Source organism: Drosophila willistoni, chromosome 3R (assembly GCF_018902025.1).
Source record: "Drosophila willistoni isolate 14030-0811.24 chromosome 3R, UCI_dwil_1.1, whole genome shotgun sequence".
Classification (NCBI taxonomy): Eukaryota; Metazoa; Arthropoda; class Insecta; order Diptera; family Drosophilidae; genus Drosophila; species Drosophila willistoni.
The window spans coordinates 15,446,410-15,584,141 of NC_061086.1; the positions used below are offsets into that span (position 1 = coordinate 15,446,410).

At 37.8% G+C, this 137,732-nt stretch overlaps 22 protein-coding genes and 3 long non-coding RNA genes across 32 annotated transcripts; 16 read left to right on the top strand and 9 right to left on the bottom strand.

Annotated features, from left to right (window-relative positions):
• Positions 1-3,352: 3,352 nt before the first annotated feature.
• On the top strand, positions 3,353-5,728 carry LOC6650099 (T-complex protein 1 subunit alpha). Its single transcript, XM_002074023.4, has 4 exons — positions 3,353-3,519; positions 3,788-3,941; positions 3,999-4,889; positions 4,953-5,728. The coding sequence occupies exons 1-4, from the start codon at positions 3,447-3,449 to the stop codon at positions 5,506-5,508; spliced, it is 1,674 nt and encodes a 557-aa protein (XP_002074059.1). The 5' UTR covers positions 3,353-3,446; the 3' UTR covers positions 5,509-5,728.
• Positions 5,729-5,911: 183 nt separating this feature from the next.
• LOC6650100 (mRNA export factor GLE1) lies at positions 5,912-6,721 on the top strand. Its single transcript, XM_002074024.3, has 2 exons — positions 5,912-6,135; positions 6,195-6,721. Exons 1-2 carry the CDS (start codon positions 5,956-5,958, stop codon positions 6,684-6,686), a joined length of 672 nt encoding a protein of 223 aa, XP_002074060.1. The 5' UTR covers positions 5,912-5,955; the 3' UTR covers positions 6,687-6,721.
• Positions 6,652-7,561, bottom strand: LOC6650101 (probable prefoldin subunit 5). The gene is made up of 3 exons (XM_002074025.4): positions 7,382-7,561; positions 7,062-7,271; positions 6,652-7,005 (listed from the first exon to the last, which is right to left on the bottom strand). The coding sequence occupies exons 1-3, from the start codon at positions 7,478-7,480 to the stop codon at positions 6,811-6,813; spliced, it is 504 nt and encodes a 167-aa protein (XP_002074061.1). The 5' UTR covers positions 7,481-7,561; the 3' UTR covers positions 6,652-6,810.
• Positions 7,562-7,659: 98 nt separating this feature from the next.
• LOC6650102 lies at positions 7,660-9,106 on the top strand. Its single transcript, XM_002074026.4, has 4 exons — positions 7,660-7,857; positions 7,920-8,211; positions 8,275-8,379; positions 8,444-9,106. Exons 1-4 carry the CDS (start codon positions 7,798-7,800, stop codon positions 8,854-8,856), a joined length of 870 nt encoding a protein of 289 aa, XP_002074062.2. The 5' UTR covers positions 7,660-7,797; the 3' UTR covers positions 8,857-9,106.
• Positions 9,107-9,627: 521 nt separating this feature from the next.
• On the top strand, positions 9,628-10,159 carry LOC111519394 (uncharacterized protein DDB_G0284459-like). Its single transcript, XM_047013702.1, has 2 exons — positions 9,628-9,931; positions 9,999-10,159. The coding sequence occupies exons 1-2, from the start codon at positions 9,628-9,630 to the stop codon at positions 10,157-10,159; spliced, it is 465 nt and encodes a 154-aa protein (XP_046869658.1).
• Positions 10,160-10,167: 8 nt separating this feature from the next.
• Positions 10,168-10,567, bottom strand: LOC124460829. The gene is made up of 2 exons (XR_006954811.1): positions 10,526-10,567; positions 10,168-10,394 (listed from the first exon to the last, which is right to left on the bottom strand). It is a non-coding gene; the product is annotated as an uncharacterized LOC124460829 (long non-coding RNA).
• LOC6650104 (facilitated trehalose transporter Tret1-2 homolog) lies at positions 10,469-18,847 on the top strand. Of its 2 annotated transcripts, XM_023180041.2 has the most exons (8): positions 10,469-10,735; positions 10,796-11,000; positions 11,064-11,797; positions 16,459-16,573; positions 16,635-16,820; positions 17,115-17,300; positions 17,363-17,607; positions 17,671-18,847. In XM_023180041.2, the coding sequence occupies exons 3-8, from the start codon at positions 11,771-11,773 to the stop codon at positions 18,442-18,444; spliced, it is 1,533 nt and encodes a 510-aa protein (XP_023035809.1). In that variant the 5' UTR covers positions 10,469-10,735; positions 10,796-11,000; positions 11,064-11,770; the 3' UTR covers positions 18,445-18,847. The 2 variants fall into 2 exon arrangements, with proteins under 2 accessions (XP_023035809.1, XP_023035808.1); XM_023180040.2 differs by lacking the exons at positions 10,469-10,735; positions 10,796-11,000; positions 11,064-11,797 and adding an exon at positions 16,048-16,104.
• LOC124460827 lies at positions 15,678-16,696 on the bottom strand. Its single transcript, XR_006954809.1, has 2 exons — positions 16,629-16,696; positions 15,678-16,566 (listed from the first exon to the last, which is right to left on the bottom strand). It is a non-coding gene; the product is annotated as an uncharacterized LOC124460827 (long non-coding RNA).
• Positions 18,848-21,963: 3,116 nt separating the features above from the next.
• LOC6650105 (facilitated trehalose transporter Tret1) lies at positions 21,964-27,181 on the top strand. Of its 2 annotated transcripts, none has more exons than XM_015176785.3 (3): positions 21,964-22,027; positions 25,434-25,606; positions 25,679-27,181. In XM_015176785.3, the coding sequence occupies exons 2-3, from the start codon at positions 25,468-25,470 to the stop codon at positions 27,007-27,009; spliced, it is 1,470 nt and encodes a 489-aa protein (XP_015032271.1). In that variant the 5' UTR covers positions 21,964-22,027; positions 25,434-25,467; the 3' UTR covers positions 27,010-27,181. The 2 variants fall into 2 exon arrangements, with proteins under 2 accessions (XP_015032271.1, XP_002074065.1); XM_002074029.4 differs by lacking the exon at positions 21,964-22,027 and adding an exon at positions 23,564-23,629.
• A 1,907-nt stretch (positions 27,182-29,088) lies between these two features.
• On the top strand, positions 29,089-32,025 carry LOC6650106 (zinc metalloproteinase-disintegrin-like atrolysin-A). The gene is made up of 7 exons (XM_023179888.1): positions 29,089-29,098; positions 29,347-29,441; positions 29,496-29,663; positions 29,733-29,884; positions 29,937-30,216; positions 30,274-31,644; positions 31,885-32,025. The coding sequence occupies exons 1-7, from the start codon at positions 29,089-29,091 to the stop codon at positions 32,023-32,025; spliced, it is 2,217 nt and encodes a 738-aa protein (XP_023035656.1).
• A 1,163-nt stretch (positions 32,026-33,188) lies between these two features.
• On the top strand, positions 33,189-69,350 carry LOC6650203 (disintegrin and metalloproteinase domain-containing protein 12). Its single transcript, XM_002074032.4, has 8 exons — positions 33,189-34,067; positions 61,600-61,715; positions 62,728-62,943; positions 63,025-63,176; positions 63,542-63,866; positions 63,923-65,276; positions 65,341-65,470; positions 66,823-69,350. The coding sequence occupies exons 1-8, from the start codon at positions 33,914-33,916 to the stop codon at positions 68,657-68,659; spliced, it is 4,284 nt and encodes a 1,427-aa protein (XP_002074068.2). The 5' UTR covers positions 33,189-33,913; the 3' UTR covers positions 68,660-69,350.
• Positions 58,441-60,491, bottom strand: LOC6650107. The gene is made up of 3 exons (XM_002074031.4): positions 59,442-60,491; positions 59,184-59,380; positions 58,441-59,122 (listed from the first exon to the last, which is right to left on the bottom strand). The coding sequence occupies exons 1-2, from the start codon at positions 60,469-60,471 to the stop codon at positions 59,184-59,186; spliced, it is 1,227 nt and encodes a 408-aa protein (XP_002074067.1). The 5' UTR covers positions 60,472-60,491; the 3' UTR covers positions 58,441-59,122.
• A 119-nt stretch (positions 69,351-69,469) lies between the features above and the next one.
• LOC6650204 (cell cycle checkpoint protein RAD17) lies at positions 69,470-71,590 on the top strand. Its single transcript, XM_002074033.3, has 4 exons — positions 69,470-69,561; positions 69,618-70,300; positions 70,365-70,825; positions 70,889-71,590. The coding sequence occupies exons 1-4, from the start codon at positions 69,547-69,549 to the stop codon at positions 71,329-71,331; spliced, it is 1,602 nt and encodes a 533-aa protein (XP_002074069.1). The 5' UTR covers positions 69,470-69,546; the 3' UTR covers positions 71,332-71,590.
• Positions 71,587-73,403, bottom strand: LOC6650205 (protein HEXIM2). Its single transcript, XM_002074034.4, has 3 exons — positions 73,241-73,403; positions 72,522-73,073; positions 71,587-72,453 (listed from the first exon to the last, which is right to left on the bottom strand). Exons 1-3 carry the CDS (start codon positions 73,260-73,262, stop codon positions 71,975-71,977), a joined length of 1,053 nt encoding a protein of 350 aa, XP_002074070.1. The 5' UTR covers positions 73,263-73,403; the 3' UTR covers positions 71,587-71,974.
• Positions 73,404-73,491: 88 nt separating this feature from the next.
• Positions 73,492-74,937, bottom strand: LOC6650206 (serine protease easter). The gene is made up of 4 exons (XM_002074035.4): positions 74,795-74,937; positions 74,526-74,707; positions 74,322-74,469; positions 73,492-74,245 (listed from the first exon to the last, which is right to left on the bottom strand). Exons 1-4 carry the CDS (start codon positions 74,853-74,855, stop codon positions 73,554-73,556), a joined length of 1,083 nt encoding a protein of 360 aa, XP_002074071.1. The 5' UTR covers positions 74,856-74,937; the 3' UTR covers positions 73,492-73,553.
• A 7,098-nt stretch (positions 74,938-82,035) lies between these two features.
• Positions 82,036-86,659, top strand: LOC6650207 (the record flags this gene model as incomplete). Its single annotated transcript, XM_023179889.2, has 5 exons — positions 82,036-82,257; positions 82,635-84,622; positions 84,695-85,893; positions 85,971-86,072; positions 86,174-86,659. Coding segments are annotated over 5 exons (3,786 nt in total), but the record flags the coding sequence as incomplete, so codon positions are not given.
• A 2,501-nt stretch (positions 86,660-89,160) lies between these two features.
• On the top strand, positions 89,161-105,600 carry LOC6650209 (protein Cep78 homolog). Of its 4 annotated transcripts, XM_047012429.1 has the most exons (11): positions 89,161-89,607; positions 89,772-89,871; positions 89,934-90,014; positions 99,567-99,632; positions 102,599-102,918; positions 102,977-103,167; positions 103,233-103,409; positions 103,463-103,637; positions 103,693-104,155; positions 104,211-104,547; positions 104,609-105,600. In XM_047012429.1, the coding sequence occupies exons 5-11, from the start codon at positions 102,600-102,602 to the stop codon at positions 105,278-105,280; spliced, it is 2,334 nt and encodes a 777-aa protein (XP_046868385.1). In that variant the 5' UTR covers positions 89,161-89,607; positions 89,772-89,871; positions 89,934-90,014; positions 99,567-99,632; position 102,599; the 3' UTR covers positions 105,281-105,600. The 4 variants fall into 4 exon arrangements, with proteins under 4 accessions (XP_046868385.1, XP_023035838.1, XP_046868383.1 ...); XM_023180070.2 differs by lacking the exon at positions 99,567-99,632; XM_047012427.1 differs by lacking the exons at positions 89,161-89,607; positions 89,772-89,871; positions 89,934-90,014 and adding an exon at positions 96,554-96,614.
• On the bottom strand, positions 90,077-101,141 carry LOC6650208 (cadherin-23). Its single transcript, XM_023179890.2, has 12 exons — positions 101,054-101,141; positions 96,511-96,790; positions 95,215-96,442; positions 94,952-95,152; positions 94,093-94,891; positions 92,971-94,034; positions 92,721-92,902; positions 92,245-92,657; positions 91,087-92,174; positions 90,631-91,028; positions 90,422-90,569; positions 90,077-90,359 (listed from the first exon to the last, which is right to left on the bottom strand). Exons 2-12 carry the CDS (start codon positions 96,722-96,724, stop codon positions 90,140-90,142), a joined length of 5,955 nt encoding a protein of 1,984 aa, XP_023035658.1. The 5' UTR covers positions 96,725-96,790; positions 101,054-101,141; the 3' UTR covers positions 90,077-90,139.
• Positions 105,601-106,471, bottom strand: LOC6650210 (histone H4). The gene is made up of 3 exons (XM_002074039.4): positions 106,457-106,471; positions 106,004-106,214; positions 105,601-105,941 (listed from the first exon to the last, which is right to left on the bottom strand). Exons 2-3 carry the CDS (start codon positions 106,181-106,183, stop codon positions 105,810-105,812), a joined length of 312 nt encoding a protein of 103 aa, XP_002074075.1. The 5' UTR covers positions 106,184-106,214; positions 106,457-106,471; the 3' UTR covers positions 105,601-105,809.
• Positions 106,472-107,715: 1,244 nt separating this feature from the next.
• Positions 107,716-113,035, top strand: LOC6650151 (activin receptor type-2A). The gene is made up of 6 exons (XM_002074040.4): positions 107,716-108,232; positions 109,864-110,031; positions 110,092-110,268; positions 110,967-111,112; positions 111,185-112,000; positions 112,059-113,035. The coding sequence occupies exons 1-6, from the start codon at positions 108,184-108,186 to the stop codon at positions 112,236-112,238; spliced, it is 1,536 nt and encodes a 511-aa protein (XP_002074076.1). The 5' UTR covers positions 107,716-108,183; the 3' UTR covers positions 112,239-113,035.
• A 3,119-nt stretch (positions 113,036-116,154) lies between these two features.
• Positions 116,155-117,453, bottom strand: LOC124459768. Of its 2 annotated transcripts, none has more exons than XR_006953786.1 (3): positions 117,370-117,453; positions 116,330-116,477; positions 116,155-116,180 (listed from the first exon to the last, which is right to left on the bottom strand). It is a non-coding gene; the product is annotated as an uncharacterized LOC124459768 (long non-coding RNA). The 2 variants fall into 2 exon arrangements; XR_006953787.1 differs by having other exon boundaries at positions 117,386-117,448.
• A 2,892-nt stretch (positions 117,454-120,345) lies between these two features.
• On the top strand, positions 120,346-123,305 carry LOC6650152 (CUE domain-containing protein 2). The gene is made up of 5 exons (XM_002074041.4): positions 120,346-120,533; positions 120,629-120,869; positions 120,929-121,175; positions 121,241-121,407; positions 121,468-123,305. The coding sequence occupies exons 1-5, from the start codon at positions 120,461-120,463 to the stop codon at positions 121,652-121,654; spliced, it is 915 nt and encodes a 304-aa protein (XP_002074077.1). The 5' UTR covers positions 120,346-120,460; the 3' UTR covers positions 121,655-123,305.
• Positions 123,306-123,637: 332 nt separating this feature from the next.
• On the top strand, positions 123,638-126,455 carry LOC6650153 (transcriptional adapter 2B). 2 transcript variants are annotated; one of them, XM_015176788.3, is made up of 4 exons: positions 123,638-123,818; positions 124,019-124,894; positions 125,201-125,350; positions 125,424-125,632. In XM_015176788.3, exons 1-4 carry the CDS (start codon positions 123,705-123,707, stop codon positions 125,538-125,540), a joined length of 1,257 nt encoding a protein of 418 aa, XP_015032274.1. In that variant the 5' UTR covers positions 123,638-123,704; the 3' UTR covers positions 125,541-125,632. The 2 variants fall into 2 exon arrangements, with proteins under 2 accessions (XP_015032274.1, XP_002074078.1); XM_002074042.4 differs by having other exon boundaries at positions 123,642-123,818; positions 125,271-125,350; positions 125,424-126,455.
• Positions 126,456-129,593: 3,138 nt separating this feature from the next.
• LOC6650154 (enhancer of split mdelta protein) lies at positions 129,594-130,302 on the top strand. The gene has a single exon (XM_002074043.3). It carries the CDS (start codon positions 129,640-129,642, stop codon positions 130,192-130,194), a length of 555 nt encoding a protein of 184 aa, XP_002074079.1. The 5' UTR covers positions 129,594-129,639; the 3' UTR covers positions 130,195-130,302.
• A 2,565-nt stretch (positions 130,303-132,867) lies between these two features.
• LOC6650155 (enhancer of split mgamma protein) lies at positions 132,868-133,654 on the top strand. Its single transcript, XM_002074044.4, has one exon. The coding sequence runs from the start codon at positions 132,913-132,915 to the stop codon at positions 133,540-133,542; it is 630 nt and encodes a 209-aa protein (XP_002074080.1). The 5' UTR covers positions 132,868-132,912; the 3' UTR covers positions 133,543-133,654.
• Positions 133,655-137,732: the final 4,078 nt, after the last annotated feature.

Below are 137,732 nucleotides of genomic sequence, written 5' to 3' on the forward strand. Positions count from 1 at the left end.
GACAACGCACGACTACAATGACGACGGCACCGACAACGACGAGGACGATGATGATGATGGCAATGGCGTCGGTGTACGAAATCAACACGAGCCTTAGCAGACGATGGGGCAAAATGGCAGCCGAGCCGCCGAAACGTCGGCATTTAGTTGAAAGTAAGCACAAATATGAAAAAGAAGTAACAAAAATAGCAGCAGGAGTCGACGGCAGCAACAGCAGCAACGACAGCGGCGACAGCAAGAAATAAATCGCTAGTAGATTATTCGTGCTGGCACCAACTTGCTCCAGATCCATATCCAGACCAGCTCCAACACCAGCAACAACACCAAAAACGCCAGCTCCAATTCTCCCTTTTCCTCTCAATCCATCTTTTGCTTTTTATACATATAAATTTTTTTGCCTTGCGCCCGTGTGTATGCTATGAAATAAGAAAAATCGACAACCAGACAGCAAAAGGAGACAAATTTTGTTTTTATTAAAGGAGTCCTAGAGACACGGTATGCCACTTGCTGCTTACCGCCTCATTTTTTCTTCTTGTTTTTCTTTTTTTTATTTTTTTTGGGTAAGTAATTTTCGCTGTTTCTATTTAATTTATGACTCTTGTTTTCGTTTTTATTTGTTGTCTTCTTGCATTGTTGTTGTTCTGTGTTTGGTTTTTCTTTTTTGTGATTATTTGCTTTTTATTAATTAGTTTATTTGTTTATCTGCAACAGCGCAGACAGTTGAGCCAACTGACATTTGCTATTCTCTACTCTGTCTTTCCAATTTATAGGAGGTCTTTTTTTATGTATTTTTAATACACTCACAAAACCACAGGCTGGCTTAGATTCCACGTAGGCACAGCATCCTTTCTTTCTCTCACGCGTAGCCGAGTGCGTTGGGCGGATAGAGAGACCCATGGGGGAAAGTGTGGGAAAGTCTTGACTTGGCTTACTGTTGCTTCACCCGGTTTGGATGAGGTAAAAGTTTTCTAGCCTCCTGTTATCTACCCCGTCAACATTATATACATATGTATGTATATGTATGTATATGTACATATGTATTTATATAGTTGTTGCTCCTTACTGTTGCATGCAAGAAAACGTTGTCGGCGCTGCTACCGTTTACCTGTTTTATTTTATTAACAAGAATATAAAGAGAGCATGAGCATTCATCTTAATGTTTTGCCAACTTTAGTCTAGAATAAAAACCAAACTATTTTGTGATTCAATAAAACGCCTTAAGTAATAATAAAAGCTAATGAAGTTAACTTGCCTGAAATTAACTGGCTAAGTACTTAAATTTGAACAGAGTATTCAAATATCGACTAGATAGTTTATTTTTATGTACTTCTTGTCCCTTGTAACTCTAATGAACTTTAGTTTATAGTCACACTGTCAGTTACTTTTCCATCGTTTAATAAACAGATTTTTGTAAACTTTTGCCATTTTAACTGGCCTTCCTTTAATGGAAACTAAAGGTTTATGTGTGTAGATTCATCCGCTTGTTGCTCACTTGAGGCATAACGCTTATGCTTATGGTTGTGTGTGTACTTATACGCCATGTTGCACAAGTCGCATAAAGATTATGCCATATTTTTTGGTTTAGTGGGAGCCACTTAATAGACCACAAAACGCAGCCAAAGCCTCATAAAGCAACACAAATACAAATACAAATACAAACACCCAACCAAAAGCAAATGGCCACAAATGACACGTTTGGTGTTAAATGGAGGTCGTCCGAGACGCATACAGAGTTCCCATTACATTTGTGTGAGTATGTGCGTGTCTGTCTGTATGTGTGTGTGTGTGTGTGTGTGTAGTATTTGAGTGTATGTGCCCGTCTCTGTGTCTGTGTGTCACAGTTACAGCTAAATTGTTTGTACAACATGCATGTAGAACAAACATAAATCGCAACCACAGAGAAAAGCAGAAGCCAAAGCGGCAACAACAGCAACAGAAGCTGAGGCAAATACCGGCCTCAGCCGTTGGGCAATTAAATTCGCTGAGCATATGTAACTCTATATATGCCTACATACCACATACACATCTACATATATCACGTAGTACAGTGCAGATTCAATTTATAAGCACCCCCAAGATGCCATTTCTAACTAAAAACTGTATCAAGATGAATCTACATACTATATATAAGCGACTAACTTGTCTTCACAAATAACATTAATAACAATAACAACATCGGCTTAAACTAACTCAAGGTTCATACTTGTTTCGTAACTTTTTTGTCTGAATAGATTTCTCAAGTCATGATGCATTTGAAACTCGAAATATATATTGATCAATTAGAGTAGAATAGAGAAGGTACGCTTAATTAACATTGGTTATATTGGTTATATTCTTTGGTAATTTGTTGACATTAGTTAGTTCTCACTGTACACCTAAACACAAAAGTGTGTAAGCGTATTAGTGTGCAGGGTATATAGTAAATGTGAAAGCTGTACCCAAGTCGAATTAATGTTAACCGAGGTGGTTATCAACGTTTGTTTTTGTTGTGTGCTGCTGCTAATGAGCTGTAACCAAAGGCAACAGTAGGCAATAGAAGTTGTCGGTGCTACATACATACATACGTATATGGCAATACAATACATTTACAGTAAATTGAATTTAACAACAAGTGCACATACACACTGACACCATAAGCCCACATAAAAGTCACATGAAAGATGCACGCAAACACACAGGAGTACGAGTCCTGGTTGAGCGTTACAATTTGTCGTGCTCTGTCGCCATTTTGGCTTTATTGCAGTTACTGTTAAAGTCGCCGGCTACCACAATTATCAGCTGTAGCTACCTTTTGTCCGTACGAAGACAATATCGCCCTTTCCATTTTCAACTCACACACAGGTAGCTAGCTTTAATTGCACAAAGTATTCCGTCCACCGGCAGTTGAAAACAGAAAAAAAAAACAAAAGGCTAATACAAAAGCTCTTTTGCACACTTGTTGTGGCCACAAAGCTAATGAAAAGTTTTACAGAGTTCACAATGCGTTTGTAATAATTTATTTAACATATAAATATAAATTGAATAATTTAGCAAGTAAACAAAAGAAAAGATTATCACAAAATGCAAATAGAATAAATATTTAAATATTACATGGTCTATTTTCTGTCAAATGCTAAAATTAGCACAAGTGCAAATAAACCACCAAAAATGCACACTCTTTTCAAAAAGTAACGTACTTTTCAAATATCAGTGTGGAAATGTTTTCTCAATCTCAATGTTTGCTAGGTATTTTGCTTTCCCGATAGCAGCCCTACTATTTAATCAGCTGATTCTGTGTTCTAGTGAAGAATCGATAACGATAACGCATCGGCAACATATCGATATACGGTAAATTATCGCCCTAACTTGATTCACTTCAATCGATAATCACAAAAAAGGTGACTCAAAAAGCAGAAGTATTTAATTTCTTTGTAATTAATTAAAAGTCGAATAAACACAGAACAAACATGTCGACATTGGCGAGTCCCTTATCCATTGCTGGCACCCGGCAATCAGGATCTTCGGTGCGAACACAGAACGGTAAGAATTGTCGTTTTTGAAAACAGATGCTGCCGCTGCCTCAGCCGGCTGAAAGAGAAGCACGTTGTCCGAGTCAGGCGGTACGAAAAAAGTATGGCAGAATGTTCCCGAACACTATCTGATGTGGGAGTATTAGTCATTGTAAATCTTTTTAAAAAAAGAGTTTTCAACGAAAAAAAACACAATTGTCAATTAAAGTGGCCATAAATATACGAATTGAGGTTATGACTCTATTTATCCCCACACATCTGCTCTTTACCCCTCGCAGTTATGGCTGCTCTTTCCATATCCAACATTGTGAAGAGTTCTCTGGGTCCAGTGGGCTTGGACAAAATGCTTGTGGACGATATTGGAGATGTTACAGTAACAAATGACGGAGCCACCATATTGCGTCTGCTGGAGGTTGAGCACCCTGCTGCTAAGTGAGTACAAATTGACAGAATTGTCTAATTGGGAGGTTACTAATTAATTCTATTTAGGGTTCTCGTAGAGTTGGCACAACTGCAAGATGAAGAAGTTGGAGATGGCACCACTTCAGTTGTTATTCTGGCCGCCGAACTGCTCAAGAATGCCGATGAACTGGTCAAGCAGAAGATCCACCCAACTTCCATAATCTCGGGCTACAGGATTGCCTGCAAGGAGGCCTGCAAGTACATCTCTGAGCATTTGACTGCCCCAGTGGACGAACTGGGACGCGAGTCACTGATTAATATTGCTAAGACTTCCATGAGCTCAAAGATCATTGGCGCCGATGCTGAGTTCTTTGCCACCATGGTTGTTGATGCAGCCCAATCGGTGAAGATCACAGATCCTCGGGGTCAGACAGCCTACTCGATCAAGGCCATCAATGTGTTGAAGGCTCACGGCAAGTCGGCCCGGGAGTCTGTTCTCATTCCTGGCTATGCTTTGAACTGCACAATTGCATCGCAGCAAATGCCCAAGAAGATTGTGAACGCAAAGATTGCCTGCTTGGATTTCTCTCTGCAGAAGACCAAGATGAAAATGGGCGTCCAGGTGCTTATCAATGATCCCGATAAGTTGGAGGCAATTCGTGCCCGCGAACTAGACATCACCAAGGAGCGCATCAACATGATTCTGGGCACTGGCGTTAATGTAGTCCTGGTCAGCGGTGGCGTTGATGATCTCTGCATGAAGTATTTCGTTGAAGCTGGCGCTATGGCTGTGCGTCGTGTTAAGAAGAGCGATCTAAAGATCATAGCCAAGGCTACTGGAGCTGCATTCCTTACCTCGTTGACGAACATGGACGGTGAGGAGAGCTTCGATGCCAGTATGGTTGGTGAAGCTGCTGAGGTAGCACAGGAACGAATCTGCGATGATGAGCTTATCCTCATCAAGGGCACAAAGGCTCGGTAAGTAAACCAAACTTTCCATCTTAAAGTAACTTTCCTAACTATTATGCTTACCATTTTTAGTGCGGCCGCTTCCATCATTCTGCGTGGTCCTAATGATTTCTACTGTGATGAAATGGAACGCTCTGTTCACGATGCCCTCTGTGTGGTGAAACGTGTTCTTGAGAGCAAAAAGGTCGTCGCTGGCGGCGGCTGTGTGGAAGCTGCCTTATCCATCTATTTGGAGAACTTTGCCACCTCTTTGGCATCGCGTGAACAGTTGGCTATTGCGGAATTCGCCAAATCTCTGCTTGTCATTCCCAAGACACTGTCAGTGAATGCAGCCAAGGACGCCACAGATCTAGTGGCCAAACTGCGCTCGTATCACAATTCCAGCCAGACCAAGCCAGAACGCTCTGACCTTAAATGGACCGGTCTGGATCTCGTCGAAGGTGTGGTGCGTGATAATAAGAAATCAGGTGTCCTGGAGCCAGCAATGTCAAAGATCAAATCGCTGAAATTTGCCACCGAAGCGGCCATTACCATTTTGCGAATTGATGACATGATCAAGCTAAATCCAGAAGACAAGAGCGGCAAGAGCTATGCCGATGCCTGCGCCGCTGGCGAGCTAGATGGTTAGGTGACATCCACACTTAAGAGATGAAGGAAGATAAGGATTTCCTACACGTCGTTCTTTAGGCATTTAATTTTAATCAGTTCATTCATCCCATTCATTTACTTATAACAACAATTAAATTGTTTAAATAATTTCGATCTGTATTAACCAATATCCGCGCACCGAAATGATGGCTTCTCTCACGTTTTAATAAATACAAAAAGGCGTCACACTAAACTCTGAAGAGCAATTGTTTATGTTTTATTTTCTTCTTGTCTTGGTGAGAGAGAAAAGCAATGAATAGAGAAAATATGAGAACAAGAGAGAGGGCTGGAGAGCGATTCGCCTATAAATAGTTTCTGCATCCAATCGATCTATAAATACAAAAAGAAATGAAAAGAAACACATTCTTCGAGTAGATTTTTTCATAAATTTTAAGTAATTTTTTAAATTCTCATATAAGAAAATAAAATGTCGGAACCCCAGGAGGAAGGTGCAATTGGTGGCGATGTCAATAACAATAATGAACAGGAGGATCAGCAGCATTCACAAAATGAATTGTTGGATATGGTATTCACATTGGAGAGCGAGAAACAGGCTCTCGTGGAAGAGTCTCGCAAGCGTATTGGAGCCCTACGCAAAGATTTTGAGGTTAGTTTTTGAATAAAACAAGGAATAAGTAAAAACCATTTCAAAACATTCCACCGAAGGAAGCCCGTATTGAGAATGAGCGACTGAAGAAGCGTGTCGTTCAATTGGAACAATCCCTGAAGCAATCTGTCATGTTGGGTGGCACAGAAGCCCCCAAATCCCGCCAAGAGCAAGAGGAACTTTTGCTGAAAGCCAAAACATTGCTTTTTGAGAAGACCAAAGTAAATAAGCAACAGGAGCAACAGATTTCTGTTCTTAAGGATCAGGTGGAATCCGTTAAGGATGTCCTACAAGTCACCAAAGATATGCTGCAGCTAAAGACCACTGAATGTGAGCACACGCAGGCACGCCTAGAGAAGAGCCATCTGTGGATTAAGGCGGAACAGGATAAATGCGCTCTGACCGAAAAGAAACTGGACATATCCAAGGCCGTCTATGACAAGCTGAGGGCCGAGTATGATACACAATCAAAGATATTCAAAGACCTCAAATCGGCCTATGAACAAAAGGTAAAAGTTCTTAGCGTGGCACTGGAAGAGGCCAAGAAGTAATTGAACAATTTAATAAACTATAATAATTAAATGCACAATTTTCGTTTAAACGTTTCAATAATTTAATTTCACTTTGTTCTGCACATCGTTTCCATGCTCATTTCCTCAAGTCCATGCCCCGCTCCTAGGCCGTCTGACTGGTTTGCTGCTGCTGCTGGGCTTGCAACAGTTTTGCAGCTTGCGCCTGCTTCATCTCGAGCACACCGATCACTGAGTTAAGGAAACGAGTCTTTTGCAAGTGTATCTTTTCGATTTTTTCAATCTGTTCCTGTACGTATTCGACGCGACGTTTGAAATAGTCCTTAGATCCTTCCAGATCCTATAGAGCAAACAGATGGCATGAGATTTAGAATTAAGTCGAAAGATTTAGCTTACCTTTTCAATATAGTAACCAGTGCCTATGTCTATGATAAAGTTGTTGAGGTCCTTAACGCGTCCAGGTACGTACATACTGCTCGTCAGCGGCACCAGGATCTGTCGATTCTGCCATTCGGGTTGGAAAGCTTCAAGTGCCTCCTTTGAGCCGGCGTATTTGGCTTTACAGCCATGAAGAGTTGACAAAGAGTCCTGTATGTTGGTCATCTCCTGCAGAAACATGTGCATTTCAATGTTTTAGTAGCATGTGCCAAAATCCTCGCACCGCCTATCACCCCCGCACCCAGACACATTTCACGCGACGGCAACGATTCTCTCACCTGCTCAAACTCTTGCTTTATCTGCATCAGCTGGTCCGGGCTGAGTTTGGTGAGATCGATCATCTCGGCCTTTGCGGATTCGTTTGAGGTGCCAGCCATTATTTATGCTTAAACTTCTAATTTATAACAAAATTTTAATATTCCAGTTAGTCACAGGGCACACCGATTAAGAGTTGCCAGAAGTCGTTTTCCCCCACGTCCGGCAACACCATCGCCAGAGTTGTCCAAAACCACCGAGTAAGTTTTCGATACAATGGTTTTATATCAGGTCTACTAGGTGACATCTCTAATCCAAACGCTGCATTGCGCGAAATCGTTTATAGTTGCGATTTGTTTGTCCGAAAATTGCTTTATAATAAGTTGCTTATCTTTGTTATCTTCGTGTTCATTGTCACTGTAGTTGGCAAAACTAAATAATGTCTGATTCAGAAAACACATCGAACGAATCCCAATCATTTGAGTCTCCTCAATCCTCTGTAAGTTTAATAAGAATTGGCTGTGCGGACTAAATTCATGTTCTTTACAAATCTTTGAATAGGCATTATTAAATCTCAGCGACATTGATTCCATAGTCTCATTACCCGGCTTCCAGTCGACATCTGAAGTTTATGATTTAAGTGGTAATTCGTCCAACGAAATGGTTAATCCCAACTCCCAGGCTAATGCCGGCAGCTCGACGGATAGCGATTCCTTCCAGGATACCTCGCAAAGCAGGTCTTCGCCACCGACAACGAGCCAGAACAGCTCTAACTCGCCATCAACTAACGCTAACGATTTAGTTTTGCAGGAGTCGCTGGACGATAGCAACTTAGCTGCTGAAATTGATCGCAGTAAGTAATTGAATCTGATTTAAAGTAAATCTATAATAGCTATTGATATTACTTACATTCAAGTCCGTCGTTTCTGTGAGAATGTTGAAAATAATTTAGCTTCCATTGGCTTGAGCTCTGCTTCTACTCCAAGAATTGTCCGTGGTAATCGACCTAGATTGAACACAAGTGAGTTTTATTTAGCGAAACTTAAACTCCTTGATAAATGCAATTTATAATTATGCATTTCAAGCTGAACCAATTGAGATCATTGATTTGTCGGAACACTATGAAGCTGCGCGTCAACTGGCAAGAAATCGCCCCCCAGATGCAATTATCGATTTGTGCACACCAGTTGCAACACGTTCCACACCGTCTCGTGGAACTGCTCAACGCCGTCGTCTTGAAGTTCCAGATCCTGATTGTATCATTGACAATCCATCGCCGCCAAAGCGCACCTGTGACAGCGCAAACAACTCACAGCAGGATAATTCATATAGATGTCCAGTTTGCTTGGAATCTGCTTCCCAACGTGAGCCCACCTCAACAAAATGTGGTCACGTTTTCTGTAAAGTCTGCATACAGTCAGCCATACAATCCTCGCACAAATGCCCAATTTGTAACAAAAAACTGACGGCTCGACAAACCTTTCGCATATATCTTTAACTATGAAATAAGGTCACCAACCTATGAAATACAATAGCGCTGTGAGCCAGTTTAAACATAAGTACACAGATTTATTTATTTTTCAGTTTCATCCATATAATATTGTCTTGTTGATGCACCTCCGGACTCATTCCATTGCCATCATATTTAAACACATAAGCATTGTATAAGTTTTTTTTTTCTTTTCATAAATTTATAATTCTAGTTAGATAGCTTAAGTCAGCAGGAATAAAAAAATATTCAAATATGATATTACTTGCTTATCAACATTTAAAAGACATAATTAAAACACCGATAAAAAAAACCTTTCTTTGTCTAATTGCAATTTTCATTTAACAAATTATCCTTGATTTAAATTGTACGAAGTGTAATTAAGTTGAAAGCTTTCATGACAAATTAAGTAACGAATAATATAAATAAGTTGAAATTCACAAAAAAAAAATAATTCCAAAGAAAATGTGGTCGAAAATGTACTACGTTGAGAAGAATAAAATTATTTCAATTATGTACCTATTATTTCAATAAATATTAAGAACTAATTCACCTGGTTATATTGAAATACTTTTAATGGAAACAATACATGAAAATATTTTGCATCTTCTTTGAAAAAGAGAAACAATAGCTTATGAAGTATATTGGACTTTGAAGTTCAATTTATTTGTCCAGCTGTCTGCATATGGCGATATTGAATTTGAACCCATCCCAAAAATCGCTATAAAAGGTGGAACGGAGAACAGAATTCTTCATCCGACACAAACTGGTTGAACTGTAATGAGAATTTTAACCCTACTGCTAGGCATTGGCCTTTTGACCAGTTGCTTTGTTCGAAGCGATGCCGCTGAAGCCTGCACTGGATCACAAACTCCAGAAGCCGATGACTGCACGGATTGTTCCTTAGAAGACAATAAGGAAAAAGAAGAATGTGTAGCATTGACCGACACCACTACCACCACCACCACCACCACCACCACCGCAGCGCCAGGATCGACACCATCAACTGAAGCTGGAAATTCTAATACAGGAAGCTCTACACCAAATTCTGAAAATTCGACAACCGAGGCAAACAATAGCGCAAGTACAAGCAACGATATTAGCAGCAACACCAGCACTGGAAACACCGATACTGCTGCTGCGAATCGTAGGAGACAAGCACGCCGTAGAGCCGCACGGAGACGTAGGCAGGCCAGAAGGAGAAGAAGACAACGGAGGCAAAGAAGGCGGCAGCAAAACAGAAGGAGGCAAGGCTAACACAGCTTCAAACAAAACTTGGAATTTTCCAAAGAACATTTTGAAAATAAATTGAACATAAAATTGATGCATAAAAAGATTCATTTGAAGATTAAGTGAATTATTACTGAATCTTTGTGTTCCTTGATAAAGCACCTTGTGGATGTCCTTTTGCCAGACTGTAGTAGTGAATAACTGAATGAAAGGATCAGACCGAAGATCCTACATTCCTTAACTATTGAGCTGTGTGTGAGCAAATGGGGGCAGAACCTTTCGTCCTTGTCCATGTGGTGAGTTGAGAATTTGGTCCTCTGGAAAAGTTTTTGTAACAGAAATCCCAATTATAGTAAACTGTATTCTGTCTTCTCTTTTCAAACCATTTTCTTTGTTACATTTGATAAATTAATACAGTTAAATAAATTTTGTTTAATTTTTGCCATACCATGAATGTGAGCAATGAGTCAAGTCAAGGAGAAATCCAACCACGTCCTCTTGTAGCACCTCCAAACTATCCAAAGCGATTGCCTGAATTTAAAGTTGGTCCGGTGGTTAATGATTTGGGCTTTACATTAAGTGAACGATTGGCTCTTAAGCAGGCATGGAATCAAATTAAGCCCAAAGAACGCCGTCTTGGTCAAGAAGTCTTCTACAGGTGAGAACAGGTAACGTTTAAATATGGAATCACTAATAACAATTTCTCCACTATTAACAGATTTCTCAATGAACATTATTTTGCTATGTATACATTTCAGTCGAATGAAAAACTAGATCTTCATAGTCTGCACAGTCATGCTCGGAATTTTGTGCATTTTATTGGCGATCTGATAAATGAATCTGATCCAACAATGTTTCAATTCATGGTTCATGATATCAATCAAATACACAATTGCAGGCATGTCCCGAAACACTACATTGAGGTAATATAACTGCCCAGAACTATATCCAACCATTATATAACTCGTTGGAGTTGTCCACAACAGATGCTGCTCCAAGCTCTAACAGACGCAATACTCAAAGACCTCCATAAGATGACTTGTCCAACATTGGAGAACGGTTTAAAGCGTTTGGTAGATAAATTCAAAAATTATATGAACGAAAGTGATTGCAATGCCAAATCTACTGTGTCCTATAAAAGACAAATGAAAAGAGACAGACAACCCATGGCCAAACAAGCAGATCAAATTTGATTCTTCACTAGTAAAATATAACGTATACGCACTGAGTGAACTCAATTGACATCGACGTGAAAAACGCTTCCCGAATCGCTGATCTATAAGCATAATTCCAAAGTTGTCCAGTTGGCTTTGTCATGCAAACCTCATCGAATTTATATATCGCGTTGCTGCCAACGTCGGCGTCGCTGCGACTTCAACTGTTCATATCAGTTGGCGTTGGTCGCCGACGTCGCAATAACTATGTATATACAAACGTTGATTTTGTTTAGCTGCTCAACGTTTTTCCTTCGGAGACATTCAGTTTTAATCGGACGCTCAACGCGCCCATCCGCACGTTTCGATAGTTAAAAAAAAAATATTCTGAAATCGTTTGGCATAAGGCGTAACTAACAGAAATCTATGTGCAGATTAGCATTTTAACTTTTGTCCAGTGATCTCTCACTTTGTGAACAATAAACCAAATTATAATTGGCCTATCTATTGTGTTAACTATTATATATTTTCGTTGAATTATGGTGGCCGGCGAGGACATTAAAAAGGCAAGTCGATTGTGTCGAATAAAATGCGTCTAAGTAACTTAAGCTCTAAATCTCTAAAATCTTATTTTAAATCTTATTTTCTAAAATATATTGGCCTATAGATTGTTTAGAGTTTTTTATTTAAAAAAGACAAAAAAGATTTTTATACTGTATATAAAAGTAGATTTTACAGACTGAATTTGGTTTTCGATTCTGCAAATTTCAAAATTTTATAAAATTTCTCTACGTGTTTCGTTTAAAAATTTCCTTATTGTCTGTATATCACAATATTTAATGACGATTTGAAAATAAAAACCATTTTGAAAAATCAATCTGATATTTAATCTTATCAAGTTTATCCACTAACATTCGATTTGACTTCGGAATAACCAATATGATAATCAATCTTCAAGTTTATAGACTAACATTCAATTTGACTTTTAATTACCATTTGAAGACTTGCTTTAACACAAATATTACGAATTCGAAAAGAATTATTAAGTTTTTGACTTAAAGAGACTTTTAAATACCAATATATTAAATAAGGAACGTCTTTTCATTTCAAGGAATAAAGTTTAAAGTGCTTATTTATATATATTTTAGACCCATTACCAATAAAATTTGTTTTAAGGTCTCTTCGTGTTCCTTAAAACTGTAGGCAAATTTTTATGAATATCATAATAATGCACAGATCCAAATCGATTTGCCACTTCAACTTGTCTTTATTGTGGCTAATTAGTTCATAATTTTTTCAATTAATTTATTGCCTATTAATTCGTTTCAAATTTTGTATAATCAAGTTAAGGAAATTAAAAAAAAAAACTAAATATCTTATCAGGATTTACCTACAACCTCCTTAAAGAAGTTTACGAGTATAAAAATGTTCAAGATTTATACAAGAGTTTTGTTTACTACAGTCCATATACTATATTTATTTAAGAGTGTGCGTGTGTGTCATATGGGTGTGTGTGTGTGTGTGTTGCCATGGTAAATGATTTCGTAATCAACAGTCATAAACAAACGATTAAATCTAAGGCTTAGAGGGATATGAACTATAAGGGATATGAACATACTTCAGACTCAGCATCAAGTGGCAATTTTGCACTTGGGCCATAGAGTCAGCAATTCATTCAATAGATCTGGCCACTTGACTTTGGGTTTTTGTATACCAAATGTGTTACCAATATGCCCACTTAAAGTTTACCTCTCCGTTTTGTAATAATCCCAATAAACACACTTGTGTGTGTGCTCGAGAACGTTTTAATTTCAGTGAGAAGGAACTTGCTTGGGCATTGAGTTGGTATTTTTTTCGTAGATTTTTGGTTGTTGATTGGGCCCGTGGCCGAAATGGCCTTATCATTTGGTACGGGGTTATAAATATATTAAATCGGTTTGGGGTCTAACAGCAGCCGTGCAAGTGATCGGTCTATAACTTTTTTGGTTCACGCCGAGACCAACTGTTTTCGATAACGAGCATAGAAGAGAAACCTTTGAGCATGACGTTCAATTCTTTTGCATTGAGAGATTCTCAAAAACTTTGATTAAAAGTGATTCATGTATACGACATAACTGTATTGTTCTCTATTGATATTGGGCGATAAAATCCTGTTTGAGATAACAGAAATGTCTAGGGATGATTGTAATTTCCAACCAAATATAAAATTGGGAAATGAATACCAAATTGTATTCATATGTTTGTTTGCTTGCTTCTGTTTTATGGCATTGGCGGAGTGTCTAATAAAACTGCGCCATATATCCGTACTTTTGGTCGCGTGCCTATCAATAGCCAATGTTTGTGTTTCGGACATATTTATAATCAAATATATACATATAGTTGCATATCTCTTGTTGTTTGTGCTAGTAAATGTTTATCTTGCCTGTGTCAAGCAATGAAAATAAAAATACTATTTATCCCAATGCATATGAATACATATATGTAAATATAAACATTCCTGACAAATCATTGTCGTTTTGTATTCTGACTTTAGTTGGATAAATTCCAGAAGCATTGCTTTTCAGCCTCTCCACCCACTCTTTGGTTGCATCGTAATGCATTTCTCTTTTCGTAGATAATGGAGGCCACAATGATACATAAATATATAAAAAATAAACTGATTAACCTCAGTGAGTAACAAAAGGATTGTTTTAAATAAGTTCAATGTCTACGACATAAAGAAAAATTGCAGTAATCAATATAAAGTGTAGCATACTTTAAGGTGCACCCTGCATAAATAACCACAAGACCGAAATGTCTTAAGTCTTTTAATTGATTCTCGGTCAAAGGTATTGAGAAAAATTATGGCGAACGCGTCACATAAACTATATTGTTTATTGTTTATAAGTTTGCCTCAATTGCCCACAGCAGAAAGGTAGATAAATGTGGGCGTGAACGCGGAACTTTTACCGACAAGAGAAAAAACCTTTACTATATACACACATACATGCATACAAACAGACATGGGCGTAGTGGGCTTTTTGTTCAACCCTTTTTATTATATTGCAGCAAGTTTTGTCATTTGATAATTTGCTTTAACCTTGATTAAACAATTAAATAAAACGGATAACGGATGTTTTTTTTCTCTCTTTGATGAATATATGGGTATCAAGGTAAATGAATGACTACTTTACATTATTTTTGTGAATTTTTCTGTGTGATTAAGGATTAAAAGAGTTTACTTGACATAATGAAATGACAAATATTTTCTATATTGATTAAATTGTATGTTCAGATCATAACATTAAAAATTTCAAAGTGGTAATATCTTAATGCAGATAATCTAATGTTGCCCCATTCGCCTACGGCTATGGGCAACAAGCCTCCTAAGGCAAACAAACTATTAGTACTTAGTTGTTGCGGCCAGACGAGAGGCAGCAGATGGCCAGAGAGGGGGCCTGAACTTGACATCGGCAAAGGCCCAAGCAATAGTAAAAACAAACAGAGCAAAGCCAACAACGCTAACTAATTAGCATGTGATGTGGATGAGCTATCAACGAACACACACACACACACACACACAACAAGGTGGGTGGGTGTGTCTGGCTGTCTCGGTGGTCAGTGCATCGAGCATCTATATTGCATCTTTCTATCTCTCTCTCTCTCTCTCTTTTGAAATGGCGACAGGTTTCTTTGGCATGCACTTGACGCCATTAAAGTTTACGTGCTACATTTTATAATTAAACAATTTGTTTTTTAATTTTGCATTCTAATAAGGACTGCGGTTTACTCGTGCGGTTATTTTTTGCCTTTTGTGATCGCTTAATCCAAACAAAAGTTTATTTTTAAACACAATTATGATCAGAGTTTTATGAGGAGTGATCAACAGAGGTGCAGATCGTTTCACAGATTCTCACTTATCTTGATAGGTTTTGTTTATAAAGTTGTTATATTTGGTTAATAAATGCTTTGATCACTTTGAAAAGAAGTAAAAGTTTAGCAAAGATTTTTCTATTCTTATACTTTTGAAATTTACCAAATGCATTTGGCAAATGCAACGCATCGTAATGCATTTTATTTTCCTCTACAATTTGCGTTTATGTAAAAACAATTGGTGCATTTGCCGGAAGCATTTCAATTTTGTTTAGACTTTGGCCAGTGTGCAGAGGGGCGTATGCGTAATGTGTGATTATGAAATCGATTTTTACGATTTTAGGTTGTTATTGCTATTCACCTGAGAAGGAAATTAATAGAAATTATTCGAAGAAAGGGAAATACTAGACACATTTGTTTAACAGGTAGCTCTTAATCGGTTTGGCACATGGCGTACATGTAATTCAGATAAGAATTTGCGTCCATGGGATGGCAGGCCAAAATAAATACAACGCAGACAAAATAAAAGTGATATATAGAGAATAAAAATAAAAGATTCTATACAAAATATAGAAAGTCTGAGAATACGTTGTCTGTTGTTTTTAGTTTGTGTTTCTTTTTTCGAAGAGTCCAACGCTTCAGTCGTTTTGAGGCGGCCAGTTGGGCCAAAACATTTGCCACAACACTCACTAAAATTAGCGGAATAAAAATATAAACTTATATACGCGCAAAACAAATAGATATATACTTATAGCTATGTTTCTTTTTTAAAATAGTTTGTATATCTATATGTACATATAGGAATAAAAATAAATCATAAAAAATAGTGTCAACAAATTAAGATCGACTAAAGAAGCAAAAAATCAAAGGCAAGGTGCCTTTTGTGTGTGCGTTAATCCTCTTATATAAGATCTTTGTGCGTGTGTGTGGGTGTGGGTGTGTGAGAGAACCCGGAAATCAACCTAGAAAAGAACAAATGGATTCGGATAAAGTAGTACGCGCCATGGCGCGTTGGTGGCAGGTAAAGGCAAGATTTTCGTTTCGCACAATTTTCAGGAGGAAGAAAAATCATTCCATTTTATTTATTTTTATTTTTGTTCTTCCTTCTGATATTTGCCCATTGCGTTTTGTCTTTTAAATTGCCGACTAGTGGTATCTTACGGTTGGTTAATTTTCCCATCACTTGGGCAGTTGTTTGATAGGCTTCCAAAACAGCAATGAACATTAAAAACATATTAAATACCCAACTTAATAGTGTCTTAAGTTGTCTTATTAAACGACTTAGCGACATTTTTTGTTGGTTTCCGTTTTGTTATCGTAGATCAAACTTATTAATATTTATATTTTTTTGTTGTTTTTTTTTCGGTTCCTGCAGACTGTAAGTCAAGAAGATGGCGATCCCACGTCTCACAATCCAATGCTCTATGATCCTCTGCAGGATGGTGTGGTAAAGACCTCAAAAACTCGTCAATATGTGGCAGCTCTTGTTGGTAAGACATAAAAAAGTATTTAAAGTTGAACGTGAGACCTAATGGAAATTCTTACTTAAAGTTTGCTTGGGAGCTGTTGCTGCTGGCACTGCTTTGGCCTGGACAAGTCCTGTTTTGCCTCAATTGAGTGCCGTTGTCAATGCCACGACGGGAAATTCCACAATAGCTGGCAATTCCACCGCAACAATTATAAACAATTCCACTACTTCTACCAACGATGGAGGAATACAACTAACAGCCGCAGAACGTAAGTTATATACTGCTTTTTTCTTTTACTTAATAGTTATCAATGATTAGTTATCTATTACTATAGTCTAATCTTTTGCACTCACTTCACTAAGTACTTTAAATTTATATTCATATTGTTAATAAAAAGCTTTGCTACAAATGCATTCTCGTATACTTAATTCGTAGACTGCACAATAGGCTAAGAGTAATTTCTTTTATTTGTTTATCAGTGTTATTCCCCTTTATCAATTTTTCTAATCTGCCAATAAGTTAGTCAAGTTTAACACTTTTGATACTATTTGCTTACTTACAGAGACCTGGGTCAGTTCCCTATTGGCTATTGGTGCCTTTTTGGGAGCTCTACCCACAGGTTATATTGCCGATGCCATTGGACGACGTTACACGGCCATGGCCATGGATGTGCCTTTCATTTTGGCCTGGCTGTCGATTATATTTGCCCAATCCGTTGGTTGGCTATACTTGGGACGTTTCTTGATTGGTGAGTGGCTGCAATCTTTTAGAGGATTCCCTTTGAGTTAACTTTGAGTTTTAATCATTAAGGTATCGCCACGGGTAGCTTTTGTGTGGTGGCTCCCATGTACATCTCAGAGATTGCCGAGACAAGTATTCGCGGCACATTGGGCACTCTGTTTCAGCTATTGCTCACTATTGGCATATTGTTTGTCTATGCGGTTGGTTCAATGGTATCATGGACCACTCTAAGCACACTTTGTCTAATTGTGCCCATTCTGTTGCTGGTGGGCATGTTCTTCTTGCCCGAAACGCCCGTGTACCTGCTGAAGAAGGTGAGTGATGAGCTTCATAGTTCCGATTATACTCATGATTAACTAACTCACACTTTTATCCAGGGCCGACGTGCTGATGCTGCTCTCTCGTTGAAATGGCTGTGGGGTCGTTTCTGTGACTCACGCAGTGCGATACAAATAATACAAAATGATTTGGATCAAGCTGGTGCCGATGCCTCATTCTTGGATCTCTTCAGTAATCGTGGTTCTCTCAAAGGCTTGATAATCTCCATGTTGCTGATGCTTTTCCAACAATTTTCTGGCATCAATGCGGTGATATTCTATACTGTGCAAATTTTCGATTCGGCTGGCAGCACTCTCGATGCCTCTAGTTGTTCGATTGTTGTTGGCGTCGTCCAAGTGATAATGACTCTGACTTCATCGCTGTTGATCGAGCGTGCCGGACGCAAGATTCTGTTGCTCTTCAGCAGTACTGTTATGACCATTTGCCTGGCCATTTTGGGTGCCTATTTCAATATCAAAGATGGCGGCAAGGATGTTTCAGCCATTGGCTGGCTACCTTTACTCTGTGTCGTCCTCTATATAGTCACTTTCTCGGTTGGCTATGGCCCCATTCCATGGCTAATGATGGGTGAACTCTTTCTGCCCGATGTCAAGGCCACAGCTGTCTCCCTCACCGTCATGTTCAACTGGCTGTGTGTGTTTTTGGTAACGAAATCATTTGGCACCATGAACGATTCATTGGGATCGGATGTCACCTTTTGGTTCTTTGCCGTTTGCATGGCTCTGGCCACCATATTTGTGGCATTGGCCGTGCAGGAGACAAAGGGCAAGAGTGCCAGTCAGATACAAAGCTGGCTGAGTGGTCGTCAATAAAGATAACCACCACACATTATGAAAAGTGGGGGCGGGATCAGTTGGATGGCTTACAACAAATGACATTGTACTCGTATGTAAATAAGCAGCCTATACCAAAAAGAACACACACACACACAATTACTTGCCGAATGTATCTATACCCTCCCTTCAAACTGATTAACTCTTTGTAGAAGAGTATAGAACTGTAGCATCAAATATTTAAGCACCCTAATTATTTTGACTTTGATCAAGACCTTAAGAGTGTACTATATAGTTCAATTAGTTTTTAAGCATTACTCCCAATTGTATCCTTGTGTCTATTTTCATTTTCGTAAGTTGCCAAAGACATGTATTTTAATATTTGTGTATAATTTGTATGTGTAATTGTATATTTGATAATAAACACTAAACTGTACAGTTATCGATTGGCTTTAATAATAAGAGCTCATCACATTTGATAGCAATAATTTGCTGATAACCCTAATATTCAGATTCCGACTACTCTACCACAGGCCTGTCTATGCCTCTTCCTATCAATAATCATATGATTAGACCACGCCTACTTGTGGCGCCATTCACCTGACATTTCGATTTTGATTGATCGCTTCAAATGTAATAAATTGATAATTATATTTACTTGAAAATATAGTATATAGACGAATAGTCGTTAATTCTACAAATGCAAATATTCAATTTGCAATTATAGGAAGTGCTGCTCAATATGACGACAGATAAATATTTACAGATATATATTATATATCTATTATATATACACGAGCATTGTAATTGACTTTGATATTTGCTCAAATGTACTATAGGTTGATTATTGCTAAAGATCCACAGACATCCATCAATAATTGCAATTGTCTCAAGTGTCGTGAATATATCCACATATACAGCTATATATGTATATAGTTGAATAGTGCTCAGGTAAATTTATCTAAATCAACTTAAAAAAGTATCAGATGTATGAATGTATTGAAAACTCTCTTATTTGTATCAATATTTTTATCAATTCGGCGAGGAGTTTAGTTCGCTTTCTTTCGTAGTTCAAGGAACAAAGTGCATCCCCAAAATTACATACTAAATTCATAACTTCAATTGGCCACAAATTAAATGTTGGAGCTCAATTGAAAATTTGTAGTGCCTTCACAATTTGTCTTAGTTTTTCTAGATCTATAACTTCTTTAAAGAGTTCAGAGGCGTAGATATAATAATAAAATTTCAGCAAATTTGGCTGAAATATTTGGAAAACGAAAGACGAAAGGGTGAATTTTTTGTTCAGGTGCTTAACCTGTGAAACAACTGCAAAGGCTCAAATGACAACATTTACGATTCATAACCAGAATACAATAACCAACAATTTACTCAACAAATTTCTTCATTGAGTTACTTGGAAGCCAAGAAAATCAGAACTAAAGTCCATAAATATAAACGTCTTAAATTCGTGTATAAACACTGTATAAATAAACTAAATTCTTCTTTCTAAATATGAATGACCTATTAGTAGTCTACAGTTGACTTGATCAAGTGATATTTGATATCTAGAAATTATATTCCTTCCTTCCTCATTAGAATGATTTGAATGAATCTTTTCGAGTTCTGACTACGATCAGATCAGAGGCCTCTCTTTCTTTTCTAAAAACCTTCTATATTCCCTATTTGGTTCCTTATTAGCTATGTTAATTCTATTCTTTGTCTATTACTTTATATTAATTTGTCAATGCGATTCGTGTCGGTCCATATACAGTTGTAGGTTTGCTCCCCTCATCCAGTTGGGTGGAAGGTTCTGAGGTCTCCGCTTGAGCTCATGCGAATCTTTGTCCTGGAGTCTTACGGGCCAATTGTCCGCTTCAAGGTTCAGACAATTACTTAGCCTTAAGGCTAATGCAAAACGAAGATTTAAAATCAAGTTAAAAATCATGTAGAATTCTGAAAGTACAGTAAGTAAGTCATTCGAATTCATACGATTAAGTATTTTGCGATAAGTGATAAATTTAGCTGAAAGCAATCAAAACTGATTAAAAATTATATAAATCTATGAATATTGATCTACTCCAATTTTAAGTTAAATTTTTTAAGTTTATCTCCAATTCTTTCTGAAATTACATTGGAAAATATTACCTCTGTCCTCGCAGCTAATATTAAACAAAGAGTTTAAGTCTTTGACTTGGAACCTAGGTATTTATATAAATAATATACTGCGTTTTATTTCTGCCATAGTTGTTGCAATATTTCAAAATCTGTTTCAAAAGAAAGTGTTAAATTTGTGCTTAATGTTTTAGTGTTGTAAAGAATTTGTTTTAAGATTCATTCGATTTTTTTTTTAAATAACTGCAAAGTTATACTTTACGCGGCTTATAAACAATTTAACAAATGTTAATTTCATGATACTAATATTAAAATATTGAATTACGATTAAAACCGGATCTGCGTAAGAATATATAATGAGAAACATTTAACTTGTTTTTGTTGTTCTAATAATGCGAGCCTCCTTTTTTTTTGCTTGTTGTCGAATGCAAGTATAAAATAAATATATGCATATATATAAATATTTACATCGTTGTAATCAGTATAAATATTATGAATTGCATTAATGCACAATCATTTGCCACCGAATTCTCACACATGGAATTGGAATTTTGGTTCCGTATAGGTAATTCCCCTGACTGTAGATCACAAACTGTTTACCATTTTAATGGGATTTTCTCTGTCTACATTGCGGCAGACATTTCAATTAGTCTCATATGGAAGGCACGCACAATACACACACACATACATACCTACTTTTATATGTATGCAAGTGTTGTATGTAGGTAGATAATAAGGTCTATTTTAATGTTTTGGATGGAAACTAAATAAGTCAATACCCCCCAGAGGTAGTGAGTAAATGAGCAAGTGAGTGAATGAATGTCTGGTGTGTGATGTGTGCATGTTAATTAACTTCCTCAACTAACTGATTTCGATTTAGTGTGTATTGGATAGATACCAGTAAGAAATAAATCATAATCTAAAATCAAATTGCTGAGAACTTTGTCCGGAACTAAAGGGGGAGGCCTATAAAAAATCGCTCAATAAATAAAAGGAAATGTTTTTAAATGTTGTTGTTGTTATTGTTGTTGTCGGTCTCTAGTGTAATGGAACATTTTGCCATTTTCATTTTATTGTCAACAATTCAGATAAAAATCACACAATAGTATTAAGCTTAGCTCTCAGCTATAAATCTCTCTCAGTCTCACTATCTCTCGCTCTGTATGAGTTGGACTTACTAATTTAGTACAATGCTCATTGGCCTATAGAATACGATATTATATCCAGTTGTATGTGTGTGTGTGTAAGAGATACTACAATGTATATATGTATACTTATCAGCTGCTCACACTTACTGCCCGTCGTTGTGTACATATAAATGCGTCTGTTATAAATTCTCAGCTCAATTTTGTGCTTGATCCACAAATCGTCAAAACATTCCCGCACCAACATCATTTCAGTTCGGACAAATTATTTCTAAACGGGTTCCTTTTCAATATTACGTATACGCCGAGCTGTCATCATCTTATTTTCCATTGTTTCTTCTAATTGATAAAAATATTAAAAATGGGTAAGTGGCGAAAGTTTCTTAGAAATTAATTCAATTATACAGAAAGCTTATTTAAGTATCACTTTAGTTTGTCGTCCGAATGTACGTCAGTTTGGCAATGACTATATAAAGTATATTTCTTCTGATTTATTGATAGGAGGATGGCTAAGTGTTGCCATGAATTATGATAATAATTTGTGTCGTGGCCTCAGAAAATACGTATTGCTCGTTTACGTACTATATGTTATACCCATTATCATTACCAGATAATCAAAAATCTCAACAATGAATGGGTATGAGTGAAAGGCATTTTAAAGGAATTCAAATCAAATTTTTAAAACAGTTTCGATTTGCGCGAGTAAGTGTCGAGTTCAAGAGTGATTTCAAATTTAAATAAAAGTTACCTAACCAAATCATTTCTTACCGAACTAGTTATTGAAAGGACTACCTAACCAGTTATTGAAAGGACTCCGCCCTAAAAAGTCTATAAAAAAAATAGGGTAGTTCCCACACTGATTAATCCCTATCACTAAAAAACTATCAAAATCGCAAGACAATGTATTATCTACAGACTGTCTAAGTAGCTAAATATATTAATTAGAAACTGCAAATGTTTTCAATCTGAATTGTCGACGTGTTAAATATTATTTAACCATTAGCAATTAGTAGATCAACTTGTTACCTGTGTTTTCCATCTTTGTTTACTCAACTGTTGGCACATTGTCTAAGAGACCTATTTCCTCTTTTGGGTGATAAGTCATAAACATTGAAAACAAATCTTTTGATAACCTTCATAAAGCAAGAAACCTACCGCCAAAGGCATCTAATCATTTCACTTAAATTGAGAATACTTCAAAATAAACCGTTTAATCCAGCATATGGAGTGGTATATTAGCCAAGTTAATAGGCTTTGGGAAAAAAGTAGCTGTTTGGCAGGAAGTATAACTTATCCTTGATCTGCATATGCTTGAAAATTTGCACCTGTTATAAAGATAATGATTTAGTATTTCTTATTTACTTTCATAGGTAACTATAACTTTAATAATATAGCTTAAAAACGTCATAATATTGGAGAGAAATTTCGTTGTTCAAAATTAAGTTTTGTCAATTATTATCTAAACGGAAAAGTTTCACTCGCAGCATTACGTATACGCCTAGTTGTTACACTTTTTATTTAATTGCCTGTTCTAATTGATAAATTGTTAAATATGGGTGAGTGCCTAAAATTGTTTATAAGTATTTTTTGTTGTTTTGTTCTCGCTCTCATTTTGTTTTTGTTTTTGTTTTTTTTTTCTGGCCCACTGATAAATTGTAGGTTTAAGTGTTGCCATGAATTATATTAAATACAATATGATAATAATTTGTGTGCGTTTAGATTGTTGGCCTCAACAATATTACTATATAAGTATTGCTCGTTTATATATATGTATAGCCATTATCGTCACCAGATAATCAAGAATCTCTACATGAATGGGTAGGAGTAGTGAGGCAAATTCAAAAGGGCTTCAAATCAAATTGTTACTTTGAAATTAACTCTGGCAAACAGTTTCGATTTGTGCGAGTAACCGTCTAGTTCGAGCAGCTAGTCCAAAAAATCCTTTAAGGATTTCTCTTCTATTCTTTGTAAGCATAATTAAATAGATACTTAAAGGACTCTTCCTTAAAAATAAGGAATAATCTCTTCTTTGTTGCTGTTGGAATAATTTCTAATTAAAGAATTGTCATCAAACCAATTAAAATCCATTCACGCACTTTGTGTATCTGTATCAAAACTGTGATTTAATTTAGTATCTACAGAGTGTCTTAGTAGCTTAATTGACAGACTCATAAATGTTTTTTACTCTGAATTGATTAATATGTGTTCACGTGCTTTAATGATTACTTAACCGTGAGCAATCAGTAGAACAAAATTCTTTTAATTTGGCTCTTTTCTTATTTGTTATTTGACAACCATTGTGACTATTTCTTTTTGTGCAAGAGAACTTGAACTAATCTTTATAAAGAGATAGAAACCTTATGGAAATGTATAAAAACCAAATGGCAAAAACATTTAAATAAAATCTAATTTTGTTAGATTACTTATACTAAATCATTTAAAGAATGTTGGTCATAGTTTTCAGTCTTAAAAGATTTAAAGGCTTTGAAGCTAGTAGTAGCAAGTAGTGTGAAAATATTAATCATCCTTTAATACAAACATATTGACTTCCAAATATTAATTTTAATTAATCAATTTTAGAAGCACATATATTTCTAATATTAGTGGCAGATCTGGAGATGCATTTTAGGGGGGGGGGCCCTTTTCAACCTCCTTAGATCCGCTACTGGGAGCACATTGTCAATTGTTCTCCCACGCATTTTGCACGTGTTAGTCATTGTTTTAGCCAAGTTAGTCATGTTTATTGATTTGGTCTATTGACATTATGATGATTTTGTTTTCTTCGATTCGAAATTACACAATAAGATAATTATGTAAGCCAAAGGGTGATTTTTATTGGTAATGACACAAAGGGAATATAACCAGAAGGCACTTGAAGATTAGAGTTTTGTTGGAGCCCAGTTACCTACATTTGGCTGATCGGCAAGTGGATGCGGCGCCTTTGCATTGTGTAAACAAAAACAATTTGGAGTGGGATACTTTTTATATATTTTTGCCAGGTCTTATCTGCTATTAATATATGTATATACTAACAAATATAGTTCAAGTGCAAGAGGCATATATTGTGAAAATTTCAATTTGATGCCACTAAAGAGAGAGATTACTATTGACAATGATTACTAGATGAATGTGCCTTGAAGTTGAAGGGGGTTTTCCTGATAAGATAATGCATTTGTAAGCCTTACCCTTACCCTTGCCCCCATATCTCCCTTTCTTGCCATTTTCGCAGTATTGATTAACACAAAATCTTTAAATTCTCCGTCTTTAATTGATTGCAACTGAATTTCATTTTTCAGTTTTCAAACGAAAGTAAGCCAAGTAACATCGTGTGGCAAATACTGATTTGGCCATTAGGAAGAGAATCAACAATAATTAAATTATATAGTCATACTCAGAAAATCATCTATATACATGTACAATTTTTTTTCAATTTTTGTAATTACAAATAATGATATCACACATTTTTGTTTGTCACAAATATTTTATCGCTTTATTTTTTTTTTTATTAATTTTGTTTAGTTAATGGTCTGGTGAAATTTTTAAATTGCTTAAATAATTCAATTCAGGCGGCAGACAGGGAGAAGGGTCAAGGGCATTATGTTAAAATGATTATTTGTTTAAGCCATTTACTTAGTCCAGTTAGCATAACAGACGATTGAATTTCAAATGAGATGCTGGTTAAATGTGCAAGGGATGGAGGGGGATAACTATCATTAGGCCAACTGAAATGAATTTTTAATGATAGACTTTCGCTTTGTTCTCTTTGCACAGCTGCCACACGTGAGGTGACAACCGTTTTTCCACAATGAGTTCGACCGAGCAGACAACAAGTGTTCAATATTCCTATACGGAAGTTAATTCTTTTCAAATGAGCGAAGGATATTCAAGAAAGATGACACCCGAACCAGTTAAAACGGGACGCATTTTCTTGGCTGCTGTGGCAGGTGAGAATTTTGTTGTATTTAATTTATTTTAATGAAGTTTCTAATTATTTATTGCGACTTGTGTGTGTGTAGCCAATATGTCAGCCTTTGTGGTTGGCACTTGTCTGGGCTGGACATCGCCCATTGGACCCAAGCTGAAGAGTGAAGATACCTCGGATTCACCATTAAGTAGACCCATCACTGCTGAGGAAGATGCCTGGATTTCATCTTTGATTGCCATTGGAGCTTTGGTGGCTCCATTTGCGGCCGGACCGCTGGCAGATCGCATTGGACGCAAATGGGTATTGCTATCGAGCAGCCTTTTCTTTGTATTGGCCTTCATTCTCAATATGGTTGCCTCAGAGGTTTGGATCCTGTACCTGTCCCGATTGATTCAGGGCTTTGGAGTGGGCTTCGTCATGACTGTACAGCCCATGTATGTGGGTGAAATCTCAACGGATAATGTGCGTGGTGCCGTTGGTTCTCTGATGCAATTGTTTATAGTGGCTGGCATTTTATATGTATATGCCATTGGACCGTTTGTGACGTATCAGGCTCTGCAATGGTGCTGCATTGTGGTGCCAATAATCTTTGATGTCTTCTTTTTCTTGATGCCCGAGAGTCCTTATTATTTTGCCGGCAAGGGTCGCAAAACCGATGCATTGCGTTCCCTGCAATTCTTGCGTGGTCAGAGCTCACAAGGCGTACATGACGAAATGGCAACTATTCAGGCAAATGTAGAGGACGCGATGGCCAACAAGGGAACCATGATGGATCTTTTCAAGAATGCCGGAAATCGCAAGGCATTGTTTATCTGCGCCGGCCTCATCTCGTTCCAACAGTTGTCGGGCATCAATGTGGTACTCTTTAATAGCCAATCGATCTTTGCCAGTGCCAACACTGGCCTGGATCCGGCCGTGGCCACCATTATCATTGGTTGTGTCCAGGTTGCATCCTCGGGGCTAACTCCCATTGTGGCCGACCGTTTGGGCAGAAAAATTATGCTTTTGATCTCGGCCAGTGTGATGTCAATTGGATTGGCGGCTCTCGGTGCCTTCTTCTACATGCAATTGGTGGTACAGGATATCTCTATGGTCGGTTGGATGCCAGTGCCAGCTTTGATTATCTACAACATTGTCTACTGTACTGGGTTTGGGCCGTTGCCATGGGCGGTTCTCGGTGAAATGTTCCCTGCAAATATTAAATCGGCTGCCTCCTCAGTGGTCGCCTCCACTTGTTGGACTCTAGGTTTTGTTGTGACTCGCTGGTATCCAGCCCTCGATGCCCTTGGATCGTACTATTCCTTCTGGCTATTCGCCGGCTTTATGGTGGTGGCCATCTTTTTTGTCCTCTTTGTGGTGATGGAGACAAAAGGTCTTAGTCTGCAGCAGATCCAGGATCGTCTTAATGGCAAACGCAACTAAAATCGATTAGATTCATGCCATATATATTGGATTCTATGTATATTAGTTTGTAAGCCTCATATACAAAGTATTTTTTATCTAGTTTTAAGCAGACACTCAAATTTCCAAAGTCTTGTTAATAATATTGTTTATATATAATAAAATAAAAACTTGCTGAATTATTTAAACTATATCAAATTTGAAATTCTGCTTTGTTTGCCAAGTTACATTTTTAATTGCATCTTTTATGGATAAGCCCCAAAAGTATGCAAATTCTTTTCCATCCAAGCACCATGTAGGATTAGTTCCTCTTATTTTGATTCTTCTATTAGAATAGTTAATCAAAAAAATTTTATTGAAATTATAATTTGATTTATACGATAAATACACAGCACTCGTCTGGCACAATTACTTTTTTTTTTGTGTTTATACCATACACCCATAGGGTGAAATGGTATATTAAAGTCGCCAAAATGTATGTAACAGGCAGAAGGAAGCATCTCCGACCCCACAAAGTATATATATTCTTGATCAGGATCAACAACCGAGTCGATCTAGCCATGTCCGTCTGTCCGTCCGTCTGTCCGTCTGTCCGTCCGTCTGTCCGTCTGTCCGTATGAACACCTAGATCTCGGAGACTGTAAGAGCTAGAGCCACCAAATTTGGTATGTAGACTCGTGTAGTATGTAGAGTGATCAAGTTTATTTCAAATTTTTGCCACGCCCCTTTCCGCCCACGCAATTTAAAAAAAGCGTTTATCTCAAAAACTATTCCAGCTAGAGACACCATATTTGGTATGTATATTCGCTTAGTAAATGCACACATTTTGTATGTGTAAAAATTTTGCCACGCCCTTTTCCGCCCCCGTAATTTGAAAAACTTGATTATCTCCCGTATTTTTTTACCTTATGCAATCAAATTTGGCACACTTAAATTTAATACTAATATCTAGCAAAATACCAAATTTGATCAAAATCGGACAAAAAACAGTCGAGTTATGCATATAAAGGTTTTTCCATAAGGCCAGAGTTGGCCGTTCTCTGGTGGGGGCGCTAGGGTGCTCGTATGATTGAGTGAGCGAGATACTAAGATATGCTTGTAAAAAGCATGTGTAAATGCATTTGTTTAATAAAGTTGAAATATTTGCTTTACTGGTGTATGGTATACCTAAGTCGGCGAGACGACTTACTTACTTCATTTTTAACTATGTAAGTAAAATGATTTTTTATATTAATGCTATATATGTAATATGGCGGATTCCAGGATATTGCTGCAATATCCCAAGACAAGTCGAATGCTATAGATTGTTCTAAGCACCAAAGACTCATTCATTTCTAAAGCTAAGTATTTTGACAATAAAAGACAATACTCGGTATATCTTTTTTGACATATTCACATGGACCATCCATTTAACAACAAATTATAACGAATTATTATGTTTTGTTGTCGTCACAACTTTTTGATAAGGCATAAGTTTTGGCGAGCATTTGTAACAGCAACATGTTTTCTCTTTTCTATACCCTTGCAAAAAGGGTATATTAATTTTGGTCGTAACTCATAGAATCAAGCATCTCAGACCATATAACGTATATATATATTCTTGATCAGCACCACAAGACGAGTTCAAATAGCCATGTCTGTCCATCTGGATCGACGCGAACTCCTCCTAGACCGTTGGTGCTGCAGAGTTGAAATAGCCAATAGTTTCGTTACTTTGTACGCAATTGTCTTAAAAATTTATATTTTAAGGAAAGATTAACAAAATAAACTTGCAAGAGTATACAAACTTTGGCGCGGTCAAAGTTAACCGCGGCGCTCATATTATAATCAGCTTAACCTCAGTCTTACTCAGTGAGTATTTTCGGCATTACTTATCCAAGTAGTTTAATGAGTATTTAAGTCTTTCATAATCGCAATTCAGTTTCAAAATATTACTGCTACGGTTCGGATGAATTTGATATATAAATTCGGCAATAATAAAAAATCTGTACATATTACAAGACACCTTATTTGGATAAAAGGATGTTGAAGAGCGGGATATATTTACTTGTGCCTTCGATTTGGGTACTCTTTAAGTTCTTACTTCTTAATGCCACTCCAATGTCCCAAGGTAATATTAAAGACTGAAAATCTTCCAATTGCTAAAAGTGTTAGCAAGCTTACACTTGGTTATACTTGGTTATACTTGGTTATATCTAACCAAATGCTTTTAAATTTTCGTTTGATGAGGAAAAGAGATTTGGATTTGGTCATAAATACAGTAGCATGTCAATAAGTGAATCATAATTGAGTTTTTGTTTCTATATACATTATAAAAGAATTTTAATATTGTATCCTAAATTTGCATGTGATTAACAGCTGTACTTAATGAGTTTTTAACTCATACTGTGATTCAACCTTTTATACAGCATGGACAATCAAAAGAGACTCTCCAAAGCACCCTCGACAAATCGGTAAGCAGTTGCTATTGAATTGTCTCACTTAATCTATCCCAATCCGTCCTCCAGAATGGTCTGCATGCGCACCACATAATCCTGAGCTTTCTGCATCAGGGAAAACGTATTCATATCGAACTAATTCGAAGCGATGGTCTATTGCCATCAACCCATTTCCTTCGCTATCAAAATGAGCGGAAAAATGCTGGTCATGTGGTGGTCAATTTTACAAAGACAGATGTTGATTTATGTCATTATAAAGTAAGTTGAAAGTTTCTTCATGACGGCTATTTCAACCAACTCTTTTAGGGATACATACGAGGTGAAGAGAATTCAAAAGTAGCTCTATCCACCTGCGATGGTCAACTCACTGGCATTATCTATTACGGCCAGGAAATGTATTCCATATATCCCCACATTGATGGCAGTGGACGGTTGCTGGATAACCATTATCTTCTCAAGTGAGTTAACTTCAGGTTATGCAAAAGCAGATTCTTTTGATTTCATTTACAGTCATGCTGATTTGAAGCATAAAAATGAGACTTTTGTTCATAATACTAACAAGGATAACTATAAATATGAATCGGAATATGAGGAAGTACAGAACAAGTTCCATCAAAGAAGGCGACGCGACGAGGAGGATTACCTGATTCATCGGCCCTACAATGCCAACCCAACATCCAGTTATGTGGAACTAGTCCTTGTTGTAGACTACAATTTGTACAACAGTTTTAATCAGGATATTAAAGAAGTGCACCGGTATTGCAAGGATCTGGTCAATGTTATGAATGTGGTGAGTCCAAATATTTATTCAACGATCATTCTTACTCTAATATTTTCTTTTTCTCAGCTTTACGAGCCTCTTAACATATTTTTAGCCTTGGTGGGTGTTGTCATATGGAACAAATCGAATGAAATTGAAATTACCAGCAATGCGACTGACACGCTTTGGAAATTCCTGTCGTATCGGAGCAAGGAATTGGCAATTACGTACCCCAATGATTTCGCATTACTTTTGACTGAAAATAAATACAAAGATGTGAATAATTATACTATATTGGGCCAAGCTTTTTATGCAACTATTTGCACTTCTACTCATTCTGGCGGAATTGTGGCGCAGCAGAGCAAAACTTTAGCTGAAGTTGCCACCACAATGGCCCATGAGATGGGTCACAGTCTTGGCATGAACGACGAATATGACAACTGCATCTGCCCAGATGAGGCATGTATTATGAATGGGATGAGCAAGGGTTTTAATCCAGTACGTTGGAGCAGCTGTAGCATTCAAAGTCTGAACACTTCTTTCTCAAAAGAAATAACCGATTGTCTGCGCAACAAGCCCAAAAAGCTATTCGAATCGCCGGACTGTGGCAATGGGTTCGTAGAGCCGTGGGAAGAATGTGACTGTGGTCTGCCGGACTACTGCGAAAATCCGTGTTGCAATGCCCACACTTGTAAGCTGAATTCCGGTGCCTTATGTGCCACTGGCGAATGCTGCGATCTTGAGACTTGCGAGCTCCAATTGGCTGGCGATCCGTGCCGCAAGGCGGAGAATGAATGTGATCTGCCAGAGTATTGCACCGGAGAGTCGGAGTATTGTCCCAATGATTTCTATCGACGTGATGCGGAACCCTGTGATGGCGGTCAGGCTTATTGTTTCCATGGTAATTGCCGTTCACATGACCATCAGTGTCGCATTATGAGGGGACCTCATGCAACAAATTCAGAGCCCTGTTACGAGCAGAATAAAGGAGGCGACCGACTAGGACATTGCGGTTACAATCGTCCCGGAAACAGCTTCGTAAGTTGCACAGATGAGAATATAATGTGCGGCAAGTTACATTGCACTAATGGGAATGGGACACTGATAATCGGAAACGATTTTTCAACTAACGTTTCCGAGTTTTCTGCTTTTGACCATTTATATAATTTGGTTGATTGTTTTGGGGCCGAGGTCGATATTGGCTCCCAATTTCTCGACCGTGGCCTAACGCCCAATGGAGCGAAATGTGGTGTCAATAGAATGTGTGTTAACCAGAGTTGTGTGTCGATTGAAGAAATTCTTGAAGCGGATTGTCCAGAAAACTGTAATAACAATGGCATTTGCAATAGCAGTGGTCATTGTCACTGCGATTTGGGATTTGGCGGAGAATCCTGTTCCACAACCGGCTATGGCGGATCTCAGGATAGTGGACCAGCCTCTAGTGTCAATCGAACGTGTGTTAACCAGACTTGTGTGTCGAAAGATGAGGATCTGGGAGCGGCATGTCCAGAAAACTGCAATAACAAGGGCATTTGCAATAGCAGTGGTCATTGTAACTGCGATCTAGGATTTGGCGGAGAATCCTGTTCCACAACCGGCTATGGCGGATCTCAGGATAGTGGACCAGCCTTTAGTAAGTCAAAAAATGTCATTTCTAATTTTAATATAAACCTAACAAACATACATTTAGTTGCAGAGCGCCAGTTCCAGTACCTTTATTTGCTATTCCTATTGATAATTCCACTTGTGGCAATCTTCTGGTTCGTTCTATTTAAAACAAGAGATTCTGCAAAAGCAGAAGAAGTTCCTTCGGCTACTGATCCAAAGAGTGCCTGTTAATAGCCTAACACTTTGCAATTGGTTTGTAGTTCGTCCAATAAAAACTATTATTTTCACAATTCAATTCAATTAGCAACATTTTTCTACCTCTTTGATATAATAAATTATAATCTAAATTTAACCTAATTATTTATCATAAATCCTTTTTATATTTATTTTGTGATCAGTTTAACAATAAATATTCAAAATAATTTGATTATAAAAACTAATTTCCGTTAGGCAATTGTAATCATTTGATACTCCTTATGAATGCCAAAGAAAATCTACTAATTATTTTAAATTATAATTAATTAATTCAACTAATTCAATAGAATTGAATTTAAATATCTTGCTGCTACTGAATTATTAATGCTTATTAATTTTCTATAATTTGATTTATTAATACATAGTTCTTGAAACTTTATACATTATTCTTGTATGTTATTTTTTAGCAAGGAGAATAAAATAATTCCTAAACGGAGAGTGTGATTAACATGGTATTTAAATTGAGTTAGACCAAATTCATTTAATCTTTTTATGTTTTAATCAGTTTTTATATATTCTTATTTATGAATAAATACCCCATGAAGGCAAATACTGTAAATCAATAAATCTTACAATTATGGTACTACTTGAAGTTGAAAAAACAATTAAACAATAATCAAAAAACTTTCAAGTGTTTTTTAAAAATTTTGCAAGGCAATTTTAAATTTATAGCGCTGCCAATGTTTGTTGGGTTTGTTTCTATTTTTACTAGCGCCCTCTATACAGCTGCATTATTTAACAGAATGTTGCTAGCCCTGAGCAGTAAATCAACTGGACTGGTCACACTAGAAGTGGGATTTTTCCAACTTTTAAATGTTGGTTACACTTTTTGCATTTTTTGTTATTGTTGTTTTTGTTTTCGTTTGTCGCGGTCGTGCGGTCGGGTGTTTCTCTGTGAATTATTTCGCATACTTTTCCGCAAACATTTTCGTTGTTTATTGATAAATGAGTAAAAAGCTGTTGGTATATATTTATCCAAACGAAATACCTATATAAATTTAAATTTACAACGCATTGCTAAATTGGTTAAAAATAATTATTATTATTCTCGTATATGATTGCGCGAGTGTTGAGTGCATGTGTATATGTGTGTGTGCTTCTGTTTGTGTTTAAGTAAATTGAATTAATAGCCCCCCTAAAAAAATAAAAATAAATTAAGTGGAGACTAAGCAAATTTTTACAAATAATTGATATAATATTGCTGGTGATTTGTGACAAACGTAACGGAATTCCAATAGGAGGACGACAAGTCAAGAGGTAGAAAAATAAGCAGAAGAAAAAGCGAAAAAAAAGCACAAAGATAACACAAATAAACAGAACACAAAGCCGTTAAAGCCAAACATCTAATTCTACATACAAATGTATTGTTTATAAGCCACGTTGTGGTGGCCAAACGGAATTTGGAAATTGTTGGCTATTTGTTTTTGGTGCTTTTAATATTCATATTACCGTTATACTGCATCTGCTGCTGTGCATCCTGTTTTTAATTTGAGCCAATTCATTTGAACGGAAGTGAGACTGGAGAGAGAATGAGGATGGGTAATCAAAATGTAGAAGCTTGCTTCTCATCCTCCTGCATCTGCTGCTGCTGCCGCCGCTGATGATTCCCATATTCAAGTCGCTGACACGGGAAGTGTGATGTCACCACATTTGCTTGCCCCTGCCATCGCTGCCACCGCTGCTGTTGCTGCCACTGCCTCTGAGAAAAACAAATTTTACTATTACTTACCGCCGTCGCTCTACAAATAAAAAACAACAACAGACGAACAAATAACAACAACAACAAGGAGACAAGAGACTATCACAGCGACTACTTGGTCTGCATTTGGATTGGATACATATTTCTCTGCCCCCTCTTAAAGAAATGTCGCCGTGCCATTTACATTATTTGCTGGCATCGGCTGCATGGCTGCTGCTGCTTTTGATCAACATATGTTGCTTGCAACAAACCGTTGATGCCACCACCGTCACCTCCACCACCGCTGCCCGCCCCACAGCTGACAACGCAAAGTCAAAAGGTGAGTTCAAGTTTTTCTTATTCTTATGTGTGTGTGTGTTGTCTGGCTAAATATTTAGTTTACTTCCCCTTTCGAAATCTAATCAACATTTCAATTTGCACATTGAGTTCAGCTCGATAAAAGTTCATCAAGCTCGTTAATACGAGAGAGAAAGGTGGGGAGACTGAGTGTGTGCTAATTTTAACCATCAACGATAACCGCTTTTTTTTTTTAGATAATTACCTCAAATTAGTCACAGCTAAAAAATTTTCAAAAGCTAACAGAGGTCTGAGTTACTTAATTTTTGCCCATGCCAAAGTATTTTCATTTTTGTCCATGAATATTAGTTTATGTCTTGTCCTTTTTTGTTAATTATTGCCTAAAATTAACATTTCCTTTAGTTAAAAATAAAAACTTTAGCTTCGTTATTGTAAATATATAGAAAATCTAGGGTAAAGACTATATGACTATATGTTATATGAACACGAAACGTCGTGGTGCACAAGATTATTTTGTATAGTCAAAGTTGTTTATATTAGCTGTTTGTTTAACTGAAGCCGATATGGAAGAGATATACCCATGTATATAGCTTTGATCAACAGTTCTCTTTCATATAACTCAAACACTAAGTGTACTTCTTTTACTCCTGGTTTCTTTTTTTGAATTTTATTACTTATTTTGATCTACGTGCGATCTTTCGACACTTTCGATAAACTTAAAACCAGTGTAGCTTATTGCCCCCTTCTCCTTGCCTTGCTCTGGCTCTCCCAATGGCCAAACAAACAACCTTGACGGGGCCATCATAAAGCTTGAAAAACCAGCTTAACTTGGCTCGGGCTTGGCTGCGAATTGTTGTTCAAAATGTGTTTAGATTTCTTACTGTTATCTCGTGCTGATGTTTTCAAGTTTTCGTTTATTTTTTTTGTCTTTTATGTAGTTTACATTTTAATGTTTATCTATAAACAGTTTTTTGGCTACTTTAATCAAAATCTCACGCATCGAGGCGCACCACATTCAATGTAAATGCAAAATTTTCTCAATTACCTTCACTCACGTACTTGCAATTTGGTGAAACAGTTTCCGTTTCTGTTTAAGCCCGAAAAGAAAAGAAAAGGGAAAATAAATGGAGTATAAAAAAATCGATTTTAAATGCATTGGCTTACTTTAGAGCAGCTACTTTTACTCACTTACGACTGTGTTTCATTGCCACATTGCCACTCGAATGTACCGTAAGTTGCCACAAACGGTGGCCCACTCTATATTTGGCAACTTGTATAATAGAGAGGCTTGATTGCATGGCAAAGTTTATTATTATTATTATTATTTTGTGTTTTGTTAACCATTTTTTATGTCATTTTGCGCAATTTTAGTCGCCTCCAACAATGTAAACAATCCAAACTTCAGTTAATGCCAAAGAGTTAAGAATGTAATTGCATATAAAAATGCTTAGAAGGTTGGCAGCAAAATGACAAAGCAAATTAAACTCTTGTCGATGTTTGTCGTGATGATTTATAGGTAATTTATATTTGTAAAGTTAAGCAGATAAACGCTTTATAGCCACGCCCTAAACCTATTCCTTGGTCGCGAGTCGCTCTCTTGTCTTATTTACTCATGTGGCAACAACACGAAAAGTTGGCCTGGCATTCTATGTGCATACATGCATATCATTAACATTACCATTTCCATAGAGACAAGACAAGAGGATCATTAATATGCGACTGGACTGAGCGTGGGAGCCAACAACCTGAGACGATTTACTCTAATGATACTTGCAAGTACAACTCGTACAATATTTCTAATACGAGAAAGAATCTTGCCAACCGGGAAACCGCATATTCTAGTGTCTCTAATAGGCGATATCTCGAGTGGACAGTGGATAGCATATGGAAGATGGAGAGGGGATATGAGCTTAATTGAAACTCAACTCAACTCAATTTACGGCTCTAGTCGAGAGCCAAGCAAAGGTTCTTAAGTGTGCCACATGCTTCAAGCTTCAAGTTGGACTTGATTGAGTCAGGTCAAAAGAATTTAAACGTTTTCAAAGCAAGCCACATACACTCACACACACATAACAAGATAGATATAAAGCAACAGAAGCTTCAAAACATGCATAAATTATTAGACTTATGGCTAGTTATGGTTTTAAGCATTTGCATAAACTGTGTAGTTACGTACTGGAAACTGTGGTGGAAAGCAGGGCCAGACTTAGGCCTGTAATATTGCAATTATCGATTCAAATCGAAACGAATCAAAATTCGTTACAAAAATTGTAATTTGCTGTCATTGAATGACCATTGTTTTGTAGCTATTCTAATATCTATATGTTATATAATTGCGAATGAGGGGAATGAGGGGAATGAAAGGACACGCGTGCCTCATTCAAGGTTCACTTTCTGACTGCCAGACACGTGTTTGGCGGGTGGTAAAACCTAAAAGAGGATTTCAATAATTATAACCCCTAAGTGAAGGAGAAACAGAAGGGGCGGGGGAGGGAGAATTCCCTTTAGTTATTAGAGGGTTGCTTCAAGTGTGACCTCAACATTTTGCTGAGATTAAATATATATTAAGGCCACAGCCGACAGAGAGTCTGGGGAGGGTTAGCGAGGGGAGGGTGGCGATTTATAAGTGCAATAAACTAAGTTTACAAAAAGAGGGCGGCTCATATAATTTATGACTTTATTGCCACTAGTTAGGGTGAGTTTTTAAGCCCCAGAGAGAGAGAGAGAGAGACAACCCCAGGCTAGTCGTTACGGATTAGTCATCATAGTTTGTCTGATTTCTATATACATATCTTTGGTGAGGTGCAATCGAAAGAGCACTTGAAGCACATTTTGTTTATGTTGCTGCTTGCATTTCCTTTAAACATTAGACAAACAAAAGAAAAGCCTTTCTGAAATACACGGATGAATGGATAAATAGATGGATGAATAGATGAATGTATGGATGGATAAGGCGGATGCATTTATTCATTCAAGCGATTCCATTTTGTTGTTGTTGTGCAATGTTTGATTGGGAAATTTGTTTCGTCAAGACCTGGATAAGACCTGCTGCTGACTGCTGACTGCCTACCCTAACGATGATTAATCAAAAATAAATACATTTTTTTTTGTAAAATAATAAAGACGAAAGCAACAGCAAATAATGACAATAAAAAAAAACAACATTGTTGTGGCAAAGGGTGGGAGAGAGAATGTGAATCTTAATGGAAAATGCTTAACAACTATGACTGTCTTCCAACTGTGCTTAATTTATGCATAGAGCTATCTGATATTTTTGGTCCCCTTGCCAGTTTAATGGCTTGAAGCTGACAGGCATCTATAATATCAGAGAGAGAGAAAGAGAGAGAAATCAAGGGAGGAGGCCAGAAAGAGTCGAATTATTCGCAACGGAAATGCGACAACACGCTACAGTGACCAGAAAGACCAGAAAAAGTGAACACATAAAAGATCGCCCTCTTCCTGGATATGGTCAATGGGTTTAGTTCGTGCTTTTACCAAAGGTAGAGCTAAAGTTTTAGTTGCTAATTTGCCAAAGTTGACTCATTTGCAAAAAAAAACAGGAAAACAAAATGCAGTTGCTTCTGCTGCAATTAACAGCGACGAAGTGTCAGAGAGACAACGAGAAAGAGAGAGAGGGAGACGATGAGGTACGTAGACTTTGCTGATGTGAGACACAGAGAAATTGAGAATCACTCAGGCAAGGCAGACGCGTCTATGCGTAGGCGTTTTTGTGTCTATTTTGAAAGCTAAATGAGTTTCAAACAACAACAACAACTACAATTTGACCAAACAGTAGCGGACTTACCAAGCTGAATTAAGGCGTTAATTAAAATACAAACGTAGCTAATTAATTGGCTAAGAGACTTTCATTAATTAAAGAGAAAAAACAAAGAATATCTTACTAAATCTCACTTTAGGGAGGAACTACACTTAAAATTTCCATAGAAACTTTAATAATAATATAAATTAATTACAGAAAAGTACAACAAGATGTTTAAAGATGTTTAAAATCTGCCGAATTCTAAAAGCAAAGAATCATCTAAAAAGAAATTATATATTGAATACTTTGAATTCGATTTTTTGAGTCATTAAGACCATTACTTGTAGATCTTTCTTAGAAGTCAAGATATGATGGAAATAGCAACATAAAGATTTTAATTGTAGACTTTGAATTCAAATCTCAAGTACTAAATATTACTTGCTACTTTCTATTTGCAAATTTCATAGCCTTAGTGGGATTATGAATCATTTTTACTCTTGAGTAATATTTCATCTCATCATTTTTACTCTTGAGTAATATGAAAAATTGAATCAATGAAATTCCGTCACTGGAAACACTCGAAAAGCAATATCCATATGACCAAATGATGACGTCGTCAACTTTTCAAAAAGTTCACTGAACTGTAGCATAATTTCCATTTTAGGTTTAATTTTTTTTTTTGGTTTAGTGTTTACTTTCTGTTATTTTACAAAAACAAGACTAAAAAAAAATGAAACAAAGCAATCACCAGAAACAGAAAAAAAAAACCAGAAAATGAATTTTCTTACACAATTTTTTTGGTTTTGTTCTGTTTGTTTTGTTGTTTGCAATGCATGTCATTTGTTTGTGTTTGTTTAATTATTTACACACAATTATAAACTAAAGGCGACACCCAAAAAAAAAAGGTGTATCCAGAGGGTGGCACTCTGCATTTCGATTATGAAAACCGATGAGGGGACTATAAATAGATTGCAAAGAGTTTTTAGATTTTCAAGCCATTATTTAGTAATCAACATGTCAATAATTATCACTGTGGTAAGATAGATAGTTGGTTAAAGTATCTTGATCTCTGTAAAGTAATTTTCGGTTGTCTATGTGGTATAGATCGGATCAATAAATATGTTTTCTTAGGCGAGAGGTAATCGAAGGACTTTAGAGATATCTGAGTGCTGCTAAAAACGTTAATAAACTCAACCTTCAAGAGTTCAAAGTCTTCTTACCAAATGATTTGTTTTTGTTTTGTTGAGCTACAAGTCTTAAATAAATATTTTCCTAGGCCAAGTTTCTTTAACTGAAGTATAAACTTGTTGTAGGTCAGGAAAAAATGGTTAAATATAGAAATCTATATGTGTTTTAGACTTAAATGTTAACAATCGTTTTCACTCGCTTTTATTTCTATTCCCAGTTGATTGCCTGAATTAAAGGTTAAACACATATTGTAAGAGAAGTCAAACAATTATCACACTAACCCATTAAGCGCCAAGATCTAATTGAATTAAGATGCCAACGCTAATACGTACATATATATTCTCATACGTTTTCATTTTCGATATTTTCACTTTGGATTTTGTGTATTTGTGGCTAGAAAAAACTGTAGCCAATGGACCAGAAGTTTCAGTTCTTTCATTTTATTTTTGAGATTGATAAGACAGACGATGAGCTACTTACACTTGAGCGTCGAGATGTCGAGGGAGAACAAAAGCCAACGAACCGTAAAGTAGCCCCACAGACAAAAAGCTGGGCAAGATTAGGAGCAAAAGAGGGTGATGGCGGCGATGGTGGTGGCGGTGGCGTCTCCTCTTAGTGCGTTGGCATTGTTCGAGCGCGTTAATTGATAAATATATAAAAAAAACAAAAACAAAGAACACACAGAGTGGAAAGTAGAGAATGGATAACGGATAAATGTAGAATGAGAGCAAAAGAAGCCTTAATAAATATCTCACTCATTTACTTTATTTCTTTCTTTTGTTTCTCCATTAAGAATTAACTGGTCGGCCAGTTGGCCGTATTGTTCAGATCAGCTTTTCGATAAGCCTAAGTGCTTGTAATTTGACGACGGCAATAATATTTAATTAACTTACCAAAATAGTACAAAAAAAATATTTGTCATTACCTCAGCGAAAAGTTATATAAAAGAGAAATAACCAAACCGACAACCAACTTTGTTGCCAATTCACTGACAACTTTCAAGTGCAAAAAACTTATAGATACGCTTTACGCTTCACTTTATCTTTAGTATATATTTCTTTCAACAAGCGAGCTCTCTTGTAATTTATATAAACTTTTGTTATTAATGCATTTTACTCACTTTGAACAATATATCCGCCGGATGTGGAAGCTATTTATTCACTTTTTTAAAAGCTGATAAAATGCTATAAACTTGCACATATACGTATCATCATTGCACATATTACTTATATTATAAATTGTTATACATATTAATTGTATACGAATATGGCATTAGGTTTCATTAGATATACATGTATAAAAATTGATTTCCGGCTATTGGGAAGTCGTAAAAAAATAAAGTGAAAGCTATACGTTCTAATTGATTGGTTACATGAAATGACACAAAAACTTGATTAAAGTACGATTGACCAAAGCATTAAATAAGTTTGCTCGCTCAGATCTGGAAAAACTATGAGGATTTTGAGGATTTATCAAAATTGCCTGACCACTTCGAAGATTCTCGACTTTGGCGTAAAGACAAGCGATAAAAGTAAAGTTATGATTCGAAACACCAATATTTTCAGGTGTTCTCAGACCCCTAGTCTCCCTTTTTTGATCTGTCCATGCATTTTAGTCTTGTGTTTTAACATTAAGTGTCTTTAACTAATTAGAAACTCAAAAACGATTAAAATTATGCATTTCAAAAGACTAAAAACGATCGCTGTCTACTTATAGACTAAATTAAAGTAGATATCTCCCTTCCTTTCGGTTCGAATTCAATTCGTTTGCTTAATTCGATTTTCAAAGCATACATGAGTTTCTCAGTGAATGTATTACCCCAAAACAGAAACCCATTTTATGTTGTAAAACAAACTCGAAAACGAGAATAGGCCTAAATGATGTGTGGAAACTTGAAAATTCTGCTTGGGAAACGTATGAGTCCTTTGTTTCTTTTACGATTGTATAAACTCAAGTTAAGCATGAGTCATTTAGATACTAAACTAATGTTACTAACACCTGCATATACAGACAAATATATATGTATGTATGTATATATCCATTCAGCAACAGGGTGGAGGGCACGTGCACTGAGTCAGTTGAGCTGTTGAGCTGTTGAATGAATCACAAGTCACTGTCGTCTCTGCGTGTGAAAGAGTATCACACTAGAGACACTATTGTTCCTCTGCGAGTGCACATGACATTTGTTATACAAGTTATTAGCCACAATTTTGACGTAACCAATTAAATTGACATTAACTGTAATGAAATGCCAATTAAAAAAAGAAACAAATATAATAAAAAAAACTATTTTTTTAGTAGTTTGTGGAAATAGAGCATGTCGCCGCTTACTCTTTCCATCTCGCTCTCCCACTCTCTATTTCTCTTTGCTTCTCATCCGTTCCCATTTTTGCCTCAAGTCAATCTTGCTAATTGCAGTTCCTTGATAATGAGTAAGGCCAGCTCTCTCTCTCTCTGGTTGTCAACAAATATTTGTCCATGCCAGACATACCCAGGGAGGGAAGAGGGCGTTGGGCGTAACTAGTAAGTAAGTTGAATGTTTGTTTGTTTGTTGGTTTTTGCCACAGATTGATTGACAATCGTCGAAGTAGCAAATGAAATTGCAATGCACAATGTTTGTCCTCGTAAGTGCAATAGGCTGCCATTTATCGAAAACTATTTACCCACTTTAGTAAAATTGTCGTCAAAAGCTCAATAACAATTTAAATCATTGTTTCCATAAATTTTTATTTTGTTTTATTTAATTTTATTTACGATATATATGAAATGGACATTAAGCAAATAATATCGAGTAACCAATCTTGGAGAGTTTTAACTTTTGCTGAGTTTTTTTGTCCTTGATGTGAGCTTTCCAGGTTGAATGCCTGTCAAGTGGAAGGCATAGGTACTTCACCACGCTCGAGAGAAGCGTCCCATTAATTTTGACTGAGGGGCAGTTAAGAAAGTCGAATGAGAAAGTCATATGCTGCGACTTGTCCGTGTTGATTGAGACATTCCATCTGCGCAGCCATAGTTCCAAAAGGTTGAGTTGAACCAGGATGATTTCCAAAGCCACCGAATGGTCAGGAGCGGACGCAACAAAGGCAGTATCGTCTGAATAAGTGACGACGCAAAATTGATCAATTAGATGTCTTTGCCTTTTAAACATGTCTTTAAAACTTAAAGATTACAACATTTCTCTTTAATTGAGTAATTGTCATTGTCAAGCTTACAATTCAAAAATTCCATGCACAACCGAAAAATAAAAAGCTTTACTCATTGAAATTTGTTTTTCTGTTGTTTTATCACGATAATTATTTTAGTCAAAACTTCGATTGAAGTCTTGTGTTGTGCCACACACACACACACACACATCCGCCGACGAAAATTGGAAAATTTGGGACAGACTTCCTGCTTTAAGCTTGTCGTCATCATCATCATCATCGTTGTCGTTGTCGTATTCGTATATATAAATTAGCCTAATGTGATCAATTACCTTATAAACTAAAGCCATGTAGGCACTTTAATTATACCCTTAGAACAAAGCCTAAATTTACAGTATCTGTAAAATGCGTAAATAAATGTAAATTGCCCATTGAGAGAGAGAAAGAGAGAGAGAGAGGGATACAATATGCCTGAGTGATATTCACAATGAAATCTAATAAGCAAAACTGAAACTTAAATTGCTCAATTCAATTAGGTCATTTTTGTGGGTGGGGGGTCGTCTTGAATGAGATTCTTATTTGTATGTATACATATCTAAGATTCTTAAAAAAAACGTAGAAGCTTCTGAGTATTTCATTTTATCATAATGCCAATGAGACATATGAATAGCTTGTTGTTGCTTTTTCGGTAGAATTTCTGATGAATCAACAAATGAATGAATGAATCTTCGTCATCACAACTTAGCATCCATTTTGGCCTGGAACTTTATTGCTGACGAGAACTGGTCAATCCGGTGACCAACCGTCGCCGCCTCAATTAAATTTGTGTTTTTGCCAAACGTATATTTGCTTGAGATTAATTAAGAAGAGAAAAGGTTATAAGCCAATTAGCTTCAATTACCATTACCTCGCGCAGCTCTCTTGCTTCATCGGAAAACTGACCATGGTCAGTGTTTTGTTTGCCCTATCTGTTTTTTTTTTTTTTCTTAAAGGTTTCCGCTATGTTCGTGTGCAATTGTCATGTAATTTGAGGCTTAATCACTGGAAATCTTACTATATAAGTTCATTTTTTCTATACTTTTTTCTTATTTTTTTGCTCGTCATGGCTTGCTGCGCCTGCTTTCTTCCTCTTTTGTCCAAAGTGTTGGTCCAATTTGGTCTCGGCAATCAAAAAGAAAGTTGCATTGATTTTTTCATTTTTGAGTTGCGCAGTTAGTTTCACTTTTTTTGGTTTGGTTTTGGTTTTGGTTTTTGGGTGAACAGATTTTCTAACTCTCGATGATGAGTTGCAGCCATTTGTTGACCTACTTTTTAGTTGTTGTTTGCCCAACCAACAGTTGGCCAGAGTTGGGGGTCATTCTGAAATTTGTCCCTGACTTGCTTGTGATCGTCTTTTGAAGAAGGTAACCCTGAAATCTTATCGTTGGTTTGTTAATTACCATCATCTTTCTTCTGGGAAGACTGATAAGAATTAAACACTTTTGTTTTTGTTTTTTCGCTCACTTTTCTCATCCTCATTCGTATCATCATCATCTGCGTGTGTCCTTGTAAATGGAATTCCGAGAACTGTGTAATATGAATACCAGCTGACATTGCCATTGCCATGATGGCTTTGCTACCCCTTTTTTCTTTTTCTTTTTCTTGGTTTAGTTGCACTCTTCCTTTGTCTTATCCTTGGCAGGCGCAATTAATTTCCAGCAAGATTCTTTTGTTATCGATTGTGTCAAAACAAAAACAAAAACTCACACCCAAAACAAAGAAGATATTATTGAAAGGGCGTTAATTTATGAGTGCAAGCAAGAAAGGATGTGGGTAAATGCTGTATACAAGTCCTTCTTATACCCTCATCGAAGAAAACACATACATATTTTAAACGAGTTCTGTTTGCTTTAAAACTATTTGTATACTCGCGAAATAAGCAACTTTATATATTTCATAGGGAAGTTTACTTTCCGCATTGTTTAACAATTCGGAATCGTTCTTTATAAGAATGATATATATTTACTGAGTCAGAATATCTGCCTGCCAGGCCTTTATTCGGTGGAATTGAGGTTTTTTTTATATCATTTACACAAATAAAGATGTCTTTAGCTTCGATTCCATAAAAAGTATACAATTTTCTGATCAGCAAATAAAGTAAAATCGATCAAGGCATGTCTACCTCTTCTGGTTTCATTTATTTTTAAGGGGGAAACCCAAAAAACTTTTCTCTCTAGTTCTGTTTCTTTTGTCTTTATCAAAAATTATAAAGATATTTTAGGTTTTATTGAACCAATGAAGGAAATATGCCAATATTGAGGCATATTCTTATCATTTTATGATGATTGGATTATTGTGTCAACTTTCTTTTGACTTTATTGTCAAATGTGTGCGTCAGAATGTAAAAGTGTGTTTATTAAATTACGTACATTACAGGAAAAAAAAACAAAATGCTGATGAAATAAACTCGAAATAATTTTCATACCTTCTGTGCACTTTATAAAAAGGAGGCAACAGCAACACGTTAAAGGTGTGCTCCTCCCGGGGTGGGGTTATTGTATTTATATGTAATCGTCATCGTTTGTATGAATTTCTAACTTGACAAGAGGGCGTTTCCTGACATTTGAACCTTTTGCTTTTTACTTGTAATGTTTGCGTTTTAAGAATAACTTTGCTGCCTTCTGCTGTTACTTCTTTTCCCTCTCCTTTTCATTTTCCTTTGTTGCCTGCATTACATGCCCCATTTCGAATGCATACAAGTTTGCACTTAACGCCCACACGCCAAGGCAAACGATGGCACGGAACAACAGCAACAACCACGCCTCCTTATCGAGTTTATTACATTTTATTCATGTGTTTTCTTCTGTTTGCTTGGTGCCTCTTCCCGTTGGGGATGGCATCCGCATCCTTAGCGGCGTTGTTTCTTGTCAAGGTTTCCTTCTTTTTTTTCTTTTTATTTTTCTGTGTCGCACTTTTAATTTATTGCATTTCCTCCTGGAAAGAAGGGCGGAGGGATATGAAATTGTCGTTAAACACTTTTTGCTCTTAATGTTGTGTCCACCCTCCGGCCCTCGTTTTTTCTTGCTTTCTCTTCATCTCCCTGTGATTAATTAAAGCAAACGCATTGAATGTAATTAGCAATTATATGGCCTTAAATGAAGAGCCATCAACAGCTTGACTTCCTCCATTCCGCGAAAGTCTCCTTCATGACATTATGACGGATTTCATTGAACCAACTGGCACATCGGGCACTTGGCTACAGCAATTAGTTTACTTTCGCATGTTCAAGATTTATTTTTTTTTATTTTTTGGCTTCTCTTTGTTTCAAAATACCCTGCCAAATGGGTCGAAATAAGGTCATTATGCCTTTCAAGGAAAGAAAAACTGATTTTCCTAAGACTAAATTACTTCTTTATACTGTCCAAAAAAGTTTCTAAGAGTGTACAACTATCGTTGTTTTTCTTAGCATTTTTCTTTCTGATTTTGTTGTTGAGTAAAATCAATTAAATTCGTTCATTGAACCCGCCAGTTGAAATGTGTTTTCGCCTCTTTGCCATATGTACTCAAATCTTGTTATGACAAAACCAAAAAACAAAACCGGATAAAGTTTAATGAGGCGACTATAACCAAATATGTGTAACTAAACATTAAAGGAAAATTGCAAAACTAATTTTTGTTTTTTCTGTATGAATTTTAATTGCAAATGCAAATTTGTTTGGCTTAAATATTCATCCATAATTCAGCTTTGTTGTTTCATATACAAGTTAAGTGTTTAAGTGAAAAATTATGAATGCCATATGTTATAAATTATAAATAGGAAATCAATTGTTTACTCTTTGATGAGTATCAGTAAAATAATTATATAAACATTGCCTATTAAAGTTAATTGCCAAGCAAATGCAATAAGCACTTTTAAACATTTATTAAAAAGTCAGCCAAATTAATTGGAATTTTCTTAATAATTTAATTTAAATTTTCACTTTATTGAAGTTAAGCCGCTCCTGTACTATATTTTTTATATAATTTTATATGAATTATGTATCTACCTTTTTGTCAAGGTCAGATTATACTTACCGCCTTAGTCTGGTGCAACTTCTATCTTTTATGCGTGCGTGTGTGTGTGTGTGTGTGTGTTTGTGTGTGTGGGCATTTCTTCATTAAAATAAATTTGCTTTCATTTATTTTTCCCTCTATTTATATTCGTTGTTTGTATAAAAAAAAGAATAAGAATTTTGTTTGTGCTTTCAATTTGGTACTCTTGATGTTATTGTTGTAGTTGTTGATCATAAATTTAATTGGCAAAAATTAAGCCCTCTTTGCGACCTTGAAACAATTTGCAAGTTGATGCCAAAAGAAAGAAGAAAACAAAATAAAAAACCCCCAACAAGCTAGAAATGATGAATATGAAACCATTTTTCCGGCTTTGCATTGGAATGGCATCGATTTCACTTTGTGGCATTGGTTGAATGGGATGGGAAAACTTGTTGACTTTAATTGCCTAACCGAAATGTTTATGGTGACAAGTTGGGACCATAGCAAACGAGGGGGGAGAGGGAGGTTTGGAGGAGGCTAGATAAACCACAACTCGTTTCTCACAGCTCTCAATGATGATTTTTAATGATTTATTTGAAAAGTGTGTGTGTGTGTGTTTGGGTGTCTGTGTACGCTAAGTGAATGGGAAAATTTGTCTTGAAATTTCATTAAGTAGTTGAGTAGAGGGCGGTGGTTACTCTAACGAGTTATTAATCATAATGCCCTCTCTCAGACAGTGTCGAGACTGTCTTAATGTACGTTTCGCCCTTTAATCCTTTGAAAGCCAAAAATTTGACTAATTAAATTATCTTTACTCTCTTTCCTTTTCAGGTAAGCCTCAATTTCTTTCCGGTTACTGCGATACTTCTTAATTTTGGTAAGCCAAAGGCTTGAGTAAGTGAGTCACACACTGTGGCAGATGTTTATCGATCCAATGCGAATTCTTGTTTATTTATACCAACAAAAAAACTCAATTACCTTATGCCTAAGCGATGGCAACGACTTGGAAATACTTTGTACTTGATATTGCAGATTCACATTTGAATTTCCCTACCATTTTAGTCAAGAAATATAAACTCCTTGAAATGAAACTTATAGTTTTATGTTTTCTGATAAATATATTCTCTAGTACAAACCTTATGAAATATGTATAATCTCAGATTCATTACTTCATTGTTTTCCCCATTTAAAGCGGTCTACTTTCCATGAATCAAACATTAGTATTTTAAATAGCTACTAAGTGAATATACTTTGTGATTAATATACCCATTGGTCATATTTGTTTTAGGGTAAAGAATGAGAACAACCCTTATCAAATATGTATAATCGCAGTTCTAGTTTGCCATAATCGTTGTATGTTTTTTTCCGAGTTTTTTTTTTTTACTTTTTGTTTGGAATAACCACAAAGTGTTGTGGCCTCAATTGAGTCGTCATCATTGTCATCATTCCTCTTTTGGGCTGTCATTCGGTATTATTGCCTTTTGTTTCAACCAAACAGCTGTTTGTCATGATATGGCATATGCTGTTCATATCTTTTGTTTGGATACCGAAGCACTCTACCAACCAACCATCCAACCACCCACCCACCATACACATCAGGGGCATCTGCCCCTTTGCCTCAATTCTCACCTCCTCTATCAGCTGTCAAAAAATGGTAAACACATACTAAAAGAGCCGAAAAAAAGAATCTATTCAAGCTTTATGGCTTTTACCCGTTTCAGTCGTTTGCATAAATCTTATCTAGACGAACCAAAATCAACACAAAAATTGGCAACAAGAAAAATCGATATAGAAAGCTCAAGTTGCCGGCACTCAGTCATTCGTTTCTGACCCAAAAAAAAAAAATGGCAGATAAGTTGCACTACATGTGGCATAGTTCTTAAACAAATTTTTTCGTGGGCCAAGGGATTTAGCAAATGGAGAAATGGAAATGAGTTTTATATGAAAGCAAGAAGCATAGTAAGTCCCCTTAAAACTCAGCTCTAGGAGAGCTTGGTTCTCTTAAACTTGTTGAATAGTTTACTTTTAGACTTGGTCTATAGAGTAATCGAAGTTCGTTTTTTATGTAATCAAATTGCACAATATTAAGGCCCACTCCAAACATGTCTGGCTTTTTGGCTCCATGAATAGTCAAGGCCATGACTTTGCCGGCTTAATGATTTAATGGACAAAAAGCGCCAATGAAATATTAATGAATCTCTCTCTCTCGTAAAAACATAGAGACATAGTCATAGACCCAACTAGAATGAAAATTGCCTGTTTTTCCTTTTCGACACTTTGCCCCACAACATTGAGTTCCAAATTTGTTGGCCTTTTTTGTATGCTGACAACTTTTTTAGTCTGCCAAAAGAATTTTTAATTAAACAGTTGAAAACAAAGAAACATACGCATGGGCAAGTTTATTTAAAATATTTTAGAAACATTTAAGGTTTTGTCACGCCAAAACTTTTGCCATTTCAGAATTTCGTTGCGGTTGTTATTTTAGTTGTTGTTGTTGTCGCTTCAAGGCGTGAAAAAACAAACGCAAAAAGTTCGCTCATAATTTTACTGAATGCATTTCGTGTGAATGCAGTGTATGTATTTTGACCTACTTAGATAGATACTCTATACCTAAGTGGGGTATCTACAAACATCTATGAAAATAATAAGTTTTGCTGCCAGCATTATCAGGGGTCAGGAAGTGCGGGTCAATCGATAATTGCAATGCCACAATGTGTCTTGGTAAAGGATACGCCCACAATAATTCAAAAGAAGAAAAATGAATAGAAAAGTCAGTAACCTCAGTGACAACATGGAGACCACATTGATCCTTTTTGTTACTTCCTTCCTGTCTGCTTGCTTCTGTTGGTATTTTATTCTTTACTTCGCTGCAAAAAAAACACACAAAAAGAAGAAGAAAACTAAAAACGAACCAACAAAGAAAATTCCATGGAATCCCAATGCGTTGTTCTGACGATTTGTTTAAGGATCATTGACCACATAAATTCCGTTATGACCATGTATAGTATATTCTGTATATATACACAATTGAAGCAGCGACCAAAGCGCGCGCCGGCAATGGTAATAGAAGGAAGGCAAAAGAAATGCAATGATGTTCTCACACAAGACACAAAACACACAGAGAATGTCTTTCATTCCCATACCGATTCTCTTTTTCTTTTATTTTTCTCTCTGTTTGTTTTTCTTCCTTTTTTGGCACTGCAATTGCAACTTCAACTGGAAATGTTTTGCAATCAAGCAAAATGCACAGCCACGACGTCTCATCGGGAACGGGTTCATGTCCATGTCCCTGTTCAAGTCCAGAAATGGCAACAACATTGTTTATGACCATTTTGCCTTCATAAAAATTGTGCGTATTGTTTTTCCACCATAAACTTTGCAAAAATAACGAGAGTAAATTTTGTTTTGACCCAAGTAAAATCTCATAAGAGAACATTTCTTTTAACATTTCTCTCCTAAAACACATTTGAGTTATTAAACAAATTAGTTAGTGACATGTAGCATTAAAATTCAAGACCATAACTACAAGTTTTTATATTAATCAACAAGTTAAGTAATTTGTTCAATTAATGTAGAATCAATTTTGTTCATTTCCAAAAAAGTTATAATTTCAATATTCGTGACTGAATGTGAAATTTTTAAACTACATTGTATTCACTCAAGCAAAGAGTTCTACACATTTTCGAACCGAAATTGATTTGAGAAAATTTGCATAATTTACATAGTTGATTCATTGTATATATGTAATTGGCTGGCATAATGCACTTTTCTCAATTGTATGCAATTCAGATTTTATTTTTTGACGCATTCCAATTGAGATTAATTTCAACAGTAATCTGTCATTCATTCATTTAGCTTCTCAGTCAGTCAGTCAGTCTGTCAGTCGGTCAGTTGTTCAGTAACAACATTATCACATTGTCATCCATGTGTGCGCTCATTTATGCCTTGTAATAATATATTTAATGTTTCTTTTGTTCAATTGCATTTCCTATATACTTTGCATATATGTACTTCTATATATACGTAAGTATAATTAATGATTAATGACACTGATTTCTATCGAACAAGCCAGTTTGTTTTTGTTCAAGAGATAAAGCAATTGATTTGCTCTTTAGCAGGAAAAAAATGTCAAGGAGTCAAAACTGGTTCGATTTCTACGAACAAGTTAATGATTGAATAAGCTGAATCGGGAAATATTGAATTATTTATTAGGAAAAGTCACAGATGATCAATTTATTATTTAAATAGGAAATTTCTACTTTAGGAAGGCCTAAAAAATATCAACTTTCTACAAACTGACAAAGAGATGTTTCAGTATATTAATATTTACATTTTAATATTTTATAATTAATAGTTTTCTATTCAAATGTTTCCTTTTGGGTGTTCAAATAATCTGATCTAATATGTGCAAAATCTTCTTCTTATGCCAATTTGCAACTAAGTGCGACACGGCCATCAATCTTTCAATATCTCGCCCACACCTGAACTACCTGTTGGAGATACTCTGCCCCCTCTGTATATAAATTAGTTTGCCTTTTCTGTATTTGGTATATGTAGGTATATCTGGTTATCTATAGAACACCAATTATGGTAAAGATTCCATCTACTTGTTGACCTTTTCTTTAGTAATGTTAATTGCTGTTCATTTCTCTGCACACTTTTCAAATTGTTTATGTTTTATGACTTGATGGCAAAAGCCAAACAAAAGCTAGGGCAATCGAGGAAGCGGGTGGGGGAAGGCTTTGCAATTAACCAGTAGATTGGTGTTGAGCTTATCAGCTGGCAGGTTGGTTGACTGTTGTTTTTTCCCGTTTTTATTTTTATGAGCCTCAGACAACATAAAAGCAGCCAGCGTAGATAGTAAAGTTGACAATTTTAATGCCAAGACAAATAGAAAGGTATAAAAGGGAGAGATATCTACGAAAAGAAAAGAACTTGAGAGAGGAAGTCCCAAGAAGATAATAATAAACGGTTAAAGCCACTAGGATATGTCCACATAAATTCCATTCAAACAAACTGAACAAATATGTACATATAGAGTTTATAGTTGTAGTTACCTGTAAGGATTTCTGCTTACAAATCCTTGAGAGAAATCAACCACAGCGGGTGTGAAATTTCACGGATTAGTTGATGATACCTAAGTATCTACCTGACCTTTGCACTTGTGCTGGAAAAAACCCATAAGACCAACAGCAGCAACTGTAGGGGCAGCAGCTGAGGGACAAGTCATAAAAGGTATCGAATCCTACATAACGCAATGGGCGGTCCTTTTGCATTCATCTTACCCACTTCTAGCCAAGTGTCCAAAAGGTTCGGTGTCAAAAACGCGCTAAATGCCACCCCCGTCATGAGGCTGCGGCTGCTTCTCAAGGGTGCTAATTGCCTAAACACTTGACCGACCTTGAGATTGTGCAAATAGTTGAAACTTGTAGTTAACTTGAAAATTGCCTTGCAGCCCCCAAGAGAGTTCTTCTTGTCATTGAAGTGCTAGAATGGCATTCCTTCATTCCTTGTACCTCTAACCTCTAAACACTCTCCTGCTGTGTTGCACTCGAAAATCAACAAAGCAACAACCAACCGAAAGTAGAATTTTGCAACAAAATTTCATTCTAATTGTGTATGTGTATGTGTCGGCCACCCGCCTGGCCTTTGTCTGACCAACCTGGTGGCAGGTGCAACCTAGACTCATGATCTTTATCTAAATCATTGTGTACCTAGAAAAACAGATGCCTTTATGATTTTGCACAATGTGAAAATGAACAATGAAATGCGAAATGAAAATGGTAAGGCAAGGAAAATTCTTTCTTTTCTTCTACAAGTTCAATTATCTACGGTTGATTAGGCAAAATTATTTGGATTGATAATTGAATTCATTTAGATTGACAGCTCTCACAGTGAGCTATAGAAGGTTCATGAAAGAAATTAGCTTCATTCAACTGAAAATTACCTAAACGAAACAAAGTAGAAAGATGGAAATTATCTATAAGGTAAAACTCACATGCTTAAGATGAAATAAATGCTTGAAACACATTATAAGGTTGTTAGTCTGATAGTCTAAGATAAACTAAGTGCCCATTTAAATTCTATTCTAAGAATAACAATATGAAATTGTGTTATTGGGCGCACATGAGCCTCTTAGCCGAGTTAAGAAATGCTTCTCCTTAGTAAAGTAATCTCCATTGCACATCTTACACATGAGTGTGTGTGTGTAGGAGGGGGGTTGGTGAGGTCGACACAGTGGCGTACATAGAAATAAGGTCACAACAACTGTTTACATCTACATACATAAATAAGTAAAGGCGCTCTCTCTCACACTCTCTGTGCTCCATCTTTTTGGGACTCCTACACTGGCGTCTGCATACACAACGACTGTCAACAAGTACGCATATTGATTTATATAAATGGTTGCATTGAAAGCATAATTTATGCATATATACATACATATCTGTATAATCGCCAGACCAGAGAAAGAAACCTCAGATCCCTTAAAGCCAATTAATTTCCGCCAAGTGGGGGGAAAGCAACAAGAGCAACAACAAAAGAAATAAACAGACAGAAAAAAAAACAGGAAAGAATGGTGCAACTAAAACAAAGCAGACATCTTCCAGTTTTGGGATAAATTTAGACATATATATTTTTTTTTATATAGACAAAGAGAAAGAAGTGAGAGAGTAGAAAGAAAACAACTTTCAATTGAGACTCTCTTGAGTCTCCAGCAGCATTTCATAAATATATTTTTAGCTCATAAATGTCTCTTTCATATACTACATGTATTTATGGTCTCTAATGAAGCTGCATCTTAAGATTAGACAGGTGTCCAAAAATAATAAGAAGAAGGAGAATAGGACCACACAAGCTAACAATATGGAGGGGATAAGAAATCAAACGTCATGGGCTACCAGGGTGTGGTGTTCTTACCTGTTGTTATAGCGCCGTCCTAATCACAAAGAAATCTGACAGGGGTAAAATGAATATGATGGAGAAGATGCTTGCATGCAAGACACAAATCCTGAGTTGCTCTCCTTCAATTTGGTTGAGTGCATTTTTAACTCTTGCACACACACACTCACACACACACCCAAACTCAAGTGCTTTTCACGCCCCGAATGCAATGGAAAATGAGACCAGACCACGACCAGGGCAAAGCAGACGAGCGTAGGAGACCACGACAAACAAAAGCGGCTTTTGTGGCTCCAATTCCCTTCGTTCCCCAATACCCACAACGTGACGTCCTTTTGTGATGTCTGTGAGCGGGTGTTACGAATGACTGCTCAAGTTACAATTTGATTTCTGATTCCGTTTGCTTTTCATTACCCTGTAGGGCAAAAGGGTATACCTATTAAGATGGTTTCAAAGTAAGTTTGTTTGTCCCATTTAAATTTACCTTTAAATAATTTGACAAATTGACAGTCAATTGATGATTGTTTACTTCTATACTTAATTAATAGACGCTTTGTTAGGTATCCATAAGTCGTCATTCCAGCTAAATGGAAAATATATTTCCCTTTTTGTTGATTTGTTGTGCCATTCGTGCAGTTCGTGCCTTGGCCAGTGTTTTATTTATACTCAGACGAAAGCTTTTTCCAAGGGGAGGCAACTTACTTATAAATAATTCAGACGGGGACATTGCATCATGCCCAGAAGCAAATCAAAGACAAGTCGTCTGTTGACTCTTAGCTTCAGTCATCGAAAGACACGGAATTATCTACGGGAAATGTCGCCGTTAGTGTGATTTAATTACAAATTTCACCTGTATGCTTAAATTAAACATATTTTGCCTTTAGGTGAAACGTGAAAATCATGCAAAGTGCTAACAAAATTTAACAACTCAGCTGAGACCAGGCTATCACGATGATGATGATGACGATGATGATTTTATCTCGCCGCATTTTGCGCTGCGCATGCGCAGTTTTTGCGTTTAACCCAAATTTGTTGTATGATGTTCGTTCGTGTTGGCTTGGCTCACTGCCTGCCACCTTGTTGCAGTTACTTTTACTACTTGTCTTATCGTAGTTGTTGTTGCTGTCGGGTGAAAGGCAAGTGCTACTGTTTGGTAGATTTCATTTTTGGATATGGAACATAAACGGCATGGCATAGACGCCTCTGCCAGTTGCTGATGATCTTGAGGATAGATGAAAACTTGAGTACTTTAAAGTGCTTTGAAAATAAATTGAATAAGTACTATAATAGGTGTCATCTGCAAACTGTTAAGATTTAAGACCCTAAAGAGTTAACTGATTTTAAAATGGAGATATACATCGATTTTGTTACATCTTTTTATAATCTACAAGAAAAGTTTAATAGAAACCTATGAAACGGTTTAAAAATAATTTTTAATTCAATTATTGTCTTAATTTATATAAAAATTCAAAGGTTTCTTTTTCTATTTAGGCTTTATTGTGAAATCTGAACTTTTAACACACTTTTAGTTTAGTTTTTATTGCCAAATGATAGATCATATCTTTCATTAGATTTTAAGTTTCGGACTGATTTCAAAAATATTCTTTCATTATTTCGTTAAAATTATTGAAATATATCTATTACTCAATTGTTTTTATTTTATATATATTGTTATATGTATTGTTATATATCAGAAAATTTGGTTTATTATTATATTTTTAAGAGATTTTATTCGATAGCTCTCTATAATTTAAGTAAGCCAATACAAAAACCTACTTCAGTTTTTGACTCCTTAATTTTTTTTACCAATATTATTCATAGAAATATTAACTTTATTTATTACATTGCTTTTGCCATATATTAAAAAACTGTCAACGATTTTCTAGCCACACTTTCTTACCATATATGATCATCCCTTGGACATTCAAATTGAATTTTAAAGTTTAACGAATAAATTTTTTTTCCAATACTTTATTTTCCGGCATGTGCCAAGCTAATTCATTATCAAATGAAATGTCTACAATTAAAACGCCTCTCATTTTTTTTTTTTGTATGTGAAAGGAAAGCCATTTAATTAAATTGTAATAAAGTGTGTGTGTGTGAGTGTGTGTATGTCTGTTTGCTTGTGTTGTTCCCTTCTAAAACAATTTCAAATTGGTTTTTTTCTGTGGGTTTATTTTGAATTTCTTTTCCTTATGCAAGTTTAGTTTGTTTGCTCGAATAATTTATTATTCAATTATGCTACAGCACAAAAAAGGAACAACAACAACAAAATAACCAAAAACCAAGTCAAAAGTTTCAACTGTAAAAACCGAAAAAAGAAACTTGAATGAACACAATGTATGTAGATAGATACATAGATATGTATGTATCTTTGAATGCGTTTTGAATTTGAATCAGGGTCCCTACTATGCCACGAATCATCATCAACGTCATCGATGAACTCCTCGGCAACGCCTTCGCCCCTTCCCCACCCCCATCCTTAACCATGCCTTGCCTTGCCCTGTTTATCAATTAGGCACACACATTCGATTTCGATTTTGAGCAACTCCCAGAGACATTCGAAAAATGCATTCGTAATGCATTTGCCATAAGCAGAAACAGATTGAAGTGTGAGTGAGAGGAGTGCATTTACCCCACGCTGCACTAATCTGTTTATGCCTTTTTTTCTGTCTCTCTCTCCTTGTATATATAATATTTATGCATCCGAGGTCCGAATGATTCTATTAATAATTGTTGAAATGCTTGAAAAGAAAAAACCAATGTTGTTTTCATCTTCTTTTTGGTTTTGGTTAAAGTGTTGGAAATACTTTTATGGTCCCTCCGATTTCCCGTTTTCCATTCCCTGTTTGGTTTGGTCTGGTTCATCTATTGAATTGAGGAGGCATTCTTAATTGGGTTTTGGCGTTACTTGGTCATAATTTTGAAAATATTTTAATGCCACTAGCCATGATTGAGAGATGGTAATTCCATTGACTCTCCCTCTGCTCCACTTCAAATCATTCAAATGGTTCAAATGGAAAAAGAAAATATGAAAATAGTTTATCTATAACAATTTTTTCAATGTGAAGTTCAGTTTGAGTTTTTGTAATACCCTGTAGACATGTCAGAACGAGGGTATATCCGAAGGAAACGAGAATCAAAAGCCATCGCTAGAAAATAGTCAATGGAGGGTATACCAAAGTCCATATTAATTTTCCTTATTATGTGAAGTTTGTTTTTGCTTTTCAATTGGCTCTTAATTTTATTCCCCTCTTCAAGTTTTCATTTGTATTTTTTCATATTTTTTTATGGCTTTTGCAGTTATTAATAACATTTTTTGTTGTCACTGATGATTGTTATATAGTCTCTGGATGGAGGATTGGAGAGACGGGCGTAGAGATATTTATTTGATTAAGGCCCCCCCACTCCTCCATCCGTTGAATTCTTTTGCCTCCACAGCTCGAGGGTTGACAATTGAAACAGTTGGAAACATTGCTGTGGGTTGAATTAGGGTTGGATGGGACTGGTTTTGGATTGGTCTGATTGAGTCTCTCTGTGGAACCCCCCGTTGAAGTGGCATATAAACAAAACCCGTACGCAAGACACAAATATAGAAACAAATAAACAAACAAACACTCCAGTTTATCCTAGATCCTTTTGTGCATTCAATTCCATCATTATCCTCATATCCATCATTATCATCGGCACGTCGCACATCAAATGAAACGAGACGAGACATCAGTTCGTCAAAAATATGTCAAATTGGAAACAGTGTCTGTGTTTTTTTTTTATTTTTAGCCGCTCGAATCTATCAACACTTCTCAAGCAACCCCCGCTCTACGTCCTCCTCTCATTTCGTTTTTTTTTTTATTTTTACTCAGCCATATGTTGTTTGTTGCAGTCTGGCCTCAGGCTCAGCTTAGTTTTAGTTTTTAGAGCACGAAATGTGATAATTTCTTTTCCTCGTTTCCTTCTTTTTTCTCATGTTCTAGTTTTAATGAGTTTTCCACTTCATGTGGAAAGGTCCTTGAGGCGCCCTTCTGGCGCCATTTGCCCAACAATTGAGATTCACTCTTATCAGTGTGAAAATGCATTTTCTTGCTATTTTTAAAGTGTGTGATATACATGCTAAATTTACTTCACCCCAATATTTAACCCATTAATTAATATCAATTAAGTTTATCATTAGTTTTCTATTCTAGTTGGCTATCAATCACATGCTTTTATTTGAGCTTAATTACTTTTCCCATACAAATTCCACACCTAAAGAAAAGTTCCTTTTAGTATTCAAATCTATACATTTCCCATCCCAAGGGCATTTTCATTAGTCTGCAAGTCATTAGGCTGCTTTAGCCATTAAATAATTTTTAGTTTTCCTTTCATTTCTCATTGGGAATAGATAAATATACATACATACATACATATATGTATGTATCTGTAAGTCGGCTTTGCCTTTATTTAATATGGTCAAAGGAAAAAGCCATCAAATCAATGGGCTTAATTTTAGTTATTTACTTGGACTTTAATATGTTGATGGCTAAGCTCTTTGTCTTTAATATTGAAATCTCTTTTAAATACATATTTGCAATGTTTATAAAACTGTAAAATTTAATAATTAAATAAACAATCGTAAAAGTTTTCATTTATAAACAAACCACATAAAAACTATCTAGAAGCATGAAAATATATAAAAAAAAACCCATAAGTTTTTTATATAAATCAATGAATAATTAACACACTCAAAGCTTATTCTAAATCATTTCTTAATGGTTTTATTTAGCAACTAGAGAAAGTTCCTATCTAACAGGGGAGAACTGAGACTAGTGCCCTATACTATGGTTAATCCAACCAACTAAAAGCTTAAAGCAAAACGTTTCTTAAATTTTTTTGCTTTTTTTGATTCATTCAAATCATTTTGCAACTGTTCTCTGACCCCCAAGAGCTTCTTTTCACCGAATGTCACTTACAAATCTCTTGCAACTGGAGACACAAAGTGACAGCAAACAAAGCCGAAAACCAAAAAACCAAAAACCAAAAAAAAAATCAACAACAAAGTGTTGCCAAATAGGGAGAAATCGGCTTATAGCACAAAAAACAAAAAAAACACGACAAGTTGCCCAGCAGCAGCTCTTCATCATCATTTTGTCTCTGTGCGTGTGTGTGTGTGGGGAGGGGCGTGGTAATAATAAAACACAAAATCTTTTTTTGGTACTTTCAACATTTCTGTTGTTGGTGTTCTTGTTGTTGTTGCTCCTGTCATGAGACAAAAACTCTGACGCGTGTGACATTTGGCGCTGGAAAGTGACTTTTGAACAAGTTGAGAGGACCGACGACCGCCTGTCTCACTGACTGGTAAATGCTGTGGACTTAACAGAAGCTAAACAACAAATGAGTTTTGTAGGGGGAAACTATTTCTTTTTGGTTGTTTTGCTGTGGTTTATTGTTTTCTCAGCTAGCTAAGTGATTATACCCCTATGGGCCACCACAAGGGCCTCGTCACCTCGTATTTTGCGAAATATCTGAAGAACTGTATCTGCAAGATACACTCATCCACATCCTCGTCCCCAATCTTACCCTCATCATCTTCATTTTCATACTCGGGTGTCTGAGCTGAGCGGCCCTAATTAGACGTGTTATATTTTTTTTTTTGTTTCTTTTTTGTGTTTTAGCTTCCACAACGATGGCTAAATCTGTTTCTATGTAGAATATAATTTATGAACTTGCTAATTTTAGTCATTGCCCAGGGCCATATATCAAAATTCAGTTCAAGGAATGAAAGAAACGTGCTTTTGTCTAGCCTAAAATTTTGTGTGATTTTCTTATTTCCCTTAATTATTACTTGAATGTTCTCTTTTTTAAACAAATTCCATTAAAAGATGCATTTAACTGGCTAATCGGTAAAAGCAGCTCGTCAACTTTCAGTTAAGGCAACTGAATTTATTAAATTATTAAGGTGAATTTCATTCAGATCAGTTGACTATATCCTTTTACTCTACTTCGAAGTCTTGCAGTCAGTGTTCGAATATGTTTTCGAGAGTTTTTCAAACGATTTAAGCCAAAGACAATCTATTCTTTGTTTGATTTCTGCGACAACTAGAAAAAGAAACGATTAAGCTTTATCATAACATAATTTCTATATGTAATTACAACTTACTTATTGATCATCTAAGAGTCCTTTGGCATCGAATATGGGTAGCATTTTTGCCACAATTTCGTGAGCCTTTGCTGTGCTATATAGAGAGTCCTGGAATTTTATGGCCTGTGGTGTATTCTCATAGAAATCAACAAATTCTCCCAAAACTTCACCCTGATATACCATAAACGGTTGGAATACCAAAGACACAAAAACAGCTGGAAAAAATTTTGATAGTTAATATCGATTTGCATTTGCAAAGTAACTTTTGAAACATACCAAAGAAATGCCGTTTCTGAAATTCCAATTGATATTCAAATAAACTGGGAATGTTGCCCTTATAGTTGAGCTTCTCCAGATTCTGTCTTAAAGCATAATAATGTCGCTGCACCAATTCCAATTGTCTGATCCTCACATCCTCCTGAAGGGATGTACTAAAGAAATAGTGTAAGTCCAAGACTGGTGAAGTGATTACACTAAATTGAAAATCGATTGGGACCACAGATCTCGGTTGTCCTTGACTATCATATTGAAACATTATGTTGGTGGTCCAGCAATCACCATGAAGCAGAGTCTGCAAGTCCTGATCATTGACATCATGAGCGCGAGCTGCGTACTCCATCAGATTGGTGAGGGTACGCTCCAATTTGTGATAGTAGCGTGACTCCAATTTTGGTTCACTCTTCACATAGCGCAACAGCGCCTTAAAGAGACCAGTGAATACCCGTTTATAGCCATCGCGATCACGGGAAAAGTAATTGACTAGAAGTTTCGGAGGCATCGATTCAGGATGGCGCTGTTTTAGCACTGTTGCGGCAGCATGGAACTTGGCCAACATGTCAATTGTAAGCTCAGCATGTGACAGATCCAATTGCTTAACACGATCCGCATTGATATATTTGAGTGGTGCCAAATCCTCGAGAATCATGATTTCATGCTCACGATCCACACAAATGGCATTAGCATGCATTTTATCAGTGATACCCACTTCAAGCAGAATCTCTGACATCTTGGGCAACACAAACTCATACATATCCATCTCTCGAGTATAGACTTCGTAATCTATAAAGAGCTTTGACTGTGGGGCATCCTTGGAGCATCCTTCCTTCAGCAAATATGTTTCTTTCTGCACGGCATTCTCATTGCTTCGTTGGAAATCCACATGGATACGCGTCATAACCCCCACCCAGTTGTCACCTTTGCCCGAGGCTGGCTTCGACCACAGTTTAAGGACTTTCAACCCATTGTCCTTATAGTAAATTCTCAGTTTAGACTGAATATACAACTCGGTTAACCATTCGGGCAGCATTCTCTAACGACTGTTGCAGCTCTACTAACTGCCACTTGCTGTCGAGGCAAATGATTTTATAAAAAAAAAACCAAAACAAAACACTACTCTTATCTGTATGATTATTCTAACCTTGATAGACAATCTAACTACATAACGTGACTGAGGTGTGCTGCATTATATGGTGCTTGGATTTTATGGCCACTCCTGAATCTCTATTCATCTGTATCTCTTCCTAACTGTATGCCCTCCACTGTATTCTGTTGTATTCTAGAACCTCTAGTCGTTCAATCTATTAGGGATCTTGTTATGTAATAGTCAAATACATTACCACTCACATGACTTTAACTTAATAAAAGTATAAAAATATAAAAACGGAATTGTAGAATGCTTCAAATATCATTTCGACTACTTGCGAAATCTCTCAAATATGCAACGATAACGACAATTTACTTCGACTTTAAACATACCCTGTATTCTAATAGTGCTTGAGGTTATTAATGTTTCTGAGATATCTGATTTTAGATTAGATTTGTGCAGATATCTATCCCATTTACCTATAACAATTAGCTAAAATATGAAACTACTAATGCTTACTTATTGTTAGTAATTATATTTTGGTTTATTCATAGTGAGAGTGAGAGTGAGAGTATCTTTTGGGCAACTATGCCAAAGTATATTCTATTAAAACGATTCAGGACATAAAAATAGCAACCACTAATTAAGCTTATCTTTTATAATATGATGGAACTAAAGGTAATTAAGATAAAAAATAAACAAAACCATTGTCTAATAAATAGCAAACACTAGATTTATATTCATTGTGAGTGTGATGAGTATATATGAATGTATGTAGTTCTATTTCACCATTCTGGAATACTTAGCATCGAATTAATTGATGTAGACAAGTTCCCCACACTGATAAGTAATCATTAGAGTAGAAATCTCGTTTCGTCGTTTCGCTGTTGGCCCAGAGGCGTTGACTTTAAGCCTATTAGAGAGACAACATTACAGACAGTCGTTTCGGGTGTGGCCTTTATTCTCCATTTGCCATGTTTGACAATAAGTAATAAGTTGATAATTAACAGCATTTACATCGTTAGGCTTTATTAATGATTTCTGTGTTTTTTTTCCTCTCCTTTTTTCCAGCATACATTGGTAACTATTTTCCTGCCCTTAATGAGTTTACAACTCACACTGTGATAAGGCCCAAAGTGCAACATGGACGAACTAAACGCTCTCTTCAGAGCACATTGGATGCAGCTGTAAGTAGTCCAAACTATATATATTTGGCAAGAATTTACTGTAGACGAGTTAATTGAAAATCAAGTTTATTCGCACTACCATATAAAATGCCAGCTAAAAGCTTACCGTAAGCAATTTTAATTATTCTCAGCTATTATCAAAAGGAGTTAAGCAAAATAAACTGCCAAGTTTACATTGAAAGTTTAATTTAGAACCAGGTTGGATTGGGTTAACTTTGGCCATCCCGTTATTGTAATACACTTGGAAACTTTTCAAACGTCGCATTAAACGTTGGCAAATTGTTTAGGCAGTTTAGGGTGTTACCTAACTGAAAAAGGGATCACAGGATTTTCCATGAACTTTTACCAGAAATGTAAATAAGTTCTTTCAAATCATAGATTAACAAATTCGCAAAGTTAGAGCAAATTAGTCACACTATTAGTTTAGATTGATAATCGTTTGCGGCAGAAGTAGCTAAAAAGGGTTAAGATACTTTACAGTCTTCTGTTCTGGAATTAATATAATCTAATCTAATTCTTGCTGCTTTTGCAAACGTCTGACTAAAATGAATATGCTCCATTTTTCCTTATAAAGTTGAAAAACTAATTATTTTCGAGCATTTAAAAGTCAGAAACAAACCCTTTTATCAAGAAACCAAGGGCAACAAGTCAGAGATTAACTTTTGCCAAAAGAATATACAATTTAAGCTGCTGGAAAATTAGCTAAAAAAAAAAAAAAGTATGTAAATTTGTGCAAAATATTTTCAACTGTTTTGGTGGGGGATTTTGTGGTTGGTTTGCTGTGTGGTCTTAATGCCCTTTGGGCGCGTCAGGACAAACGCTGGCAAACCCCATTTTAATTAGCTACAACGACCAACCCCAATCCAGAGATATTTACAACCACGTGTCCTTTACACATTCGCACCTTAAATGTGGGCAGAGGGAGGGGACCAACACGCCCACAATTTGCATGCAAAAATGAAATAATATTACACCTTTTTAATGGCTTAATCTTGTTATCTAACCTAACTAGGATGGTCTGCACGCTCAACATATAACCCTGAGCTATTTGCATCAGGGGCAACGCATACAAATCGAACTACTCCGCAATGATCGTCTTTTGCCGGATACTCATTTCCTTCGCTATCAGAATGCCAGTAAACTGGCAGCTAAAAGCAACGGACATGGACCAGTTGGCAATGTGGTTCGCAATTTTACCAAGACTGAAGTTGATTTATGTCACTATCAGGTGAGTTTCTGCCAGCCCAATTGGTTTGGTGGAGGAGGAAGTGGTTTTGATGGCAATTTTCAATTGGAATTTTTGCTTCAGGGTCACATACACGGCCAAGCGGATTCAAAAGTGGCTCTCTCCACCTGTAATGGTGGACTCAATGGCGTTGTCTTTGATGGCAGGGAAACGTATTTCATACATCCACACATCGATGGCACTGGCCGATTGCTGGATGACCATTTTCTGCTCAGGTGAGTTAATTAACAACAAAATGGACTCAGAGACTACTAGAAGTAGGTAGTTTCATCCCTAGCTGGCGCTTATCTAATTGTAAAATGGGTTTGCTTGTTGTTACCCCTTGCCTGATATTTACTTACTTGTCGTGTTTATGGCAGGGGGTCACAGTTTGCTATCTGAAAGTTTGCCTATTTGTGGGCCACAAATATTTGTTTTATTGGCTCGTTGACTTTGCCAACGTCTCTCTGTCTTTCCCCTGGATAGACCCGTTAATTCATTATGTTTATGGGTCGCTTCCACTTCCGTTGTTAATAAGTTGTTCTGTTTTCCTTTTTTTTTGGCCACGGAAATATCAAATTACCTTTGATTTGTTTTACAGTCACGCAGATATGGTGCAAAAGAATGCCACCTGTGGCTATGACAGCCACAAGGACAACCACAACCATGACAGGGAATGGGAGAATGAGGAACCGTCGATACCCCAACGTTTAGATGGCGGGGAATTCCAACGCATGTTCCTGCGAAGAAGACGGCGCGATGTCGAAGAAGTGGGCCATCTGATACGTGGTCCCTACAATGCCAACAAGTACTCCAGCTATGTGGAATTGGTCATTGTGGTGGATAATAAAGTGTATAAACATTTCGGTGAAAATACCAAAAAAGTGCATCAGCATTGCAAGGATCTGGCCAATATAGTTAATGCGGTAAGTCAACACCAATTTCCATGTCTTCCTTTAACTAAATGTTGTATCCTTTTTAGCTCTACGAACCGCTCAATATATTTGTGGCGTTGGTGGGCGTGGTTATATGGAACGAATCAAACGAAATCGAATTCTCAAGCGATGGCGATGTCACACTTCGAAATTTCCTCAACTATCGAAGCACTAAACTAGTGCTGGAGCATCCCAATGACAATGCCCAACTGTTGACCAAAGAGACCTTTGCCGGCGGAGTAGTTGGCAAGGCTCTGAAAGGACCCATCTGCACGTACGAGTATTCGGGCGGAGTGAGCATGCAACACAGCCAGATTTTGGCCGTTGTGGCCACTACCATGGCCCATGAGATGGGTCACAACTTTGGCATGGAGCACGATTCGCCCGATTGCCATTGTCCAGATGAGAAATGCGTCATGGCTGCCTCCAGTACTGCAGTGGTTCCAGTGCATTGGAGCAGCTGCAGCATCGATCAGCTAACGATTGCCTTCTCGCGTGGTATGAACTATTGCCTACGCAACAAGCCCGAGAGGTTGTTCGATTCGCCGCAGTGCGGCAATGGTTTCGTCGAGCCTGGCGAGCAATGCGACTGTGGTCTGCCGAACCACTGTGAGAACACTTGTTGCAATGCCCACACTTGTATGCTGCACTCGAATGCCTCATGTGCCACCGGCGAATGCTGTGACTTGGATACGTGCCGACCCAAAATGGCAGGCAAACCGTGCCGCGAGGCGGAGAATGAATGCGACCTGCCAGAGTATTGCACCGGAGAGTCGGAGTATTGTCCCAAGGATGTCTATCGACGTGATGCGGAACCCTGTGATGGCGGTCAGGCCTATTGTTTCCATGGAAATTGTCGCTCCCATGGCAATCAGTGTCGCGTTCTGTGGGGACCCACTGGAGATAATTCCGAGCATTGTTACTACAAGAACAAGGAGGGCAATCGTCTCGGCAATTGTGGTTACAATCGTGTCAACAAAACCTACGTGCCGTGTGCCACAGAGCATGTCAATTGTGGCATGTTGCACTGCATCCATTTGAATGAGCGTCTCGAATTCGGCATGGAATCGGCTGCTGTCCTGTCACACTCCTATGTCAGTCATGATCGCAAGATTGTGGCCTGCCGTTCGGCCGTTGTAGACCTTGGGCTACAGAATATCGATCCTGGATTGACCCCAAATGGGGCAAAGTGTGGGGACAATCGAATGTGTGTGGATCAACGCTGCGTAGCTGTCAAAGATGTACTAGCCAAAGGATCGGATTGTCCGGACAATTGTAAAGATCTGGGTGTATGCAATAGTCGAGGTCATTGCCACTGTGAATTGGGCTTCGGTGGCGAGTCCTGCTCCCGACCAGGTCCCGGTGGTTCTGTAGACAGTGGACCAGCTGCGGACTCAAATAGTAAGCTAAAGACAAACGCCTCAAGTGCGGCATTCGTTAAAGATCTCTTTTTTCTCTCCTTCAGGTACCGTTGGATTCCAGCGTTTCATATTTATGCTATTCTTTGTGATTCTTCCGCTCTTTCTTTGCGTCTGTTTGGTCTATTACTGCCGTAATAATAAACTGTTCGCCGGTGGAAAGCTCGCCGATAATATGTATGTATCGACCTCCACATCCAGCAATAGCAACAACAACAACAACAGCAGCAGTCGGAGCAGTAGCAGTAGCAGTGGCAGCGGCTCACCAGCCGCTGTCTGCTGTGCTGGCATCTCTTCGTGCTCCACTACTATTTCACCCACCACAACTAGTTCTACGTCTGCACCACAACACGCACCACCATCTATCAATAACACAATAACTAACAATTTGATTAACACTAAACCGCTACCCCCTGTCCCTGTTACCGCTACAATAACTAATATACATGCCACATTGCCGCGCTTCAAGTCCAGCCAATCAGGCACTAATTTGGCTGCAGTGCATCCGCCTGCCATGCCCAAGAGTAAAAGCCATTATGAGGTGCAGCCAGTTGCTGTAAACGTTATGCGACGTAAACTGTCAACGCCTCAGATAACCACTGCCCCACCAATTCCACTACATCGCAACAATAACAACACCAAGAACAACAATAACAACAACTCGTACAACACTGAAACACCATTAAACAACAGTAACAACAATACACTGAGACGCAAGCTGGACATCACGGCTCCGCGTCTGCATGCAACAACAAATCCTCTAGCCCTAACCGAGGGCGCCCAATACATACAAAGCGACCCCGCGAGGTGCGCCCCCAAACCCTAATATCGAATATTTGCAAGAAACGCTGCCACAAACAATTTAGCATGACTTTAATGCGCTTGGCTTGATCAAGAGTTGCGATATACTTGTAGAAGATCGTGAGAGAATTATCTTTTAAGTTCAAGAATCCATCACTTTTGGCGCTCCTTTTTCGGGAGTTAAATAAGCCAAGTTTAAAAACAATTAGTAATGAAATTACAAAAATAACATTTATGAAATTCCATAAAGAAACTCGTGATTTAAATTCTCTATCACATTTATCACTGCAAGTGTATCAAAAACTTTAAATGTGCTTCCAAAACTGCCCGAAACCCACTCAAAAACCAAACAAATTTTCACAACCACCAATTAAATCTGTTCGTATTATAATTTAAATTAACCAATTGAATTAACTGCCATATACAATGTTTGAATGTTTCATTTGTTTTTTTGTAATGTATTTTAGCTTTATATATTTTTAATTTTATATAATTTTTAAAATAAATGTTTTGTTCTAACAATTGGGTGTTGGTCTTGCCAATTATATGTTATACATAAGATTTAAATGTAGATTTCCACGGCTTGAGTTGGTGTTGGTTTTTTAATGTTAAACTCTTTACGCACGCATGAACTTTCTTTCTTTGGTATGTGACACAGACAATGCTATGCACTTCAGCAAATAACCCAAACATATCTTATTTAACTAATCAATTATATACTTTTACAGCCTGAAGACAGCCAGTGGAAATAAACAGCCGTCGATGCGATCGAATCAAAATGGCAGTGGACCGCCTCAAGGAAATGGATTGCCCAAGTCTACGCCGAGTAGCACAGATGATATGAATTCAGCTCTGCTGAAGACACCAATCGATACGAACGATCCGAATGCAGTTGGAATGTTTGGCAAATTCAAGGGATTCACCCTGCGTCCGTTAAATGATGCTTCGCCACCGAGTAACTACAATGGACCGAATGTGGCATTTGTGCAACCAACAATGCAGCAAGACAACAATGGAGTACCACAAAGGTTAGCACCACCACCGCCAGGAGGTAAAACAGAGGCTGCTGCTGGGAGTGGAGAAATTACGAAACCCACAACGACCTTGCAGCGGGCAGCTCCAGCACTTCCACCGCCAAATCCGGGTTCTACAGCCCGTCCAATTATATCGAAACCAGTGCTAGATTCTAGCACAATTACCATGGTGCCCTTGAATGGTGGTGGTGCTGAGGCAGATGGCAGTATTTCACCCACACGTTCGGCTCCCGCACCGCCTGTTCCTTTACACACCGATCCCAAATTAAATGTGAACCGGAATGGTACCATACGTCGCTTTGCCTCATTCTTAAAGAAGGAGGAGAAGCCACCGCTCAAGGAGAAGACATATATCGATCGGGAGAGATTAAGGACACTGGAAATTTCGTCGCCCATGCCCGTCCCAGGCGCCCCTACTGCAGAGTCCTCAAATTCAGACTCAGAACCTCCATCTCGGGAAGAGGAAACCAAGAATTTGGTTAAACGTGCTCAGTCTATGCGCTCACCCACCAAGAAGGCACAATTGCAGACATTTGGCTCAATGCGCTCGCCTCCCGGACGTCCCAATAGCACAGTTAGTGGCAATACCACAACGCGGCCAAAATCTCCACCTCCACGTCCCCCGCCATTGATCAAGAAAACTAATTCCACCACTTCATCAGGCTATCAATTGCCGGTGGCCACAGCACAGACCACAGTAGAGAACACCTACGATGATTGTGAGTTTGTAGAGAAAGCTGTCCCATTGCGGGCCTCCAACGATGACATCTACTCAGTCATCGATGAGATTCCCCCAGCGGCACAGACATTGAAGCGCAGTGATTTGGTAGCCAGTATGGCCAGTAATGGCAGCGGGGACATGGGTCTTTTGGGTGAAATAGTCAATGAGTTTGAGAAATTAAATGGTGACTCCATTTACTCGGGCAAACCCGCTCCAGGATCACCAACAGAAGCATCTCTAGCAGAAACACCGCGAAGTCCACAGCGTCCAGCGCCGCCCAAGCCTGCATCCACCGTAATCTCCAGTGCGGAGGATAAGCAAGCTGCTGCTCCCACATATTTACGGTCTCCGGCCGTTAATGCGCCGGTCGCTCGAGTGGCTCCTACACGATCTGACATATCACCATCGCCAGCATTCTCTAGCTTCAAGCCGGCTCCGGCTGGATCCGGTAAGGTGATACCAAAAGCAACTAACCAAAGCCAGGCACAAGTCACACGCACAAACAGCCAAAGTGGCCAACCTGGCTCTGGCATGCGTCCCAAGTCCTTCACAAAGACACAAGCAAAAACACTGCCCAATGGAGTGCCGGCCCCGGCCACCATACAGAAGCCCAAACCGCTGTCGGCGAAGCCATCGTTCAGCGGCGGGCTAAAGCGTAGTCCTAGTGGCGGGGCCACCTCAGCGTCAGCAACTGCCGCTCCCACGCCGCCCACAGTGAATAGCACAGCGCAAGCAATGGGGACACCAGCGTCTGGGGCGCTAAAGTCCAATATTGCATCGTTGACTCAACGTTTTGAGCAGCGCAAATAATTAAATGGCTGACTGAAGCAATCGCCGCCAGATTGACTACGATCAAATTTCACATTGCACTGACTACCCTTTAACGACGCCTCCCTCTACACTCCTAATCCAATGCCCCACAAGGGATTACCCTTGTCGTTAAAAATTCATTCCTATCAAGAAGATATTGATGATGATGATCATCATCTTTCTAGTTAGACTTTAAGGCGTTGCTTAAATTAAATTAAATACGTGCTTTTAAGTATCTCAATGATTAATTTTTAAGCTCTGCGTGTGAAGTTTTAATTTAGTGCTTAATTGATATGATATGATTATGATAATAATCCTTATTGATGTATTGTACATGTATATGTATTTATGTATATGCTTTTGTAAATAAAAACCAAAGAAGTTAAAATGTCACAAGAAGAAATCAAAAATTAAACAATAAACACGATACTCTGATCCGCCTAGTTAATTAATCCATTAACTACAAACGATCGAATAGTCAGTCCACAATTAAAGCAAATAAATTCCTAGATAATGTGTTGTACAGCAGTTGTTAAGCGCCAATATATCACAAAATCAATTGGAACTAAACGAAATCAATTCAAGATTCTAAATGTCATTAACAAAACGCAAAAGTAATGTTTCATCAGAATGTAAAAAAAAAAACAAATACAGACGTTATGTTTAAATATACGTAATTAATTAAACGAAATGTATGGAAATGTGTTTCATTTATTGCAAAAGATCGAGTGAAATGATTCTTTGGAAATATTTTCAATATAAATTTTGGAAATTTATTAGAGTTTTTAAAATATAACGTAACGTTTGGTTTGATAAAAAAAATATCGATAGTTGTTGCCAATCGATGGTTATATCGATACTTTTACCATCTCTATTAAGAAGTCCAAATGAGCGCACGAAAGGTAAACAATTTAAATAAATTTGAAATTATGTGCTTAAAACGATGTAAATCCTTTAGAAAGCTTGGGTGGCATCGGCCTTTAGCCAACTGGACTCCACGCCAAAGAGTACTTCTGTGATAGACACAGCAACTCCAGCGAGGCGGACCAGGAGTAGCTCAACGGTTGGAAAAACAACAGCAACAACGAGAGCGCGAAAGCCAAAGGAGACGCTGGATGCCAGTGCCGTTGGGACGCCAACAACCATAGTAGACTTAACCATCACAGAGGATGATGACGATAAAAGGGAATTGCCTGCTCTAGCGAATGATAATTGGATGGAGAATTTTGCACCCAGTCAAAGCGATGAACTGGCCATACATCCAAAGAAAGTCGAAGAATTGCGGGATTGGCTGCGCCATTGCGAAGCAATGCGTAAGAAGTATCCCGCACAAATGTGCCTGTTGACAGGACCTTCGGGAGCTGGCAAGACTGCGACATTGCGCGTCCTGGCACAGGAATTTAATTATCAGATACAGGAATGGATTAATCCCGTTGACTGCGAGGTTGTGAATGCCTTGGGGGACCAAAGTAATGGAAACTCCTACGTGGGCTCCCAGTTGGAGGCATTCAAAAGTTTCCTATTACGTGCATCACGTTATAAATCACTGCTGGACAAGCAAAATAAACGACTCTTATTGGTCGAGGATTTTCCCAATTTCTTACTCAACGATGGTCAAACCATCTTTGAAGAACTAATCGAGTGAGTCTATAGATAAATATGCTAAAACTCTTTCAATTATTGTGATTTCTTGTGGTTCCTACAGCGAATATGCTAGCTATGGCAAATCTCCTTTGGTCTTTATTGTGGCTGATTCTAAATCGCGTGGCTTAAACATCAGTTACAAGCTCTTTACCGACCAGCTGAAGGCCAAACATCGTATTACTCACATTAGCTTTAATTCCATTGCCTCAACCATTATGCAAAAGTCAATGAAGCGATTTTGTTCCCTAATGCAACAAGATCAAAACAAGGCCATCTACAAAGTTCCCACCCAATCTGTCGTGGACTCAATTGTGGTCGGCGCCCAGGGTGATATACGCAACGCTTTGATTAATCTGCATTTTGGTTCCCTAAAAGGTGTACCAAATATACCTGTTAAACAGCTCGATGTTAGCGTGGTCAGTAAAGGCCGCAAACGTAAAGCCCAAAGCACATTAAAATTCATTGGACGGGATGAGTCCATAACCCTAATGCATGCCCTGGGTCGGGTTTTTAATCCAAAATGTAAGCTTATCAAAGAATATCTAAAATCCATGAACTCTAATATAGAGTTTGCTTTGCCCACAGATAATGAAGACAGGGAAAAACGCCTACAGCACAGTCCTGAGGAAATAGCCGAAGCTTTTTCGACAGAACCCAAAAATTTTATCAACTTTATACATGCAAACTATTTACCACATTTTCGTGAAATAGAAGATGTTGTCTTGGCTAGCAATGACATAGCCTTGGCCGATCTTCTCCTGCAGGAATATCGTGACGACTCGTTGGCTGTTGGGGCCCTCAATGTCGCTGTGCGCGGATGTATGGTGGCCAATAGCTCACCCATTAGCGGTTGGATGCCTGTGCGTGGACCAAAACGCCTAAATAACCAACCACAAGTAACTCCACTAGAGCAGAAACTTTTGGGCATTGGATTTGCTGGCATTCCAAAAGCAAAATACGCCAGCGAATACAGCTCTTTTGTTAAATCCATTGCAGCCAAAACTAAAGAGGAATTTGAAAGCTATTAAAGTTAGTAAAGTAATTACTTTGTTATTAATTTAACATATAATTAGTCATACCTATTAATTCAAGTTAGACTGAAAAAAAAATGTAAAAAATTGATAGCTAATAATTAAGAGCTAAATTATTTAACTAATCAATTGAGGTTTCAACTCTAGGCTTTTGTGTGTCAATCCTGTTATAGATTTCCAAAGAAATTCCAAATCACATTTTAATAAAAATCTATTACTATTGCATAGTGTAAAAATAAAGATTCCCATTAATCGAGTTTAAAATTTAACAATTTATTTTCTAAAAAATATTCATTCGTTAAAAGCGATAGAGAAAGCAACGCTTCCGACATGATAAAAAAAAAGCAGTCAACTTAAAGACATTATTTAGATTAATCATTAAAACTTGTAAATTAGAACTGCATTACCCAATGAGATATTCTGGTGAAGCGTTTTAGATTATAAACATAATCTCTAATACAATTTTGGCTTGGATAAATATTTACGAAAGGAAGGGCCACACAAAGACACAGTAACTCTAGCATTTTCACAAGCGACTTAAGTACTAAACACAAGGAGCTTATTAAAATTTGTGCTAGATTCTAGCATTGATTGAGTCTTCTATATATACATGGGTGTTTTGGAGACTTGGCTTGTCTCTTTATTTGGTGGCTGGATTGCCATTTGTTGCCCCATCATTAGAGTTTTCGTCATCATCCATTTGATTGGAGTCCAAGAGACGACTGCGCTCCTCGTCATTGGCATGGCCATTAAGCTGAATGGGCGAACGCGATCGGGAACGACTGCGACTGCATGAGTGGGCACTGCGCTCCACATGACCATTGGCTATATTGAGACCAGCCACGCCCATGGCATGATCATCGCTGCTGCCCGAAGATGTTGTGGACGATGTGGTGCTCGATGTAGTACTGCTACTATCACTTTCGCTATCCTCACTGGAAGAGTCCATGGGCGTGGGCTGTTGTTGATTTGGTGGCTGTTGCCGTGCCTGTAATTCAGAGGCAGAGCTTGGCGTTGGAGCTGCTGCCGAAGGTGGTGATGCAGCCGCGGCTGCTGCTGCTGCAACCGCTGGTCCACCGGGAGGGGTCGAACACGAGCGAAGGAAATGTGAACGCAGAACTGCGAGAATAAAAGAAGTAGTGATTATTAGATTTATCTCTGTTTATATTCAATCATTGTATACTCACATTGGTTTTCACGCGTCAATTGCCGCAGCTTATCCTCCAAACTACGCACCTTGGCTCCACACTCTTTTGATACATTTTGGGCTTTGGAATATCGATCTTCGATTTGCAGACATTCCTGGATCAGCTCTTGCTTGCTCATTGTGTCCAATCGTTCCAATCGAGCACGTTCATACACATTAGAGAACTCCTTGGACAAGAAGAGTACCTCCGTTTGCGAGCCAAAGCAATTGTCATCGGAGTCGTCTTTCCGGAGTTCCGACATGTGCTCTTCCATCAGAAATCGATTTGTATTATAAGGGACTAGGAGGGATCGTGAGCGCACCAATTTGGCTCGAGCATTGTGACGTTTACTGGCTTCTCCGCCACTGCCAGCACCTCCACCAGCTACTGCACTGGATCCGGGCTGCATATCCAGTTTCCATGATGGACCGTGATTCTTGTTATTCTGCTTAGGCACCATTTTCGATTTCTTGCCGCGCCTATGCTTTCGCTTGGGCATGGCACTAATATGCCTTCCTCCGCCTCCATCCAAAGGCCTTTGAGTTGAACTTTCTGAAACAACAAATAAACAATATAACGCAATTTAAAGCGGTTTTCTTTTGGACGCCCAGTAACATCTTATCGAAAGCAACTCTACGACTGCAACTGCAGCATAAATAGAACAACAATAGTTGTCATTTATCACTGAAATTCGCACGAATTAAATCGCATCATTTTACCTGGTTTGATAGCTTCGGCCATGACGAAGTTCACTGTTGCTTCTTTCAAAAATTTTTACCCAATTTTCTAAGCTTGCGAAATCGCAAAATGTCAAGCTCCAACGTTCTAAATAAAATGTTTTGGCTCCCCTTTGCTCTTCTTCCCATTAGAGCTGGCGAAATACCGATGACACTGAAATGCACAAACATCGATAATAAACAACAAGACGAAGGCTATCGTTATATTTTCAAACTTCAAATGTAGAAACGGCTTTTGATCAATTTTTTTTATTTGTATTCGAATTGCGCACATTAACTTTACATTTACTTTAATTTAGGCCCTCAGTTTACTGTGTATCCATTCTATGTAAGATGCGACTCGCGTAAACACATCTGGCCAACCAGCCGAAGGACATGGAACAGGGCCAAAGGATAACAAGCCACCTAATAGATAAGCATCATTCTTATAGAGCATCAAGGGTCCCCCAGAATTTCCATGACACTCGTTGGCATTAGCCTTACCACACAGTTGCGAGGGCTGGATATTCAGGTGATAGACCGAGTACTTTTCTTGACAGTCCCTAAGAGAAGTGATAATAACTTGGCTTTTCCGCATTCTGGTACTCGTTTTGGCCTGCCAGCCGCCCACCTCAGTGACCAGGCCCTCTAGTTCGTCAGCACGCAGTTGCTTGTTGGGCAAACAAATGGGCTGAACGAAATCATTTAATTGTGCCAAGGCTCCCAAACGAATAAGGGCAATGTCATTCGTTTGGTTGAAACTATTTTTCTGGTATAAGGGATGGACTATAACCTCTTCCACAGCAATGTCTTGGTAAGTTGGAGCACAGTCCACTTGCATGGACCTGTCCGACGAAACTTGGCAATCAGGATTGGTGCTGGTATCCCACTCGCCGACGCGTACGCCACTAAGTGTCCAATTCGAGCTATGAATGCAGTGTGCTGCTGTGAGGAGATAACGCTGACTGATAAGTACACCTCCACATGCGTGGATTTTCTCATTGTTCTCTGAAAGTAAGGGAAACGGGATTAACCCAGTCATGATTCTCGTCTACAGTTTTTGGATTTCGGTAGAAATATTTACGCTTCGTAAACTCAATGAGGGCCAACCATGGGTACTCCCTGATCGTTGTTTCTGTCTGATTGTTACGCTGCCACTTGACTCTACCACAGTCTCTAGGCAGCAGTGGGTGATTAAGGGCTCCCAGACCCACTGTACTTGGGCAACATGCCTGAGGAGGATTGAAAACTGGCATACATATTTCATGGAAACTTGCGAAATCCTTACCTGGATATCCTGATTTAGTATATCGCATTGATTTTCCCTTAATAAAATCCGATCACTATCTGATACATTGCCGGCTTCCAGGATTTTCATAAAGAAATCACATTGACGTACCGGAATGCAGTGACCCCCTACCCTTCCATCGGGAAGTTTTGCTAAGCAGTCAGGAGTCCTTGTCCTCTGACCTGCAAGTGAAAATGAAAATTGTGATTTTAGACAAGTGTTAATACGAGTTTTAGCTGCCCCAACCCGAGACCCCATCACGTACTTACCCGCCGCACTCAATGCCAACGAGCAAAAAACAACAGCAACTATAAATAATTTAATTCCCATAGTGTCTGGAGCAGATTAACCAGATTTCCAATCCGATTTTGAATTATTTACAACTGCTCCAAACAAGTCGGGTTTGTGACTGAGACTGAGCGATTGTGACTAACATAAAGCCCCTTGTATTTAGCAGGAGAGAGAGCTATGGAACGAATGAGTGAACGACTATAAAAACACAGAGAGCGGGTCGCGAGATCCAGATAACAAAATCGTATTAGCGGAACTGGGACTAGCTTTCGAAACTACACCACTAAACAAAGAAATGTTTTTAATTGTTTTAAAAAATTTGAAATATACGCCATGTCAGTAATATGTATCTTGTTGAACACGAAATATGTTTTAGATGTAAATTTGATATTCAGTTTTTTTTGAAAACAAATATTGATATTTAGCTGTTTCAAAATTAAGTCCAATCGAAGAACAATTAAAAAATGAAGAAACAACTGCCGTTACAGATATGGTTAATGCATTACAAATTTTTAAAAATAATTTTTGAATTTAATGCCCATTTTGAAATACCGTTTTTTTCAACTGACTAATTTCTAGCGGTCTGGCAACGCTCTTCCACAAACACACCCAAATTACTCACGCACTCATACAGTTGCACAGAGCTGTCCGCCATCTTAGTTGCGTGTAAAGTGAAATAATAAAATTAATCAAAAAACGCATTTAAATCGTTGCCCAATTACTTGAAACACAATAAAGTGCTGCTAAATATATTCTCCTACAGCAACGCAATCGTTTCGAGTTGGCAACTTAAAGATTTCAAGGCGAAAAATTCAATTGAAAATCGAATTGCGGTGTAAAGAAAATTTTTTTTTACTGCAAAGAAAAAAATTCCCAGGTCTGTCTGTGTGTGTGCTCATTTGCGTGTGTGTATGAGTGCGGATGTATGTATGTGTTAGACGCCTAGAGTTGCCAACTTTTGAGTTATTTTCAAATTTTTTAAGGAAAATTATGCCTGCTAATTATGTTTATAATATTATCAATTTTCCTTTAGCACTGCATGTCCAAAAATATAATTGCATACATATGTCTTGTAAATACATATAATGTATTTTTAAGCGTTTTTTGCTGGGTTAAACTATCACTGTCATATGGCAACGCTATAAATTGACGTAGATGTGTGTGTGTGTGTGTTTGTTGGTCTCTGTACGGGGGAGGGGCTAGGAAGGGGTACACAAACAAAGTACGCTGCGCGCTCCGCTGCGGCGCCAGTTTGCTTTTGACTCGTCATCAGACGGTTTGGTAAATTTTTTTCGCTCTCGCTGCCTCGTACTTGTGTATGAGGGAGTGTATATATGTATCTGTATGAATGTGTGTATGTGGGTGAGCGTGTATGAGTGTGCTCGCTGCCTGTGACGCATTCTTGTTTTCGCAGTATTTCAGAGGCCGTCGCGTTGATAATACATACAAATAATAAGTGTGTGTTTGTGTGAGTGGAAAAAGGAACCAAAGTTCGACCACAACTGAAATGAAATAGTTGATATCAATTATATTTATTTCAACGAAGGGCAATCCAAGTGCATGTGCAAGTGTGTAGTGTAGTGTAAGCAAACGAGTAATGCGCCAGAGCAGGGTGAGGCCAAAGGAGAAGAAGGAGAATTAAAGAAAACATAAAAACGCCGGCGATTTTTGGGTGCGCTCCCGCACACATCAACACATACATGCATACCCACACACGCATACGTGAAATGAGATGTGAAGCAGATGAGAAACTCTAAAACCGCTCCCCCCACGCCATCGACAGTTCCCCCGCGGCGCCCGCTTTCTTCACCCAGCAACGCAAAGTTCATTTACACGGGAATTTGAATTTGTTGAATTCGTAATTTGTTTTGTTTAGTTTTGTGTTGATTTGTTTATTAGCACATTACACTCAACACACATCCATAAAAGAGAGAGAGAGAGAGAAATGTACACATACATTCATACATATGATGAATAAATGGATGATATACGCAATGTATTGGTGTAAATTATATTAGTTTTGTTGCCGAAAAAACGAGGCAAAGTGAAATAACAAAAATAACAAGTGTATGTGCATGTGTTTGTGTGTGTATGTGTGTATTTATGTTCGTGCAGCAGCTGTTATGAATACAAAAGCAAAAGAAAGAATAAACAAAAAAGAAAACCTCAATCAATCTAAACACCTTTTAATGGAAAATCACCGCCTAAAATTCTTTGCTTCTCTTTAATTCAAGTTCCCTCAAAACGGATATTTGAGAACTTTAATTAAAGGAAATTACTCGATTTCTTAATAACAGAAATCGATGATTTTTTAAATCTATAAAACAAATTCTCAGAATTGCGGAATAATAAAAGTGGATTTTTCATGATAAGAATAGATCGGAAATTTAATTCAATGTGTGTTTCCCCCACTCTGTCCACAATGTCAGCTGATTATGACTGTATTTTTTTCTTAGAACCTTTGATAAATGTTTAAGAAATGTATTATGTGGCAATCTATTCTGATCCTAGAAATCCCTATATATTCTTTATAGATCTTTACATCTCTTGTCTGTTAGATGGACTTTTAATGTTGTGATTGAAAACTTCTAAAGATTTTTTAAGCATTAAATTCAACTTTGCAATGAAGTTCAAAATTCTGAAGATACAAATATTTCATTAAAGGGGATCATACTTGCATATTTATAGAGGTTTTTTTTTATTTAATACATGAGCTCAAAACTAAAGTGGGAAGTGACAGCAGGCCACAAACTCTGGTGCTGCCTACATGCTCCTCTATACTCTTGGGTCTCTGTGTATGTGTGTGTGTGTGTGTGTGTGTAGAGAGTTTCGTCTGGCTTGGTTGACTTGGCTGTGTCTCGCTGACGCTGTTGTGCCTTTTGGCCCCCAACCATCTGCCTCTGACTTGGTTTCTGCCTCTGCCTCTCGTGCAACAACACTCCATCCTCTTCCTCTCATTTGTTGCTCTCCGCTATAGTTGCGGTCGTCGTCGTCGTCTCCGTCATCATCATCATCAACATCGTCATTATATAGTGTTTTTTTTTTTCTTTCTTTCTTTTCCACATTTAGCCTTCAGTTTCCGGTTATGAAGGAAGCAGCAAACGGGTTCGGGGCTTCAGTTTTCCTGCATTTGCAATGTGCATTTTATTGTAATTTCAGTAGAGTTGTGCGTCAATAACAACGGACGGGCTGACTGACTGACTGACGGACAGAGAAAAGAGGGAGTGCAGCATAAAAGTTTACCTTTTCAAGGGACATCCAACCACATTTCTATGTTTAACTATTTAACTTGTTTGTTTGTATTGTGTATTTGTGTTAATTTCAGACAAGTTTTTATTTTTTTTTAGTTTGAAAAATGTTCAACTGGTAGTTGATTTTGTAGCCCATTGAGCGTAACGCTATGGCTCTGGCTCTGCTCTCGTAATTAACCTCTCAACCGGCTTTCTGCCTGCTTGCTTTGGTTCCAATCTTCATCTCTCATGGCCCTGCTTCGTCTATCTATCTGTCTGTCTGTCTGTCTGCCTGTATTTCTGTTGTAGCTCATTTAACCAGCAGTGCAGACATTTTAGGCATAGTTACTCTAGGTCTATACAAAGACAACCTTCAATGTATACCAGGTATTTTTTTTCTTTCTTAAAGACTAACACAATTACCAGCAGCAGGTAAAAGTTGAAAATTTTCCATTCTTAAGACCAGAATACCTACCCTAACAACCTTTCTGTAATCTATTGGTCGTTGATTTACCCACAAATCTGCTGTTCATTAATCTAGTCTATCGGTGGCAAATTTATAAAGATTTAATCTTAGTTTTTAATTCAGCATCCGCCATGATTTTGTATTCAATCTATTTCCTACAGTCTGAGAAACAAAAAGTATGTAGAAGTAGACTAAAAGTAGTTCCAGTCAAGTATATAACTTGCAAACTATTTTAGATTCGTTGTTGAAACGTGAGACTTTTCTGTCAGTGTATTTAGACAACACACAATTGACACAATGGTTTTTTTCTTCTCTTCTTGTACTTGCCATTCAGCTTTTGACTTCTTTTGTCTATTTTATTTTTTTAGTTCTTCGTTTGTTCTTCTTCTCAGGCTTATCATTCGAACAAGAAACAAGAAAACGAGTTAGCATTTAAGACCAAAAAAAAAAACGTTGGCCAAACCAAACCAAACCAAAAAAAAACCCGCCGAAGCAGAATTGCCCATAGAGTAGATGGACACGCCGAGATCAGAGCGGATACAGCAACAACAACAACAAATATTCCCATAGTCATCATTATTTGCAATTATCGACAGTTTTGCTTTTGGCCCCATGGATGATGTTTATTTATTTTTGTATTTTTATTTGTATGCTAAATTCGTTTCAAAGCCCATTGCTCTTCCTCTTCGGATCAAAAACCTTTGCCTACTTTGCTTTTTGGCATTTTGTTGCTAACTTTGGTTTTCGCACTAGGTATATACATATATATATATATATATAAGTATATATTTACCTAGGTAGGTCGGTTTCAACCTTTAAAGTTTACGTTAAGTACTCAATGTCGTTCATCGTATCGTATTATCAGTAGTCAGCCTCGTCTTTCCTTTTCAGCGATTCACAATGAATAAATAATAATGATTATAAACAAAACTGTCACGTACACTCTTAACTGTGTGAGAAGAGCTATAAAATGCCATGGATCAGGGACAGGGGCAGGGAGGGGGGCACCATCGTCACACTGATATCAACGTGTCTTCTTGCATACGTAAGCGCATTGCGATGATGATGGAGGTGGAGGGGAGGAAACTCTGGGAACTTGCTTTCTAAATCAATTTCCTGCTTTCCCAGAAATGTAAAAGAAAAACTTAGACAAAGCCAATCCACTCACTCACCCACTCACTCACTCTTCCGCCCACTCAGCCAATGCAATGAAAGTTTCGTTTATGCGTAATCATCATAGGCAAATTGGAATGTTATGAATGAAGTCAAGATGTAACAAAAAGAAACATTGAATAAATGAATCCATTGATGCATTGATATAGAGAGAATGTGGAGGCCCATTATAAAATCCATTGCATTCTAGTATAGAATATATTTTTAAACTGAACATCCTCGTCATCTTTTTTTTTGTTGATTGGCGCTCAGCCCAAATATTTGCTTCATATTCACAAAGAAGTTCATTTTCAGATATACAAAATTAATATTTTTCTTTAAATTATACGCAATTGGCATTTTTTTCGCATACTATATACCCTACAAACTGAAGGAGTACATCTCTTGAGAGAACTCCCTGTTAATGTGTGGTCCAGATTAGTTTGTCAACTCAAAACCCTTAGTAATCCCGGAGTGAGGGCAAAAAAGTAGTAGGAGGTTTGTTCAATTTTTCTAGCTTTTAAGTGTAACCAATATTATAGAGTATTTCGTTGTAGATGAACCTGCAATTTCTTTTTTCGTTTAGCATGCAAATTTGTCTGTTCTGTGCGTTTCTTTCTCTGTCTCTTTCCCTCTCTGTTTGCTTGCGATTCATATATGTACATACATTTGTATGTATTGGTGTAAGTTTATTATTTTTAATGATTGCGTTTTTTGTTTTATTATCAACTTTTGCCATTAGCAGCCAGCGACAATCGGTGCCAAGAGGCAATCGCCGCCGCAGCACAAATAATAATAAGAAGAAGCAAACAAAGCGAAGCAAACGTCGCAGTCGGCGATGGCGGCGGCAATTCACTTGATCTGATTTTCTGACAGCGAAACGGGAAAGGCAGGAGGAGGAGGCGGAGGGAGAGGAGGTTGTCGGGGGAGAGAAGAGTTTATATTTATTTATTTTGATTGTAGTTTTGTTTTTATTATCGTATTCGTGTTTCGATTTTTCGCCTGAGTCGTCGGTGAGTAAGTGAGTGAGTGCGCGAATGAGAGTGTGGAATGGAATGACGGGTAATGTGAATGTGTATGTGTGTGTGTGTGTGTGCGTAAGTGTGTTTGGGGGGGAGTGTATTACGAATGCATTTCGAAAGAGAGTGATTGAGAGAGCGGCAGAGGGAGAGGTGCAGCAGCAGTAGCACGTGACAACGCCCTTTGATGACGACAATTAAGCTTTTGCGTCGCTTTGCTTTGCGCCTTATTATCAGCGGAGACCCAAACAAACAAAATTTCTGTGTTTTTGTTTTTTATTGGGGGGAGTACGGTCATTTTAATTAAAGGCAACCAAGAAAGAATTCTTTCTTCAGCAAATATAATTCACGCATTAATCAGCTGAGAGGATTGCGGAAGTTCACAAGAAGAAGCTATATCTTCTACATTATAATTATGATTATGAGTACTTGGTAAAGTTGGGTAAACATTGCTCATTTGGCCGAGTATACTCACTCACTTGTTCTTCTATTCGAAGAGAGTGAACTCACTCCAGTTGGTCACTTCGCTGCTCAGTTGTTCAATTGATCTCTACATTGCTCAGTTGCTCAGCATAAATATTTTTAATATTATAAATAATATTTTCTGATTTTTAGTTAGAACAACTGAGCAAAAAAGAACAATTGAATGATAACATGTTCAGTTGTTGAGTTTAGTGAGCAAATCTTTTTTTGTTCACTAACTTTACTTGGGCTCATAAACGTTAAAAAAAAAAAAATGTCTAAATTCCCAGAAACTTCTAACTTTGCAAATCTGTAATATCTTAAATTTTCGGATGATTTAAAAGATTCATGTCCTAATTGCATTTGCAATTTAATGTCAAAAACTAATAAAATTGGTGCGAAAAAATTGTTTCAAAATTTAGTTAACATTTTTAAAATTTATAAATCGCAAATACAAACAGAGATTGAGAACCTTTTAAAATCAGTTAAAAATTTATAAAATTACAGTATGGGGGAAAATGGATAAATTATCTAAAATTTATGATGATAAATTCCTTATAAATTCTAAAAACCATTTAAACTCAATTTTACAAAATTCTTTAGTTTATTTATCGTTTGGTCAATTGATTATTAACTTATCGACTTGAAATTGCAGATCAAATAATAAGAACAAAAAGCTAAAACGCAACACAAACACAATAAATAAAAAAAAAAAACAAAAAGGAAAGAAAAACGTATCTGCCAAGTTAAAACAAAAAAACAATAGCAACGGCTTCACATTGGACATGTCATGTCAGCAAGCTTCAAGATTTCATTCAGCAGCAACAGCAACAACAACATCAACAGCAACAGCAATAACAACAAAACAAGCAGCAGCATTAGCTAAAATTGCAACAACAACAGTAGCAGCAGCAACAAAACGTATTGCAACAGCAGCAACAACAACAACAACGCTGACGCCACTGGATAGAGTCGCCGGCAAAGTAACTGCAACAACAACAACAACAACGTCGACAACGACACCGTCTACGACGACTCCACCAGAGGATTTAGATCCATATGCATTCACAGAGACTATTGCAGTCGCACCGCCAATTTTATTTAATGCACAGGTAAGCAATACATAAAACACAGGGAAAAGATACATATATATGTATATAAAAGAGATATAGTCAACGAATAATTAATGCTCTTTAGGTTTTCTTCTTCTAATTTAATTCTTAAGCTCATTCCACAATGTGAGAGCCTTAAAATTAACGAATCTAGGGGTATATTTATTCAAAATTATTTTGTTTTGCCTTTGTTTTTATCAATGAGATCAGAGCAATGTAGCATTCAGTTCTGCTGAAGGTCTAACTATAGTGAGGGAGGAGTGGGAGGAAGGGGAGGAGGAGCTACACTTTTAAATGACAAAAAAAAAGAGTAAAAATTGCTAGCAAAACGAAACTCATTGTCTGTTTTTCTTTTTTGTTTTTGACTATGATTGCAGAAATCGCGAGCCCGCTTAAACGAACACAGCAGCAAGAGCAACAATAATAATAATAATAACAACAACAACAATAATAAGAGGCAAACAACAGCTGGAGCAGCCAACAGAAAGGCAAACCTTGTTGCACAGTTGAATGCCACAGCAGCGGCAGCAGCAGCAGCAGCAGTGGTAGCAGTAGTAACCACAAAGGCGCAGGCGTCTTTAGCAACAACAACACCAATAACAATAACAGCAACAACAACCACAACAACAACGAATTTCAATAATGTCACGCAATCTCAATCTCAGCCAAGGCAGCCGCCAACATTGTCCCAACTGCAATCGCAGTCGCAAACGACGACAACGTCACCGAAGCGAGCGACAAACGTTTGCATTGTGAGGCCACAGCAGCAGGAGAAACTAGCTGGACTTGGTCAGCATCAGCATCACCAGCAACAGCAATTGACTCAGCCGCAACCATGTCTGCCTTCAGTTACAGTTTTAGCTCCGCCGCCACTTTACACCCACACGCCATCGCTGTGGCAAACGCCGCTCATACTGGACACAAACCAGAAACTACTGCAGCACCATCAACAACAGCAGCAGCAGCAGCAGCAGCAGCAGCAGCAGCAGCAGCATCAGCAACATTCGGCGCAGCAGCAGGCTGTTATTGCTTTGGTCAGTCCGCCCACATCGCCCGCCTCGTTACCTTCGCCCACCCTGCCCCACAATCCGACCGCTGTGACCGCTATGGTAGCCCCAATTGTTTCGCCCAAGGGTGGCGGTTTGCCGCCCTCGAAATTCCATCATAACACATTGGCCCAGCATCTGCAGAAGGTCGAGTGCTTGAAGAAAAAGAAATCCTTGCCGCTGGTATGCCAAAACAATAACAACATGGTGGAGTCATTAAACAAACCATCAGCTGTCGGTGGCATCAACAATTACAATCTAAAACAACCACCGCCATTGACAGTGTTTACGACTGGAACACAACAAGTTCAAGCGGTTCCAATCTCATCAGCGCCAGCTTCTTTTCCAGTGGCTGGACAAAAAGCACCACATTCCGTCAACACCTCCGCTCCCCCCACAATGACACCCAGCAATAGCAGCAGCAGCAGTATAGATGACAGTGATCTCAATGAGATACCCGTCAATGTAATCTTTCGCAAGCCGCCACTGTTGATGGCCGGAGTGGGAGCGGGCGCTGGTGCTGGAGTTGGAATTGGAATTGGCACTGAATCTTTAGGTGGCTGTGGGGGAGATATGAGAATTGTGACGCCATTGACACCGCCAACGCCGCCTACGCCACCGCTGCTTGCCAATCTCTTGCCGCAACTAACGGTGGTATCTGGAGGCATTGCACCCGCCCTAAAAATGAAAACAGCTACGCCACAACCACTCCCACCAGCAGCACCAACATCTGTACCCGCACCATTAACCATAAAAACTGAACAAAAGTCTTCCAAAGTTGCCAATGGTATTGTCGCCATCAATGCTACGCCCAAACGTCAAACGATGCAAGCAACTGGCGCCAAGAATGGCAACAACAAACTCATCAACAACAACAATACACCATCATTAGCAAAGATGTCACCGCCGCCGCCACCGTTACCTTCAGTTGCATCCCCAATCCATCTTGAAACCCCAGCCCCTATCATCAAAACGGAGACATCGATACGTCGGCGACGCTGTAAACCCGCCACTAAACGCTGTCTAACAAGCAGCGAGAATGAAACCATTTTGTCGGATGTGCCCTATTGTCTGCAACAGCATTGGCTACACTCCGCCTCCTCGGGCAAGGAATTGTCTCTGGAGGCACCTCTGTCGCCGAGCAATCGACGTGAGGAGCGCATTGCTGTGCGCAAGGGATTGCTTCGTCGGCAAGCTTTGCAGTTAATCTCCACGCGATCATTGCAAGAGGTTCCCATGCGGGCAGCCAGGCAACGTCTGCAATGTATCCAGACTCTATTGGTCAAATACAAGGATCATGCAGCACAACAGCAGCCAATGTAAGTAGAATACAGGAAGAAATCTATCCAAATTGTAACATTTCTTTTATTTTCTTTCATGTGTGTCTACAGAGGAATTGGTAATCGCTGCCTAGTGGCCAATTGCAAGGAGCCCACATTGAGTATGGCAGCCCATTGCGAACGCCACATTGTGAAGAATACCACACAGCAGCTATTCCGACCCTGCATGGCCTGGCGTATGGATGGTACAGCCTGTCAGTCACCTGTTTTTGATGTCCTGCACACGCTCACACTATGTGCTACGCATAGCCATCTGCGCGATGTGGCCAGGCAGCCACCCAAACAGGTGACTCCGCCTGTGGTAAAGGCTGCTTCAATGGTTTCTGTAGTAGTAGCCGATACGACTGTTGTGGGTGGTGGACGCAAGCGCAAAACGAATGCAAATCCGGTAAATCGTCCCCAAAAACGAGCCAGGAAACAACCCGAACAAGTGATCACAACGCTTCCGCTTGTCATGCCATCGACTGTGTTACAGCGTAAGAGTAGCACCACATCTTTGGAATCCATAGCCAGCAATTCACAATCTTCGGGGAATTCGCAGTCTCAGCTGCCGTATATACCGCGTCATTCCACTACGCCTACATCTGTATCCGCATCCGCTATTATAAACACACCTGCAGCATCCTTGAGTAATCCAAATCTATCCATACCTCCGGCGTTGGCTCCACTCAGCAGTGATTACCATCACCAGCAGCAGCAGCAGCAACAACAACCAATGCTGATGCCCAAGTTTGAACCGGAGGAGCAGCAACTACCTTTGATTAAATTCGAAGCGGAGCAGCAGCATTTGGATAATAGTTTCAATCTGTTAGCCAATGCAAATATCAAGGCCGAAGAGATTAGCCAAATTGTGGCCCAATTGGCGGCAGCCGATAGTGATCTTCATCATCACAATAACAACAGTTTGCACTTTAATCACAACACCAACAGTAGCAGCACCATTCACAATAGCAACAACAACAACAACAGCCTAAACTATAGCAACAACAATAGCATTAGCTCCCAAGGCGGTGACAGCATCAGTTTCCCCTCATTTAATACAGCCTTTGGCAATGCCATGGGTGGCCAACATACAATCACGCACAACGGTATTAATCGGAACAACAATATTGAACAAATGGGCGATACGGCGAATCTATTGGGTCAGGATCTGTTTGGTGTCTGCGATAATAGTTCAGCCTATGCCAGTTCCGAAGACACGGGCCTGGGTGGCCTAAGTGAATCGGAGCTGATGGGCGCTAACGATGCTGGTAAGTTAATCACAAAAAAATTCATATAAGTCCTTTTCTCTAACCCATTCATTCTATCTCTCTCTTTTATATTACAGATGACATAGCATTGAATGGTGCCCATTTGCTGGAGGAGCACGATCTGGTAAATGTGTTCGACACGCTGCCGGACGATGCCTTCAACGAATTGTTTCAATCCGGTGTGTATTTAACAACAATATATCTTCTTCTGCTTTTCATTGTACTAATTTATGTGTGCCTTCGCCATCCTCGATGTTGCCCTGGCCGTTGGCCGATGCAGTGCAACAAGCTGAGTGCGAGGCCATGGATCGGGCACTCGAAATTGCCGATAAGAACCTCAAGTGTCTGCAACAGACCATTGGCGGCTCGGGGGACAGCGCCTTCCTTAACGATTTTCTCGATGTCAGTGATGATCTGTTGTCCGTGATGAACTCACCGAATACATCCGGCATCGATGCCTCCACAATTGTCGACAACAGTAACAGCAGCAATGGCCCCAATAATTGTGCTCCCGCTGGCACAGTGTTGGACATACGCGGCCTGGTGCAGACCTGAATGGCGGCATCTTTACATCCACTTTCAAGAATTCGTTAATGGTAGAAAACTGTTCTTTACTTTTTTCCTCTCTCGTTTCTCTGTCATTCTAATGAACTATATATGGGTTTTCGAGCCTTCTGAATTTCTGGCCAATTCTCAAATCTCGTTTTTTGAAATCTTTTGTTCTTTTTTTTCTTCATCTAAATATATTTCGGCCGTTCTTTGGATATTCTGTTCTGTTTGTTTTTTCCAAACAATATTCTTTTATATGCTGCTTAAATGTATGTGTAAGTATATATACCAGCATATATATAGCGTATATATACAAATAATTATCAAAATGCGTTCAATGTAAAAAAAGAAAAAAAAAAACACATAAATAACGAAATTATTGCAGAAAAAAACTGAACAAAAAAATGTTAAAGGCCACTTGAATAAGATATACATAAATCGAAGATAAACGTGTATACATATATATCCCATATATAAATACCAATTCAGATATATATTGTACACGACATTCGCGTGAAATTGAAGCATTACTCATAATAGTAATTAACATTCATTTTTTCTTAGTGATGAAACAAGAACGGATTATAGAGTGCAGCTTTATTATATAAATACAATACAAAAAAAAAAAATACAAAACGAAAAGAAAATATTAAAAAAAATCAAAAACAAAAAAGAAGAAAAATGTGGCAAGCAAACAAAAAAAAAAATTATAAAAATACGAAACAAAAACAAAAAAAAACTATTAAAACTAAAGAAATCAAGAAAACATAAAAAGCCGTTAGTAGAAAATCTTAGCAACAAATTTTGAATTTTAAATGAAATGCACTTAGGCATATATATTGAGTTTATTTTCTAAGTAAGCAGATAGATGTTGTTTAAACAAAAAGAGAGAGAGCATTTACAACAACAACAACAACAAGAGCAATAGCCAACATCAAGAAATAACCACAGCAAAATGATTTTAAGTTTTTTTTTTATTTGTTCACATACAACGTACAAGGGACTAGTTTGAAACCGCGAATCGTATTACTAAATATATATACATACATCTATAAATACTTACCTATATATAAAAATATATATGATATATATATATATATATATTAAAATATATATACACATACGTATTAAGCTTTATTTTAAACCAACAAACAACATTAAAGATTAAATTTATATGTATACAAATATCTACATACATACATATATGTAAAATGAAACTATATATATTCGCTTTTAAGTTCTTCGATTAGCTTTGAACGTTGTTCAAAATATGTTTGATTTAAGCCTAAATAAATATTAATGAAAAAATTAGGCTTGCAATTAAATTTCAGTTCTTCACATTTTGCGTTCATCTTTCTAGATTATGTAAATTAACAAAAAAGAAAACGAAAACAACAAAAAAAAAAAATGATAACAGAATTATTAAAATAGAACATTAATGAATGTAATATTCTTTAGTCTAATGACCTACGAGTATATATACGAACACACACACACACACAAACAAAAACAACAACATGCAAGAAAACTGTTACGCTTCAAAAGAAAAGAAAAAAAAATATATAAAACTCACTTAACGCCCAAAATCACATTCATCCCAAATCAATGTAACCATTCAATTCCAATCCTTGCACAATCACAATCCCCCATTAAAAAAGGACGAAAACAAAACTCATTCATCATACATTGTAATTTTTCTCATTTATCATCTTTGCAAAGTATTAAACTAAATGGCAAACAGTTTAAGAAATTATGTGTTTTCGAAGAGGCATCTACTTGCTTTAAAAATCAACTCAAATCATCTCATTAATTTGGACGTCTAAAAAAAAAAGAAGAAAAGAAAACTACTTTAAAATTAATGGAAACTCTGTAATATATTATACATATATGTATACCTCTTTTCCCCCCCTATACCTATCACTCTCCCTAACTCTCTCTCTACCTATCTATATCTATATCTCTCTTTAAATCTTAACTATAGATATACAATTTCTCTATGTATTTGTTTCTGAATTATGTGGTTTTAATTTTAGTCTATCTCTTAGAACTCTTTTTTTTTTTTACTTTCGCTGTGAAAGTGACGCGAACAAAATTTCAAAACTATGTATTTTTATAGCTATATATATATATATACACACACATTTGTATTGAAACGAACTCTGTTCTCTTTTTTTTTGTATTATGTTTTCCCTTTATTTTATTTATTTCACTAAGAGCTTTGGAGCTGAACATTCAACCCTCCACTTCAGTGATATCCTGACCTCCCTCAAGTTTCCATCAAGTTTGAAATTCAATTTAAGTTTTTTTTTTTTGTTTATTATTTCTCGGTTTGAGGCACATTCATTCATTTCTTTGTAATTTACGTGCATTTTTGTGATCTAATTTGTGTAACTATTGTAAACGAAAACAAACAAAAACAAAAAAAAAAAATTATTTTAAGAAATTAAAAACGAAAAAGAAAAAATTCAACAAAAAAACAAAAACAAAAATTAATATTGATTGATTTTATGGCAACTGAATATTTTACCCAAAACAAAAACAAATATATATATATATAGAATACAATATTTTTAGTAAGAAAAAAAAAAGAGAAAACGAAAACAAAAAATACACAAAAAAACGAAAAACCAAAATTACCTTTGTTGTTTTTGTTTAATTGAGAAAAATGTCGTCTCACAGTCATAGTGAAATCTGTCTGTGATTATATAGCCAGGCAGGCCTCGATATTCACGTTGATCGAATCATCAAATTGAACACGACATAAAAAAATACATTATTATTCAATAACATCATATTCCAAGCAAATACAAAAATACAGTTCGTTTGCACAGACACAGATACTTGAAGTGGTTTTCAGTTTTTTTTTCGACGCCGCTTACAAAATACATCTTCCCCATACAAAAAAGACAATAAAACACCCACGGTCTGGCCATCAATATCATATATATATATATGAGATATATATAAGTATATATATCTAGATATTGGATTCCGTTTGGTGTGTGCGTTACTTCTTGATATAATTTACGGACAAGATCTTTAAATTCTGCAGTTGTGTGTAGATATTACAAATTATTGTTATCAATTAATCTTTGTCTCTGTGTGCTGTGTGGCCTGCCGTGGATCCCAAGATTGATTCGGATTGATTTTGTTGCCCGTCTCTCGGTAAGTATTAAATGCATTTTTCCCCAAAACTTTGCCTCCTATCGCTCAGGCCTCATGAAAATTGGTCACATTGCGATTCAGGCTGAGTAGGTAGTAGTAGGCTTTGTTCAGTTGACAGTTGACTTCAATAATATATTATCGATGCATACAAATGTCAATTATAGCAGCCGGTTCCGGGATACGTAAATTTCCTTTATTCCTATTTTGTACATTTTTAATCGGATGTCAATTTGAGCGGTGATAATAAATAAAAAACGGCTGCTGGTGAGTGTTAAACACACACACTCACTCCATCTCAATCATCTGACATCTCATCTCTCTGGCAGTTTGTTGGGCCGTGTGTGGGTCATCAAACAAGTATATATATATATTTTTCTAAAGGAAAGATTGCCAAAGGTCTAAACGTGGTAAGTCAAATACAGAAGGAGTTCCCATTATAATAATAATATATATATATATTTACATGAGTTCTACACGCTATTCTTAAGGGCTACACTTAAATAAGAACTTTATATAAATAGTAGTAACCGGGTCATAGTTCCGTGGTCTCCAGTTTACGTGCCAATATTTGGGCATTATTCGTTAGCTTATCTATTTGATTGTATAAATTAAAGTGCCGATTTAGATCGTTGGTGTTGTTAAAGAGCTTTGCGGTGCCCTTGAGGGTTTCGTGTATATCCTGAGTACCGCCCCCGCTGCCGCCGCCAGTTACTGCCAGAAAATTGTCGTCCAGGGAATCATGACCACTTACGCTGCAACGAGACAAAACGGAAATTATCCTTGGTTTTTGATTTCGAAATCCTGCTGTACTCACCTCACCGTCTCCTCGATAGTTTTAAACCATTCGTTCTCATAGCCCTTTAGCCAAATGGGATTAGAGCCCTGAACACTATGCTTATTAGTATTGGGAACTCTTGTGGCTGGTTCATGGCTCTGCTGCATGGACATTGAAGAGTGTCCACCTGAAAGGGAATAGCAGATAATTAGAGAATAATAAATCTTCAAAAGAAACTTTCAACTTACGCAGGATATTCACTTTGGCTGCCCGCAATTGTCTGCGATAGCCGTTTCGTTGTGAGGCACATAGCGCCAGAGTGACCACCAGAAGAGTGGCCATAAATAGATTCGTGAAAATTAGCCACACAAACACTGGACCCTTGGTTGGGCCCGCTGTCAGGAGTTGGGCCTCAGCCGCTGGCTGTGTGTCCAGTACATTTAAATCCTTGAACAATTCGTCCAGACTCTCGATATGGGTATCGATTAGTTTGAGCACATCTGTTACCTCGTAAATGGAGTTATCCTCGCGCTCGACTAGATGCATGTAGAGGTCGGTTTTCGTCTTGTCCACCGAACCATCTTTATTTTCATGCACTTTGATCTCATCAATGTTGACAATGGATTCGGTGATGTTGCCAAGGGTACTAAAAGTAAAAATGTGAATGATCAATGAAAGGAGATTCGAATTATCGCTTCACTTACTCTCTGAATGTGCCAACCCGTGAACGTAATTCATCTGGCTGCAGACGGAATACAAAGCGCACTTTCTGATCCTCTCGCAGTAAATAGATAAATACGTGAGCCACATCCCTCATTCCAAGCGTATCATTGGCCAGTACCATGAAATCAAAGTATCCTTTCATACCCTTTTGTGGATCGAAATTCAATTGGACATCTCCCGTCTCGGCGTCGACAAGAAATGGAGCCTTGCGTACATTTTCCAGACCCTCGGACAATGTTTGTCTAATATCGCCAACCTGATAGTAACCAATTTTGCCATTGAGCCCCTCATCTGCATCGAAGGCTTCGACCCGCATGAATTTTAGTCCGAAATCCGCATTAGTTGTAATGCCGCCAGTGAAGATTTTGGACCGAAAACGTGGCGGATTATCGTTAATGTCAAGGACACGTACATGAACTTTTATAATTGTGCTATCTCCATTCGCATTTGGCCTATCCACCAAGGCAGCTGTTGGTGGTTCTTCCTCCCTCTCTTCGCCGCTGTTCTCATAGTTCTCATAGGAGGAAAGCACTTCTGGCTCATAATCCTCATCGTTTGGCAGTTCACGCAACTGTCGTGAATGTTGATAACGATTGTAGCCTGTGGACTTTAGTGGATTATGCAAATAACCACTTAATCCATTACTAATCTCTATACCCATGCGACGACGTTGGCCACCGGGTGGAAGCGATGCATTGCCACAATTCTCAGTCGCCTTGACATGAAGCGTGTAATTGGCTAACAATTCTCTATCCAATTCCCGGTGCACAGTTAGTACATGTGTCTCTGGATCAAGATGAAAGTAGCCATCCTCGTTTCCCTGTACTATAAAATAGCAAACCTGACTGGGCGTTTCATCTGGATCATCGAGATCCAATTGATCCTTATCAATAGTATCGGGTAGCTTAATGCGCTCGGCACCAGGATCAGAGTGTTCGGTGAAGTTTACATGAATCTCATTGGTTATAAACTGTGGCTCATAGTCATTCACATTGCGAACATAAATGCTTAGATCCAGATCACTGCTTAATGATGTGGGTAATCCCTGATCATAGGCCTCTATGCGTATCTGCAATGCAAGACGAAAATACATTTCAAGGAATACCTTTCAAAAGAAATCATTTGTGATTGTATCTTACCTCATGAATTTTTTGTTTTTCCCGATTCAGAGGTTCCTTTAGCAATAGTTCTCCCGTGCTGCTATGCAAATCAAACATTTTATAACTACCCAAGGGATCGGGCTTTAGACGGTAACGAACTAGAGCATTTTGTCCCATATCCGCATCATTGGCATAGACTTGGAGTATCATTGTCCCGACTGTGGCATTCTCTGGAATTCTGACTGTCGTATTATGCAATGGACGTACAAATACAGGAGCATGATCATTATAGTCTGCCACACAAATGTCCAGAGTACTCTGCACTACATTGGATGGTACGCCAAGATCTCTAGTCGTTATGGTGAGACTATAGTTTCCATATCTATTGCGCAATGTTTTGCTGGCAAAAATGTGAGCATTCCAGTCATCCAATTGCCTCAGCTCAAAGAGTCCTGAAATTGAGGATTTCTTTAGAGTTTCTTCTTGATATCCAACTCTGACCCATTGAAGCTTACCATCTTTGTTGCCTTGTGTAATGGCAAAATCGAGACGTCCATTCGGTGTGGACGGATCGTCGGCATCTTTGGCCACAATGCTGGCTATGCGCTCGTGCAGCTCATGATATTCTGTGATCAGTACACAAGTTGTGGGCAAGCTAACTTCAGGTGCATTGTCATTCTCATCCAAAATACTTATACTATTTTAGAAAGGAGAACTTAAAGTTAATACTAAATCGTCGCTTGGGGTTGTTTCTGATTTACTTACAAGACTTGCTTGAAGGCATTACGACTCTCGCCGGCAAGGAAACCAAATTGATAATTATCCCACGCTTCGATGACCAGATTATAAGAGTTCTTTGTCTCACGATCGAGACGATCGGCCACCGTTAGCACACCTGTATCCGCATCTATGGTGAATTTGCCCTGAGAACTAAGGCGATCCATTAGGAAGGTGATTTTGCCAAAGTCCCCAGCATCTGCATCGGCTGCCTGAATGGTGGCCACTCTAGTGCCGAGTGGAGCATTCTCACTGATCGTATAGTTCTTGCTGCCGCCTATAAAGTAAGGATTATTGTCGTTTTCATCCAGTACCGTGACATAGACCTCCACCAATGAAGATCGTGGTGGTTGACCCGAATCCGTGGCTCGTACACTGAAATTCAGCCATTGATGCTGCTCATGATCGATTTTATTGGCCACGACAATTTCCCCTGTTTGGGCATCCAAATGAATGAGATTACGATATATCGGATTAACCTCTAGGGTATAGGTTATAGTGCGATTTTTATCCAAATCGTAGGCCAATACATTGGCTATCATTACACCGTTAATACTGTTCTCGGTAATCGATTGACGATAAAAGGGTTGCTTAAATTTCGGATTATTGTCGTTCTCATCAAGTACTTGTATACTGAGAAAGCCTTCGACCACTTGTTTGCCCTTGGCAGCAGCTAGATCCTCCACAGTGATGGCCAATTTGATGTGCTCCACCTTTTCGCGATCCAATAGTTTGACAACCTTGAGATTGCCTTCAATGGGATCCAACTCAAAGGCGCCCAAATAGTCGTATTCACTCAGCTTGATAAGACCACCCTCCTCATTCCGGGCCTCGCAGTGGTCTGTATTCAATTTATAGCGCAAGATGCAATTCTCATCCAGATCGGTGGCCTTCAATCGATATACTGAGACACCAACTGGAGTATTTTCCATAATTTTCACTTGGCTCATCTCACCAAGCACGGGAAGCTTATTATTCACATCCTGTATACTAATATTTACAGTTGCCGTATTCATTAGCTGTGAATTGCCCAGTCCACCATCAAGAGCAAGCTTAAAATGAAAGTTTTCACATTTGTATTTCTCTCTTTGTAAGATTTCTGTTACTTACCACAGTGAGTGTGTAGAGGGTTTGCTTATTATCCGTCAGATCTGGATCCAAATTTGCCCCCTGAGCCACAGATATAATTCCAGATTCAGAGTTGATAATAAACTTATCGCTGGCTCCCATTTGTATGCGATAGACCACAGCATTATTTGGCGATGAGCCATCACGATCAATCGCCAGAACCTGTAGAATTGAGCTACCGCCGGGTAAATCCTCAGGCACTGTCTTGGCGTAGAAACTTTTCTGAAAAATTGGGGGATTATCGTTGACATCTTGGACATAGATGAGAACTGGCACCACGGTGGACAGCATGGGTATGCCTGAATCTCGGGCACGTATAAGCAGATCAATCTCTCGCATGCCCACATTAGCCTCGCGCAGATGTCGACGATTACTACTCTCCACAAGATCCTCGTAGTCGAAGTGATGCAAAGGTTGCACTAAGCCACTCCTTGGATTAATTGTGAAATTCAACCTATACAATCCCTCAACAATTTCATAAGTTATTTGACTATTCTCGGTGCCATTTAGATCCAAATCTCGTGCCTCCACTTGCAATGGTGTCTCAAATTCGTTTTTATTCTCCAAAAGTTTCGTCTCATATTGCCGCTGAAGAAATGTTGGGGCATTATCATTGACATCTTGAACATCGACAATAATCTGGGCAGTATTACGATTACCCTGACCTATATTATCGATGGCCTCAACGGTCAGATAATGCCGTGAAATAATTTCACGATCAAAGGCCGTGCTTCCAGTCTGCTTGATAGTAATCACTCCAGTTATGGGATTTAAATGTAGTCTGCAAAGAAGGAAAAGTCAATAAAAAGGCGACGAAAGGGCGAAACTTAGTTTAACTTACAAATGAGCTATACCGCCTCTCAAGTTGGTATAACGTATACCCATGCTGCCGAAGTCACCGGAATCCACATCCGTTGCCTCCACTTTGGTTATAATGGTGCCCAGTTCGCTATTCTCCAGGACACTGGCATTATATATAGTCTGTGTGAATTCTGGATAGTTGTCGTTTTGATCACGTATAAAAATTTGCACATGAGCCGAGCTAAAATAATGAATTACTCCAATAAGCATTAGAATTAGATTATAAAAGAGCGACTAACTTACCTATAACGACTTGGCTCGTCGATTTCCCGTGCGAATATCGTAAAATTCACCTCGACAAATTGCTCAAAATCCAGAGATTTGGAATTCTTGACCCGTAACATGAAATTTGCCTCATTCACCGCCAATTCTGGTACTATTTCAAACAGATCATTGGGTGGATCGAGAAACAGACGAAATGTCCCATTATTGCCCTCATCATGATCGAATACAAAATTCTGGACATCCTCATCAATGAATCCCAATGGTGTGTTTGTTTGGGCATTCTCATTTATCTCACAACGATAGACAGTTTCACCAAAAGTTGGTATCTCATCGTTGACATCGCTCACAATGACCGTCACCTCAGTTCGAACTGTAGAAGGAGCAGATTGTCCTCCCGCTGACAGCTCTGAGGCTGTAATTCTCAAAATGTGGGCTCCATTCACTTGTTCTGCTTGTTCTTCGCGATCCAACTCGGTCAGCGTGTAGACTACACCTGTATGCCGATCGATATCGAAGAGATCATTGGCCTCAAGGCTATAAGCTATGGGATTATTAACGCCACGATCTCCATCAATAGCTCGAACTCGCAGGACTCTGGTGCCCACCGGTGCATCCTCGGCAATGCGTGCCACGGCCTGAACTTCAACAAATTCTGGTGGTTGATCTTCAATGTCCTTCACTTTGACCAATATGGCTGCAGTTCCTGTATTCACTGGTCCTTGATTGGCCCGATCCACGGCCAATACACGCAGTTGATACAAGCTCTTGGTCTCATAGTCCAGTTCCTTTTGGAGTCGTAGAACTCCCTTGCCCTGATGGGTGGATATGCTGAATACATCATTGTCACCATCCAGCTCCTGTAGATAATACACAACCTGACCGTAGGCTCCCTCATCGGCATCGGTGGCCTCCAGAGTACTAATCACTGTAGGTTCTGTGCCTTCGGGTATTTCAATGGCATTTTGATAGGGTAGAAAAATGGGCGAATTGTCATTAATGTCCTCCACCAGCAATAGAAAACTCTGCGTCACATAATTATGATCGGAATAATGACTATCCGTCAGGGTCAACACTATGGCATACTCGTCCTGGCTCTCGCGATCCAATTCTTTGGCCAAATACACTTTGGCCTCATTGCCGCCAGTGTTCTCTATGCGTATGATTTCGCTGTCATGCGAATTACGCTTTCCAAATGTCAGCGGATCATTATCCGGATCATAGCCTTTCAGCGTATATATTAAGCTACCTAAAGGATAATTAGATACGGATATAAAATCGTGGGATACTATGCAATGATATTCTTCATCAACTTACCCACTTTCGTTTCAGGACTCTCTTTCAGTCGCAAAACAATCTCAGACTGACCATCGATAGCAAAACGAGGCGGGCGATTAGAAGACACAGCGCAGATAAGAGTAGTGAGTATTACGAACTTTCCTATATTAACACTTAAAGCCTGGCTAAAATTCCACCTGCCTTTTAAACGCACCTTCCTGTAGTGGTGCTCTGTCTGTAGTTCGTTGTGCATGATGAGAGTGTGAAATGTATGTTTTTGGTTTTGGGAAGTCGTCGTCTACATGTCAGGCCGCGACACCTAGAAAATAGACAGAGTGTTACGACAACAACAGAAGTTAACCCATTTTTCCCCTTACTCTAGTCATTAAAATGTGTCCAAATATTTTGTGTCTCGTACATTTAATGTGTTTTCTGTGTGTGTAGTGTGTGCCTTATGACCTTAAAACAGTTTCGCTTGAGAAACTCTACACACACACCGCCAAACCACGTAGGTTGTGGTCTACTTCTGACTTTTCTCTGGTTCTTGTTCTCAGCCGTATGATTGCAACATCCTCTAACTAAGCCTGGAGGGGGGAAATGTTTCTCAATGCCACTGGACACACACTATAGAGTATATGTATATACATTTACTGCGTGGCCAAGAGACCTGATCTTTGCGAAAGTTTTATGCGCCAAATTAATTGAAGCATCTGCTTTGGTTGTTGTTGTTGTTGTTGTTTTTTATTGGCTTGTTGTTTCTTTAGAAATTTGATTTTGTTATGCCAAGGTTTAATGGCCGTAACGTTTTCTTAAGTGCTCTGCAATTATTGTAAGAATTTGTTTATGATGATCTAGATTTGTTGCTAGCAAATTGAAATATAACATTAAGATAAAATGTATGTAGAATATGTAAATTTTTTTGACCACATAAAGAAAGTGAAAAGGAAAGTTACTTTTCTAATAATTTTCTCATCATTCTAATGATCAGCCTTAATATGTGGAATAATATGCCATTTTGATATGATTTGCCTTCTATTTATTTTTTTATTTTTTTTGTAACTTTTAAGTACAGACTATTATTTAAGTTAACCAAGATTTGACTCTGTTTAAAGGAACTTTCCAGTAATACATTTCTGTTATTAGTGAATAGGCTGACCAAAATCCGTGTGACATTTAATAACTGTCACAATATTTCAAGAAATGTATATTTATTCGACACAAGAATATTATTAACCAACATTTTTCATTAAAATTGAGTTAAAAGTTGTCGAGATATGTATATCTATGTGCATTACTATATTATTATTATAAGTATATAGGATATAGTTATAATACAAGAACTGGCAACTAAGGCCTTCGGCTTAGACGAAAACATCATCCATATACTAGCCTGGGATTCGAACCCGGATCCTCGTTGTTCAGTTGCCTAAATTGCAGGGTCACTTATGTACATTACAATAATTTTAAACGGTCCTAAGAGCCTTTACACGATTTTATTAAGGAAGATAGCTATAATTTAGGTTGAGCACAAGTACATATAAGCAAGGACGTAATGAAACTAGTGTCTACATTTAGTTGACCATCGCTTCTATTAATTATTTCATTCCCAACAACTTAGGTTATTTGAAACCCAAAGTATTAATCGTCGCTTAGATAAGTTATATAGGCATTAGAACTTTCCTATAACTTTTTTGAAGTTTCTCCAGGGGATAGATCCTCTAGGGCGCCAACAATAACATTTAACATGCCACAATTTATCAATTTAATCGACACATTGGCATTTGCTCATAAACTTCATAGAAATCAGATCTAATATTGTAGAGAAATATCATTGAAATGTTGAATAAGAAAGCCTTGCTCTAGCCTAAGAACCTAGCCTAGAACCTCTCTTACGTTGAGAACATGTATGTACTTACATTTAAGTAGAAAAAACTGAAACATTAGTGTTTATTTGAAATTCTTGATCCAGTTGACCATCTATCCTATTCTACACCTTACGCAGGGTCCAAAATCCATCTTATTTACTATTATTTCTTAGAAATCATTTCATTCATTGAACCTTTCTTACTAAAACAAACCATAGCCATAAATATGAGAGGATATTTCTCCAAGTGTAAACTACAAAATCACAAAATAACGATATTTCTTCATGTTCATCAAATGCAACATATATGTATATGCATTTTTCGCCCAATGAAGTTGAAATCTTATCTTTGTTGAGTTTTCACAGCCCGCGAGGCACCATCAAATCTATGAGTATTAGTGATGCGTGTGAACTCTCTTGTGAGTGTTGTGGATCTATCAGATAAATATGTATATATATGTAACTATATCATATGCAGACAGCCGGCAGTTTCAATGGTGGCTTATTAACCAGGCAAAGGCAATATGCCATTGTTTCGAGTGTTTGAACTCGACAAAGACAACGAGACAAGTTGTAGACGTTGTAGCTGCTGGGCCTTTTACTCTTTGGTTCATTGAATTTCATCACAATTGTGGTGGATGATGATTGCAATTAAAATGACAATGAAATTTAATCACTTGCCGTGGCTTATAAACGATTAGCCAATTGATTTTGTATTTCATTGCCTGTAGTTTCCAGTAGTTCACCTAGCCATCAACCATCTCCAGCAGAAACAGGCAACACACAGCATTGCATCTCTTTATCTAGCCGGGAAAATCATGGACAAGGTCATTTATTTTAATTTTAAAGCAATTTTCCAAATAAGTTGAAGGCCCGAAGAAAACCAAACCCATTCGACTGATTTCGCTTTCAATTTGTCTGATGCGAGGGCAGGGTGGGGCGGGTCCGGGGGTCTCTATGTACATGCAACTATTTAATGCCTTTTCTTCTTTAAAAGAGTTTTGGACTTTTTCGATAATTATGTGTTTTTGTTATGGCCAACGCTTTTCAGCTAAATTGGGTTGTTTGGTCAGTTGGTCCACACACACACACACACACACACACACAGGCAACTTTACGTATACATAATTTCATGCTGCACTGAGTTTCTATAGAAATCATGATATGTTGTTTGAGCTACTGTCGATTAATAATAATTCCACTCTGTTTAAATATTTTTGTTTTTATACAGATACTACTCATTGATGTATAAATCAGAATAGATATTAATATTGGCTCCTGAAACTCAATTTGAAATGTAAGTAAAAATCGTATAATATACATTTTTTTTTTTTTTTTTTTAATATTATATAACTTATGTGGCAGATATCTTTTAACAAATTAGGCCATTTAGTTTTAATTAAGCCCATTAGTAAAACGCACTTCCTCCTCAAAGACAATGAATGGAGTGGGTGGTAAAAGGGATGTGGGGTGGAGGTTTGTGGGTGGCAACTTTCATATCAGCCAATTTTCCACACAACGAAAACTCACTGAATTAAAGCAAATTAATAACAAAAGATCAGGTCTCTTTGACTGCTGCCATTTCACTCAATTTATGTAAGTTGCCAGTTGACGGTTGTCGGTGAAAGACATGTCAGTTCACCATGACGACTAGAGATGGCTCCAACTCTGACTCTTGGAGGTGGGGGACCTTTTGGGTTGGTTCGGCATTTTCTGGTGCTAACTACTCTTGTTGCCAAGATTCGCATCAAGCCAAGTTCACGCTTGGCATATTCTGGCCTTCCCGGTCTCGGTCAGAGTTTGCCAAAAGTGAAAATGGCATCTAAGCCCAAAGTTAAAGCCAAAGCAATGCGTTATTATGCGGTCGCTGGGTTATTGTGTCCCTGGGCAACATAATATTACAACATTGCGGTTAAGCCGCCAAGTAACCACAAATCAATAAAACACAACAACAAAATATTCTCACAAAAATCGTATGTAGATGAGATTTGGACAATCGTTGGTGGTGTGCCTTTAAGCTGCCATTGGTTGGCTTAAAGCCTGGACCACCAGACAAATGTGGCCTTTCGGTTTCCGGCTTTACGACGACGAGATCGCATCGTATTCTGCGTATGCGGTGGGTGCGCAAACAAAATAGCTTATGGCTTCGACTACTCCAATTTAAACACTTCCTCCCCCATATTAGGGCCCCTGGTTTTTTGTCATGCACATCGATTCCGAAACGTGGCTCTTGACAGTCAAGTTCAACGCCGCCAAGCTAACTATTGTTTGTTTGTTGTTTTAGGAGCGGGGGAAATTGGGACCTGCTGGTGGCTGGTGGGGGAGGGGGTGGTAAGGGGGTTTCGGGTTCGTTGCGGTAGCATGAGTTTTGAGTCACTGTCAGAGTCAGAGCCTGGGTCCGCATCCGCCTCTCTGTCATGGTAATATGCGTAGTCCATGCCAAAACTCTCTGCCTCTCCGAGACACACAACATACACAAAAAGTTGGTTGTTGGTGTCGAAAATAATTTGTTCGTTACACTTGGTCTCATTTTCTAAGACTATTTTTGCATAGCTAACTAATTGAAGTTGAATTTGTTTCTACAATTCATTTTAGGTAATTGAATTCACATTTTTGTTTCGCTAGGTCAAGCAAGTCCTTGAATTTTTAGACATCAGGTTAAGATCAGGTTCCCTTAAACATCCCTTATTCCTTATTGTTTTTATTAACTAGACTTACCCTTAAAGATAGTTCCCTTGTTTTAGTTGGGTTTTACTTGTAAGCTGATATTATGCAAATATTAATGGGATATCCTTTTTGCAAGCTGATATTCCTTGGACTGCACTCACTCGACTGAGTCGAATTTCATTTTATTGTCTTGTTCTTGACACATTTTCCAAGGGTTCTTGGTAATTAGACAGAAAGCCAAAAACCCCAAACGAAAAAAAGAACACACACGAGAGACACGAAAAGTTGGGCAATACACGAAGCGGAAAAGAGGTCTATATAGAGTTCACTTTTAAATTACCGCCACTCGGGAACGTGCCACCATCACACCCAATAAATTTTGTAAGGCTTTCTTCTTAAACTTTTAAACTGATCAACTTCGAAACACTTTTTTGCCAACGAATGCCGAAACATGTACTTTATGCTTTAACAGCCGCGCCACGACTAGTTGGCAGAAGGCTCGAACCAAGCCACTCAAATGATGGCAGAGGTATGTGTGCTCTATGGGAATTGAGTTGGTTGGCTGGCTGGTTGGTTGGTTGGTAACGTGTTGTCACCGAGGGAGAGACAGTAAAAGAGAGAGATTGAGAGTAGATCGCCAGTCCAGGCACGCGAGTAGTTAGCCAGGCGTGAATTCCAGTGGGGGTTTGTTTACAAATTGGCCAGCATGCCGGCTGTCAATGGAACGCTACTGGAAGAGTTGAGCTTATGGGCACGCAGGAGAGAAGTAGTAGACAATAATGACATTTTACTAGTCAGTAGTGCATCTAGATGAGTGAAATATATAGAAAAATCCATTTCGGATATCGAAAATTCTCAATTTTAATACATAGAGTCAAATATAGTGTAAAAATGTTGAAAATGTAGAGAAAAGGTTGAAAATATACAAAATAAGTGATATTAAGATTATTATTTTCATTTCTCAGAACATTTCTGCCTTATAATGGTTCTTTCCTATTTCCCTAGATTATAATTTAGCCAATTTCTAGCAATTTTATAATTGCAATTAAGCAAATTAAGCCTAATATTACATGTAAAATTGCATTCAAGTAGAAATAAAATAAAAGTGAGATTTCTGGTTATTTAAGCTGTCGCTTGGGCAATTTCGAGGTTTTAGAAAGATAAGCAATACATAGTGATATAGGACTATCTTTCCTTGCATTTAAGCCGGCTCGAGGTCAATCTTCAAAAAGATTATTTTAAAGGCAACACAAATCTAATCTCTCCTCTATCCAAACCAACAAAAATAATTACTATTTACGGACTTTTAAAAACAAAAAAAAAAACTACAACCCAATTTTCGATGAAAATAATGACTTTCATGCTAAAAGTTGGATAAAATATTAGTTTTTCAAGTTTTAATGCAGTTTATGAGATATTCCTCCAATGAGAAAATTAAGATAATGAAGATATTGATAGACATGCAAAGATAAGGATTTTTGAGAATTTTTAAGAGTCTCTTAAAGCAATATTTTCGTATTCCCACTGGAATTTCCCATTTTCCTCTGATTTTGTCCAATTTGTGCACGATTTAAAAATGAATATTTCTTTTTCTAGAATGTCTCAAAATCGTGGTGCAGCAATGGGAGGGGCCAAAGGCGGCGCAGTACGCGAGCCACTAAAAAAAGTAGTCTCCGTGCCTCCCGTGGTAAGGAAATCGAGTAAAAGCCGTTCATTTCATTTTCGTTACCTGGAACTGTGTCGTGCCAAGAATATTCAACCGATAGCGGAAATACGTGCCAAGTCGAATACTACATTTTTAGAGCTTTTTGCCGATAGATTGGCCATAAACGATTGGCTATTGATCAACGAGGCGTTGCATCATGATTTGGTGCTTCAGACCTTGCATGTACGCATTCGACGTATTCTTCCGCAAAGTAAGTGATGGGGGAGGGGGAAGGAAAAGTATGGAAAGTAACATGGAACTTTTTTCAGGTACCATTGAACCCATTGATTCGGAGAAGAGGGCTCGCTTGTATCGGACGAGACCAGTGATTTATACACGATTTATCTTTGCCGCCATGGTAAATGCAATTGGCAATTGTGTGGAGCTCAATAAGAATCTGACTACCCTGAAACTGGAGGGGCTGCCACTGCAGGAGAGCTACATTGAGACCATTGCCAAGGTATTGGAGACTAAACATCTTTATATTCTGTCGAATGCTTTGACTCTTTTTGCCCCCTCTTCAAGGCTTTGGCTTCCAATGAGTCCTTGGTTACTCTTGGTTTTCGTAAGTCTCCAATTGGCGATAGGGGTTGTTCATTGGTGTGCAACACGGCCAAGTATTTGAATACCATCGAAGTGTTTGATCTCTCTGAATGCAATCTAACTGCAAAGGGTGCCGAAGCTATAGCTGATATGATAAAGGTGGGATCAAATTGAATATATATAGACCCATTAATCGCCTTCCTTGCCCTTAGATGCAAAAAATTACACGCTTCTCCGAAGGTTGGGAGAAGTCTCTACGCTATCGTAGTGTGGATGTTAATGCCATTGCTGGTTTGCGTATCATTCAGATGGCCAATAATCCGGAAATTGGTGATGAGGGGGTCAAGTTTATAGCGGAAGTCCTCAAAGAGGATGCCTGGATAAAAAGTGAGTGCAAAAATATTAAATTTCCCTTAATTGTGAGTCTTTCTTGTGTCCTCAGATGTCGATATGGAGGGATGCGGCATAACCGATATTGGTGCCAATTTGATATTGGGTTGCCTGGAGGTCAACAATGCCATTACCGATTTCAATGTCCGTAATAACGAGGGCATAAGCAAGTTCATCTATCGTAGCATACGCGAACATTTGGAGGGTCCCAATGAGGAGCAACCAGAGGAGCCCCAATATGATTTGAGTTGCGTTAATGGCCTACAGAGCCTGCCTAAGAATAAGAAGGTTACGGTGTCTCAATTGCTCAATCACATCAAGAATCTGGAGGAGCAATTGTCCTTTGAGCGAACGCTTCGCAAGAAGGCCGAGAAGCTCAATGAGAAACTAAGCCAACACCTAATGTCTTCTGGTAATAGTGCTGCAACTCCATCGGAAAAAATGGTCGAAACACCCAATGTGCCGAATGGCTATGTCATAGTGAGAAATGAGTCTCTCCAAGATATTATCAAGGAGTAAGTGTAACTGGAATTGAGTTGAGTCCACTTATCCTTGTGTATATTTCCTTAGAACGCAGAGCTATCGCAAGACGAGCACCTCCAGTCGGTTGGTCAACAGTTTGGTTACTAGTCCAGAAGGAACACCTCGCAGTGACATTGCCACATTGCGTAAGGAGCATCAACTCCAAATGTCGTCTATGCAGGATCAACTGAAACCAGTGCTGGAAGAAGAAAGTCAATCCGAGGCCGAGATGAGGTCCAACGGCTACATGGATGAGCAGCAGCCACGCAAATTCTTGCAGGTTCGCAAAGTACGCAGCGAGATGAAATATGTGGAGGCCAATGTAAAGGATAATTCAAAGCATCACGAATCGAAATCGGATCATGAGTTTGCCAATGAACGTGATGTAAGTAAACGAATAATGGCCATAGTTTAGACATTAAAATCCTAACTTTTCTCTTATGCAGTTCCATCTTAATCCGATGGTTCAATTTGAGACTGATATTGGTGATAGTATGATGGTCAATCAGCAGGATCGTAAACGTAAAGAAGGCGGATGCGGCGATGGCGATTATCCGCCGTATGGTTATGAGGATGCCATTAAGAAGCAGACATTGGGTCGCAATGGCAATCCTATCGAGAGGGGGCATTATGGCGATACACGAAAGCCACTAAATAACGATGGCATGCATCGCAATTCTGGCGGCTCTGGAGATGGTGGCCGTGCGGCCCAATACATGGCCGAGATAGAACGTAAGACTGCTAATAGGTCTGGCAAAAAGCGTCATAAGCCAAAATCCGAAGAAGGCAGCCATCAAACCGAGTCTTACATGCACAGGACTACTGAACAGGTGGAAACTTATATTTCAAACTATGAAGATGACGGTCTGGACACAAATTTTATCAACTCTGGCTCGGAAGCGGACGTAACGGATACTACTATACGCGGTCAGGGATCATCCAATGGTAAATTTACAGGCATGAAGGTGTTCATGCGACGCACCAGCAAACAGTGTGTGGACAATCAATCAAACGATGAAAATGGCAGCGGAAATACCGACGATGATATACTATCGCCTCGTTCCGTATACTTGGAAATGCAGAGAAAACAAGAAGAACAAAATTCATATAGCAATTAGAGATGCATTATTCCACAAATGGATAACTCTGCTCCGCTTAGCAACTTCAAAACGAGACAACCAATCATATCCATATATAAATCCAAAGAAAAACTTTTAAGCCTCGAATACCAAACAAAAAAAAAAAAATATGGAGAACCAAATTTTCAGTTGTAGTTCCATGCGGAGTTTAGTTTCTTTTAGACGGAAATGTGCATAATAACACGTTGGAGCCTATAATTGGGCCTTCTTAAGATTCAATTCACTGGTTACTAAAGTTCGTTGAATCACATACTAGATGTTAATCCATAAAAAAAAATAAACAACAATTGAAAGCAAAATAGTTTAGGCCTTGCAAGAATGGATTATATTAAGTGTCAGTTTCAGCCATATTTATATAATTAGTGGAATATTTTGTGTTTTAGTCAATTCGATTTTCAGTAAATTTCTTTTGCTTGATTATATGTATAATAATAGAAGCTGTGATTTTTTGTTTTGTTTCAATGAATACATATTCATGCTTAATTGGCCAAAGATTCGAAGAAGGTTTTTAACCGCCAAAGCCGTAGAGAGTGCGTCCCTGTCGCTTCAAAGCGTAGACAACATCCATAGCGGTTACAGTCTTACGCTTGGCGTGTTCAGTGTAAGTGACAGCATCACGAATAACGTTTTCCAAAAAGACCTGAAAGTAAGATGATGCTATAGTTGCTTTATCCAAGATGTATGTACGTGCAGACTGCTTACCTTTAAAACACCTCGAGTCTCTTCATAGATCAATCCAGAAATACGTTTGACGCCTCCGCGACGAGCCAAGCGGCGAATAGCGGGCTTGGTGATACCTTGGATATTATCACGAAGCACTTTACGATGACGTTTGGCGCCACCTTTTCCCAATCCCTTTCCTCCCTTACCACGTCCTGTCATTTTGTTTGAGTAAGTAACTTACAAATGTGAACTGTGAAAGAAAACAAAAGAATTTTACTGTGGCTTTCATTTTCGGTATGTATGTATGTATGTATGCATGTGTTGGGCTTGTTTTTTGTTATTATAAGGAATATGTAAGCGTTTACTGCATTTGACTAAAGTTAAAAGCAATCTTTCTTCTTCATTAATCATCTAATGACAACAGATTCACAAATTAAACGTCTTTTATTGTTATTTTCGTCAAATTTCCTTTCTTTTGCGTCGTCGTCGTACCTTGAAAAATATGAAAATGCTAGAGCTGGGAATCCCATCGATGCCACCATCGATAGCATCGATGGAACTGGTAAGGTTCGATAGTTTTGTGGACATTCCAAAATTCAACAAGACTAAGTTTTTAAGTCATTTATATTTTTATACATAAAGAACGCTTCTTTTGTTTTTTGATATATTTTAATTACAGCTTAGCTAATGTTGTTCGTGGTTCTGTGAAGTTGTCGTTTTTGGTATTTACCAATAATCTTCATAATCTCTATTTTGGCATCAATTTTTAGATCTTCGCTTAGTTCATAAATATCTTTTGCAATCGCCATTCCATAATGATAACTTTGGAGGTTATCATCCTCTCTATGGGTATTTTTAACGGGAATGGCACCCATCATTTCCACATCATCGTCCTCATCGTCAACAATGTTACCTTCTTCTGAAGCATCATTATTTTTATTGCAAGTATTCAGCTCCGACTGTACATTAACTATATTCAATCGTTTTTGTAAAGCTTTTGCATTTTGTTGTACTTCATCTTTAGAATTCTCCTGCCATAAGTCAATGTCATTCTGTTTGGAAATCTCAAGAAAATCGAGTAATTTAACAAATTTCCCATATTTCATGGTCTTCATTTCATCGTTAGTTGACATTTTGGTTAAGTTTTGTGCTCTTGTCAAATTAGTCCACTTTTCAATTAAATCACCTATTAATGACAGCTGTTAGTGTGTATGAAACCGAAACCAAACGGTTTTATTTTACCTGTTGTGACTGACAATCGAAACCGCTGCTGTATGGTCTTGGCCAAATGAGACCAAAATTCTGTTTTTAGATTGTTTGTATTGAAGTGGGTATGCCGGCAGTCCCAAATATATGGTGCATCTCGAATTCGTGAAATTAGGAATTTGATCACATCATCGGGCCATATTAAAAAACATTCACGAGGTTGTTGTGTGTTTTTAGCACGAATTGTTGTCATTGTTTTATTCATTAATTTTTTGACCAATGTGACCGTACATTGCAAGTAGATAATTACCTAACTATAAGCAGTACTAAAACGATTTAGTTTTACAGAGTCGCACATTGCTTGAACAAAAGGGTCATGCACAGATATTTCTGAAGTGGTAAACTATATTTATATATTAATTGCACTAATTTATTGGTATTTAACTACCGTCGCAATGGGCCAAAGTTAATGTAGTGTCATACATGCCACAATAAATTTTTAAAATAGGGGCAAAAGCATTGTGATGCATCGGTACAGCCATCACTGTTTTGCCCATCTCTAACGCTAAGCCTTAAGGAGTGAGCTGAAAAAACGCACGTTAACATTAACTTAAATTAAACTGATAAAATGGCACAAAAGTGTGCATTGGAAGTGTTCTTAAAGATAATGTAATCAAATAAGCATAATCGCGCAACCGAAGACCGCGGGAAATGCACATGGTCAGCGAATTCGCTGCATCCAGTATACATATGTGCATATATGTACATACACACACAGCCTCTACATAATGTGTATTGTCCTTTTCCAAGTGCAACAATAAAAGAAAACTCTGTGCCAAACGAATAAATACATACTACCTGTGTACATATTGTATCGTGAAAACCAAAACCAATTGAAATTTAACCCTCAAGGAACCGTTTGCTCCGACAAATGCGCTGTACTCTGTTACGTATTACAACAATATAAAGCTGTTTATAGTAAACAAGTTATATACAAGTGATAACGCATAACCATGTCCAACTACGATTTTTTACTTTATCTAACAGTGCAGCTTGTTCTGGGTACGTATTTATTTAAATATGTATATGTATGTGTACACATGTGCCATATGTGTAGGAATAATGTAAGCTTGTAACTGTCTGTGTGTGGGTGTTTTTGTTTCTGTGTGTGTGTGTCTATATTTTTAGTTCTATTTGTAGACTCTAATACTGGGCGCCTTAATTGCCTTCAATATTATTTACATTATATTTTAAAACTCGCAATCTGTGCATCTCGACTTGCGCTCTGCAATCGGACACTTAACTGCCATACTACACCATTATAAAGGCGTCGAATTAAAAAAGTATTTACATCTAAAATTTCATTATTTTGATGGGAAAAAGTTGAATCCATTGGAATCTTTAAACCCGAAAGGAGTCGCTTTCTGGCTAATAACTCCTAATTAAAATTTAATACGTGCAAAATTGCATTAACACGACAGATCTATCACTCTTTACAGAGTGTCAATTAATCGACCCCGTGTTAATTTTTACAACTTCCTGCATAATGTGCTTGTATGTCTGTGTGTGTGTGTGAGTATTTCTTTGAATGGGATAAATGTGTGCGCTGCATTAGAAACTTGTTGTATGGCTGGCTCTCTCTCTCAGATTCTGGTTTGAGTTGTGCGGGGGCGGGGGCTTAAATCTCTGGCATGCTCCTCCACGCTCTCCCTCTCTCTCTTGTGAACTGTCTCTCTTACTCTCGCTTCGCTCTTGTTCTTGCTTTTTCCCTTTTATCCATCAAGCGCCACTTTAAACTCATCCTCCCGATCTCTCCTTTCTCCTGTGAATAAAGTTCATGCTTATGTATCTACTTTACTGAAAACCTCTGAGTGAGTGAGCGTATGTCAACATGCACATTCACACACACATCCTATTACCCACAAGGACCGTGGGGCCAGAATATGTTTGATTGGTGCTAATTCATGTTAGTTTATTTGTGATTAGAGTCAGATTGCATGGCTAATAATATTGCCACCACTATGCATGGGTATTCAATTCACAAGCACACACACACACACACACACATTCACATGGAGCTGGAGAGGAAGAGTTTGCCTTGCATTGAGGTTATGGCCCACTCGGCAAAGCAAATGCTGCTCTGTGGGTTGGTCGACTGGCCAGCCTAGCTAATTTTGTGCAAAAACTTGGGGGTTGCGTTCAATGGCTGTAAGCTAAGCCCCAATAGGAACGGTTAAAATTCCAGGTGAAGCGAATCTGATATGGGTACAAAAGGATACCGCTTAACTTGCTTTACCTTACCCCTTCTCGATGCAAAATCCACTATTATCCTTAGCATTTTGCCTTTCCACTTGAGGCTTATACAATTCTAGCTGATGCAATGAAAATTAGGTCTATTAGGTCTATAGCCAATTTTAACTACGTAATGCATTTCGGAGTTGACTCCAACTAAGTCAATGAATTACCTCACAATGAATCGAATCTATTATAAATGATTTCTTAAAGCAATCATTGCTTCCCATTTCTAGCATAATTAAGCTGCCTTTAAAGTTGAGCAACTAGTTTATTTAGTCGGTGATGCAAAACATTAATCCCAAATGAATAAAACCTTTTAGCTAAATATATATACATACAAATAATGTTTGTTTTTAATATTTAATGATTTGTTGTAATTATTTCTATTTTGAATTTAGTCTATCGCCTGAGTAATGGGGCCATTCTAACCGATGGTCATCACATTTATTGCGAGCAATATGATGAAAAGAATTGCAAGGATTGCAGCGTCTCCATTGGGGAATGTCAGGTGGAAGCGGACAAGTCCCCCAGCTGCTATGCCCTCTGGATGTTTAATGAAACGACGGGTAAGATGGTCCATTCTGTTGTTTTGCTAATTTATTAATTAATTTCCAATCTCCTTGCAGGCGTTACGACACTCAAAATGAAAGGATGCTTCTCTGATAACCATGAGTGCAATCAAACGGAATGCATAACCAGTGCTGCACCCAGAAAGAATTCTTTATATTATTGTTGCTGCAAGGGTTCTCTATGCAATAAGAACCACAAATACATACCGACCACAACGGAGGCAACTACGCAAGGTAGATTTTGTTTAAGATCTGTTTTTGTTTAAAGTTTACCCCAATTTTTGTTGAATTACAATTTGCTGTGGCAACTTCGAGAGAGCAGAGGTTTGGCAAAAGAAAGGAAGGAAGGAAGAAGGGCCAACGGGGATGGGGCTATCCCACATATACATACGTATACAACCGAACGTTTTTCGTGTTAACGAACTCTCAACGTGAAGTGGCGCCGCAGTTAAAGGGGAATACGGAGGCTGCTATGCGCCACCACCATGTGTTGCAATTTTTGCCCTCCTGTGCACGTTCGTTTATTCCTTTTTTTTCCCCCATTTGTTTTTCTACTCTATGCTTTTATTTTATTTTAGGGTGTTGCTGCCTTTTGGCTTTCCCTTTGCCATTTGCCTCTGCCTCATCTTTTGTGCTCTGCACTTTGTTGTTTTGTTCTTCGGTTTAGCTTTGCTTTTATCTCAACTACAAAAAAAAACACGGGAAAGATGCCATATTGGGGGCGAACTTTCGTTTTTTCTTTTTTCTCTTTGCATTCCTTTTCGTTTTTGCCCTTTTTATTTATTTTTTTTTCTTTTGCAACCCCCAGGAGTTTGGATAGCTTAACTACAGGTGCCACTTGAGATGTTGTTCACCTGGGGCAAGCGTTTTAAAGCTTTTCCCTCAATTTAAAACGCATATTAACTTGTTTGTTTTGTTTCTCTATCTTTCAGTACCCAAAGAGAAAACGCAAGATGATAGCAATTTATTGTACATTTATATTGGATCTTCGATATTTGTGCTTCTCACGTTTATATTGATAATGGGTCTCTTCTTTTATCGCCGTCGGAAGCAGGCTCATTTCAATGAAATACCCACGGTAAGAGAATGAAATTCGCCTTGGATCGATCATGTTAATCTTAATTCACTTAACACATTCCACACCACACAGCACGAGGCAGAAATCACAAACACATCGCCGCTGCTTAGTAACAGGCCCATCCAATTGCTGGAGCAAAAGGCCAGCGGACGTTTCGGTGATGTCTGGCAAGCCAAGTTGCATGGCCAGGATGTTGCAGTGAAAATCTTTCGAATGCAGGAAAAAGAATCCTGGACTACAGAGAATGAGATCTACAAATTGCCACGCATGCGACATCCCAACATTTTGGAGTTCTTGGGTGTGGAGAAGCATCTGGATAAGCCGGAATATTGGTTGATTTCAACCTATCAGCATAATGGTTCACTCTGCGATTACCTCAAGTCCCATACAATAACCTGGCTGGAACTTTGTCGTATCGCCGAGTCCATGGCCAACGGATTGGCTCATTTGCATGAAGAGATACCGGGCACAAAGGCCGATGGATTGAAGCCTTCGATAGCACATAGAGATTTCAAATCCAAAAATGTGCTTCTCAAGGGTGATTTGACCGCCTGCATAGCTGACTTTGGACTGGCCATGATCTTTCAGCCGGGCAAACCATGTGGCGACACACATGGTCAAGTGGGCACTCGTCGTTATATGGCACCGGAGGTACTTGAGGGTGCCATTAACTTTAATAGAGATGCCTTTCTGCGCATTGATGTCTATGCTTGTGGCCTAGTTCTGTGGGAGATGGTTTCACGTTGCGATGTGGTTGGTCCTGTAGGTGAATTTCAGCTACCATTCGAGGCGGAACTTGGTCAGCGTCCCACACTCGATGAAGTACAGGAGAGCGTGGTGACGAAAAAACTGCGTCCACATTTGCGCAGTTCTTGGCGTGCCCATGAAGTAAGTTAAAAGCGAAAATAACTTTTTCGAAAAGTTCCAATTAACTATTTGATTTCAGGGATTAAACATATTCTGCGACACCATGGAGGAGTGCTGGGATCACGATGCCGAGGCCCGTCTTAGCTCATCCTGTGTTATGGAGCGTTTCTCTCAAATGAACAAATATCCAACAACACAATTGCTCATTAAGAATCATACCAATATCGATGATGCCAAAGAGTCTACGAACTGTTTATAGAAGCGGTATTAAATCACAGCCAAGGAGTAGTCGAAAGGAGGGGCTGTGATTTGCTCAATAATACACCGTCATCAGTTGGCTTTAATGAGTCAATATTCTATGGATTGTAGGCAGCTTTTAACATTTGAGAGTGTGAAAAGAAGATGATATGCGCAGCTATTCTCCTATAAGAGACAAGTCGTGATTATCCGCAATAGTTTTATATATAAAGTTTTGATTATCTTTGGGGTTTTCAATGGAGCCAATATATTGAATATCCCATAGAATTGATTGATACAATTATAAGCTAAACAGAACAAAACGTTAGACGTTGCAGGAAGTGCTTGGCCATGGGAGCCGCCCAATTGTATGAATATACAAATAGAATGTTTTAGTGTTTAACTCATCTGACATTTACTTCATTGACTGATAACCGTATATATATTAATACTAATTGAAGGAATATTTTTTGTTTTTCGCATGTGTATTTTAATTTTGTCGTGTTTATTTTGTTTATTTCGTAACAAAAATTTTTGCAATTGTCACCTGTTGAAATTATTGTCAAGCCAGTCCTTTTCTTTTTTATTTTTTCCTCCTTAATTATTTTGTTTTGTTCATTTATGCGTCAACGAAACGTCTCGATAATGCTAGTTACATATATATTATATATAAAAAAAACATATATAGTGAGCAGCTAAGTCTAAAGTATAATTATATTTTAATTTGATCATTTAGTTTTAATACTTTCATTTGCCTCCCCCCGCACAATTATTTGTGTTTGTATGTTGTATATGAAATAAATTACTTTTTACATTTGATTTATATTTTGATTTATTTTAATTTACTTTTGTTGTCTGCTGTTTGAAGAGCGTTATATAGTGCCAATAATAATTCACTCAACATAAAAAAAAATGATGTAATTATAAATGTAATTAGAATTCTACTGAACAGTACAAGCAACACCTGAAGTTTTCAAATGAAAGTTTCTTTTTAATAGGAACATAACATAAGCGCATATACGATTTATACGACCTCGAGTCTATACAATTGTGTCATACAAATTTATAAATATAAATCAAAATACAAAAACCCATTCACACACACACACACAGACACACAAAAAGTAGTATTCTATACTATGTAAGTATGTTAATTATTGTTATCCTTAGGCTTAAGCTTAGCATATAGTAAGATAATGTCATGGACAAACATTTGGATACTTGTTATATCGATATGTCGATTGTATTCTGTCGCTTTTATTGGTATTTTCAAAATAGTGTATGGAATTGTACTTGGTTGTTATGATTGTTTCGAATGTGTCAATATAATTTCAAAATTGTTATTCTTAGCTGTTGCAAAAATGTTTAAAACTCGACATATCGATGTAATTTATAGTTTTTTTTTTTGTTAACTTATAAAAGATGGAAAACACGAGTTTCGGTCTGTTTCAGTTTCATTACCAACAAGATAAGAATAAATGTATAAATCGGGACTATAAGATTATGATCATGATTGATCACAAACTCTAAAAAAATTTAATTGCAAGTTATTTCATAATTCTGTATAAATTCATTGAAAGGTTTTCTAACGAACAGGATCAAAATTATTCTTTACAAAATAAACACAAAACAACAAAAACTAAAAACAAAAACTATTCACTTTGCACTAAAATGCTTGATTACCTGATTTTTTTGTTTAGCATTTAAATGATTTAAGAAATAAGAGAAAAACAGACATTTCAGAAACAATCTTTTTTTTATATATATATTTGGAATATAATTTGATAGTTTTTTTTTTGCAATTTTAAGATGATATGAGGATAGTATTCAATAAGAAAACAAATAGAAAACTTAGTATGCAAAATGATAATTCACACAAAGTAGTTTGTTACATATCAAGAACAAAAAATTTCACACAAACACACATAAATGCATTAATATACATGTTATATACACATACAAACATATTTAAAACATTTCTATCAGCATTTTTATAAGGTTATATATGTATACAGACATATAATATTAAAGAAATTTGCCCGAACACACTTACAAAGCGTTGTAATCGGCACTTGATAAATATATATACATACAAACATACATACACATTTGTATATTTTTTATGCATTAATCAATCGAACTCAAACTGATTCATTCATAAATACGAATAATATTTATAAGGAAAAAACAAAAACAAAATGGTTTTATGAAAATGCACATTTCTCCACATCAACAGCGTCAAGTTTTTTAAAAACCCATTATGAAATTCATTATCAATAAATGAAATGATGTATGCAAGCCGTGTTAATGAAAAATGATGAAATCTTCGATAATAATGAAATTATAATAAATAAACAAATGTTTGATAATGAAATTAAATCATTTTGTTTTCATTTTTGTGACCAAAATTAATAAACATATTATTAATTAATTGACAATCCACAATTCCTCTACAGATCTTAAGATCTACATTATAAAGAATGTTTATTTATCTCAGATCTACAACTATAAAACTGAACGATCTGTTGGGCAATTTGTTATATACATATGTATGTGTATCAGTATTTTGAATAGAAAAACCAAAATCACAAACTATTAGCGATCAATTATTCCAGATATTAAATTATTAGATATGACCACCTTCATCGAATCGAGTAATAGTGCATTTTCAGTAAAAAGCTTTTAATTTTTGTGTACTACTTACATCAGCGATATTTTTATTTCTCTTTTGAAAATCAATTTGGCTGCCCAAATATTGAGTACAAAATTGGCATACGAAAAAGAAACACACAAATTATGCAAAAAGTATTTATTAAAACAGTTTGTTTTTACATTTTGTAGATGTATTTTATATATCCTTATAATATACACAGCCGAATTTTGAAAAATTGAACAATATTTTTTAAAAATGTGTCAAGATAAAAACAGTCTTCGTACTCTATAAATTCATTAAATTTAATTATTAATGTCGTTGAAATGCTTGGGCAGTTGTAAGAAAATATTGCAGTTATTAGTTAAGGTAGTTTAAGTCTTTTTTTTTTTGCATATATCTGATTTTAATACAAATACATATACAGTTTGAACCCCGATTATCCGGGACGGTCGGGTAAATTGAGATCAAAATTTCCACGTATTTCGTACTTTCAATTTTATAAGTACATAGGTACATAAAACCATATCTTTTAATCACGCACACTGACCATAAAAATATGTAATATGTAATATTTATAAATTCGAATTAGTTTTTTTTTTTTTTTGAAAAAAATTTTGTTTTAAATCACGGATAATAGAGGTAATCACGGTTAACAGTAACAAGGGCACAAACTCAACTTCATTTTGGATAATAGGGCTGTCCAGTTAATGGGAGCTCGGATAATCGGGGTCCAACTGTACTTAAGGTATAGATACTTTAAGTTATTAAGTAAGAAAGTATACATTACGCTGTGCGCGAAATAATAAGTTGTCAATTTTAATCCGCGGTAGAGATGCGGTAGAGACTTTTGGAATTGCACAGCCTAATCAATTGGATTTTAAGTGTTCTCCACCATAGTCATGAGTCATGGTCATCGTCTTTTTTTTGTGTTTAGTGATTATATTATTATGTTTAGTATTTGTTGAATCCGAAATTTTCGGTATGGCCATTATAGTCTTTTTTTTTGTGTATAGTGATTGGATTACTGAGTTTAGGATTTATCTGGTCCGAAATTTTCGGTATGGCAGCTATAATCTTGGTTTTATATTTTAGAATCGGATTTCCAATAGGGGCTGCTTTACCGTTATACGAATCGTTCCCAGCAGAATGCGGCGGTTTCAGTAAATTTGCTTCAATATCGTTCGATTGTCTACGTTCCTTGTTTTTACATTTACAGCGTTTATACAAGAAAATCGCGGCCAAAATTAAAATTACTAAGGTAACACCGAAAAATATGTTCCACCAGTGCCGGCAAATAAAATCACGGGCGTTCTTGAAGTAAAAAAATTAATATTATACAGATAAGATTAAAATGCAAACTGGCTTTATATGTGTATCTACATATGTACAAATTTATATGTGTGGCATAATATGTACATATGAACTAGACATCTGCATGAGTTCATATTTCGTATACTTACCAAGTTGCACCAGTTTTCTGTAACTGGTATATGTGTTTTATTGAAATACATGATCACTGTGTTTTTATGACAATACAAGAAATATTAAAAAAACGGCTGAGCCAAAGTCCTTGTGCCTAGTATATTGTGTTTGTTTAGGTTAGTATTGCTGTAAATAAATAAAAAAGTTTTTTTTGGATTATTATACCCTTGCAGAAGGTATTGTAAAATTGGTCAGATGTTTGTAACGCACAGAAGGAGACGTTTCCGACCCCATAAAGTATATATATTCTTGATCAGCATGAGAAGCTAAGTCGATATAGCCATGTTCAACCGTCCGCCTGCCCGTTGGTGCGTATTCGTTTTACTGATATATGAGATACTTATAACCCGGCTAAGAAAACAAGAAAAATTTTCAGGATCGGACCACTATATCATGTAGTTGTACAAGAAACATATTTGAAGAATTTGGATTATCCTTTTGAAATTTACTAATATAATAGTTTTTTATATAAAACATCAGATCCCGAAATTTTAATCAAATCGGATACATAGAACACAAGTTACAGGCAATGTATGTATGTATATAAATCGGCTCTGCCTGCCTAGCAAGTCATTGCTCGAATCATCTGATCACACTCATACACACACAACGCAGCGTAAAAGGGGATATGAAAGTAAAACAAGAAACATGGGATTATCCTATTCCTTCTTCGTAAAGTTTTCATAAGATGGTGAAATACAATAAGCTGCCCTACAAGTTTGCGGATTGCAGATTGAAATTATGAATTAGTTTTAGGCTTGCAGATTGAAATTATAAGTTGTTTTTGTTATTGTTATTTATTTATTTGTTATTCTTTTCGGATATAGATAATAAAAGTGGAAAATTTGGTGCTCCGGCCGGGATGACTAATCTACAAATTTGCGGATTGCAGATTGAAATTATAAGTTGTTTTTGTTATTGTATTGCTTTCTTTTTGGATATAGATAATAAAGGTTATGTTTTTTATTATTTAAATATTCCAAAAACAATTCTGCATTAAAATTAATAAAATTTTAACCTGTGAATTTACGCACTGCACAGTCGGCGAATAACTACTTTAAATTTTTGATAAGAAGAATGATCGAGAATCTAAAATGAAAACAACTGCAAACAGCTGAAAATATATCGATACTAGCGATGGAATTGTGGAATATATAGAAACAGGGGCGTAGCGAGGGGGTAGGAGTGTGACACCCCCCCAAGTTTTTAGAGTCGGCAATTTGTTTAAAACTAATCGGCTAATCAACAACTTTTGATTCTCAAAATCGAAAAAAACACAAGAAGCCATTGTAAGTGAAGTGAACAAAGCAGGTATTTTTTCTATCATGGCTGACACAAGTCCAGACCTATCACATCAAGATCGACTCGCCATCAACATTCGGTACGTGCGTCAAACAAATGATAGATTAGTTCCCGTTGAAAGGCTTCTGAAAATGGATGTTGTCTTAACGAAAAAAACGGGAGAAGAGTTGTCCAATAAAATTGTAGTTGCACTTCAGTCACTCAATATCTCGACCAAAAACATTGTTTTTAAATCAAAGGACTTTGCTAATAACATGTCCGGTAAATATATTGGCACACAAAAAAAACTGTCCGAAAAATGTGAAAAAGAAATCCCTTACATTCCTTGCCAAGATCATCGGACCTACACATTTGTTGAAACAGCATGCAATGCAAGTGTTTTGATTTCAGAGTTTTTCAATGTTTTATAAGCTTTGTATGTATTTTTCTATGGTAGCACAAAACGTTTCCAAAGTTTAAGTGAAGAATTGAAAAGTATTGAAAATTCATTGCAATTGAAAAATTTGTCGAAAACTCGACGGACTGCTAGAGCTGAGTCAGTCAAAGCCATGTGGATTTCTTTTAAAGGAATTGTGGAGGTTTTGAAAAATATGATAAACGATCCAGAATTTTTCGATTCTCGTACACGTACGTCCGCTTCTGGTTTGCTCGAAAAAATTCTGGATTTTTATTTTATCAGCTCGTTATTTTTTTGCAAAAATGTCATGTTCAAAGTCAAACATTTGACGGAAAATTTGGAGGCAGTAGAATTAACCGTCATTGATGCTTCTTTATTGATTCAAAGTACAAGCGCATCATTTGAACAAATGGACGATGACGACCAGATCAATGCATTGATAAATAGCTCGGCTGTATTTGCTGAAAAATTGAAGATTAATCCTCGAGACGATTTTTCGAAACGTCACAGAACGCGTCGTGTACCAAAAAAGTATGATGCAAATCCAGAAACAGCTCACAATTTTGATTTCTTGACATTTTATCGAAAAGAATTCAGGACTGTGCTTCAAGTTTTCAACAATTGCATTCAAGAAAACTTGAAAGACACTTTTTCAACATTTGCGTGTGTCCAGAAAGTTTTTCAAATTCCAATTGACAGAAAAAATGTCACAATGAATTCAATCGAATCCATTGTGCAATTAGAACCCTTTTATTTTAGCGAGGAACCAGAATGTTTGCTTGCTGAGTTGCAAGTTCATTTCGATTCATGTAAAGAGTGTACGAATTTCAAAGATATTGCGGAAGTTGTGTTTAAGTTGAAACATGTGATTCCTTAGCCTACAAACTCGTTTGTTTTATTTTGACTGCTCCTGTAACATCAGCTTCTTGTGAACGATCATTTAGTAAATTGAAATTGGTTTTCAATCATTTGCGAACAACGATGGGAGATGATCGGTTGAATGCATTGATGCTACTTTATTCTTCAAACGATAAGGTAGACGACATAAACATTCACGAACTCGTAGAAAAATGGTCGTTATTGAAACACCGCAGAGTGAAAATTTGAATAGAATTGATCAACGAATATAAGGAACTTAGAAATATTTGTCGTCCATTTCTGCGCAATGTTAGTTTTAGTTACACATTCATGTACGTACCAAATGCTGTAATTATAATTTTTGCCAAATTATCTTCAAAGAATAAATTCCTTATATACTGACCTTGTTTTATCGAAGTAAATTTATTTCTACCGCAAATCTACATGCTGTTGGCAAATACACGAGGTAAGTCGGCAATTCAATGAGAATCATCCCCCCATTATCGACAACCTCGCTACGCCCCTGTATAGAAATTCCACATGTCTCCTTATCAGTAGAATAGTGTTTTTTCTTTTATTAGCTATTATATGAGGGTTTTTCAAACACTGCATTCTTTTTACTTTTTGCCAATTACAAAAAAGAATATTCCAATACTTATGGTGGAAAAAAAATATTGAATACCCAATTTAAATTTCCGATAACAGGGCTGGCAAAATTGGTATATCGATAATGCCTCGAAATCGTTTCTGCAGCCCTGTAATTAGTTGTGCAGCCCCGGAATTCTGTAAATTTTTTTCAACGTCAAACATCGATGAAACATCGATAAATAAAGAGATATAGCAACAATAGTTAAAGCGATACTAAATTAAAACGAAGCGACTAAGCAAGATTTGGGGTTATATTTTAATTATAAGCTAAAATTTAGTAAATAACAATTCATTCATTTGGTAAAATTTTTAATAACTAACTAAAATTACGTTCTTTTAAAGCTTTTATTTTTGTTTTAAATTATTGCCATTCAAAAAAAAAAAAAAAAAAACAAGGGTAAGGGATCATTTTTGAGATTTTTGTTTAAAAACAAAAGTTTCTTTACGACACAAGATTTCAAAGAGCAACGTCTATCCGATATTATTTGGTCTGCCGTGCTAAATAGTGGCACCGACTCGCAGGACGATGCAGGCACACATAGAAATTTGTTGGTCTTTTTTTAAAAACTTTTGTAAAGACATTATTAACTGTACAGAAGTAAAATCTACTTGCCAAATTAAATTGCAAAATACAAAACAGAAAACTCTTCCTTAAATGCTTTTCCCTCGAAGAATTGTAAAAGAAAGAAAACTTCGATAGTGCTGTTTTATAAAAATACAAAACCATCGATGCATCGATAGTACCATCGATGTTTTTTCCAGCTCTACTCGTAGCTGAATTCGCCTTATTATTATTGATTTATTGAAAAGGCGCAGCTCAGGACCAAAAAAATATTTAAATTTAGCTCTTCTTGGCTTTGTGCAGACACTTGTGATTGAAAAAGACAAAATCGGTACAGATAACATGACTAATCTGGAAAAGCAACACGAAATGGTGAAGCGCAGCCTGGTGAAGTTTCTGGACGAAAATATTAGTGGTAATGGCGAATTGAAATAAAAATTCATATAAAGTTTGCAGCGGAGTCTAGGATGCATAATAAGAAGTTACTCAATATAAATATGTACGTTCCAGGTGCCGATTTTAGCGTTGTGGACGAGATTGTGCTTTCCTATATAATATCCATATTGGAAGAGGCTTCTCAGGATCCTTGTTTCGATGTGGAGGGCTTTGTTGAAATGATGAGCGCCTACTTTGAGGAGTTTTCCACGATTGACCACGGTGTTATTTGCGAATGGATTTATAAGCTAGCCGGCGAATTGACCGAAATGGAAAAGAATCAGGGCAACCGAAATGCCGTCAATTTGTCACTTGAGTGAGTTTAAAACATTTAACAAATGAAATTATTAGTAACCTTTGTGGATGCAATTGTAGTTCTTTGAGTCTGTCCAGCATCATACCCGAGTCGAAATTACGTGCCCGTAACTCTTCCATTTCCGAGAAGGACGAGTTGTCATCGAATAGCAGCAGCAGTGGTGGGAGTGGCAGCGGAAAACGCTCCCAACATTTGTCCGAAACTAGTGACGGCGGATCCACCGATAGCTCCAGTTCTAATTGTGATTACTTTCTGGATGAGGCTGAGGTATTGCAGGAAATGTTTCCAGATACCGCTTACGTTGAGGTGAGTCAATTAAGTCAAACATATCAGATGATCAAAGATTAACGATCCTAAATTATTTACTATAGATTAAGCATTGTATTGCTATTGCCAAAGGTGATATTGATGGCGCCACTCAAATATTACTACATCGCCAAGATACCAATCAGAGTCTGACTGACAAGTCGCATACTTTGGTCATTAAGAAGAATGTGGCGGTCGATGATAATGAGCTTAAGAATCGCATCATTGCCAGGTAAGAATCTGAAGGAGGCCTAATTTGGAGAAGTAGATGTGATGAATTAATTACATTTAGGTACTCGTACGTGGATAAGAATGCAACTCAACGTGAATACAAGCCGGTAGTGCCCAAAATGGAGCCACGGAAGTTGGTTCGTTATCGTGATAATAAAATTGTCTCATTGAAGGGCGAACGCTATACTGAGATTAAGCGTGACGAAGATGCTGAGTTAAAAAAACCCAAGAAGCAGATTCTACCGTAACTAAAGATGAACAAAACCCACTATAAGTATTTTATCAAGAAGCAAATTAACCACCCACACCCAACTAATCTATCCGCACCAATGACACCGAGAGTAGTTAACCGAAGTCACCAGAGCGACGATGAGGACGATGCTCACAGTTTATGCACTCAATTGCATATGTATGTGACCAGAAAGAGTTCCCCCAACAATATCAATGCCAATGCAAATGCCAGTCCCAGACCCATAGCCCAGGACCATGCCCAGCTTAGCCAACTTTTAGATGCTTCCTTGCCACATGTAGCACAACAAATAGATGATAAAGATGAGAAAGGATTTGACGTTAATGCCGAACAATCGAAGAGCAGTGCAGTCAACCAAAATGTTGACATTGATGCGGCATCCCAATCGCAAAAGTTTGTGTTACCACTTGGCACTTTGCTGTTGCTGTTGTTAGTTACCTTTGGCCAATTGACATCACATTATCATCATCATCATCATCATGATTCACATCAAGTTGTAGACAATGACAGAAAGACTTTACATACCAAATTAGTTAATAGTTATGTTTTAGGATTTGATTTTGAATTATTTAAGAGCCCACTATGGGTGGCAGGCAGCTTATGAGTTTCAGTGTTCCCCAGCTGACCAGATGACAATGGCCCAACGTTAGACTCATGGGACAGGACTCATCTGTCATGACGACACGCCTGCAGGGTCGCAGACGCTATGTGATGTGAAGGTCAAAATTAGTTCCTTATTACGAAAAGGTCACTCAAAACAACCCTCGAATCTCCTAACTGGGTCCCTCGATCAGTATTCCTTTTTATCTTCTCCCAACCCCTCAAAACCCTTCATATTATAGGCAAATGCGATCCGTTTGTCACGAATTTTGGAGCTCAAATAGACTTATTTTAGGTATTTTTGTTTAGTAACTCTTATTAAAAAGAGTTTAGTTGATCGTGCCGCGTTTTAAAAACGTTTTAGCACAAACAAAATGTATGAAATTGAATTGAACATTTGCCATATCTGTTTAGGATCTGCGTTGTTTAAGTTTTGTTTCAATTAAATTGGTCCAAGTAAACTAGCAACAGTAGCTACAATGCCAAAAGATGCAACACAAACTAGTCCTCCCACTGAGATGATGAATCCTATAACCAAGACAAACAAACAATGAAGAAAAATAATGAAAAGATATAGTGGCTACTGCTCGACGATACAAAACCACAGCAATATTTAAATATTCTAAACATATTCAATACATATACGAAACTAATCGATTAATCAAATATTTATATAGCCTAGACTTTAGCATCTTCACACACAGACACACTCTAACCCTAACATTGTTTGTTCAATCCCTCCCATTGCGACAATTGAAAGGAAATTCTCTTGCTAATGCAATTAATGTTTAGAATTTAAGATTCCAACACATTTATGTTTTTTGTTTGATACAAAAGATATCAATTCCAATTTTTCATTCATCTTTTTAATTTAGCCTTAAGTTTAATGTTACAACATATTATCTCCAAGCCCCTTTGAATTCAAATTAACAATATGCATTTTGAAACTGATTTAAATTAAGCCCATTTACACAATCGGTATTAAGCATATAAATATTGTTTTATTTTTATTGGTTACGGTCTTGATATTAACAATTTCTCATATGGAATATTTTCGATTATTTTTTTTCTTAATTTAATATATTTATTTTTTGTGATATTAGCGTAAACAACGTAAAAGGCAAAAACTCTCGAATTAAACTTTTGAAAATGGAATAAATAAACTATCAATATTTAATGCATATGTAAAAAATAGTGCTTTGTATTTCATCTTGAATTTTTCCTCCATAAATATTTTCAGATTAATTCTGTAATTTCATTACAAAAAATTCGAATGTGATTTAAAAAAAAACGAAATTTAAAATAAATTTTCTGGCAACGCTCCAATTTTTCTGTTTACCAACACTGTTTTTCAAATGCAGTCATTTCGACGTTACCCAACACATTTTTTCGCAGCGCAGAAACGCGAAAAATAGAGAAAAAGGGTGCAAATGAAATGAAATTAAAAAATGGCCTCAATTGCGGATTTATTTATTAAATATAATTGCACGAATTGCCAAGACGATATTCAGGGTATACGTGTGCACTGCGCAGAATGTGAAAACTTCGACCTATGCCTGCAAGTAAGTAAACGTTCACACCGACACGCATACATGCACACCCATACAAACATTACACGCACACCAGCTTTGCTTCTGGGAGCTGACGCATCTATGTATATATGTCCATATTAATATAATACATATGAGCAGCCGATCCCCGGTTAATTGCACAATATTGTTTCGCTTTCGATCAGCTAACTTTCGTTACTATCAACTTTCAGTGCTTTGCTGCCGGAGCTGAGATCGGGGCCCATCACAACAACCATGACTATCAGTTTATGGACACGGGCACTTCCATTCTCAGCATATTTCGTGGCAAGGGAGCTTGGACGGCGCGGGAGGAGCTACGTCTGTTGGATGCCATCGAACAGTATGGCTTCGGCAACTGGGAGGATATAAGCAAACACATTGAGACGAAGTCGGCAGAAGATGCCAAGGAGGAGTATGTAAATAAATTTGTCAATGGCACAATTGGCCGAGCCACCTGGACGCCGGCCCAGTCACAACGGCCTCAATTGATGGATCACACGGGCGACGATGATGCCGGTCCGTTGGGTTCGAATGCCCTGGCCAGATTACCTCCACTGGAGATAAGCAGTGACGAGGCCATGCAGTTAGGTTATATGCCAAGTAGAGACAGTTTTGAACGCGAATACGATCCGACAGCCGAGCAACTTATCTCAAATATAACGCTCAGCTCGGAGGACACCGAGGTGGACATTATGCTAAAGCTGGCCCATGTCGACATATATACGCGAAGACTGCGTGAGCGTGCCAGAAGGAAACGCATGGTGCGTGACTATCAGTTGGTCTCGAATTTCTTTCGCAATCGCAATTACGCATTACATCCTGGCTTGACCAAGGAGCAGAAAGAATTTCGGGATCGTTTTCGTGTCTATGCTCAGTTTTACACCTGCAACGAATACGAGCGACTACTAGCCTCCCTTGAACGGGAAAAGGAGCTGCGCATCAGGCAATCGGAGCTTTATCGCTATCGCTATAATGGCATAACCAAAATCGATGAATGTCGTCATTTTGAGCAACATGCGGCCATGGCGACGCATCGTTCGACGGGACCCTATGGGCATGGCAAGACTGTAAGTTGGTTTAAATGGGCGGGTTGTCAAAGGATGGAAATGAAACCGATAAGTAACCAAAAGATTCTGATTCAAATCAAAGTTTCTTATCATATATACATCGTATATATTTGCGGTTTCATTCCCTTGCCTACTATCTTAATTTGTTGTGTACCTTGTAAGAATGATGCATGACGAGTTGAATATCGTGTGTGCGTGCGAGTTCGGGTTTGCCTCCGAATTCCTAATGTAAACAAAAGATCTCAATATCAATCTCTATCTTGTCTGTCTAATTTTCCTCCTCCTCCTCCTCCTCACGATATTCAGCTCCTCTGTATTATCAACACGCCGAACAGCGAACGTTTGAATGGTTGTATAAGACAATGTTTAACCACAGGACCACATACACTCCAGTGGAAATCTTCGGCCGCCAAGCAGCTCTTCCTTGCACTCCCCTCAAGCGAACCAGCTAAAGCTGTAAGTTGTGTCACACTCATCATTAATATTCGGAATTTGAGTTAATATAATTAAACCATTTTGCTTTCGACAGCGAACCATCAAGCGGCGTCGAGGCAAGCTTAAGTTCAATCGTACCAAGAAACACGCACCACATCGTCGACCCGACTTGCTCCGGCGCATTATTGCCCAGCAGAAGCTACTTGGATAGCTATCGGGGATCGTCGGCAGCTACGACAACAACGATGCTGCCGACAACAACAACGATGGGATCGACGAATCTGGGCATGGGGGGTATGGCGGCAATAACAGCGACGACAGCAGTGACTTCCATGGCTACGATGACGGCAGCGCAGGCGAATCTGCCCCAGATGGCCGCATCCATGACAGCGAAGGGGGGCCAAAAGTCTCAACATCAACAGCAACCAAATCCAAACGAGGTCGGCCCCGTCGGAAGCTATGACGATGAGGTGCCCAGCATGAGCCAAATTCTACGCAGCCAATTAGATGAACTGAAACAAATGCCACAGCCTCTGGGAAGCAATCTACTAAGCCACAATGAGTTGGATATGTGTAAAAGGCATAATATAACTCCCACCACCTACCTTTCCATGAAAACTGTCTGCCTAAGTGGAGCCCCATCTCTAGGTAGTCCCATGGAAATCTCGTTGCGCAAATTCTTTATCAAATGCGGCTGGCTGAGCCATTAAAATTCCCAGATTCCATACCATCAATCAAAATTCACAATTTTCCTGCTTGAAAGACTTGCATCTAATCATATTATTTCTATAACTGCCTAGCCTAAGTAAAAGACAACAATTTTAAAGTGTTTATCATCTATCGTGGCCATAATTACGAGAAACATTTCATACATACATATACATATATAAAAGTGATCTGATCTTTCGATATTACTTGTATCAAGTGTAGCTACAAAAGTTTGTTCCTTCCCTTGAGATGTCCAAAATGTTTATGATATTTTATATTATTCTATTATTAAGTAGGCCAACTAAAATAATAACTGTAAAAATATACAAAACATATATATATATATATACTACATATGTATATTCATGTATTCAACTATTTAAATGTAAAATATAATATGAAGTGTATTATGAAGTAATGGAAAACTCTTTTTTAAAAGCCAAAAACTTAAATTACACAATATTCTTAACCGTCAATCATTTTAGGATCAGTAGACCAGAAGTTCTTGTAATATTTTATGGAGACTCATTTTGAGAGACTAAAAATCGTTAGAAATCGACGAGGATATTTAAAATAACTATTATCTCTTTATTTCATTATTTAGACCGGACAACTGTCCTCATGAACTCATTTTTCTCGAAGTTTATATTATTCAATATCCCAGCTATTCTAAAAATTTATTAGTTTATTTGATCGAGATTTCACATTAATTAACTAATTTAAAATAATTATTATTATTATTAAAGTGTAGGATATAGTTGTAAACTATCAACCCAACTATATTTTACAAGCACTGGCAACTAAGGCCTTCGGCTTAGACGAAAACTACATCCATACACTAGCCTGGGATTCGAACCCGGATCCTCGTTGTTTAGTTGACTAAATGACTGAGCCACTTAGACAAATTTAAAATAATATTTAAACATATTGTGAGAAATCGTTCCCTATTCGAAAAGTGTTAGAAAAAATGACATTTGGCATTTGATAATGATCAAAAAATTAATCAAGTTGGAGCTATACAATGTTAAACTTTTTAAAGGACTTTTTAGTTCAGAAACCATACAAGATGTAAAAACCCAAAAATTTTTATTATAAAGGATCTAAGTACGTGACTGATTGCCTGCTTTTGAGGATTATCGATTTTGACACAGTAATTTTTAATATCCTTTTAAAAATGTCAAGTTTTAATTAATTGATTGCCCCAGATATGTAGATCACAGCAAATAAATAGGTATATGGTTTTCTAAGATGGATGGGAAAGTGGTCAAAAGATAGCAAATCAAATTAGAAAAGTTACGCCCGTAGTTAAATTTGCATGAAAAACTAAACTTTTATGCCATAATGATTGCGGTTTGTTTTTAAATATACATACATACATATGTACGTATATGCACATAAAGAATTAAAGATAAAATCCTTTCTTTAGTGAATCGATGCCCTTCTTTGTATAAGACAAAATCCTCAGTCTAGGATTTCAATATGTTGTCAAACTACATGCTATCTTTAATTCCTTCCCCTCCCTCTGATTTATGTAAAACACAGCCCTTATTTGACCCTGATCAAAAGAGTTCATCGAAAATCCTCCCCCACAAAAACGAAATTGTATTGAAGGAATACTAAAAATCAGTGCCATCAAATGTCCCCGTTCTGTTTGTTAACTTCTCGATTTCATGCCAGAGATTACGACGACAAAGATGAGGACAACGATGACGACGATTCACCCTCGGTCTGGCCTCGTCATTCACCCGAGCAGGTGAATTTTTGTGAAAACGCAAATGTGCCAAACAAGTGCCACAGCTGACCGAGACCTCTCCCAATTCACAATACTTGTGGGAATGCCTCAAGTAAACTTTCTCACGATGCACCCAAAACACACACACACACGCACATGTACACACACATAAAAGCAGAACACCGGCTGCTGGTACGGGTGGTGGTTGCTTCGCTCCGTGTCCGCTAAGTGTAACGCAATGTCGCGCCAAAGAGGAAATGAGGTCTACGTCTGCGCGCCAAAGGGAAGAGCAGAAAGAAAAAAAACAACAACAACAACGAAAAAAAGACACAAAACGCCAAGCACCAACAATGAGTTGAGATTGGGATTGGCTTAAGTGAGGACGGCACGCATGAAGCACGACAGCCAGTAAGCGAGAGCCCACAACCGAAGCGAGGAGAGCACGGCCTGGCTGGCTGGCTGGCAGGCAGGCAGTCAGTCAGGTCGAGGTCATGTCGCTGTCGTGTGTGGATATGCGTGTGGTAGCTCCTCTCTGCTGGTGGTGGTTGGACTTCGTCTTCTTCTGATTGTTGCGCTGGCGCACGGTTGGCACAGCACGAGAGAGAAAGAGCGCCTCTCTGGTGCGACGAACGTGTTATAGGAACAAAGGTTCTGCACTGTAAAAAAATGGTTAGCAACAATATTGATAGAATTTTTGAAAATTTTTTGAAATAAAAATTTACTTTGCTGATTTGCATGATTTTCAACTTACATATTTCAACAACTATTAATCAACAGTCCTTTAGGTGTTCTTGCTTTGCTTATAGGATCACTTGTTCGACTTATTTTGGATGTAGGAATTAGGTTAAGGGTCTCCTTAATATGGCTTATACCAACAAAGATTGATCTAGGGATGTTAAAAATGGAAAAAGCGACCTCCTAATATATGCAAAAGTTAGTTAGGGCCGATGGACCTTGGGGGGTGAGGCTCCCACATAGACCTGGTTTGGTGCAAAGAAGTTCGAAAATTGTCTGTAAACGAAGCAATCAAAGAAAACCTCTTCAAGATATTCCAAACTTGTTTTTTTTTTGGGTTAAAAGAAGAAAACTCTTCGTGTGATTATTCCATGATTTAGGAAGCAAATTTTTTCAATTTTACAACAGCCATTGCTAGTTTAACACTCTTAAATTAAAATCGTAATGATAATTTAAATTTATATATATGTAGGTATGCTCGTTGAATCGTTAAATCTCGTTTCTAATCGATACTTCTTATTTGCTTCCCTCAGTTTGTTGAATGAAATATTGGTTTAAAAATGTATAGCATACTTATAAGAGCAAATGGAAGCACCATCTGAAATGCCCTAATTTATAAAACTTATAATTAAATTTCTCCACGAATTTTTCCCAGTGTATAGAAAAACGGCTTCCGCTCGTTTGCCGTTGTCTTTGATACAGTTTTATTTTCTCTCCTTCTTGTTGTCGTTCATTTTTTTTTTTGGTTTTTGTTTTTGATGTTGCACACGTGCAGCACCGAGCGCCGAGTAGATCTTGCCACAAGCAGAGAGACAACGGCAACATCGAAGTTCGACCCCGAACCGATTGATGCTTCTGCCTTGCTGCTTACTGGTTGTTGGCTGGCTCGTTTCATCGTCAACTTGTGATCGTTGGAGTGCGTGGTAGCAGTTAGGGGAGGATTTTGCAAGTGAATGTGCCGACGTCGTTGCTGCTGCGGCTACAAAAAGGATCAGTTTACCTTGCGGCAAGATCATTTCTTAAGTGACTACCGTGCAGTAAAGAACACAACAAACCAGTACGCAAACCAACAAATTGAAATATTGCCAAAAATAAGAAAACATTTTTATAAACAACAAGACGAAAGATTATCAACATGGCTGTTCAGGGTCAAAGATTTATGACCAAGACGCAACATTATCGTAAGGTGACCAAGCCTCTGTTGGAACGCAAGCGACGTGCTCGCATGAATCTCTACTTGGATGAGCTAAAAGATCTCATTGTGGACACCATGGATGCCCAGGGTGAACAAGTTAGCAAATTGGAGAAGGCCGACATATTGGAGCTGACAGTTAACTACCTAAAGGCCCAGCAACAACAACGTTTGATCTCCACATCTGGCCAACAGCAGTCATCGAATGCCTCAAATGCCGAGTCGGCCCCAATTAATTTTGATAAATTTCGTGCTGGCTACACCCAAGCTGCCTATGAAGTTTCTCACATATTCTCCACTGTGCCTGGCTTGGATCTCAAGTTCGGCACCCATCTAATGAAACAATTGGGTCATCAATTAAAGGATATGAAAGAGCATCTGCATAGCGATGATGAGCCAGTCAATCTATCCGATCGCAAGGATGAACAACTGCAGCAACAGTTACCAGATGCCGAAGAGGACCTACATCAGGGTGAAGATGTCTGGCGTCCTTGGTGAATCCATACACACCCACATACATACATATCGACAGCTTTATTACACTCTGGTTTTAATTAGTTTGTAGTCCAACAAGTCCAAGTTTTCCAATCATTTCTAATTAGATAAGATGTATATGATGAATTTATATATATATTTGATGTGATGTTCCTGTGATAGTTTTTAAGTGAATATGTATGATAATTTTGTATCTGAACGATCTCCCATAGCTATAATATGTATAATTTATTTAACATTAATTTAACAAATAATGAGCTTCCCGCACAATTGTGCTTCCAAAACATTTTTTTTTTGTCATCCTTTTTAGACTTAAAACTTTTGTATTCAATTGTAATTTATGCTTTAAATTTTCTTAATTTCCCATTAAATAAAATGAAACTATTATTATAAAATCGTCAAAAGCTTAATTAGTTAGTTAGTAACTTAATGGTTATCAACTATAGAGACAAGTCAGAGTCAGTGGCTGATTAAGCCAGTGTAAGTTTTCAGGTTAAAATGCCAATTAGAAGATCACATTTCAATGTGAAAGTTAGTGCAGGAAAGAAAATCGGTCAAAAACGATTCGCAAAGATCATTTTTATTTTCTTTTAGAATTTTCAAACATACATTTTTTGCTAATATTTCTTGTTTTCGGATTGCATTCTGATCCGAAATACAATTTCGTTAATACAATTTCTTTAATTTCTAACCGATTTAAAGAAGTTACTCGAATATTTTTGAAAAATATAAATTTCGACGATTAAATCAATTTAAAAATAATTTTCAAAAATCGATTAAAACTTGGTAAAATCTTTTGACAACGCTCTGAAAACGCAGGACCCCTAAGGAACTTTGGGGGACTTTGGAGCTCGTAATATTTGCTGATCGTGCTATTTGGTTAATCCGGCACTTGACTGAATTATTTTAATTTATAGTTTTCAGATGGACATTTATCAATGATAGAGAATTGATCCTGGAATACATTTCTGCTCCGATAAAAATAATATAAATGAGAGGCCCAGTGACTAGTAATAGCCATGGCTTTTCATTCTTACAGGTGTTAAAGGGGAAAATCTAAGCAATATGAAGCCAGAATAATGTGGCCCACTTGTCAAGTAATATTGTCGCCAGCTAAATTTGAATGTCTGTTCATTAGAAAGTTTGGCGATAATGCCTTAAGAAACAATAAAGTGACCTTTCCTATGGGATATATACAATATAGTAAGCCGAACCAGAGACAAATTCCAAAACGGTTATAGTAAATAGAAGACCAAATCATTAGGCAGATTCAGGGGGGAGGAACATCCATCTCAAAAATTTAATTCTAATTTAGATAGTAGTTTCAAAGGTCTCTGAAGGGTTTAAGTTGATCCAGACATTTATATAAGATATACCGATAAAACATATACAACAAATTTACTTTAATTGAAAATGTTGTTTTTTATGTGCAAACTTTCAAAACGAATGTCTTTTTGGCCACTCTGAATGCACCTATGAAAACCTTTATTGTGATTAAAATAAATATATATCCTTTTGGCCTTTAAACGGTAAGGGCAAGACTGATAAAAGTTTTTTTTTGTAAAAAGAACAGAAGAAGTTTAATGCGAATTAAAATTCAAGATTTTTCAGTTAATCATGTATCAAGAATACTAAGCTTACATTAGGAATGTAATGTCTAAAAAATTAAACAAATAAGGGAATGTAATTCCACCCGATTCTCCCTTAGGTAACCTTGGCCCAATCAAAGACTATGAGCTTAACCCTCGATCACTTATCATTTGCTCTTCTAACATATTACAAGACCATCGATAGTCAAAAAGTCTCTGGAACGTGGATAGCTTACAGTCGAAAGTGTGTCCACCATGCGCCACTCTCAAGCGGCATCAACAGAGTTGGCCCCTCTGCCGACCTCGACTTGATCGACGCTCTTCACTTACATACGTATATGTATGTATATACAAGAGAATGATGAAGCGGCAGAGCCACACATTAAGCACACTCGACGCACACGAGCAATGTTCCCACAGGATCACAAGGATATCCAAGACCAACAAGTGCGAACCGACCGAACCAACAAGACTAAACAGGAAGTCCTCATCGGCATTCGATTCGTAGTCATCAGAGTTACGCCCCATACCAAAAGATCCAGTCGCAAAGGGCAGTCCCGTTCCTGTTCCCACGGCAAAGCCATGGTTCAGTTCATTATCCTTTCGCCCATAAGCAAATCATAACACACAAATCTAAGTAGAAACGGCAGCTGTTCCTGGGCAAAATTCCCATGCTCAATGCGGGCAGGTGAGCAAAAAATGAAGAAAAAAAAAATAAAACATACATATACATAAATGTCTTTTGGTGTGAGAAACTGAGGAGGAAAGTGTTTCCCACGATCCTGGCATAGGGACGGATCCTTGATAAGGGTGCCAGGGCAAGCAACAATAAGAAAAGCGAACAAACAATAAGAAGAAGCCCAGAATCGACAACGAGCCGAGCCGAGCAGAACCTCAAGAAGCGGAAGGGTCGACCAACCCTCATACCACCACACGATCACGAAATGCCAGCACAGAACTCAACTGAAGTGATCATGGGGGTTGATTCTCTCCCTCTCTCTCTCTCTCTCTGTCTCATTCTCGGTGTCTCTCGGGGACTATAAAAGGTAGAGGCCCAACCCGACAAGAGCACACAACGTCTTGCACTGCAGTCAGAGCAACAGCAAACAACAAATAAATAAATTTTCAAAAAATGTCTTCACTACAAATGTCGGAAATGTCCAAGACCTATCAGTACCGCAAGGTGATGAAACCCATGCTGGAGAGGAAGCGTCGGGCACGCATTAACAAATGCCTGGATGAGCTTAAAGATCTAATGGTGGCCACATTGGAATCGGAGGGTGAACATGTCACCCGGCTGGAGAAGGCCGATATCTTGGAGCTGACAGTGACCCATCTGCAAAAGATGAAACAGCAACGCCAACACAAACGAGCCAATGGCGAGGAGTCTACTCTCAGTCCAGCCGAAGGATTCCGTTCTGGTTACATTCATGCCGTCAACGAAGTATCCCGTTCCCTATCCCAATTGCCAGGCGTCAATGTCAGCCTGGGCACTCAATTGATGACACATTTGGGTCAGCGACTGAATCAACTGCAACCAGCCGTAAAGGAAGTCCTACCCATAACTGCTCCACTCTCCGTACACATTGCCAGCCGGGAGGCCTACTCAGTGCCCATTTCACCCATCTCCAGTTATGCCGGTAGTCCCAATTCAAGTGTGGCCAGTGCTTCGCTTCTAACCACATGCGGATCATCAAGTCAAATTAGCAAAATCGATGAAATGGACAGCGAGGATGAGGAGAATGTCTGGCGACCTTGGTAGATCCATTTACCAGAACACCTTAGAAAAAGAATTATAACAATGTCTTCCATTTAGTTTATAAGTACGAAAAGATAAAAAACAACAAAAGCTTTAAACCGAGGCCCAGATCAGATGTGATAATAAATTATATATAGTTAAACAAAAAAAAAAACAACAGATTTTTCTTATTGAAGTGTGGGGTGGGGGAAATGCTTGCCAATTAGTCATATATTTAATGGTCATTTTGTATTTTCATCGAGCGGAAATGCTCAGCCGACATTTTACCCAATTCGTTGTAATTTTTCTTTTTCGGGCCATGGCTCTTTTTCGTTTTTCTTATTTTTTTTGTGTGTAAAGAAAGCGAAAACAATGCCAAGGCCGAAAACGAACACGTGTGCAGACAATAAACCTGGGTTTCGGCTTAGGTAACAACAAAGTATAAAAAATTAGAGACTTATCTTTTTTCCCCCTCCCTCCATCCATCCATTCATCCATCCTCTTAACCACTCTCTAGATCTCGGCGTGTCTAATCGAGTTACGACAATGTCGCTCAGTCTTAGGGGGCAAGAAGAATACAAAGGCATCAAGGGATCGGATCGAGTCATCGCTCAACCATCCTTTTTTTTCCTCCTCCTCTCCTTCTCTTCAGTTTTCCCATTTTTCTTATTTTCCTATTTTACTTCTTTTTTTTGTGTTTTTTGTGTCTTTTGAGCTAGAAAATCAAAAATCGTGTGCACAATGGTCAAGGCAGGGCAAGGCAAGGCAAGGCTATCTATAATTGCTCTTTGGTTATCCAGGTAAGTAAATGATTGTCTTGCCCTAGGGTAACATGGCATACCAAACAGGATATCGGTTTTTATTTTCAGTTTTTTGTTTTTTTTTTTTGTATTTTATTCTTTCGTTTTTTTGTGAGCCCGCATAATTTGCTTATCTGGGCTCTCGGATTTCGTCTGTTTTGTTGGATCCCAAGACCAGTAGCCGTTAACCAAGAGACGCCCGTGTTAAGAAATCAAGCAGCAAGAGAAATAAAATAGTAAAAAAGGCCAAGACAAGAAGATAAATATCAAGGGATTATGCTGGGCTCCCTAGAGATGGTCACCAAGACATAAACTTTTCGTGATTAAATTTAAATTCATTTTAAAGTGAAATAACTAAAAGAGGAAGTTGAGGCTCTAAAATTAAATGATGTTTGATTAATTAGATTAGGCTTCTTTTCAAAAACTTCTCTTATTGACAAAGGTCTTTCTTAGAGAAGATTGTTTCCTTTTGAATTAAGCTGTTTTAGGGAACGAACTTTTACTTTTGAGAAAGGAATTTTTAAAAAAGGAATTTCCGTTTTAAGACCAAAGATCTAAAGTCTTTATATTAGAGAAAAACTTCTCACTTCCTTTAGAAAAAGCTTAATAAAAAGGGAAAGTTTTACTCTAAGAACTTGACTTGAATCTTTCTTAGAGAAGAACTTTCTACTTTCTACTAAGGCCCAACTTAAAGAAGGATTCCTTGCAGTCCTTTGGGGTCAATTAGCATCTAGCACAAAGTTCTATATCCAACTCCTATGAAGGAGTTAAATAATCCAACTATTTTAAATTCAAATTAACCATTCTTATTCCTAGGTTAAGGATTAAGATTGATAACAGGATAGAATTTTGACTATATACTAGATTGATTACTAAAGTAACGTCTTTTGGGCATAAATTACTGAGATCTTCGACTCATTTGATTAACACTCAATCATCCTGCTGGCTGTATTTTAAGTCAGGGGTCCATCCCTATGATCTCAGCATAAGTGTTGCATGACAATGACAAGATTGTTCGGACAATGGACAATAAGCCAAAATATGTCTGACTATTGGATGCAATAAGGCACCCAATTCGAAAAGGAAATGCAATGCTGATACAACAAAGGGTACTTAATCTTGTAGGTAAAACCCGATGAATGATGAACGAATGGCAAGGTAACCGAAACCGAAACTCTTACACCGATTCGGAGCTCTCCGTCTCGCAACGCAAGCCCAAGTCATTAAAAACTACAATACACAAACTGCATACGAATCACTCGAAGGGCTCAGAGCGCACACGCACAAGACTATGGACCAAGACGAGGGGTGGACGAGGGGATAGTCAGGGGTGGGGTAGGGCCAACAAGGGACTGACAGACAGAAATATCAGAAGCGAAGATCGTGAGAAAATGGTTTGGAACGTGGTTCTCACACGATCGACACACCTGCCCTTTTTTTTTTTTACTTTTTTTTGTTGTTGTATGTACTGCAGCGACAGGGACAGAGAGGGAGAGAGAGAGACAGAGATAGAGAGTCGAGGCTGGAGCTGGAGTCGGCGACGATGACGTTCGTTTCGTTTTTTGAATTCAAGATACAAGACCACTTACGGGCAAGATCACGACCGTATATACATACATACGTACCTTACCTGGGCGGGGAGAGGTGAGAGGTAGAGTGAGTGAGACAAAAGCAGCGTGCGGTAAGTGTGTGTGCGGCTATATTGACGCTCGAGTCGAGTCGAGTCGAGCCGTTGTTGTGCATTGGCCAACATTGTAATGACTGTGGACACACGATCGTTAAGACCATTCGGCGGTATGGACACAGAAACAACAAAAAGGGGTAGGACGTGTCAAGCGGCAAGGGGGGCGACCTGAGGCGCGGCGCATGCGCAAAGCAGCGCAGTTAACGTCGCGTCGTCATCGTCGTCGTCGTCTTTGCAGTTTTGTTGAACGAACTCAATTTAGTTTGTTTATGACCAAAAAGGTAGATGAATGCAGATGCCAAAGGGGCGGCGGGCGATAGAAGGTGAGGCGGAGGTGGGGTGAGCTGAGCTGAGCTGAGGCAGAGACGAGATGAGGTGAGGGTAGCCACACACCACACACACTTATATGGTGTGTGCTATTGACTCTGTAATATCTTTAATATGGGATGTTGTTACACTACATTGGCACACGCTCTTGCTGCCACTGGACACTGGACCTGAAGCTGCCCACAAGCAGTCTCTCTCTCTGTATGTCTGTATGTGTGTGTGTGTGTTTGAGTGTTTGTATGGGGAGTTGGGGTTTCGGTTAGAGGTTTTTGGGATGCTGTCTCTCCCTTACTCCCCAGAGCCCCATCTTTGAAACGCAGCCGGTTTTCCACTTCACTCCTTTTCTCTCTCTCGATCGATCTGTCTCTTTTGTTGAGTTTGTGCTTACTTTAATATGGCTGCATTAAAAATTTTTGCGGCGTGTGTATTATGACTGAAGTAGGTGGTAGAGTGCCTGGACCCGCGGTGCCTGTCGCCTCTATGTATATGAGTGAGTGAGTGAGTGAGTGAATTGGGGGCCCCGAAGGCATGCTGAGGTCACGTGATGATGATCATCATTATCATAATGTTGGTGCACATGCAGTACTGTACTTAAGTTGTATGTGGCCATAAAATTAAATATATATCCAAGCAATTTTCATATTTAAAGTCATTGTTTAAAAGAAAGTGACATTCAGTTGTACTTACTCCATAGGATTGAAAACTATATGTACATATACATATTTATAGTTTCATTCACCAGACCCGTGAAGACAATATTTGGCACGTGGTGAGGGAAAAATTCGGAATTTAGGCCCATTTCAATATTTTCTATATCAAAAACCTAAGTAAAATCTCGAGTTCTGGACCATTTGATCCTAGACAGAAACTCAGTTCTATATTCTAATTATCTATTTAAACACATAAACAAAGTTTCTGCGAATATTTTCCTAACATTTCTCACAATATTTTCTAAATAAATTACATGCAAAAACTAAGCAATTTTAAGGGTCACTATGATAAGAAATATTAATCCATTTTATTTATACTTATTCTTAACAATACTCACCATTTTATAGATATAAAATTTAACTTTTATGACAATGCCTTTTGATATAAAAATCTCTGACGCTCTTTCCAATTGAGAACCCGAAAAATTAAATTAAGATCTTATCTTAAGATTATGACTTAAACGTGTCATCGATTACCAAAGTCAATTAAAGTTTATTGAGTTCAATTAAAAACAAAATCACTACTTGAAATCGGCTACTTGAGTTGAGAATCCATTGATGTACATATGTAGTTCAAGTCTTTGATGGGTTATTAGCCAACTAAAATGACCGTATTTGAGGTCTTGATTGATGGAGGGGGGAAAACAAAAACTGTGCATCTTAACAATTTGATCTATTTCTTTCTAGCTAACT

Coding starts and splice junctions, on each gene's coding strand:
- LOC6650099 (XM_002074023.4), top strand. CDS start 3,447: ATGTCGACATTGGCGAGTCCCTTATCCATTGCTGGCACCCGGCAATCA. Junction 3,520..3,787: donor TTCGGTGCGAACACAGAACG/GTAAGAATTGTC, acceptor TACCCCTCGCAG/TTATGGCTGCTCTTTCCATA. Junction 3,942..3,998: donor GTTGAGCACCCTGCTGCTAA/GTGAGTACAAAT, acceptor AATTCTATTTAG/GGTTCTCGTAGAGTTGGCAC.
- LOC6650100 (XM_002074024.3), top strand. CDS start 5,956: ATGTCGGAACCCCAGGAGGAAGGTGCAATTGGTGGCGATGTCAATAAC. Junction 6,136..6,194: donor CCCTACGCAAAGATTTTGAG/GTTAGTTTTTGA, acceptor ATTCCACCGAAG/GAAGCCCGTATTGAGAATGA.
- LOC6650101 (XM_002074025.4), bottom strand. CDS start 7,480: ATGGCTGGCACCTCAAACGAATCCGCAAAGGCCGAGATGATCGATCTC. Junction 7,272..7,381: donor TAAAGCAAGAGTTTGAGCAG/GTGAGAGAATCG, acceptor ATGTTTCTGCAG/GAGATGACCAACATACAGGA. Junction 7,006..7,061: donor CTGGTTACTATATTGAAAAG/GTAAGCTAAATC, acceptor TTTGCTCTATAG/GATCTGGAAGGATCTAAGGA.
- LOC6650102 (XM_002074026.4), top strand. CDS start 7,798: ATGTCTGATTCAGAAAACACATCGAACGAATCCCAATCATTTGAGTCT. Junction 7,858..7,919: donor TTGAGTCTCCTCAATCCTCT/GTAAGTTTAATA, acceptor ATCTTTGAATAG/GCATTATTAAATCTCAGCGA. Junction 8,212..8,274: donor AGCTGCTGAAATTGATCGCA/GTAAGTAATTGA, acceptor CTTACATTCAAG/TCCGTCGTTTCTGTGAGAAT.
- LOC111519394 (XM_047013702.1), top strand. CDS start 9,628: ATGAGAATTTTAACCCTACTGCTAGGCATTGGCCTTTTGACCAGTTGC. Junction 9,932..9,998: donor CGAGGCAAACAATAGCGCAA/GTACAAGCAACG, acceptor TGCGAATCGTAG/GAGACAAGCACGCCGTAGAG.
- LOC6650104 (XM_023180040.2), top strand. CDS start 16,060: ATGGATTCGGATAAAGTAGTACGCGCCATGGCGCGTTGGTGGCAG. Junction 16,574..16,634: donor ATATGTGGCAGCTCTTGTTG/GTAAGACATAAA, acceptor TCTTACTTAAAG/TTTGCTTGGGAGCTGTTGCT. Junction 17,301..17,362: donor CTTGGGACGTTTCTTGATTG/GTGAGTGGCTGC, acceptor TTAATCATTAAG/GTATCGCCACGGGTAGCTTT.
- LOC6650105 (XM_015176785.3), top strand. CDS start 25,468: ATGAGTTCGACCGAGCAGACAACAAGTGTTCAATATTCCTATACGGAA. Junction 25,607..25,678: donor TTTCTTGGCTGCTGTGGCAG/GTGAGAATTTTG, acceptor GTGTGTGTGTAG/CCAATATGTCAGCCTTTGTG.
- LOC6650106 (XM_023179888.1), top strand. Junction 29,442..29,495: donor AAAGCACCCTCGACAAATCG/GTAAGCAGTTGC, acceptor TCCGTCCTCCAG/AATGGTCTGCATGCGCACCA. Junction 30,217..30,273: donor TGGTCAATGTTATGAATGTG/GTGAGTCCAAAT, acceptor TCTTTTTCTCAG/CTTTACGAGCCTCTTAACAT.
- LOC6650203 (XM_002074032.4), top strand. CDS start 33,914: ATGTCGCCGTGCCATTTACATTATTTGCTGGCATCGGCTGCATGGCTG. Junction 61,716..62,727: donor AGAGCACATTGGATGCAGCT/GTAAGTAGTCCA, acceptor TAACCTAACTAG/GATGGTCTGCACGCTCAACA. Junction 63,177..63,541: donor GATGACCATTTTCTGCTCAG/GTGAGTTAATTA, acceptor TTTGTTTTACAG/TCACGCAGATATGGTGCAAA.
- LOC6650107 (XM_002074031.4), bottom strand. CDS start 60,471: ATGCTGCCCGAATGGTTAACCGAGTTGTATATTCAGTCTAAACTGAGA. Junction 59,381..59,441: donor TCAGAAACGGCATTTCTTTG/GTATGTTTCAAA, acceptor AATTTTTTCCAG/CTGTTTTTGTGTCTTTGGTA.
- LOC6650204 (XM_002074033.3), top strand. Junction 70,301..70,364: donor ATCTTTGAAGAACTAATCGA/GTGAGTCTATAG, acceptor TGGTTCCTACAG/CGAATATGCTAGCTATGGCA. Junction 70,826..70,888: donor TCGGGTTTTTAATCCAAAAT/GTAAGCTTATCA, acceptor CTTTGCCCACAG/ATAATGAAGACAGGGAAAAA.
- LOC6650205 (XM_002074034.4), bottom strand. CDS start 73,262: ATGGCCGAAGCTATCAAACCAG. Junction 73,074..73,240: donor GGCCGAAGCTATCAAACCAG/GTAAAATGATGC, acceptor TTGTTGTTTCAG/AAAGTTCAACTCAAAGGCCT. Junction 72,454..72,521: donor ATTGACGCGTGAAAACCAAT/GTGAGTATACAA, acceptor TTATTCTCGCAG/TTCTGCGTTCACATTTCCTT.
- LOC6650206 (XM_002074035.4), bottom strand. CDS start 74,855: ATGGGAATTAAATTATTTATAGTTGCTGTTGTTTTTTGCTCGTTGGCA. Junction 74,708..74,794: donor GTTGGCATTGAGTGCGGCGG/GTAAGTACGTGA, acceptor TTTCACTTGCAG/GTCAGAGGACAAGGACTCCT. Junction 74,470..74,525: donor TACTAAATCAGGATATCCAG/GTAAGGATTTCG, acceptor AATCCTCCTCAG/GCATGTTGCCCAAGTACAGT.
- LOC6650208 (XM_023179890.2), bottom strand. CDS start 96,724: ATGCACAACGAACTACAGACAGAGCACCACTACAGGAAGGTGCGTTTA. Junction 94,892..94,951: donor AGAGGCGGTATAGCTCATTT/GTAAGTTAAACT, acceptor CCTTCTTTGCAG/ACTACATTTAAATCCCATAA. Junction 92,658..92,720: donor TACACAAGGCAACAAAGATG/GTAAGCTTCAAT, acceptor CCTCAATTTCAG/GACTCTTTGAGCTGAGGCAA.
- LOC6650209 (XM_047012429.1), top strand. CDS start 102,600: ATGTCTCAAAATCGTGGTGCAGCAATGGGAGGGGCCAAAGGCGGCGCA. Junction 103,410..103,462: donor CTATAGCTGATATGATAAAG/GTGGGATCAAAT, acceptor CCTTGCCCTTAG/ATGCAAAAAATTACACGCTT. Junction 104,156..104,210: donor CTCCAAGATATTATCAAGGA/GTAAGTGTAACT, acceptor ATATTTCCTTAG/AACGCAGAGCTATCGCAAGA.
- LOC6650210 (XM_002074039.4), bottom strand. CDS start 106,183: ATGACAGGACGTGGTAAGGGAGGAAAGGGATTGGGAAAAGGTGGCGCC. Junction 105,942..106,003: donor AGACTCGAGGTGTTTTAAAG/GTAAGCAGTCTG, acceptor TCTTACTTTCAG/GTCTTTTTGGAAAACGTTAT.
- LOC6650151 (XM_002074040.4), top strand. CDS start 108,184: ATGTCCAACTACGATTTTTTACTTTATCTAACAGTGCAGCTTGTTCTG. Junction 111,113..111,184: donor ATTTCAATGAAATACCCACG/GTAAGAGAATGA, acceptor CACACCACACAG/CACGAGGCAGAAATCACAAA. Junction 112,001..112,058: donor GTTCTTGGCGTGCCCATGAA/GTAAGTTAAAAG, acceptor ATTTGATTTCAG/GGATTAAACATATTCTGCGA.
- LOC6650152 (XM_002074041.4), top strand. CDS start 120,461: ATGACTAATCTGGAAAAGCAACACGAAATGGTGAAGCGCAGCCTGGTG. Junction 120,534..120,628: donor TCTGGACGAAAATATTAGTG/GTAATGGCGAAT, acceptor TGTACGTTCCAG/GTGCCGATTTTAGCGTTGTG. Junction 120,870..120,928: donor GCCGTCAATTTGTCACTTGA/GTGAGTTTAAAA, acceptor ATGCAATTGTAG/TTCTTTGAGTCTGTCCAGCA.
- LOC6650153 (XM_002074042.4), top strand. CDS start 123,705: ATGGCCTCAATTGCGGATTTATTTATTAAATATAATTGCACGAATTGC. Junction 124,895..125,270: donor CCTATGGGCATGGCAAGACT/GTAAGTTGGTTT, acceptor GTTTAACCACAG/GACCACATACACTCCAGTGG. Junction 125,351..125,423: donor CAAGCGAACCAGCTAAAGCT/GTAAGTTGTGTC, acceptor TGCTTTCGACAG/CGAACCATCAAGCGGCGTCG.
- LOC6650154 (XM_002074043.3), top strand. CDS start 129,640: ATGGCTGTTCAGGGTCAAAGATTTATGACCAAGACGCAACATTATCGT.
- LOC6650155 (XM_002074044.4), top strand. CDS start 132,913: ATGTCTTCACTACAAATGTCGGAAATGTCCAAGACCTATCAGTACCGC.